At 41.9% G+C, this 144,179-nt stretch overlaps 1 protein-coding gene, 1 long non-coding RNA gene and 2 pseudogenes across 2 annotated transcripts; 3 read left to right on the forward strand and 1 right to left on the reverse strand.

The window, feature by feature from the left end:
* The first annotated feature begins 50,810 nt into the window (after nt 1–50,810).
* On the forward strand, nt 50,811–51,252 carry LOC129041656 (large ribosomal subunit protein eL32-like; annotated as a pseudogene).
* A 10,209-nt stretch (nt 51,253–61,461) lies between these two features.
* On the forward strand, nt 61,462–87,594 carry C6H7orf33 (chromosome 6 C7orf33 homolog). The gene is given in 5 exon segments (XM_054496904.1): nt 61,462–61,540; nt 61,543–61,664; nt 86,241–86,442; nt 86,445–86,491; nt 87,520–87,594. Coding segments are annotated over 5 exon segments (525 nt in total).
* On the reverse strand, nt 79,151–101,649 carry LOC129041390 (uncharacterized). The gene is made up of 3 exons (XR_008503855.1): nt 101,581–101,649; nt 82,020–82,197; nt 79,151–79,613 (listed from the first exon to the last, which is right to left on the reverse strand). It is a non-coding gene; the product is annotated as an uncharacterized LOC129041390 (long non-coding RNA).
* Nucleotides 101,650–113,471: 11,822 nt separating this feature from the next.
* On the forward strand, nt 113,472–113,876 carry LOC129041317 (huntingtin-interacting protein K-like; annotated as a pseudogene).
* The last annotated feature ends 30,303 nt before the right edge of the window (nt 113,877–144,179 follow it).

The raw sequence follows: 144,179 nt of genomic DNA on the forward strand, positions 1-144,179 counted from the left end.
CAGACCTTTCAAAGTTTATTCCAACATAGAATCATTTTTTTAATCAATCAAATTTTTATTTCAAAAAATTTACATAACCACCTTGAAAGGACGAAACAAATCCAAGTAACCTTTCTTTAAAGTTTCTTTATGCTACTTTATTTCTAATTACTTGGCATTTTATATCAATTGTTTGCATTTTTATGTTAAAAAAATGCATAGTTTTTTAAATTGTGGTAAAAATTTATGTTAACCACTTTCAAGCATACCATTCAGTAGTGTTGAGAATTTTGACTCTGTTAGGCCGGGCACGGTGGCTCACGTCTGTAATCCCAGCACTTTGGGAGGCCGAGGCAGGCAGATCATGAGGTCAGGAGATCAAGATCATCCTGGTTAACATGGCGAAACCCCGTCTCTACTAAAAAATACAAAAAAGTTAGCTGGGCGTGGTGGCGGGCACCTGTAGTCCCAGCTACTCGGGAGGCTCAGGCAGGAGAATAGCATGAACCAGGGAGGTGGAGCTTGCAGTGAGCCAAGATCGCGCCCCTGCACTCCAGCCTGGGCGACAGAGCGAGACTCCATCTCAAACAAACAAACAAACAAACACACACAAAAAAACTGAGTGTGTGAATCCCTCTATGGAGAAACAAAGCCCCCAAAAAAGTATTGTCAAGAGTTTTGCAGAAGATATAGAAATGTTCTTCATGTAGCTCTTTCTAATATTGACCCTCAATAAATGTGAAGCTAAAATATGAACACGTAACTAAGTAACGGTGTCTAAATTGATGTGGTAGAATGTGGACCACAGAAGAACTTTGCAGAAGTAGTTATAAATTGCAGAATGGTGGTTACAAAAATGAACCTTAATTTCCTGTCAGTAGAACATAAGGTCATAATATTAATAAACTGACCTCTCTCGTGGCCTTCCCAGGAAACCACAGTCTTCACATTTTTATGTTTTATGTCATGCTGTACTTTTCTTCATACTTTTCAGTTTTCATTTGTTTGCAACATAGGACAATGCTGTAATTTTTTGTTACAGTTTGGCAAAAACATACCAAATTGTAAAGACCATCGATGCTAGGAAGAAACTGCATCAACTAACGAGCAAAATAACCAGCTAACATCATAATAACAGGCTCAAATTCACACATAACAATATTAACCTTAAATGTAAATGGACTAAATGCTCCAATTAAAAGACACAGACTGGCAAATTGGATAAAGAGTCAAGACCCATCAGTGTGCTGTATTCAGGAAACCCATCTCACATGCAGAGACACACATAGGCTCAAAATAAAGGGATGGAGGAAGATCTACCAAGCAAATGGAAAACAAAAAAAGGCAGGGGTTGCAATCCTAGTCTCTGACAAAGTGGACTTTAAACCAACAAAGATCAAAAGAGACAAAGAAGGCCATTACATAATGGTAAAGGGATCAATTCCACGAGAAGAGCTAACTATCCTAAATATATATGCACCCAATACAGGAGCACCCAGATTCATAAAGCAAGTCCTTAGAGACCTACAAAGAGACTTAGACTCCCACACAATAATAATGGGAGACTTTAACACCCCACTGTCAACACTAGACAGATCAACGAGACAGAAAGTTAACAAGGATATCCAGGAATTGAACTCAGCTCTGTACCGAGTGGACCAAATAGACATCTACAGAACTCTCCACCCCAAATCAACAGAATATACATTCTTCTCAGCACCACACTGCACTTAAAATTGACCACATAGTTGGAAGTGAAGCACTCCTCAGCAAATGTAAAACAACAGAAATTATAACAAACTGTCTCTCAGACCATAGTGCAATCAAACTAGAACTCAGGATTAAGAAACTCACTCAAAACTGCTCAACTACATGGAAACTGAATAACCTGTTCCTGAATGACTACTGGGTACATAACGAAATGAAGACAGAAATAAAGATGTTCTTTGAAACCAGTGAGAACAAAGACACAACATATCAGAATCTCTGGGATACATTTACAGCAGTGTGTAGAGGGAAAGTTATAGCACTAAATGCCCACAAGAGAAAGCAGGAAAGATCTAAAATTGACACCCTAACATCACAATTAAGAGAACTAGAGAAGCAAGAGCAAACACATTCAAAAGCTAGCAGAAGGCAAGAAATAACTAAGATCTGAGCAGAACTGAAGGAGATAGAGACACAAAAAACCCTTTAAAAAATCAATGAATCCAGGAGCTGGTTTTTTGAAAAGATCAACAAAGATAGACCACTAGCAAGACTAATAAAGAAAAAAAGAGAGAAGAATCAAATAGACACAATAAAAAATGATAAACGGGATATCACCACCAATCCCACAGAAATACAAACTACCATCAGAGAATACTATAAACACCTCTACGCAAATAAACTAGAAAATCTAGAAGAAATGGATAAATTCCTCGACACATACACCCTCTCAAGACTAAACCAGGAAGAAGTTGAATCTCTGAATAGATCAATAACAGGCTCTGAAATTGAGGCAATAATTAATAGCCTACCAGCCAAAAAGAGTCCAGGACCAGATGGATTCACAGCCGAATTCTACCAGAGGTACAACAAGGAGCTGGTACCATTCCTTCTGAAACTATTCCAATCAATAGAAAAAGAAGGAATCCTCCCTAACTCATTTTATGAAGCCAGCATCATCCTGATACCAAAGCCTGGCAGAGACACAACAAAAAAAGAATTTTAGACCAATATCCCTGAAGAACATTGATGCAAAAATCCTCAATAAAATACTGGCAAACCGAATCCAGCAGCACATCAAAAAGCTTATCCACCATGATCAAGTGGGCTTCATCCCTGGGATGCAAGGCTGGTTCAACATACGCAAATCAATAAATGTAATCCAGCATATAAACAGAACCAAAGACAAAAACCACATGATTATCTCAATAGATGCAGAAAAGGCCTTTGACAAAATTCAACAACCCTTCATGCTAAAAACTCTCAATAAATTAGGTATTGATGGGACATATCTCAAAATAGTAAGAGCTATTTATGGCAAACCCACAGCCAATATCATACTGAATGGGCAAAAACTGGAAGCATTCCATTTGAAAACTGGCACAAGACAGGGATGCCCCCTCTCGCCACTCCTATTCAACATAGTATTGGAAGTTCTGGCCAGGCAATCAGGCAGGAGAAAGAAATAAAGGGTATTCAACTAGGAAAAGAGGAAGTCAAATTGTCCCTGTTTGCAGATGACATGATTGTATATCTAGAAAACCCCATCATCTCAGCCCAAAATCTCCTTATACTGATAAGCAACTTCAGCAAAGTCTCAGGATACAAAATCAATATGCAAAAATCATAAGCATTCTTATACACCATTAACAAACAGAGAGCCAAATCATGAGTGAACTCCCATTCACAATTGCTTCAAAGAGAATAAAATACCTAGGAATCCAACTTACAAGGGATGTGAAGGACCTCTTCAAGGAGAACTACAAACCACTGCTCAACGAAATAAAAGAGGATACAAACAAATGGAAGAACATTCCATGCTCATGGGTAGGAAGAATCAATATCATGAAAATGGCCATACTGCCCAAGGTAATTTATAGATTCAATGCCATCCCCATCAAGCTACCAATGACTTTCTTCACAGAATTGGAAAAAACTAAAGTTCATATGGAATCAAAAAAGAGCCCACATTGCCAAGTCAATCCTAAGCCAAAAGAACAAAGCTAGAGGCATCACGCTACCTGACTTCAAACTATACTACAAGGCTACAGTAACCAAAACAGCATGGTACTGGTACCAAAACAGAGATACAGACCAATGGAACAGAACAGAGCCCTCAGAAATAATACCACACATCTACAACTATCTGACCTTTGACAAACCTGACAAAAACATGAAATGGGGAAAGGATTCCCTATTCAACAAATGGTGCTGGGAAAACTGGCTAGCCATATGTAGAAAGCTGAAACTGGATCCCTTCCTTACACCTTATACAAAAATTAATTCAAGATGGATTAAAGACTTAAATGTTAGACCCAAAGCCATAAAAACCCTAGAAGAAAACCTAGGCAATACCATTCAGGACATAGGCATGGGCAAGGACTTCATGTCTAAAACACCAAAATCAATGGCAACAAAAGACAAAATTGACAAATGGGATCTAATTAAACTAAAGAGCTTCTGCACAGCAAAAGAAACTACCATCAGAGTGAACAGGCAACCTACAGAATGGGAGAAAATTTTTGCAATCTATCCATCTGACAAAGGGCTAATATCCAGAATCTACAATGAACACAAACAAATTTACAAGAAAAAAACAAACAACCCCATCAACAAGTGGGCAAAGGATATGAACAGACACTTCTCAAAAGAAGACATTTATGCAGCCAACAGACACGTGAAAAAATGCTCATCATCACTGGCCATCAGAGAAATGCAAATCAAAACCACAATGAGATACCATCTCACACCAGTTAGAATGGCGATCATTAAAAAGTCAGGAAACAACAGGTGCTGGAGAGGACGTGGAGAAATAGGAACACTTTTACACTGTTGGTGGCACTGTAAACTAGTTCAACCATTGTTGAACTAGGAAGACAGTGTGGTGATTCCTCAGGGATCTAGAACTAGAAATACCATTTGACCCAGCCATCCCATTACTGGGTATATACCCAAAGGATTACAAATCATGCTGCTATAAAGACACATGCACACGTATGTTTATTGCAGCACTATTCACAATAGCAAAGACTTGGAACCAACCCAAATGTCCAATAATGATAGACTGGATTAAGAAAATGTGGCACATATACACCATGGAATACTATGCAGCCATAAAAAAGGATGAGTTCATGTCCTTTGTAGGGACATGGATGAAGCTGGAAACCATCATTCTCAGCAAACTATCACAAGGACAAAAAACCAAACACCGCATGTTCTCACTCATAGGTGGGAATTGAACAATGAGAACACTTGGACACAGGAAGGGGAACATCACACACTGGGGCCTGTTGTGGGGTAGAGGGAGGGGGGAGGGATAGCATTAGGAGATATACCTAATGTAAATGACGAGTTAATGGGTGCAGCACACCAATATGGCACATGTATACATATGCAACAAACTTGCACGTTGTGCACATGTACCCTAGAACTTAAAATATAATTAAAAAAAATTTTTTTTAAATTTCTTCCAATACTGAGGGGATAATAGTCTAGTATTTACACTGATTTTAAATATCTTTCAGTCTGACACACATCCAGAGGCAATTTTTAATTGCTGCTTCTGACAAACTATAGCCACTTTGACTTCCCAAAAGTCTCTGACAAATAGCCTGGAAACTCCCACTCAAAAACAACCGTTCTTGTTTGTGAGCCTTTCCGACAGACCAGGCTGGCCAACTGTGTCATAATGTATTGCTGTAATTAAGCATTTTGACGGGAAACAGACTTGTTTATGTTCCTAGCCAATGTGCCCTGCTAGGTTTCACACCCAGAGCTGAAGACAGAAACTGAACAGGGAAGCTGGAGCACAACAGAGGAGCCTGTCAGATATAGAAACTGTACATCTCTGCCAGAGCCGGGGGGGCAGTGTTGTTCTTGCCCATACTTGCTCTGTGACATCAACTGTATGGACTCAGAAGGGGATGGAACCGACTCTGACATTTGCTGTTTTAAAAGGCAGGCATGTTGGAAGTTCTTCCTCTGTGTTTCCAGTCCTGGTTAACAGCATAGCCACCCATCTGGTCAACCACGCTGGAAAATGCAGGGACAACGTTGATCTCTGCCTCTCCTTCCGCCTTGCATATTCAGTCCATCACACAGGCTTTCAATCCCATCTCAGAAAAGTGTTGAGACAAAATCCGTCCCTCTCCACCCCCATAATCACTACCAATACTTTATGCCCTCATTTTTCTTGGACTAGTTTTCTTGACTTTAGTTAGATCCTCTTACCTAGCTTGAGTCTAACTCTCTTTAACTCAGCTTTTAAGCTGCTGCCTGGGTTATTTTTCTAAATCACAGATTATCCAGTGATCCCACTTTAAAAAAAAAAAAGAAAGAAACCTTGACGCTAATCACCTGTAATCACCGGCAACATTATTTTCCAAAATGAGATCTAGGGAACTCTAGCACTATAGGATTTTTACAGGTATTATTGGAAGCAAGGATTTTGTTTGGTAAACTACACTTAGGACTGCCAAGTTAAAAGATGGGTTTATGATTCTTTATTATAAAATGTGCCAGCTGGGCACAGTGGCTCACATCAGTAATCCCAGCACTTTGGGAGGCCAAGACGGGCAGGAGTTCAAGACCAGTCTGGCCAACATGGCAAAACCTCGTTTCTACTAAAATATAAAAATTAGCCGGGCATGGTGGTGCATGCCTGTAATCCCAGCTACTCGGGAGGCTGAGGCAGGAGAATCGCTTGAACCGGGAAGTGGAGGTTGCAGCGAGCCAAGATCGCGCCACTGCACTCCAGCCTGGGTGACAGAGGGAGACTCTGTCTCAAAATATAAAAAACAAAATAAAAATGTGCCAGAGCCTTTAAAGTGCTCTTGTGTATCATGTAGCTCCAAGACACGGGGTGGAGCACTTGGGGATTTCCAAACATATCCATTCTGCAACTCTTTTTAAAGAGTATATTGTAGGCCAGGTGTGGGGGCTCACGCCTGTAATCCCCGAACTTTGGGAGGCCGAGGCGGGTGGATCATCTGAGGTCAGGAGTTTGAGACCAGCCTGGCCAACATGAGGAAACCCCGCCTCTACTAAAACTACAAAAAATTAGCTGGGCGTGGTGGTGCACACCTATAGTCCCAGCTACTTGGGAGGCTGAGGCAGGAGAATCGCTTGAACCCAGGAGGCGGAGGTTGCAGTGAGTCGAGATGGTGCCACTGCACTCCAGCCTGGGCAATAAGAGCAAAACTCCATCTCAATAAATAAATAAATAGAGTATATTGTAAGAGTAGGGCTCTTATGCTCCTATGGAGCATACTTCAGAGGATGCTGATCTAAAGTATAGCATAAAGATCAAGATCTGACCCTGAAACTCCCTTTCCAGCCATGATGGTATGAATTAGGATATGACACAACTAGTGGTTGGTTCCCATTCTCCGTCTGGCCCATTTTCAAACATGGTAGTGTGGACCCTTTCTCATCCATTCTCATCTTCTGGGTCAGGGGAAAATTAGCAAGTGACTGCCTCCTGGTGAAATTAAAATAGTGTCATCCCTCCACACAGAAGTGGCATGATCCTTCTGTTTGGGAAGGCTTAGAAAGTGGAAAACATGAGCTTGACAGACTGCTCTCTGAAGCAAGAGGGCTGCCACGGGGCAGGCTGCTGATGGTGACAGCACCAGCTCCCCAATTTGAACAAGACACCCAGGAGCCAACAAGGGCTTTTTTCTGTGGCCAGTCCAGAAAACTTGTCCCTAGCGCTCCCCTGAAGACCTTTCAGCTTCTATTACAGGCTATGCGCTCCCAGCCTGTCAAGGAAGAGGCCCAGCCTGCACTCAACAGTCGCCCCCACCCCATGGCACCAGACCACTCTCTCCCGTGCCATGCTGTCCTCTTGGCAAGGCTGATCCCAAATGATCTTAGACTCTGTCTTTGATGCTCTGCTTGTGACAGCCTGAGTAAGAGCAGCTCATCAGGTCACACCCCATTGAGCGAGAACAAGGCTGGGAAGAACGGGGAGTGGAAGAGCCCTGATTATGTCAATCTCTTTCATAACCCTCCACGGCCCTCTATTATCTAACCAAGATGACTCTTGGTCTGACATCAGGATTCTCTGCAACAGCCCATCCTCCACAACCCATCCCTCTAATTACTGGGACAGCACAGTGATTAAGAGTGAACCATTGAGGTAAGACTCTTTGACTCAAACCCTACCTCTACATGACCTTAACTTCTCCGAGCCTTGGTCTCCATGTCTGTAAATAGAAGGCAATGGTAATAAATAGTGCCCTGCTTCCATGATTGTTTTCAGAATTGAGATCATGTATATGAAGTGCTTAGCCCATAACAAGCATTCAATAAACCAGGGGTTTGTAAACTCTGGTCTGTGGACCAAATTCAGCCCACCACCTGTTTTTATAAGTAAAGTTTTATTGGAACACAGCCACACCTGTATGATCTATGGCTTCTTTCCTGCTATAGCAACAGAGGTAAGTCATTGCAACAGAGACGGTATTGCCCACAAAGCCTAAAATATTTACCATCTGGCCCTTTACCAAAAAAAATTGTCCAACCCCTGCAATAAATGCTCACTTGTTAGTGTATTCCACTCAAACCGTATTGCTCACCATTTCTTGAATGCACCCTGTCATTTCCTCCTCTGTCCTTTGCCGAGGCCTTCTGTTCACCTAGAATGCCCTTTTCACCCACCTACAGAGCTAAAACACCTAACACAATGCCTGACTCTAGTAATTCTCAGTAGCTATTTCTTTCTTCTCTTCTCAGCTATGAAATTCTACGACTCTAAGATTCTCCTGATCCTATTACAACTAAAAACGATATCTTTCTAATATCAGTTTCTTCACTGATGCAAACTTCTGACATTGTTTTCAGATACAACTTTATATGTCCCTGTTCCTTTTTTTTCAATAGGACCTCAATAAATATTTGTTAAATGAATGACAATCATGCTATATATCATCATATATGTCTCTGTGCCCCTAGGCTTCAACTCAAGCATTAGCTTCTCCAGGAAGCCATCCCTGAACCTACAGTTTGGACAGATGTGTAGTCTCAGTGAAGCACCACAAAGATCCAATCTGATCAAGGATACATTTGGAGTCCAGAGACTATAGAAATGGTGAGGAAATGCCCTTATTATTCCCCCCAGATAACCGTCCTCACAGTGCTGAATGTGCCTCACACAGGGACCCGAAGCACTACTTGCTGTCTTCTTTGTCATCATCATAGTCATCCTCTTCCTCTCTTCCTCCTCCTCCTCCTTCTTCCCTTTTCTTTAAAAATTATAAAATATATCATGCAGAGTAATTGTATATACACATATATAGTTTAAATAATGTATAGTCTAATATATAGTTTAAATAATAATAAAGCAAAAACGCCTACATGGCCACTACCCAGCTTCGGTAATGGACCACCATCCATCAATGATTGGGACACTCTCTTCGTACGCATGTCCATCACACCCCCTCACTCTCCATCTTCCACCATAGGTAGCCACTATCCTGATTTTCACGTTATTTAATCTTTTACTTTTCTTTCAATTCTACCCCGTATCTCTAAGCAATACATTATTGACTTTTGTCTGTTGTTTGACTTCATGTAAATTGAACCATACTGGATGCATTCTTCTATGACTTGTTTTGTTGTTGTTTTTAAGATTCACCAGCATTGATTCTTGGAACTGTACTTTCTGCATTTTCACTGTACATAGTATTCTGCTGTATGAATATGCCAAAATGTACCTATCCACCATTGTTAATGAACATATTGGGTTGTTTTACATTTTTACTGTCATAACTAATGATACTATACATACTCCTGCCAATTATAGTCCTTGTAATATATTCCTCAGTGTAATTGCAGAGGTGCTAGAAGATTCAACTTTGTTAATTGATGCGAAATTGTCTTCTGATGCAGTTGTGCCTATTCATGCTCCTAACAGCATTGTAGGAGAGGCCTCTGCTTCACAGCCTCAGTAACACTTTGTATTATTTTACTTTATTTTTTGCCAATTGAGTGTAAATTGATATCCCTTAGTGGGTTTTATTTTATTGTTTGAGACAGGGTCTTGCTCTGCCACCCAGGCTGGAGTGCAGTGGTGTGTCCAAAGCTCACTGCAACCTTCATTTCCGGGCCTCAAGCGATCCTCCCACCTCTGTCTCCCAAAGTGCTGGGATTACAGGCGTGAGCCACCTCGCCAGGCCAGTGGCTTTAAAATTTATATTTTCCCACTTGCTAATGAGGTGGAACATTTTTTCATAAACTTATTGGCCATTTATGTTTTTTCTTCTGTGAAATGTTCATTCATGTCTTTTGCCCATTTTTAAATGCCTTTTTCTTAGTGATTGATTTTTTCATTTATTTAAAAAAATTTTTTCTTATAGATTGGTAAGAATCTTTTTTATGTATTCTGGATTCTAATCTTTTGTCCATTCTATGTGTTACAAATAACTGTTCTGGAACTCCTAGAAGAGGATCCCTATTTAAGAATCCTGTCCCAAAAAGATTCATGTCTCGAGTACCAAGTCTGGTGACTCAGCTCAGAGTAACAGATTCCTGGGTGCTGAGGTTGCAGGGTGCAGCCAGGGCCAAGCTTAGTTTTCCTACTGGGGCAATACAGATGAATAGAAAGGCCTGTGACCACTGCATCCATGGTGCTGGTAATCAAACCTAGAATTCTGGGGCTCCAGACAGCATCTGGGATGCTCTCTGGAAACAGAATCATGGGCAAGGGTTTCTATTGTCCCTTCTTCAGCAGCAGTTCTCAGCATCATCTCAGCAGTCCTCAGTCCCCACAAGCTGCCTCCTGCCCACTCGTCATCAGAGCCGATTGGTCCAGGGAGGTTGAGGACCCTAATGACCGCTCCTGTTCTGTGTGGTCAGCGTCCAGCTGGTCGGCGTCCAGAAGCTTCTGCTCAGCAAATAGCCTTTGGCTGCTCACGCACAGCCTCTCTAGCGATGTCTCAGCTGAGTTTTTCAGCGGCTGGCTGGGCTTTTTCAAGGCCCAGCCAGAGTAAGAAATAGCTTGGAGTCTGCCTGCTGTGCCTGGAGAAAGGCAAACCATGTCAAGCTCCGCAGCAGCTCACTGCCAGCACCCTCTAGGCGCTCATCTAATGGGCAGGGAGGCAGAACACAGCTCTCCATGCTCCCTGAAGAGGCCTTTCACAATGCAGCGAAAGAGAGCCCAGCAACACCCCTGCAATGTGTGGGGGACTGAGGTCTTGGAAACAGCCTCTTTGTCAGTATGAAAACAAAGACATGGACCTAAAGTCCTAAATTGTGTTTTCCAAAATGCAAATACGTAAAATATGTAAACCAACTTTACTTCAACCTTGATTTACAATAACTTTTCCAGATCTGAGAAAATTCCCCAAATTAAAAATCCAAAATTGATTCTGTTGGCATGTTTGAAAACATGCTTCCTCTCTGGTCCAACTATTTTAAAATTCTACTGAATTTTTAAATTCACTGTGGCCGGGCATGGTGGCTCACACATGTAATCCCAGCACTTTGCAAGGCCGAGGTAGGTGGATCACCTGAGGTCAGTAGTTCAAGGACAGCCTAGCCAACATGGTGAAACCCTGTCTCTACTAAAAATGCAAAAATTAGCTGGGTGTGGTGGCACACGCCTGTTATCCCAGCTACTGGGGGAGGCTAAGGCAAGAGAATCACTTGAATCCGGGAGGCAGAGGTTGCAGTGAGGTGAGATCGCGCCATTGCACTCCAGCCTGGGTGACAAGAGCAAAACTCTGTCTCAAAATAAATAAATAAATAAAATTAAAATAATTAAAATTCTAGAAGTGAAGAAAAAACCCTGGTCCTTTATTTTCCGTGAGTGCCCTCAGTACCCCAAAAGAGGGGAAGCTCCCTTTCTGGAGATGAATTCATTATCTCCACTAGAACTACCTTCAATTGTACACATTAACTCACATGAGGCAGGCTATCAGGAAGTGAAATCTCTGGGTACCATGAAAACTTATTTCAGTTATTGATTTAAACTTCTTTTCCTGGGAAAAGTATAAAGAAAAAGAGCATCAGAGTTGATTCCATGTTTTAAAATAACCTAAATAGAGATACATTTGCCAATAAAATAACATGAAGTGAGAAAGAAGGGTAGACAGTGTCTAGAAACTAAGTTAACCCTCCTTCCTCTAGAGCTGATAAAAAGAGATCAGCTTCTTAAAAAGAAATCATATTCTTCCAATAGTAATAAAAACTGAGGTGTACAGGAACAAATCAATCCTGCGTTAAATGCGTGAGAATATGTTTGCATCTCCCTCATTTCCTACTTATTGTACTATAGACTTAAAGCAATTTCGGACACATTGGAAAAGCCGTCGGAACACTACATTCCAAAACAACAACTGTGAAATGGTCACAGGATACTGCCCAGTTCATCCCCATTTTTTTCATCCCAGAACACAAGAGGATGAAATGGATGCAAACTAATTGGAGCCTGGAAAGATGAGTATACAAAAACTATTCTGTAGGTGAAGTTGTTAAATACACCATTTCAGGGACACATAAATAATAGAAGGAGAAGATAATTAAAGGAAAAGGAAGGAAGGAAAGGAAGGAAACAAAAGGAAGGAAGAGAAGGAAGGGAAGGAAAGGAAGGAAAGGAAGGGAAGGGAAGGGAACGGAAGGGAAGCCATTTGGAAATGAGAAGAAGATGTAAATAACACTGAGCTAGATTACAGGGTAGTGGGAAAATAATCTATCACTAAACACTATTGATTCTATCTCTTAAACATTCCTCTGATTTGCCTCTTCTCTCTGCCATCCAAATCCAGGCCCATATCATCTCTCCCTTGGAAGATGTGGCAGCCTCTTAAATACACTTGCTCCTCCATCTCTCCCAAAACAATCAATCCTACACACACTTCCAAAGTGCTTTCTCCAAAATGCAAGTCAAATCAGAACAGCTCCCCAGTGCCCACAGCATAAAATCAAAACTGCCCAGCCAGGCAGGCTCGGCCCTTTACGATCTGACCTTGCCTTTCTCTCTGGCCCAGGTTTTCCCGAATGTGTTCTGTAGAATACTAATTCAAAGGGATGTTACAGACACAGACACACAAAATGGTTTCTTGGTGAAATAAATTGAGGAAATGCTAGCAGGACAAAGTTAACTGCAGGATTCTTCAGAATCTTTTAAATGTTAATAAACATTATGAATTTCCAAGAGAGTCTAATAAACACTTCAGTGCTGCAGCCAACTTTCCTCTTCAGGGTAGACAAACCTATACTCCAGCTTCTGGGAATATCGGCCACTGACCATTCACAGGCCACCACCTAGAGCTCTGGCTCTCACTGGGATTTGTCCTCAGCCACAGAGCACTGTCTTAACCAAGGATGTGCCTTGGGTATCAGTGACTGGTGATCTAAAGGCCTGGCCCTCTTGCCTCAATTTGGGACCACTCTGAAAGGCCATCCCAGCCCTAACGCTCTCTGGAGGATAGTCTGAGACCTCAGCTCCAACCACATCAAGTATCAGTGTGGAGGACATGGAATGTGCCTGGTATAATTCCAACTACAGGGAACATGAGTGACCCAGGGCCCCATGTTCTGAAACATGTCTATGTGTACACTGAGGCCATGTCTACAATGGGCTACTGCCAGTCCTGAGAGGCACGGGATGTCTTTGCCAGCAGACTTTGGCTCGAGCATTCTCCAATAGCAATCTCGGATGCTCCCACCCAAACTCCACCAGCCCCAGTGATGTGCTGGTAAATGTTCACCAACTACATGAGTTTACTATAAATTGTGCTGATATTACGGATATGTAACACACAATGTATACGTAATAATAAAATACACAATACGGTTTCTTGTAAGCTCCATATAGCCATTGATTCTCACCGAATGCTTTCATTGGTTTTTGCTGAATTCTGCGTCTGTAGTCAGCATAGGGTCATCAGGGATGATTGAGCATAGACACAACATGAAGGTTGATTGACATTCTGTTTATATTAATGAATAAGGCAAAAGTGAAAGCAAAAAGTGTGCATCAGAGCTTCACCTGATAGACAATGACATGAGTGAATTCTTTGTTGAATCCGATAAGTGTTTTCAAATATCAGAAGCATGTAACCTCAATGTTTGTGCTATTCACAATGTCACAGCTACAGACATGACACACTTTTTTGGTTTAATACACATTATTAGCATCCTTTTCATCACTTTTTTAAGCCTGGCAATCAACAAAACAATAAGTCAGGCCCCAGTTTGAAGCATTTGTCCATTTTTGTGATGCTAATAGTTGCGCTATGGCTGATTTCAAGCTACTAGCGTGTGGTCACAGAGTGTGGAGTTGGGAAGAGATGGGCCCTGTATCCCATGACACAAGTAGGCACAGGGCGCCTGGCCAGTGGAAGTCCCAGGGGCTGAAGGTAGGTCTGTCTCACTTCCTTACACGTACGCCTCCCTGGAGCATTTACCAAGAGACCTTCTGCACGTAAGTCTCCACCTCAGAGTCTTTTTCCAGGAAATCCAATCTAAGACAACAGGGAATATAACAAGCAGCATGCCCCAAACGTACTGATCATGGGACCAATTTCCATAGAGCGTCTCACAGAACTAGTGTTTTGTGGAATAAAATTTAGGAAAATGTGTTCCAGCTTCTCCACCTACACCTACTTATCCATTTACATGCAAGTCTCCAAATACACTATGTTTCTCCAGGCTGCAATTCCTTGCACATCTGTTCCTTTTCCTGGAATTTCAAGTGGACCCTGAGGAGGAAGAGGTCAGTTCCCTGGAGAAATAAGGGGAGGAAGGAGAGGAAGGTTTAACCATATTCAGCAATACACACACAGAGTATTCATGCCATATGAATCAGGCCTCAGGATCACATTAGGTGCATATGAATCAGGATTTTGAATCAGGATTTGTAGGTACTCAGAGAGTCTCTGCGTTCATTCAGGAGTTTGACTTCAGAAAGCAACAGAAGAGCCACCTGTCTCCTGGCTGCTTGGGAAGACACCACGGGAAGGGCACTTCTTAGAAACACAAGGTAGAAACAGGTTCTTGGTTCTTAACCAAAAGTTTTTCTTCACAGAAGATCAACTGTTTTTAAAATGAGAAAACAAAATCCTAAAGACAGCAAAATAAATTATCAAAACCAGAGTGCAGCCAGACGCAGTGGCTCATGCCTGTAATCCCAGCACTTTGGGAGGCCGAGGTGGGTGGATCACTTGAGGTCAAGAGTTCAAGACCAGCCTGGCCAACATGACGAAACCCCACCTCTACTAAAAATACAAAAAAGTTAGCCGGTCATGGTGGTGCACGCCTGTAGTCCCAGCTACTTGGGAGGCTGAGGCAGGAGAATTGCTTGAACCGGGGAGGTGGAGATTGCAGTGAGCAGAGATCATGCCACTGCACTCCAGCCTGGGCAACAGAGGGAGACTCTGGCTCAGAAAAAAATAAACAAACAGAGTGCTAGATACACGCTTCCCTCCCAACCCTGGCAAAGGCCTTTCGGGCCAGCGTTAACTCTTTTGCATATACTGCTCAGGATAGATGCTCAGATATTTTGAAGCCAATAGCGTTATTGCAAGTTAGGAGCAACCAGCACCATTGGGAGGCATGGAGTCTAGAGCTAAGATGCAGCCGGGCTTAAATCCCAGCTCTCCACTTTGTTGTGTGACCTTGAGCAAGTTGCCTTACCTCTCTGAGTTTCAGTTTCTTCTATCTGCAAACTACAGATGATAATACTTACATGTTTAGAGTTGCTGTTAAGAGCATGGACAACATCCACAAAATGCTTGGTGCATCTAGTACATGCTAACTATCACTATTATTAAAATGCTCATTACCAAAAATTAAACAGAAAAACTGAGGCACTAGGGCTTATTTCTTCTTGTAAGCCTATATGACTGTTTTACACTGAATGAGATTAGGAATCCACATCCTTTGGTTTCTCAACCAGATCTTTTGAGTCCTGTATCATACTAATGATTGTCAATGACCTGAAAAATCATCCAAAGCTCAGCCGGTGCTGACAGTGACATTTTCCATGATGGTGGAGATAAAACTATAATCTGCTTTTAGATTTGTACCTGGCAAGATGCTTTTAGAAAATTATTTAAATTTTCAATATAATGATGGTTGCTTTCTTTTACAATAATTGGGTGATGGGTAGACTAGAAGCCTAACCCTCACCATTATGTAATATACCCATGCAGCAAGCCTGCACAAGTACCCCCAAATCTATAACATTTTAAAAAATGAAACAAATAACAAAAACCAGCTAAAAGTATAGATGGGAAATATTTCTCTGAGTGCTGCACCATTTTGATGGAAGCTGACAGATTAAAATTCTCGACAAATAAACCCACTGCGGAATGCTAAAGTACACTTTCGGGCAATTTTTCAGAGCAGTGGATTCAATTTATTCTTGTCACCATAGCAACAACAGGAATCGTTCTATTATTTTCATCATAGAGTTTCCAATTATTTTCTCTCGCAGTTTAGGCCATAGACAAAACTAGAAGGAATGAGGTTGACCACAAAACGAACCAAAAACTCATAACTTCCTCCCTGGATTAAAGGTTCCTCTTGGGTAGGTAATGCTCTTTAGCCATCATAAATCCCATATTAAAGTCTCCAGATCATCACTAAAAAAAAAAAAAGTATTTACTTACGAACGTATCACTTTGTCCCTTTTGAACTGGGGGAAGCAAGAAATGAGACCGTTTTACCAATTATATACACTTAAAAAATGTAAAACTAGTCATTTAATTTTCAGAGAGGTTTTCTTTTGGGAGGGTGAAAGTAAATAATGTTACGCTTCAATGATTACGCACTCTCAAAAACTAAGCATGACTCTATTCTATGCCTCTACATTGTCAAATTTCATATATCGGGGTTAAAATCACATGGCAGCGACTTATCCCTGAGGTCAGTGTGTCAGACGTGGCCCTTCACACACAAGACAGAGAGGAAGAGGCATAAATGTTCAAGCAGCACTGATAATTTACCGCACACAATACCCACATGACCCCTTAAGAAGAATGCACCTAGGGAGCAGCCAAAGATAGATACATTCTACAGAAATGAATACAAATGACTTTTCTATCTATGTTACCAGCACACTCAGGCCTTACCAGCTTTGGGCATAAAATGATGCCACAGTTTAATACCCACTCGCTGGATTAGAGAAACGGATCCCCCTTCGTGCTGTGTCCCTTTCCCACTCCTGCCACATATCTGATCATCTGAAGGTGCAGCCTCCAGGAGGCTCAGAAATCTGACCTCCACTCCATCTCTTCAGCTTCCTTCTCAGCCCGTTTGCTTTGACTACAGCTCCCTTCCCATAGCTCCAGGATGGCAGCCACCGCCAAGGGAGGAGCCGTTGCCCTTCCCTTTCCATTTCTTCCTAAACTCAGTACAGTCCCTGCTCTTAATTCCTGACAGCACGGCTGAGCACTGTGGTTGCTCTTCATATTTCCACAGAAAGGTCCAGGGATGAGAGAAGACATGGTGCGGCCATTCTCAGAGCCCATGGCCCTAATGTCACTGTGGCTATCGGAATGTTTAGCAATGATGGAAATATTCTACATCCGCACTGTCCAGTACAAGAGCCACTGACCACTACTGTGGCTACTGAGCACTGTATTATGGCTACTATGACAAGGGAACTGAATTTTACTTTTATTTATTTACTTTTTATTTTAATGAGTTTAAATTTAAGTTAGCCACGTGTGGCTAGTGGCTGCTGCGTTGAGCAGCACAGTTCTAGATAAATCCATGGAGTCCTTCAAAAAACACCTCTCTGTATGTCCCTCTGTAGCCAGAAGCCAAACCTTTCCCCTCCAGGATTCCAATCCCAGGCCAACTTTCTGAGGTCCTAGTAGCTTCCCTTCCTCTCCTGACCACATCACTTGATCCAAGCTCAGCTTCTTCTCACATCCATTCAGTGCTCCTGGAGGAAGAGTAGCTGCTTTCCTCCTTCTCATAGCAGCTTCTAAATCATTCTCTCTTCCTCGTCCATTAAAAAAAAAAAAAGTTTTGGCTGGGCACGGTGGCTCACGCCTGTAATCCCAGCACTTTGGGAGGCCGAGGTGGGCAGATCACCTGAGTTCGGGAGTTTGAGACCAGCCTGACCAACATGGAGAAACCCTGTCTCTGCTAAAAATACCAAATTAGCCAGGCATGGTAGCACATGCCTCTAATCCCAGCTACTCGGGAGGCTGAGGCAGGAGAATCGCTTGAACCCAGGAGGTGGAGGTTGCAGTGAGCCGAGATCGTGCCATTGCACTCCAGCCTGGGCAACAAGAGCAAAACTCCATCATCTCAAAAAAAAAAAAAAAAAAAAAAAAAGGTTTGACTTTCATATCATCAGATATGCCTGCCACTTCATCTGTTGCCATTGTCACCTACTGACCTTGAGGTCACTCCCCTTAACTTAGCTCTTGGCTCACTGCCACTGTCTTCACTACTGCCCTGTAGTGGTGACTCTGGTCTCAAAGTTTCTTGAGCTGTCTTCTTCCAGTGATTGTTTTTTTCCCCATTGGAATTTCCTACCCAACTCAGGCACACTCATATCTATGACCACGCCCCAGTCATTACTGGGAACTGCAACCTTGACATTTCCTGGATAGCAAGCATTCTCCCTCAGACAACTGTCTTCTGCCTCCCCGTTTCCCTCCCTCTTGTGCCCAACCCCCACAATCCTTTGGCTATGCTGGAACCTCCAATCTATTGATCCTAACCCCTTTTCACTGTTCCTCATCCTTGTTCTCTTCCGTTCTGACTCCACTTAGATTCTATGGCCAGTCACTGTAATTTATTCCTTGCATGTCCCTTCAACTCCCTTCCTCCACTTCTGTTTTCTTATACCTACTTGGCAAAACTAAAGCCCTAGTTAAAACCACTCCTCCACCTATTTCATCCCTCCACTCATGCAACTAATCATGGCTGGAAAAAAAAATGCCCACGGTGACTGGTCCTAGCTTAACTACACGACCACAAGGCTCAAGAGAGCTCTAATGCCACCAGGCAATCATAGCGTGCATCCCTAATCTGTTCACTTCCCTTCTACCTCAGAAGGCTATTTTATATTTCTTTTCTTCTTCCTTAAACTTTCTACACTTCCCACCTCATCCTCACTCTTGCTTCATACTGCTCTGAGAAAATTGCAGCCATCAGAGTAAAACATCCATTTCCAGCAGAGGACTTGTACCCCAAAAAAGAACTCTCTCAGAACTCAACAATAAGAGAACACCTAAAGTTTTTTTTTTTAATGGGCAAAAAACCTGAATGTACTTTTCACCATGGAAATATATGAATGGCAAATAAGCAAATGAAAAGATATTCAGTATAATCATTAGGGAAATGCAAATTAAAACCACAAGATATCACTACACACCTACTAGAATGGCTATGGAAATAAATGACAGCTAGTGCTGATGAGGATACAGAACAACTGGAAATCATACATTACTAGTGAGAATGCAAAATGGTACCACACCTGGATATCAGTCTGGTTTTGTATAGTTTTTTATAAAGTTAAGCATACACTTACTATATAACTCAACAATCCCACTCTAAAGTATCCTAAGAGAAATGGAAATGTATGTTAACACAAGAACCTATAGGTAAATGTTTGTATCAGTTTCATCCATGATCACTAAAAACTGGAAGCAACCAAGATGTCTTTCGTAAACAAAACCACGGTACAACTATTTCATAAAATGCTACTCAGCAATACAAAGAACAGATTATTCATGCAACAACAGGGAATCTCAAATGCATTTAGTTAAAGAAGTCAGATCCAAAAGGCTACATATTTTATGATTTTCTTGATATGACATCCTGGAAAAGGCAAAACTATTAGATAGGAGCTTGGATCAATGGTTACCAGGGATTGGAGTTGGGGAACAGGATGACATCAAAAAGAGAGCATGATAGAATTTTTGGAGTGATGGAATTGTTCTCTAGCATGACTGTGATGGTGGGCATATCACTGTCAAAACCTACACAATTGAACATCACAAACAGTGAATTTTACTGTAAGTCAATTTAAAATAAAATATAAAATAGATTTTTAAAATTTAAAGAATACAACACCTGCAAACTACTTTTATTACAGCTGTACCCATGTCCTCAGCCTTCCTTCCTGAGTTCAGGCCATACGGGCTATATGATATCAATTTTTGGAATTTGTTGACTATTTTTGTGGCCTAATATGTGGTCAATATTTGTAACTACTTTTTTGTATTTGATAAGAATGTGATTCTCTGTTTGCTGGGTACAGAGAATCTTATTTGACCAGGTTTGTTATCTGTATTACTTAAATTCTCTATATACTCACCGATGTTTGGCTTGCATGATTTATCAGTTTCTGAGAGCACAATTAAATATTCTCATTGGCTTTGTCAATTTCTCCTGGTAGTTCCATCACTTTTTCCTTTCTCTACTTTGAAGCTATGTTATTGAGTACATAAATGTTTATGATTGTTATATCTTCTTGTTAGATTGCCTCTCTCATCAGTATGAAATATTCCTCCTTGTCCCTTTTTGCTTTGAATTATATCTGATATCAATATATCTGTGTGGCTTTTCATTTTGGTAATATTTTCATTATTTTTCTCCTTATTTTCAGTCTTCCTATGTCATCTTCATTAAGAGTATTATTTCTAAATGTCACATGGTTAATTTATTTTTTATTTATCTGAGACTTTTTGCCTTTCATAGGCATAATTATCACATTCATATTTTTTAACAAATATATTGATTTGTTATTTACTAGGATCTTGCTCCTTCTAATCCTATTTTACATTTCCTATTTTCAGTACCTTTTTTTTTTTTTTTTTTTTTTACATATAGCAAGTGATTTTTTTGTCCCAACTTTTATTTTAGATTCAGCCAGTACATGTGCAGGTTTGTCACCTGGGTATACTCATGATGCTGAGGTTTGGGGTATGAATGATCCCGTCACCGAGGTATGGAGCACAGTACCCAAGAGTTAGTTTTTCAACCCTTGCCCCACTCACTCCCATTCCCCTCCAGTAGTCCCCAGTTTCTATTGTTGCCATCTTTATGTCCCTGCATACCCAATGTTTAGTTCCCACTTACAAGTGAAAACACATAGTATTTGGTTTTCTGTTCCTTCATGAATTAACTTAGGATAATGGCCTCCAGCTGCACCCATATTGCTGCAAAGGACATGATTTCATTCTTTTTCATGGGCACTTAGGTTGGTTTCATGTCTTTGCTATTGTGAATAGTGCTGCAACAAACGTACCAGTACATGTGTCTCTTTGGTAGAATGATTTGTTTTCTTTTGGATATATAACCGGTAATGGGATTGCTGGATCAAATGGTAGCTCTGTTGAAGTTTTTGAGAAATCTCCAAATTGCTTTTCACAGTGGCTGAACTAATTTACATTCCCACCAACAGTGTCTATGTGTTCCATTTTCTCCACAGCCTCATCAGCATCTGTTGTTTTTTGACTTTTTAATCATAGCCATTCTGATTGGTGTGAAGTGGATCTCACTGTGGTTTTGATTTGCATTTCTCTGATGATTTGTGATATTGAGTGTTTTTTCATATGTTTGTTGGCTGCTTGTATGTCTTCTCTTAAGAAGTGTCTATTCAAGTTCTTTGCCCATTTTTTGATGTGGTTTTGTTTTTTGCTTGTTCAATTGTTTAGGTTCCTCATAGATTCTGGATATTAGGCCTTTGTGGGATATGTAGTTTGCAAACATTTTCTCCCATTCTGTAGGTTGTCTGTTTACTCTGTTGATAGTTTTTGTTGTTCTGCAGAACCTGTTTAGTTTAATTATATCTCACTTGTCAATTTTTGTCTTTGTTGCAATTGGTTTTGAGGACATAGCTATAAATTCTTTCCCAAGGCTGATGTCCAGAATGCTGTTTCCCAGGTTTTCTTCTAGGATTCCTATAGTTTGAGGTCTTACATTTAAATTTTTAATCCATCTTGAGTTAATTTTTGTATATAGTGAAAGGTAGGGGTCTAGTTTGAATCTTCTGTATATGGATAGCCAGCTACCCCAGCACCATTTATTTAACAGGGAGTGCTCTCCCCATCTTTTGTCTTTGTCAGCTGCCAAAGATCAGATGGCTGTAGGTGTGCAACTTTATTTCTAGGTTCTCTATTCTGTTCCATTGGTGTATGGGTCTGTTTTTGTACCAGTACCATGCTGTTTTCGTTACTGTAGCCTTACAGTACAAAGCTGGGTAATGTGATAGCTCTGGCTTTGTTCTTTTTGCTTAGGATTGCTTTGGCCATTCAGCCTCTTTTTTGGTTCCATATGAATTTTAGACTAGTTTTCTTGTAGTTTTGTGGAAAAATGACCTCGGTAGTTTGATATGAATAGTGTTGAATTTGTAAACTGCTTTGGGCACTTATGGCCATTTTAACAATATTAGTTCTTCTAATCCATGAGGATGGATGTTTTTCTATTTGTTTGTGTCATCTATGATTTCTTTTAGCAGTGCTTTGTAGTTCTCCCTGTAGAGATCTTCCACCTCCTTGGTTAGCTGTATTGCTAAGTATTTTATTTTTTGTGGCTATTGTAAATGGGATTATGTTCTTGATTTGGCTCTCAGCTTAAATGTTATTGGTGTATAGAAAAGGGACAAGTTTTTGTGCATTGATTTTATATCCTGAAACTTTGCTGAAGTCATTTATCAGTTCCAGGGGCCTTCTGGTACTGTCTTTAGGGTTTTCTAGGTATAGGATCATATCATCTACCAAGAGAGATAGTTTGACTTTCTTTCTATTTGGGTGCTTTTTATTTCTTTCTCTTGCCTGATTGCTCTGGCTAGCACTTCCAGTATTGTGTTGAATAGGAGTGGTGAGAATGGGCATCCTTGATTTGTTTCAGTTCTCAAGGGAAATGCTTCCAGTTTTTGCCCATTTAGTATGATGTTGACAGTGGGTTTGTCATAGATAGCTCTTATTATTTTGAGGCATATTCCTTCAATACCTAGTTTCTTGAGGGCTTCCATCATGAAGGGATGTTAGACTTTATCAAAAGCTTCTTGTGCATCTATTGAGATGATCACATGGATTTTTCATTTTTAATTTTGTTTATGTGGTGAATCATATTTCTTGATTTATGTATGTTGAACCCAACTTGCATCCCAGAAATGAAGCGTACTTGATCGTAATGAATTAACTCTTTTTTTCAGGAAGTTGTTTTTATTGTGAATGAAGAACATACTTAAAGTCCTCCCACAGTGCCTAGCACACAGGGAGACTTTGATATATATTTGCAGAATAAAAGAACATAAAGGCAACTCTTACTCTGCCTTCTCTCATTTCTCTCCTAATAATTAGCAAATTTTAGAATATCCGGACCACTTCCGCCCTTAATCACCCACCAGTTAAAGACATTAAGCAGCATAAATTAACTTTTTGATGTGTTGTTGGATTCAGTTTACAGTATTTTGTTGATGAATTTTCCATGTATGTTCATCAGGGATATTGGCCTGTAGCTTTCTTTTTTTGTTGTGTCTTTGCCAGGTTTTGGTATCAGGGTGATGCTGGCTTTGTAGAATGAGTTAGGGAGGAGTCCCTCCTCCTCAATTTTTTTGGAATAGTTTCAGTAGAATTGGAACTAGCTTTTCTTTGTATGTCTGGTAGAATTGGGCTGTGAATCTACATGGTCTGGGGCTTTTTTTTTTTTTTCTTCTTTGGTTGTTTTTTTATTACTGCTTCAGTTTCAGAACTTAATATTTTGTTCAGGGTTTCAATTTCTTCCTGAAATTGGGAGGAAGGTTGTATGTTTGCAGGAATTAATCCATTGCCTCTAGATTTTCTACTTTGTGATCACAGAGGTGTTCATAATAGTCTCTGAGGATCTTTTACATTTCTGTGGGATCCGTTGTAATGTCACCTTTGTCATTTCCAGTTGTGCTTATTTGGATCTTCTCTCTTTTTTCTTCTTTGGCTAACAGTCTGTCAATCTTGCTTATCCTTTCAAAACACCAATTTTTGGTTTCATGGATTCTTTGGATGGATTTTGGGGTCTCAATTTCATTCAGTGGTGCTCTGATTTTAGTTATTTCTTTTCTTCTGCTAGCTTTGGGGTTAGTTTGTTCTTACCTTTCTAGCTCCTCTGGTGTGATGTTGGGTTATTAATTTGAGATATTTCTAACTTTTTGAGGTAGGCGTTTAGCACTATAAACTTTCGTCTTAACACTGCTTTTGCTGCATTCCAGGGATTTTGGTATGTTGTGTCTCTGTTTTCATTTATTTCAAATAACTTTTTGATTTCTGCCTTAATTTTGTTTTTACCCAAAAGTCAAATATTAGCAAGTTGTTTAATTTCCATGTAATTCTGCTTTTGAGAAATCTTCTTGGTATTGACATCTATTTTTATTCCTCTGTGGTTCAAGTGTACAATTGGTATGGTTTCAGTTTTTTTGAATTGATTAGAGTTGCTTTATGGCCAAGCGTGTGGTCAATCTTGCAGTACGTTCTGTGCCCAGATGAGAAGAATATGTATCCTGTAGTTTATGAGTGAAGTATTCTGTAGATGTCTATTAGGTACAATTGGTCAAGTGTAAAATTTAATAAGTCTAGAATTTCTTTGTTAGTTTTCTGCCTCAATGATCTTTTTTTTTTTTTTGAGATGGAGTCTCGCTCTGTCGCCCAGGCTAGAGTACAGTGGCATGATCTCCGCTCACTGCAAGCTCTGCCTCCCGGGTTCACGCCATTCTCCTGCTTCAGCCTCCCGAGTAGCTGGGACTACAGGTGCCTGCCACCACGCCCGGCTAATTTTTGTATTTTTAGTAGAGACAGTTTCACTGTGTTAGCTAGAATGGTCTTGATCTCCTGACCTCATGATCCACCCGCCTCGGCCTCCCAAAGTGCTGGGATTACAGGTGTGAGTCACCGTGCCCAGCCCTCAATGATCTTTCTAACACTGTCAGAGAGGTGTTGAAGCCTCCCCACTAATATTGTGTGGCTAAGTCTTTTCATAGGTTTAGAAGTAGTTGTTTTATGAATCTGGGTATGACAATGTTGGGTGCATATATATTTAGGTTAGCTAAGTCTTCTTGTTGAATTGAATGCTTCATCATTATGTAATGACCTTCTGTTTGTCCTTTTTTACTGTTGTTGGTTTAAAGTCTGTTTTATCTGATATAAGAATAGCAACCCCTGCTCTTTTTTGCTTTCCGTTTGCATGGTAGACCTTTCTCCAGTCCTTTACTTGGAGCCTATGGGTGTCATTACATGTGAGATGAGTCTGTTGAAAACAGCAGATGGTGGCCGGGTGTGTTGGCTCACACCTGTAATCCCAGCACTTTGGGAGGCCGAGGCGGACGGATCACGAAGTCAGGAGTTTGAGACCAGCCAGTTCGAAAGCAGCCTGGCCAACATGGTGAAACCCCATCTCTACTAAAAACACAAAAATTAACCAGGCATGGTGGTGCACACCTGTAATCCCAGCTACTTGGGAAGCTGAGGTAGGAGAATTGCTTGAGCTCAGGAGGCGGAGGTTGCAGTGAGCCGAGATCTTGTCACTGCACTCCAGCCTGGGCTACAGAGCAAGACTCCACCTAGGAAAAAAAAAAAAAAAAAAAAAAGTAAACAGCAGATCAATGGTCTTGTTTTTTATCCAACTTGCCACTTGGTGCCTTTTAAGTGGGGCGTTTAGACCATTTATATGCTAGGTTAATATTGATATCTGAGATTTTGATCCTATTGTGAAGTTGTTATCTGGCTTGCTTTGTAGTTTCTATCATGTAGTTGCTTTCTAGGGTCTGTGGGCTACGTACCTAAGTGTGTTTTTGTGGTAACAGGTAGCATTCTTTCATTTTCTATTTTTTCCTTTTTCCTTTTTTTTTTTTGAGACAGAGTCTTGCTCTGTCACCCAGGCTGAAGTGCAGTGGCACCATCTCAGCTCACTGCAACCTCTGCCTCACGGGTTGAAACAATTCTTATGCTTCAGCCCTCAAGTAGCTGGGACTAGAGGCACACACCACCACACCCGGCTAATTTTTGTATTTTTAGTAGAGACAAGGTTTTACTGTGTTGGCCAGGCTGGTCTTGAACTCCTGACCTCAAGTGATTCATCTGCCTCCGCCTCCCAAAGTGCTGGGATTATAGGCACCAGCCACCATGCCCCACCCATTCTTTCATTTTCACATTTATAGCTCCCTTAAGGACCTCTGTGATGCTGACCTAGTGGTAACAAATTCCCTCAGGGCTTGCTTGCTGGAAAATATTTTATTTATCCTTCACTTACGAAGCTTAGTTTAGCAATATATGAAATTCTTTTTTGAAATTTCTTGTCTTTAAGAATGCTGAATATAGGTTTCCAACCTCTCCTGGCTTGTAAGCTTTCGGCTGAGAAGTCTGCTGTTAGCCTGATGGGGTTCCTTTTGTATGTGACCTAACCTTTTTATCTAGCTGCCTTTAAGATTTTTTTCTTTAGTATTGTCTTTGGACAGTCTGCTGACTATGCCTTGGTAATGTTCATTTTGTATAGTACCTCGCAGGTTTTCTCTGAATTTCTGGTATCTGGATATCAACCTCTCTAACAAAATGAGAAAATTTTTCTTTAATTATTCCGTCAAATGTGTTTTCCAGGTTGTTTGCTTTTTCTTCTCTCTCAGGAAGGCCAATAATTTGTATGTTTGATTGCTTTACAAAATCCCATATTTCTTGAACATTGTTTTTTTTTTAATTCTTTTTTCTTTATTTTTGTCTGACTGAATTAATTTGAAAGACTGGTCTTCAAGTTCTGAAATTCTTCTGCTCAGTCCAGTCTATTGACAAAGCTTTCCACTGTATTTTGAAATTCCTTAAGGGAGTTTTTCAATTCCAGAAGCTCTGATTTCTTTTTAAGATGTTTACCTCTTCCATCATTTACTGGATTGCTTTAGAAGTTTCTTCATATTGATTATCAACCTTGTCTTGGATCTCATTGAGCTTGCTTGTAATCCATGCTTTGAATTTATTAGCTATCATTTCTTCGTTTCCATTTTAGTTAGGGACCATTACTGGAGAGCTAGTGTGATCCTTTGATGTCACCACATTCGGATTTTTGATGGTGCCAGAATTCTTATATTGATTCCTTATCTAGAGATGCTGGCACTTCTAATTTTTGTAATTATTTTCATGCAGGTAGGATTTTTTTTCTTTTTTCCCCCATAATGTTATTTTTTTGTTGTTACTACTCTTTTCTTTCTTTCTCCCCCATCCTCCACTCTTTACTGGGTGTGACTATAGAGAATGCTTGGGGAGGTCATTTGGCTTTGCTTCTATAGCCCTATGCACTTCTGCCAGCAGGTTTTATATTGGACTATGCAGTTTGACCTACAAGCTGTAGATGGCACGTATAGGTAAGAGCCTGCTGCTGACAACATGACTGGGTATATACTTGATCCTTGTTTACTGGGAGAAGTTCTCTGTTGCCTCAGGTAATGCGCTGATTTGTGGAGTGCACGATGGTCTGACTCGCTGCTCAGCCCCTTCATGGGCGGGGGTAGGGGGTCAACATTGGTGAAGCCAGACCAGGCAGGTCCACCTATGGTCCCTGATGGCAGGCACAAGCACCAGTGCTAATTGAGAATCCAGTGGGCTGTCGCCAAGGGCCCAAAGGCGTGCCTAGGCAGGGAGTTGGGAAACTTCCTTGGCCCCAAGTTCTCTGCACAGAGATGGAAGGAGCCTAAATTCCCAATCCAGGAGAGTGGGTACTCCAGATGCCTGGAGATCTGCCTGGGTGTGGAGCAGAGAGGGGCCCCCGTACCAGGGTTTCTGCCCATGAAGGGTAGTGTGGCTCAGGCTCATCCAGACAAGCAAGTGCTCTGAGTGCCTGGATTTCTGCCTGGGGGTGAAGCAAAGAGGGTCCCACTGCACCATGACCTCAAAGGAGCAGTTGGGGCACACAGTAATGGCACACACAGACCACCAAGGTGGTCACCAACCTGGCCCTAGCTACAAGTCTCACTGCCCAGGAGAAACTACAGCTGTAGAAGTGCTCCTCCCACCAGAGACTTGTGTTGAAAGAGAGCACAATCCCAGACCCTACTGCTGAGGAGCTTTCCACAGTTCTGACTGTAGAGGTTCCTACCCTGCTCTAGAGGAGGTGCTCCAATCTCTGGCCCAAGACTAAAATTCCTGCATGGCTATGATATTAGGTCGCCAAACAATGGCTGACTTTGTATGCCTCCAGATTAAAAATGGTGTCCTTCTCTTGATCCTGGGTCTGAAAAATGTCTATAGCTTTGTCTGGTGTCTGTCCTCAGCATCTACAACACTATCCCCACATTAGCTCCAGGGCTTGGAAGAATGAAAGCGCTCTCCCTCAGCGTGGATTGCTGAGATCCCCGGTGGAAAGGTGAGTCACAGAGGGAGGCTCTCTGCCTCTCTCACACATGGGGGCTTCACTAACTTTAATCAGTGGGATGCCATCATGGAGGCTGTTTACCAGCATTCTCATCCACAGGATCTGGGGTGTCCTTCACGATTCTGGTGGATTTCCATTTTTCTTCTTGAATTAAACTCTGTGAGTTTAATCACAGAGTTGATCTTTTCCAAGTGGCTGAGGCATGCTGAAAGCTTCCAATCCACCATGTTGGGAAAAAAAGGTGGGGAGTGCTTTCTTTTTTTATTCTCTTCTTTCCTGCTTTAAATTAGCTTTCCTTTGTTCTTTTTTTTTTCACTATTAATTGATAAGTTTACATTATTTTACTATTTTTCTCAGGTTATCCTTAAATTTAATATTTTATAGCAAAACCTACAGTCAATTAATTTCTATCTCACTCTACTTCCAACCTCCAGGCAAGAAGAGAATCAGTTTGCTTTTATTCTACTTTCCCTGGCCCTCCTCCATTACCTCCATTTCCTGTGACTTTCATAGTGATGTGGTCTGGGATGTTAGGTGTTAAGTTCAATATTTTTTTCAATTTATAAATAATAAAATCGTATTTAATTTTAAAAAGTTGTGGGTTTTGGGGTTTTTTTGTTGTTGTTGTTCACCAATAGTTTCCTGTATCTCACTATTTCCCTCTGGATTCATTAGTCTTCTTATTGGAGCCCTGAGAATTCTTTCAATGAATATCTAAAAATTGTAAATTGTCTGAGCTCTCAAATTACTGACTATATTTTATTGTTGTTTTAACTCTTAACTCTTGAATTAACTGACTAAAGAGTTTTGTTTAAGTTACAATTATTCTGCTTTATCACTTTTTTAAAAATGTGAGTTTGTTCTGATACAATTGACATATTGAGGACCAATTAGACATAATGTGATTTATGTGCTGATGAGAGATTTAGTCCACAAAATACAGAAACCGAACCATAAAAAAATGCACCCAACTGACCTACATAGTAATACACAACATTCATGTGCACACACCTATCTCAAACATCAACCGGCTACCTTAGTCTACCACATGTGTTATGAGCCACATCCTTCCACAGCTGGTGTTACAACTTTCCATCCTAATTCAAATAACCCTCCTTCCGCCACTCACATCCTTTCCAATGCCCACTTCTACACACAACCTTTAGGTCTTTTTTAAAGTAACGTGCCATATTTGTTGTGGTATTTATATATTTCTTAACAGGTTAGCATGTGTAAAACTGTGTCACCATTTTTTTCTTGGGATTCTATCTTTTTTTAGATAGGAGCATTTTTAAGGGTCAACATTTTTAGTGTTGTGCCCTATTCCCTTCTTCCCCATAAACCTGGTGGCTTTCGTTACACGATTTTACATAGTACTTTGATTTTTAGGAGTGCATATGTCACTTTATAGCAGAACTGACTATATTTTCCTTACTGAAATGTTCTTGTTTCATAATCACTTGATACTATTTTCATAACACAATACTTTCTTTTACCTCTCTGGCTATATGAGATATATTAAAAGTCCTATTCCGATTGCTTCATTAATTTTGCTTTTTTAGGGATAAGTCTATATTGGCTGAATTTGTTTTTTCTCTTTTATCATGGGGCTCATCTCAAAGTTTGGTTATTCTTAATTGTGCATTCATCTTTGTTGAGCTATCTTTATGACTGCCTGCCACCTCTGTTTGTGCTGGGAGAGGCAGGGATGAGCAAGCCCTGTTGCACTATTACACCATTTTCATTAGGTTGTGGGGGTTTTTTTTCCAACTCACTTGGAGGTTTCAAAAATATCAAAGTAAGATTTCAGCCAGGGCACTCCATTACATGTAAATCTTTGTTTTGCTTTTCTATGGCTGCTATAACAAATTATCACAAATTTAGCAGCTTAAAATATAAATGTATTATCTCACGATTCTGTAGGTCAGAAATCTGGGTGAATTCAGCTGGTTTTCGTGCTTCAGGTATTACAAAGCTAAAGCCAAGGTGTCAGCCAGCGGGGCTCTTATCTGGAGGCTCTGGAAATAAATCTGTCTCAAGCTCATTCAGGTTGTTGGTCGAATTCAGTTCTTTGTGATTGTAGGACTGAGGTCTCCATTTCCTTGCTGGCTGTTGGCTAGAAGTCATGCTCCCAGTCATTCGAAAGACCACCATGTTCCCTGGCTCACAGCCCCCTTAACCCATCTTCAAAGCCAATGTTGGTAGGTCATGTCCTTCTCATGTTTCATATCTCTCTAACCTAATCTCCCTTCACCTCTTCTTCCTGCTGTATCTCTCTAACCAACTCTTCCTCCTTCCTCTTCTGCTTTTAAGAGCTCATGCACTGACACTTGGCCAGCCTGAATAATCCAGGATAATCTCACTATTGTAAAGTCAACTGATTAGTAACCTCAACTACATCAGCAAAGCCCCTTCATACCAAGTGCCTAGATTAGGGTTTGATTGAATAACAAGGGGACAGAAATCTTGAGGGCACATCTTTGAAATTCTGCCTACCAAAATTTTAGTATTTGTGTCCATTTTATTTATGTTATACATAAATTTCTTAGGAACTTATCAAATGGTTTCTTGAACTAGATATATGAGTTAGTTTATATCCTACTAAGATGGCAAACTTAGATATATTTAGCTAAGTGCTGGCTCTCTCCCCCAAAATTAACCCTGGAGAAATTATAGAAACATGTGCTACAGAAGGAAAAAAAAAAAATAAGAGAAACCACTGAACTTAGTCTTGAATCAATGTGTATGAGAGAGGTCTGAGGAGGCAGAGTGCATTGGAAGAAACAGTGGGAGGACAGGTTGGAGAACAGCTTTCCATGTTCCATTCTTGCCTCTCTCTCTAAATGCCTTGGGACCATCATGTCTAACCCTTCGCTACAGACATTGGTGAGCACAGCTTAGGCCACTGTGATGTTCATACTGTAGTGTCCAAACAGGAGGAAATCACCCTTCCAGTCCCTTTCTCTCCATGCTCCTACTGTATTATGACATATCTTGATACAGACTAGAGCCACATATATTACCTGAAAGAGTAGTTGATAATTCCAGAGGAAGAAAAAAAAAAACCCTCAGCCAAAGTAATTACTTCCCTAAGCATAACAATAAAAGAAAGACAACAGGTGAAACAACATGTTTCATCTAAAGGCAGACCAAGAAATTTAAATAAGCATGATAAAAATGCTTAAGGATATCAGGGACTCAGAGCTACCTCATTGCACAACTCCTGAGGCACCAGTCACACTGCATTCCTGGAGAATTATACCTTTGAGTTGTACAGTGTGCTAGCCCTGTAAGTGATGATATTACTAATATGGTACAAAAATAAGAAGCAAGGAAAACAGAATCAACTAGAAATTTATGTATAAAAATAATATTTTAAGTAAAAAAAATAGATGTGATAAATAGTTGGATGCTTACTACTGAAGAACAAACTAGTAAATTGGAAGATCAGATGAAGACATTTTTAATAATTTGATAAAGCAACAGAGAAAAATAGAGCTTTAAACTACAAAGAAAGAACTAAAGATGCAGAAGTAGAAGTAATAGAATCTTAATAGGAAGGCCAGAAGGAAAAAAAAATATATATATATATATATATATGTATGTGTATATATTTACACATACATATATAATAAAATATGGGAATAAATATTTCAAAAAACAATGACTAGAGAAATCTGGTAGAACCACCTTAACCCAGTGATCAAAATTATCACCAACAACAGAGCAAGACAACACCACATGAATATTCCCAGCTCTAACTAAAAGATAAGGTAGTTGAGTTATATTTAGGAGACTGGACACTTCCTGATTAACTGCCTGTACTCTGGAGTCAGACTGATCAGGTTTGAATCCTAGACCTGCCACATACAAATTGTGTGTGATTTCCTATAAGCTATTTTGCCATTTGCATCATGGCCTTTGGGGTTGTTTCTAATATTCCAAAAAATAGAAGGAACAAAAGTTAATTTGTATCATTCATATCCTATTTTACATGTCATTACAAAGAAAGAAGCCATTCAAACATTCAGGCTGCGAAGTATGAAGGACCCACGATCCATTTCACAGAGTTCCAGGACAGTAGAGCTAACAGAACCACAATGGCTTCCTACTTTCTTCCACATGTAAGGGCTTGGAAGTCACCACCACCATTCTCAAAACAAGATAAAAGCTGAACAAAATGAAAACCAACAACCCCTCTTAGATTCATTAGAAAACAGACGTCACGGGGCAAGCTGTTGGTCCAGAAGCTGGAAAGAGAAGAGGATACCAAGAATCACAGCTTAGCAGGAATAGAAGTCCAGAAGCAGGAGCCCTAGGCTGGAGCCAGTGCTGGTAGGAGCACTTGAACTGCAGTTGATAAACTTCTGGAGACTCAGCACGAACTTGCAGGAGAGTTAAAAATCTGGAGGCTCAGTCTTGGGGTGGGGAGGACATTTTCATGAGTTTTACCTCCAGGAGTTCCTCTAGGCTCTCACAGTGAAGATCAGGGAAAAGTCCCTTACACTTCAGTCAGGTGAGGGGAAAAAGTAACTATTTGAAATACAGTTGACCTTGGACAACACAGGTTTGAACTGCAAGGGTCCACTTATATACAGATTTTCTTCCTCCTCTACCACCCCTGAGACAGCAAGACCATCCCTTCTCTATTATCCCGTTCTCATAGTGCTATAAAGACCTAACTGAGACTGGGTAATTTATGAAGAAGAGAGGTTTAATTGACTCACAGTTGCACTGGCTGTACAGAAGCATGGCTGGAAGGCCTCAGGAAACTTAGTCATGGAGGAAGGTGAAGGGGAAGCAAGCACATCTTCCAAGAGTGAGGGGAGAAGTGACACACTTTAAAAACCACCAGATCTCATGAGAAGTCACTCACTATCCTGAGAACAGCAAGGGGGAAATCTGCCCCCATGATCCAGTCACTTCCCACCAGGCCCCTCCTCCAACATCTGGGGATTACAGTTTGAGATGAGATTTGGGTGGGGACACAAACCATATCACCATTCTGTTCCCCCTCCTCGGTCTGCTAAACATGAAGACTTAGAGGATGAAGACTTTTATGATGATCTACTCCCAGTTTTCTTTCTATTATTATTATTCTTTTTTTTGAGACAGGGTCTTGCTCTATTGCCCAGGCTGGAGTGCAGTGGCACTGATCACAGCTCACTGCAGCCTTGACCTCCCAGCCTCAACCAATCCTCCTGCCTCAGCCTCCTGAGTAGCTGAGACTACAGGCGCACACCATCACATATAGCTAATTTTTGTATTTTTTGCAGAGATAGGGTTTCACCATGTTGCCCAAGCTGGTCTTGAACTCCTGGGATCTAGCAATCCACCTGCCTTGGCCCCCCATAGTGCTGGGATCACAGGTGTCAGCCACTGTACCCAGCAGTGATTTTCTTAATATTTTATCATCTCTATCTTACTTTATTGTAAGAATATAGCATATAATACATATAATGTACAAAATATTTGTTAATCAACTGTTTATGTTATCGGTCAGGCTTCCGGTCAACAGTAAGCTATTAGTAGTTAAGTTGCGGAGGAGTCAAAACTTATGCTTGAATTTTTGACTGTGCAGGGGGAAGGGGGGTGTCAGTGCCCCTAAGCAAGAATCAACTGTATGCCCAAGAGATTCTGTTCTCCTTAACAAAACCTTGCCCTCAGGGAAAACTATCTTACCAGAGCCCAGCCCATTTGGGTTTTACCAGAGTCTAATCAACCTGAGGGAAGGGAAATACCCAACTCCAGCCCACCTTCCTGTCTTGCCTGAAGGGGAGAGGGACGGCAAAGGGGTGCTGAGAAGACAGCCTGGGGGCACAGGCTCACTAAAAGGCCAAGGCCTAATCCTAAATGGATAGAACACCTCCCCTCCCCCACATCTTCCCATCACATCAGCAGGAGATTACAGCTGAAAGAATTACAAGCCTCAGACCCTATTTAGGAAAAAGTCCCAGAGGAAACCCAAAGACAATAGGAGAGACAAAAATAAGATTATTAGAGATTATTTTAACCTCTGACACTTCCAACTAGACAAAACAGCAAACACAGCCACTTTCTAGCCAGAGTTTCACAAAACTGAAAGTCCCAGTTCCTACCTCAGTTCCTTGTACCTGATACATCATAACTGGGTATCATCAAAAAAATTACAAGGCATGTTAAAAAGCAAAAAACACAGTCAGAAAAGACAAATCAGTCTCCCTGAGCATTCGGGGAGCAGAGTTTTTAAGGACAACTTGGTGGTTGGGAGGAAACCAGTAAGCCAGGAGTGCTGATTGGCCGGGAATGAAATCACAGGGAGTCAAAGCTCTCTTCTTGTGCTGAGTCAGTTCCCAGGTGGGGCCACAAGATCAGATGAGTCAGTTTACCAATCTTGGTGGTGCCAGCTGATCCATCAAGTGCAGGGTCTGCAAAATATCTCAAGCACTGATCTTAGGAGCAGCTTAGGGAGGGTCAGAATCTTGTAGTCTCCAGCTTCATGACTCCTAAACCATAATTTCTAATCTTGTGGCTAATGTTAGTTCTACAAAGGCAATCTAGTCCCCAGGCAAGAAGGAGATCTGCTTTGGGAAAGGGCTGTTATCATCTTTGTCTTAAACTACAAACTAAGTTTCTCCTAAAGTTAGTTCAGCCTTTGCCCAGGAACAAACAAGGACAGCTTGGAGGTTAGAAGCAAGAGGAAGTCAATTAAGTTAGATCTCTTTCACTGTCTGAGTCATAATTTTCCAAAGGCAGTTTCAGTTTTGGAGCTATTTATGAAATGCTGATGGTTGCCAACAATGGAACAATATTCTCTTCCTATGGACACCATGATCTAAATTGTTAAGCTTTCTCAGAGGTGGATAACAGTATAGGAAAGGCCATAATGGCATTCAATTATATTTTTTAGAAAAAAAATTAGCAGTCCAAAATTAACAGAAACAAATTTTGCTTTACCAATAATAAACAACATTTCCTCTACAGAAAACATTAAAGAAATACAAATGCCAAAATATGTTCAGGTACCTTCTAACAGATTTTCAACCGTTATTAATCACAGATTAATCATAGATTGTTGTCACTCTGGTTTCCCCTGCAGTTTTAAAATAAACCTTTAACTCTTCCTCCTAATTACTGGTGCTTCATGGTTTGAAAATCTGAGCCTTGAAAACGTTCCTAGAAGGCTTTTTGAGATATAATTTTTAATTACATATTTTTTATCATAAATAGAATGGTTTTGTATACATCTAGAAAATATGTGAAGACATTAAGAAGCTTAAATCATCCGTTGTTATTGACTTTTGACAATCAGACATTCCTACTCAGTTAGGTGAGATTAATTCTTGACTACAACCTGGTCAGCTGCATTTTTCTGCAAGAAAGAAAAACTGGATTTCACTCCACAACCCTGTCTTTCTCCTGCAGCCTGGATTATGCTGGAAAAGTCACAATAGAGTCACAATGCATAACCATAGGCCTCACGCCTCCCTTTCTTATAAGAAGGCACCAAAGTTAACTTTTCAAAAGGTTAAAAATGTAATTTATGTATAAGGTAGAGAATGAATGCATGTCAAAAAAAATTTTTTTCTACTCATTAATAAGAGAACTAGCAAGATGGCAAAACTGGCTCAAGAAACATTTGAAGAAATGGGTATTTATAGGTCTTATTTGAGAAAAGAATGTTAGTGACTACTATTTTTTTTTTTTTTTTTTGAGACAGAGCTCACTCGCCACCCAGGCTAGAGTGCAGTGGCATGATCTCAGCTCAGTGCAACCTCCACCTTCCAGGTTCAAGTAATTCTCCTGCCTCAGCCTCCGAAGTAGTGGGGATTACAGGCATGTACCACCACACCTGGCTAATTTTTTGTATTTTTAGTAAAGACAGGGTTTCACCATGTTGGCCAGGCTGGTCTCAAACTCTTGACCTTAGGTGTTCCACCCATCTTGACCTCCCAAAGTGCTGGGATTACAGGTGTGAGCCACTGCACCTAGGCAGTGACTACTATTTATAATGTAGTAACTTGGATGGGATCTTGGAACAGAGAAAGGACATTAGGAAATCTGAATAAAGTATGGGCTTTAGTTAATAATAATATATCAATGTTCATCAGTTGTGACAAATGCACCATATTAACGTAAGCTTAATAATAGGAAAAAGTGGGGATGAGGCAAGTAGCAACCCTCTGTCCTGTTAAGAGTTAAAGAAAAAGGAAAGAAACATGAAACATGGCTTAACAGTCAAAGATAGGTTTATTTTTGTGGAAAAAACCTGAGAGGGGCTTCTGGCCAATTTCAGTCAGGAGCACTCTCTCTTACAGACTAAGAGTATATATTGGTTTTAGGGTGAGGGGTTTATCACAAGCTTGGTATATGTCTGTGTAGGGGAGAAGTTTATGGCAGGGTTGGAATGCCTCTGGGCAGAGGGGAGGTTATCTTTGGGGCTGACATCTTTCTGGCCGGTGGGAAGGTTGTCTCAGGGCTGGCATATCTCTGGTCAGGGAGGGATTTGGAATGTTTCTGGTCAGAGATGTCATTTGTAGTTTATAGTCATAGGCTGATCCCCTTTGCATTTAGGCAGTTTTTGATCAAGGTGAACTTAAAATGACAGTGCTTGTCCAAGATGGCAATACTCCTGCTCTGTCATGTATTATCTTCACAAATTTTGTAAATCTAAAACTGTTTTAGATTTGCAAAAAATAAAAAAACTGCTTTAAAGTTTTAAAGATTTTATTTTAAAAAAAATGAAAAAAATGTTAGCATAAGAGCTCTAGGTTATACAAAACAGGTTAATGTCCTGCAACGTGCTAAAGCAGTAATTACAACCTTTTAGGTTATCTTTTCTACCAGACAGAATTGATTTGCATCACTGCCAGACAAATACCTCACGATAACATGTAACTTCACAGACTTCGGCCCTTTAATCATTAATAGATCACGGGACAAACAAGAACATTGCCCTAAATATTTAAATAATCTTCCGATAGACCTATTCAACAATACTCCAAAATGACATTGGAAGGACACGCCTTCCTCTTTGAGCCTTATTTCTAAGTTTTGAATATAAAATGAGCTTTAAAAAAAATCTTCCAATAGTTTGCCTTCTGAATATATTTAGACATTCTAAAATAGCAGACAATTCAACTTTAACCTAACTTTTTCTACATAGTGAGATATTGCTGAAGCCTAGGGAGCAGGTTTTTCAATAGGGGTGCCAGGTTTAGCAAATAAAAGCAAAAGACGCTCTGGTAAATTTGGACTTCAGATAAAGAACAAATAATATAATGTAAGTGTAATAAACAATAATTTTAGTGTAAGTGGGTCGCAAATATCACATGGCTTCATATTATTATTTCTTTGTGCTCGTCCAGTACTAATACTCTATGAAACATTTCCTTAGCAACAAATCACAAAGATAGCAGACACATTTTTTTCTACATGCACTTTGAATCCATTCATATTTTCAGCTTCTTATGTTCTCTACAAACACAAAACTATGTTTGAATACTGTACTCCATTTGCTTTGCTACATAAGCAATTTAAAATGTCACAGAGGATCTCAGCGTTGGATGATACAGGGAGACAATGAGATAGCTTTGTAGCCTTACAACACCTGGGGTTTGGCTCCTAGTGAGACAAAGGTAATCCCAATTATTCACCGTGTTCCTGATCTTCCCAAGGCAAGGACTTGAAAAACACCCTACTATTTAGACTGACCTAATTCAAAGTTATTTGCAGCTTATCTCATCCTAATCACTGGCAAGTGGTCTCCAGCTGCTCTTTGGTTTTGGTTGTTTCACGTCCTTGATCCTACATGGTAATGGAAAGATTTCCTGATCATTTTTGATAAAATAAATTTTACTTCAGTTTTTTTTTAGGCATAACTGAGAACCTATAACCATAACTGCATTTTACCCTTTCTCTGTTTAATAAGAGTGACAAAAACCATGATAGACATTTTTTCTACACTGAAAATAGAAGTTAAATGTGTATACTGTTCTCCAAAATAAAAGCATATCTCAGAAATTCACCTCATTCAGACCAATGAATTTGTGAACTCTTTTCTCACCTCTGGAACCTTCTTAAGTTGAGCCAATGAGAAAACAAGTTCAGTAGTCAGTGATGGATACATCTCAGAGGAGCAGAAATACACATGCCTGTTCTTCTCCCCAGTGACTGACCACAGCTACATCAGCAGACCTGAGCCACCGTCCCATTCTCCTCCTCTCCCGGGGCCATGCTCCCTCAGACACTGGGAAAATGCAAAGCGTAGAGACCGTAATTTCAACTTTGAGTAGAGTAAAATAGTGCCCCTTCTAGAACTCAGGGTCCTTATTCCATTCCCATCTCAGGTGTGGATCCTAATAAACCCAACTATCAGCATTTGTCTTTTTTCAGACCCTAAGTGAATTACTAAAGGATGTACTCAGGCAGAGAGAAAGTGACTCAAGACAGCTGGTCTGAAGAGTATGAAGGAATAAAGAACAAAGAAACAGATCATCTGTAGCTGATTGTCCATGAATATTGATTAAGCAATACTATGTAAATTGGTAATAATAATGTCTAATGAAATTCCCAAGGCTGGGTGTGGTTGCTCATGCCTGTAATCTCAGCACTTTGGGAGGCCGAGGTGAATGGATCACTTGAGGTCAGAAGTTCGAGACCAAGCTGGCCAACATGGCAAAACCCCACCTCTACTAAAAATACAAAAATTAGCTGGGCACCCAACTCATGGCAACCATGAGTTCTAACAAATTGTCAAGAAAGAATATTTGTGGTATTACACAAACTCTTCTAGAGATTTATAAATGAGGAAGGGGGCACAATCCCCAACTCTAAATAATTTTTTATGACACTAGCATAACTTCAACATAAAACTCAGTGAAGATGTTCAAGAAAGGAAAGTTTGATGCCAATTTCATTCTTGAACATAGATACAAAAATCCTGAAAAAAAATTAGACTGAATTCATTAATACATTAAAAATATGTAAATATGGCCAGGCACGGTGGCTCATGCCTGTAGTCCCAGCTACTTGGGAGGCTGAGGTGGGAAGATCAATTGAGCCCCAGAGTTCAAGGCTGCAGTGAGCTGTGATCATACCACTGCACTCCAGCTCGGGCAACAGAACAAAACTCTGTCTCAAAATAAAATGAGAAAAGATAAAATATATAAATATATAAAACTCAAACTGGGTTTATCCCAGGAATTGAAGGTTGATTTAACATTGCAAAATTAATTCATATAAACACTAACAGATTAAAGAAGAAAAATGTCAATAAATAAATACAGAAAAACAGCTTTGATCAAAATCAAAATTAATCTCTCTCTCTTCTTTTTTTTTTTTTTCTTTTTTAGACAGTCTCACACTGTTATACAGGCTGGAGTGCAGTGGCACAATCTCGGCTCACTGCAACCTTCACCTCCCAGGTTCAAGCAATCCTCCCACCTCAGCCTCTCAGATAGCTGGGATTACAGGTGTAGGCCACCACGCCTGGCTAATTTTTGTATTTTTAGTAGTGATGGGGTTTCATCATGTTAGCCAAGCTGGTCTCCAGCTCCTGGCCTCAAGTGATCTGCCTGCCTTGGCCTCCCAAAATGTTGGAATTACAGGCTGCTGTGCTGGACCAAAATTAATCTCTATGCCTAAAATCCATAGCAAATTAGGAATAGAGTAAACATTAATCTGATAAGGACATCTACAGAAAAATGTACAGTAAATATCATGCTTACAGTTGAAACACTTATAGGCTTTGGGATCAGCACATAACAAGGCTGCTTGTTATCAACTCTTCTAATCAACTCTATACTGGACATTCTAGCTAACATGATAAAGCAAGAAAAAGAAATTGAAAAGAAAGGGAAAACTTTCAGAAGATTTACACTAAAACTATGTACTTAAGTCCAAATTTACCCACTGATAAATTATTAAAATTAATAGCAGAATTTATCTGTTTGGCTTGACACAAAATCAACATATCAAAATGAATTGTAGTCCAACTTATAAGTAGCAAATAATCAGAAAATTAAATTTTAGAGACATCACTTATAATAACATCAAAAACTATGACATTTCCAGATATGAAGACGTGTGAGACCTCTACAGAGAAAATTAAGTTTATTTTGAGAGACATTGAAAAAGATTTTTTAAAATGCAGAGATACACTGTGTTCAAGAATTGTTAAGACTTAGTATTCCAGTTTAATCACTAAATTGATTGATAGATTTTATGTAACTCTAAACGAAATCACAGCAGCTTTTTGCTTTTGAAAAAACTGACAAACTGATCCTAAAATGTACGTGTAAATGCAAACGTCCAAGAATAGCCAATTCACTCCTTAAGATGTAGGAAAGAAACATGGAAAGATTTGCTTTTATCATCTTTCCAAACATATTACAAAGCTTTAAGAATTAAGCCAGTGTGGCATTGGTTCAGAGACAAACACACTAATAAAACAGATCAGAAGGCAGAAACAGACCCCCATACTTACAGAGACTTGATAATGTAACTGCCCAATGGGTTCACCTTGCCCACTACCTAGACAGAGCCAACTTACCAAGACAGGGGAATTGCAATAGAGAAAGTGTAATTCACTCAGAGCTGGCTGTGTGGGAGACTGGAGTTTTGTTATTACTCAAATCAGTCTCCCTGAGAATTCAGGGAGCAGAGTTTTTAAGGACAACTTGGTGGGTGGGAGGAAGCCGGAAGCCAGTGAGCCAGGAGTGCTAATTGGTTAGGTAGGAGATGAAATCATGGGAAGTTGAGGCTGTCCTCTTGCACTGAGTCAGTTCCTGGGTGGGGCCCACAAAATCAGATGGGCCAATTTATCAATCTGGGTGGTGCCAGCTGATCCATCAAGTGTAGAGTCTGCAAAATATCTCAAGCACTGATCTTAGGAGCAGTTTAGGGAGGGTCAGAATCTTGTAGTCTCCAGCTGCATGACTCCTAAACCATAATTTCTAATCTTGTGGCTAATTTGTTAGTCCTACAAAGGCAGTCTAGTCCCCAGGCAAGAAGGAGGTTTGTTTTGGGAAAGGGCTGTTATCATCTTTGTTTTAAACTATAAACTAAGTTTCTCCCAAAGTTAGTTCAGCCTATGCCCAGGAAGGAACGAAGACAGCCTAAAGGTTAGAACCAAGATGGAGTTGGTCAGGTTAGATCTCTTTCACTGTGTCAGTCATAATTTTATAAAGGTGTTTTCAATCAGGGACAGAGGTGGAATGGCAGACAGGAAAAAAAGAAGGATTTTTCAATAGATAATCCTGGGACAACTGGACCCCTATACAAAAATAGATTGCATACCAAAATCAATTCAAAAGGAAATAAAGACCTAAAGATGAAGAGAAAAACTATAAAATTTCTCAAATATAACATAGAAGAATGTCTTTATTACTGCTAAGTGAAGTTAAATTAAAAGATAAAAACAAACACAAAATCGAAACAGCTGGGAAGATGTCTTCATTGCTTGTACGTGTCTACACCAGCTAGTTAAGTCACTGTATGGAGGGCATGACCAGTTTAACTACCATCCCCGGCATTGCAAAAGATCAGAAAAATATTTCTGTGGCCAGGTGCGGTGGCTCATTCCTGTAATCCTAGCACTTTAGGAGGCCGAGGCGGGTGGATTGCTTGAGGCCAGGGTTTCGAGACCAGCCTGGCCAACATGGTGAAACCTTGTCTCTACTAAAAATACAAAAATTAGCCAGGCATGGTACGGTACACCTGTAGCTCCAGCTACTCTGGAGGCTGAGGCAGGAGAATCACTTGAACCCAGGAAGCGGAGGTTGCAGTGAGCTGAGATCACACCACTGCACTCCAGCCTGGGTGACAGAGCAAGACTGTCTCAAAAAAAAAAAAAAAAATCTGAAAGTGAATTAATCATATATTCATATTATTTCTGATACAGGAGTTAAAAAGAAATTACTTAGGCAGATAGTGAGGGTATGGGATTCCTTGCTAAGGTTTTCCTTTTAATAAAAAGCAGCCCCCAAATCATTTACTTTTCTAACAAAGAGCACCCTGTAAAATCGAGCTGCAAACATAGGCAAGCAAGCTGAAAGCTTGCACAGGTGAATGCCAGCAGTTGTGCCAATGGAAAAGGCTACCTGGGACTAGGCATGTTCAAAACGGCAGCTCCATCTTCTCTTTCTGCCAGCCACGTGTACAGTATGGAGCAGACAAGATGGCGCTGGCTGAGTGGAAAGTCCATTTGCAAAGTAAGATGAGAGTGGGACAACCAGCCTTCCCTGCCACAATGTAAATGTCACACCTGGTTGAACCAATCTGGGGGCCCTATGTAAATCAGACACCGCCTCCTCCAGCCTGCCTATAAAATCTGCTGCCTCCACCACAGACCAGCTTTTCCCTTTCAGATGCGGAGAGAGACAGAGAGAGAGAGAGAGAGAAAAAATGAACTTCGTTAAAGTAGGACCTATATTTATTCAATTATGACATATTCTGTTAATATATGTTCATAGAAATATTTTTGAACTGAAAGAGAAAAATCTGTTTCTGAAATATTTCTAATCTAACTTAATATTTATAATTACATTGCGATTACATAAATTAGAATTTAGGATTGCCTGTACTTGTTTACCTGGTCTATTTTTCCAATATTTCTGAATAACTACATAAAAAAATTTAACAGATATGACATGCGTGCTTCTCTGTGAAAAAAAAAAAACTATAAATTTGCTTCAAAATTCATATACTGAGGAACAAACTTGAATGTTTACTTTTTTTAGGTTTTTAAAATACAGACTAGCATAACTCCCAAATAATTTAGACAGAGTTATATTTATACTTCCACGTTTCTCCCCTGTAATTCATTCTCCTTTGCTTCCCCAGAGAAAGGGGGACATATAAGAATATTTATATTCAGCCCCCACTTTGTTGTAAAATCAAAGACCTAAGTAAATAGAGAGGAATTCTGCTTTAAGCTATGAGAGATCTGTCATCATAATCAGACGGTAAAAGTAATTTACCAAAGATAAACATTTAAGCCCTAAATTTTTATCAAGAACAGAAATGTTTCTTAAAGCATGAAGTGTTTTACTAAGTTTTATACAGTTAGGAAAATGCCAATAAAATTTTCACTACCTGTTTTCGTAATAAAATGAATACTGCTTTATTTCATTTTCTGAATTCTGCCTTCATCTTCTTCAGTAAAACTGAACATTGCACTTAGGAATAGACACACCTGAAAATATACTCAACTGTATTTATCTCACCTTTCAAGGTGAAATTTCAGATTTTAAAATTGTAGTTATCTCAGATGATTACCAGAATGGGATGTAATGATATCTTGCATTTATGATTATTGATGCACCTTTTTATAGATTCATTTTTATGTTAAACTACTTATTTTATATGCATTGATGAGCATAATTGTAATTAGTTGTCTAGTTTGGTAAATGAGTACCTGGGATAATTTATGAGTGCTTCTAAATTTTTTTTCTTTATGTCTTCTAAAAAAAAAAATGGTATACATGTGCAGAAGGTGCAGGTTTGTTACATAGGCAAACGTGTGCCATGGTGGTTTCCTGCACCTATTGACCTGTCCTCTAAGTTCCTTCCCATCACCTCCCACCCCCAACAGGCCCTGGTGTAAGTTGTTCCCCTCTCTGTGTCCATGTGTTCTCAACGTTCAACTCCCACTTATGAGTGAGAATATGAGGTGTTTGGTTTTCTGTTCCTGTGTTAATTTGCTGAGGTTGATGGCTTCCAGCTTCATCCATGTACCTGCAAAGGACATGATCTCATTCCTTTTCATGGCTGCATAGTATTCCATGGTGTATATGTGCCACATGGTTCCATGTCTTTACTATTGTAAATAGTGCTGCAAGAAACATATGTGTGCATGTGTCTTTATAGTAGAATGATTTATATTCCTTTGGGTATATACCCAGTAATGGGATTGCTGGGTCGAATGGTACTTCTGGTTCTAGATCCTTGAGGAACTGCCATACTGTCTTCCACAATGGTTGAACTAATTTACATTCCCACAAACAATGTAAAAGAGTTCCTATTTCTCCACATCCTCTCCAGCATCTGTTGTTTCCTGACTTTTTAATAATCGCCATTCTGACTGGCGTGAGATGGTATCTCATTGTGATTTTGATTTGCATTTCTCTGATAATCAGCAATGGTGAGCTTTTTTTCATATGTTTGTTGGCCATGTAAATGTCTTCTTTTAAGAAGTGTCTGTTCATATTCTTTGCCCACTTTTTGATGGGGTTGTTCGTTTTTTCTTGTAAATATGTTTAAGCTCCTTGTAAATTCTGGATATTAGACCTTTGTCAGATGGGTAGATTGCAAAAATGTTCTCCCATTCTGTAGGTTGCCTGTTCACTCTAATGATAGTTTCTTTGGCTGTGCAGAAGCTCTTTAGTTTAATTAGATCCCATTTGTCAATTTTGGTTTGAGTGCTTCTAATTTTTAGTTCAGGCTTGACATTTTGATATTGACTTGAGTACTTTATATACCTTGCTGGATATTTTTGATAATTCACACTTACAATGAAGAATATACCTACAGAAATTTATAAGCATAAAGTTAAGCCTGGAATTTATTCATTCAATATTTATTTTCTTTGAAATATAATGAGCTTCTGCTGCTCAAAAACTACTCTCCAACCTGAAAAGCAATTTCTAAAGATATTTATTTTCTTCAAGTCAACTGTATTAGTTATGAATTAGAAACCTAATATATTTTAAAACTTGAAGCTCTATTTTTAAATCTTGCTATTTTATTTATAAATCTAACTAATTTTATATGAAAAAGAACAGCCACTTTTATTTGTCCCTTTATTAATATTTCGATGAACTCTTACCTGACCAAATCATCTTTAAATGTTTAACATGACTTAGAAAATTAAATTCCCTTAGACACTTAAACTCTGATGACAAAATTAACACATCTGGTTCTCTCACTTCAAACACCTAAGAAAATGTCTTAGCTTAAGTTATCTGCCCCCATTGTGTAGCAGTAAGCCTGCCTTCTCATGACAACCTGTCACCTGTCAGCATACTGGCTCCCTCATTGCCTGCTGTCCACTGCCAGGAGGAGACCAAATGACCTGACCAGTTGGCATCGACAGCTTTAGGTATGATGGAAACCATATTGTATTCCCTATTGAAAGTGTCCAGACAAGAATTCATGTAAAAGTGGGCTGGGCGCGGTGGCTCACGCCTATAATCCCAGCACTTTGGGAGGCCAAGGCAGGCAGATCACTTGAAGTCAGGAGTTTGAGACGAGCCTGGCCAATACGGTGAAACTCCATCTCTATTAAAAATACAAAAATTAGCCAGGCCTGGTGTAATCCCAGCTACTCGGGATACTGAGGCAGGAGAATCGCTTGAAGCTGGAAGGTGGAGATTGGAGAATCACTGGAACCTGGAAGACGGAGATCGCAGTGAGCTGAGATCATACCACTGCACTCCAGCCTGGGCAACACAGCCAGACTCCATCTCAAAATAATAATAATAATAATAATAATAATAATAATGGTAATAATTCATGTAAAAGTAATTTATTAGGAAAAAATGGTAAAGGAATGGAGAATTACGGATAGGAAGGTGAGGAGGCCAAGCAAGGGTAACAATGTCAAAGTCGCATATAGAGTACCTTCAACTCAATCCCAGAGAGAGCTCTGGAGACAACGTAGGTCACACCTGAAAACTGTCCTAATTAGCAGCAAAAGAGCAGAGAATTTATATCCCAGTAGCCATCAACTATTGGCCAAGGGCGGCCCCAAGGGAATATACTAATAAATTCTCAGGCATTTCCAGCTCTGGCCGCTGGAGGGCAGCCCTCCAACAAAGAGATGTGGGTCCTGACTGTTGGGAGAGAAAACCCTCAGGAACTAGTGTGCCCAAAAATAGTACAAGGTCACAGGGAACATGGGTAGAGTACTGCCCACCCATTGCACCAGCCAGATCCATTTGTGTCTGTCAAGGTAATCCTCTGCGACAAGGGCTAGTCACAATTTCTAGAAGAAAAAGCTTTGAAGAGAAAGCTGAGTGGGACAAGTTTCTACTGGTTGGTCCTCAGACTGTAACTGATTTTCGTCTTTCTCCTCTACTCTCCATTCTAAATTTCCCTCATTCTAGGCCAGTATTTGTCTGATGGGTCATCTCTGAGGAGCCTGCACCCCTAGTTGTCACCCCCTGGTCACATTGTAGTTGCTATAATTGTCTATTCACAGTTGTAAGTGCAGAGCAGTAAGAGGTGCCATGGTGAGTTGTATTTTTGTTTTGTTTTGTTTTTTGAGATGCAGTTTTGCTCTTGTCACCCAGGCTGCAGTGCAATGGCGCGATCTCGGCTCACTGCAACCTCTGCCTTCCGAGTTCAAGAGATTCTCCTGCCTCAGCCTCCAGAGTAGCTGGGACTACAGGCACCCACCACCATGCCTGGCTAATTGTTGTATTTTTAGTAGAGACAGGGTTTCACCATGTTGGCCAGGCTAGTTTCAAACTCCTGACCTCAGGTGATCCACTCGCCTCAGCCTCCCAAAGTTCTGGGATTACAGGTGTGAGCCGCTGCGTCCAGCCGAGGTGCCCTAGTGGGTTCTAAACATGACTCTCTCTGCCCCCATCATGTAGCAGTAAGCCTGTCTCCTCATGACAACCTGTCACCTATCAGTGCACTGACTCCCTCATTGCCTGCTGTCCACTGCCAGGAGGAGATCAAATGACCCCACCAGTTGGCGCCCACAGCTTTAGGTACAATGGAAACCGTATTGTATTCCCTATTGAAAGTGTCCTCCCTGCAAACCCTCAACAACCCAGCAGACATAAAGTTACAAGTATAGGAAGGCTGCATTTCCCAAGTGGGTCTCTGAAGGTGATGGTGAGAAGGGCCACTCCTACTTCTAGGCGTTGGTTCCCAGATGTCCACGTGCTACCCTTCAGGGGCAGAGCACATGTGATGACGGTTGGTTCCAAGGTATGTACTATTCCCTGAAGGACAGTAAGCCAACCCCAGAGGTGTCCTCTCAAGCTGGGGGCTCGGATGTGCTTTTACCAGCCTGGGCAATACAGCAAGACCTTGTCTCTACTTTATTTATCTATCTATCTTTTTTTGTTGTTGTTTTTTTTTTTTTGAGATGGAGTTTTGCTCTTGTTACCCAGTCTGGAGTGCAGTGGCATGACCTCAGCTCACTGCAACCTCCACCTCCCAGGTTCAAGCGATTCTCCTGCCTCAGCCTCCAGAGTAGCTGGGGTAACAGGTGCCCATCACCATGCCTGGCTTATTTTTGTATTTTTAATAGAGATGGGGTTTCACCATGTTGGCCAGTCTGGTCTCGAACTCCTGACCTCAGGCAATCCACCCGCCTCAGCCTCCCAAAGTGCTGGGATTACAGGAGTGAGCCACCATGCCTGGCCTCTACTTTAAAAAAATAAAAATAAAAATTCGCTAGGTGCAGCGGCATGTGTCTGTAGTATGAGTTTCTCGGGAGGCTGAGGTGAGAGGATCACTTGAGCCCAGGAGTTCGCAATTGCAGTGAGCTATGGCCACACCACTGCATTCAGGCCTGGACAACAGAAGGAGACCCTGTCTCAAAAAAAAAAAAAAAAAAAAAAAGATATGCTTTTGTTAGCACCATGCTCTAACCAACTGAGCTAACCAGCCCCTCTAAGACATGCTTTTAAAAGGACACTCCAATATTCTTCCAGGTCAGGAGCTGGACCTGGCTCAAGGATGGTTTAGCTAAAAATGGACTGCTACTGTGCTAGAACCCAACTCAAAAGTGACCTTGAGAAGGGGTGGTGAAGGGAAAGCCTTCCAGTGTGCAGAACTTTCGCTCGGTATGGAGGGAAATGTGCCCCAAGGACGGGGTATGAATATACATGGACTTGGCTGGTGGTTAGGAGCATGGGAGGACGAAGACTGGCTGATGGGGGAACAGCAGCCTGAGAAAGACCTGCAACATGAGAGGGGCGCAGCCAGTGGATCTCTCGGTCATGTGTCCACTGTTGCACCTACTTAGCTAAAAGTGAGCCCCTTCATGCACGCCAGCATTTTGCAAGATCTCCTATCAATAAATTGGGCATTTTGTGTGCCCTTAGATAGTAGTGGCGGAAAATTTAAACCCGTATCTGGAAGCTATACCAATTCTGGTCACAAAGAAATCACTGCCACATATTTCTAGGGTGGAAAGTCTCTAATATACTCAACTTGCTGCCAAGTGCCTAAGTGGTCTCAGGAGATTGTACCATGTCGGCCGGGCGCGGTGGCTCACGCCTGTAATCCCAGCACTTTGGGAGGCTGAGGCGGGCAGATCACCTGAGGTCAGGAATCCGAGACCAGCCTGGCCGATATGGTGAAACCCCGTCTCTACTAAAAATACAAAAATGAGCTGGGTGTGGTGGCAGGTACCTGTAATCCCAGCTACTTGGGAGGCTGAGGCAGAATTGCTTGAACCCAGAAGGCAGAGGTTGCAGTGAGCTGAGATCATGCCACTGCACTCCAGCCTGGGAAACAAAGGGAGACTCCATCTCAAAAAAAAAAAAAGAAAGAAAGAGGTTGTACCATGTCATGGAGCCCAGTATTAGTGTCTGCTGCTGACAGGCAGAGCAGGAGTCAAATTAGCCTTAGTGATCCAATTCTGTCAGGCACATTCACAACCTCTACCTCTCCCACCAAAGTTATTCCCCTGGTCAGCCCATGGTGTGAACACTGGGCTGGCTGAGGATGGCGGCTGGCTGACATCAAGGTGAGTCGTGCTGTCCATCTGCTTATCCAGTGCCTCCTCTAAAGTGGATGTTCCTGGCTGGGCCTTGATGATGATACCAAAAGTCTCACACACTGGGTGACTCCCCTAGGTCGACGCGCAGGCCTCTTTCCCAAACTCCTTCGCAGATCACTTCTTCCAGGGTCCTGACAAACCAGGCAAGCCTTAGCCACTTCTCAGGAGGCCAAGTGCATCCTCACCTGGGGCACTTTTCTCCACGTGAAGCAGAAGCTCTGTGGAGAGAGTTTGCACTCACCACAGACTTCAGGGCCACTTCTGAGTTAGGCAGTCCTGCAGTAGGAGTCCAACCTTCCACAAACCAGGCCCAGATTGTTTCCTCCATCAGTTGGTCATAGGGAGCACCCCACAGGGCCATGGACAGAAGCTTGGGAGAAGAATGGATGCAAGGGCACTGAATGACATGGGGTCTGGACCGCCTCTTTGTGTAACTTACTTGTGCCCCAGACACGCTCAGGCTCTATCCTGGATGCAGCACTTTTACGTTATCCTAGATCGCTCTGTGCTCACGCCGCTTTATGACAGCACCATAGCAGCCAACTCATGATAGGCTCTCTGGTCATATGTCGGTTGATATCCATAGTCAAAATATACTTCATGCCTGTATTAGTTTGTTTTCACACTGCTGATAAAGACAGACCTGAGACTGGGTAATTTATAAAGGAAAGAGGTTTAATGGACTCACAGTTCCACATGGCTGGGGAGGCCTCACAATCATGGCAGAAGACAAAGGAAGAGCGAAGGGACGTCTTCAATGAGGCAGGCAAGAGATTTTGTGCAGGGAAACTCCCCTTTATAAAACCGTCAGATCTCATGAGGCTTACTCACCATCACAAGAACAGCCTGGGAAAAACCTGCCCCTGTGATTCAATTACCTCTCACCAGGTTCCTCCCATGACATATGGGGATGGATGATCACAATTCAAGGGGAGATTTGGGTGGGAACACAGAGCCAAACCATACCAGTTCCCAACAGCATAAGAAGAGCTTTTTCCACCGGGTGTGGTGGCTCATGCCTGTAATCCCAGCACTTTGGGAGGCTGAGGTGGGTGGATCACCTGAGGTCAGGAGTTCGAGACCAACCTGGCCAACATGGTGAAATCCCATCTCTACTAAAAATACAAAAAATCAGCCGGGTATGGTGGCGCACCCCTGTAATGCCAGCTACTCTGGAGGCTAAGGCATGAGAATTGCTTGAACCGGGGAGGTGAAGATTCAGTGAGCCGAGATCACGCCACTGCACTCCAGCCTGGGTGACAGAGAAAGACTCCATTTCAAAAAACAGCAAATAAATAAATAGTACTCCTAAGACTGCTTTGAAGGAGGTAGTGAGCAGGAAGGGTCCTGAACAGGCAAAATGGCAACAAAAGGAGAAAATACAAGAAGAGCTTTTTCCAATGATGTATAGTTTTCCTCCCCAGGTGGCATGGCCTTGTTCAGAATTTTGGAGTCTACACTGACATGCTCTTAATGGGGTTTGCTAGAGATGGTGTCTTTATCAAGCATGGATTCCTCTAGCATCGTGGGATCTGCTGAGCCATATGGCCCCAGTAGCAGGGCCATTTGTTCCACAGCTTGGACCTGCTGCTAAGCCCTCTCTTGCTCTGGGACCCACTCAGAAGTAACTACCCTCCATATGCAGATACTTGCTGGGTGTCAGAGAGAAAATCGCTGCAACTAGTAAGCCTGAAATTGGAAAAAGGATCCAAGAGCAATGACAGCATCTGCCACAGAAGGCAAAAATTCCGCACTCTTTTAAGTGATTTTTATAAATCATAATAGTAAATTTAGTAGATCAAATTTGCTTAAATGTTGCAATGATTGTCTAAATACGAGAGAATACTCAAAGAATTCAAGATTACAGATTATTACCGCACCTATATAAACACACCTAAACTGAATGCAGTGACTCACGCCTGTAATCCCAGCACTTTGGGAGAGTGAGGTAGAAGGATCACTTGAGGCTAGGAATTCAAGACCAACCTGGGCAACCTAGTGAGACCCCCACCCCCACTTCTACAAAAATTAAAATTAAAAAATTAGCCAGTCTGTCTTCCTCCGTGCTGCCTACGGAGGTGATAACCATCTACTTGACATGACAGCTGACCTCAGACCCCTCATGAAGCCCAAGACTGTCAAAAAGAAGACCAAGAAGTTCATCCGGCACCAGTCAGATCAATATGTCAAAATTAAGTGTAACTGGTGGAAACCCAGAAGTATTGGCAACAGGGTTTGGAGAACATTCAAGGGCCAGATATTGATGCCCAACACTGGTTATGGGAACAAAAAAACAAAGCACATGCCGCCCAGTGGCTTCTGGAAGTTCCTGGTACACAATGTCGAGGAGCTGGAAGTGCTGCTGATGTGCAGCAAATCTCCCTGTGCGGAGATCGCTCACAGTGTTTCCTCCAAGAACCGCAAAGCCATATGGAAAGGGCAGCCCAGCTGCTCTCAGAGTCACCGACCCCAATGCCAGGCTGCGCAGCAAAGAAAATGAATATACAGCTCATGTGCACATTTTATTTGTGCTTAAATAAAACCATTAAAACTGCCAAAAATTTAGCCAAGTATGGTGGCACGTGCCTGTAGTCCTAGCTACCCAGGAGGCTGAGGTATGAAGATTGCCGGAGCACAGGAGTTTGAAGGCTGCAGTGAGCTATGATTGTGCCACTGCACTCCAGCATGAGTGATACAGTGAGATCCCATCTCTAAAAATAAATTAAAATAAGATAAAATCATAACAAATAAACACACCTTAAAATGTGAATTATTTCTTCATCATCGGTATTAGTCAGGATTCTCTTAAAAGGACAGAACTAGTAGGATATAATAAGAGATATACATATATATTATATATATATAGGAGTTTATTAAGTATTAACTTACATGATTACAAGGTCCCACAATAGGCTGTCTGCAAGCTGAGGAGAAAGGAGAGACAGTCCGAGTCCCAAAACTGAAGAACTTGGAGTCTGATGTTCGAGGGCAGGAAGCATCAGCACGGGAGAAAGATGTGGGCTGAGAAGCTAGGCCAGTCTCTCCTTTTCACGTTTTTCTGACTGCTTTATATTCTCTGGAAGCTGATTAGATTATGCCACCAGATTAAGGGCTGCCTTTCCCAGCCCACTGCCTCAAATGTTAACCTCTTCTGGCAACACCGGCACAGACACACCCAGGATCAATACTTTGTATCCCTCAATCCAATCAAGTTGACACTCAGTTTTAAACTTCACATCATCTCTCTACTTTTTAAAAAATATCTTCCTGGGGAAATGATTTTAAGGAGGTTAATTGATTGAAAATTCAGAATCAAAGAATTTCCAGACCATTGGGGGCACCGCTCCTCAGGATGTTTAACAAAGTGCTCCGCAGAAACTGTTGAGATTAAACCCACTGAATGGTCATCATTGATTTAACAGGTCAATGGAGTTTTTCTAGCTCTAGTTCCATCAACAAGGTTTTAAGCAATCCTGTAAGTTTCAATTTCTTGAAACTCAATTCCTTTCCCCTAAATGAGCTATGTGTTAAAATAAATGTGGACGTTTTAAAGTCCCTGGGTTTCACTTCATCTTGTGGATAAAACCTTATTGTGTAACCTCCTGAAACGCAGTCTGGTGTATACTGGTAGAAAATGCACGCCTTCATCAGTCCCTATTCCACCCCCTTGCTTTTTTATCTTTTTCTTCATCTCATTGACTACTTTTTTTTTGAGACGGAGTCTCACTCTGTTGCCAGGCGGGAGTGCAGTGGTGTGAGCTTGGTTCACTGCAACCTCTGCCTCCCACGTTCAAGCAATTCTCCTGCCTCAGCCTCCTGAGTAGCTGGGATTACAGGTGCATGCCACCACACCCAGCTAATTTTTTTGTATTTTAGTAGAGACAGGGTTTCACCACGTTGGCCAGGATGGTCTCTATCTCTTGACCTCGTGATCTGCCTGCCTCAGCCTCCCAAAGTGCTGGGATTACAGGCATGAGCCACCGCACCCAGCCTGACCACCATTTTTAATTACTTTTTTTTTTTTTAAGAGATGAATTTTGGTTTTTTAATTTTTTTAATTTTTTAATCTTTTATTTCCAAAGATTATTGGGGAGCAGGTGGTGGTTGGTTACATGATTAAGTTCTTTAGTGGTGATCTGTGAGATTTTGGTGCACCCATAACCTGATGAATCACTGTTTTAATGAAGAGGAATAAAATATATACATGTCATTCTGCCATTATGCCTCACACCACCTGAAAGAGTACACAGTCACACATGGAACATACACAGTCACTAACCTAATTGGAGAATGGTACAAAATACAATCGTTACAGGTTGTGCTAGGAATATTTCGAGCATATGGACAGCCTGCCTTCCTGGGATAGGCACCTGGAAGTCCCTGAGGCCTTATCTCCCTTCCTCTTTCCTTCTCCATCACTCTTCTCTCCACAGTACCAAGTTCATCAGGCTGAAGCCGCTAGGGCTCAGGCTGGTAAGCGCGCTTTTCACCCTGCGAGAAAGGCCTCTTCATGCAAGGTCCTGGCATGCTGCCTCTTGTGTTCAAGGTCAGCAGGGCTTATCCACTTTGGTCCTCTGTATTTCAAAGGGAAGCATTTGAAAATTCGTTTTGTTTTGTTTTGTTTTGTTTTATTTTATTTTATTTTATTTTATTTTATTTTATTTTATTTTATTTTATTTTGAGATGGAGTCTCACTCTGTCACCCAGGCTCGAGTGCAGTGGCGGGATCTCAGCTCACTGCAACCTCCGCCTCCCAGGTTCACACCATTCTCCTGCCTCAGCCTCCCGAGTAGCTGGGACTACAGGTGCCCGCCACCACGCCCAGCTAATTTTTTGTAATTTTAGTAGAGACGAGGTTTTACCATGTTAGCCAGGATGGTCTAGATCTCCTGACCTTGTGATCTGCCCGCCTCGGCCTTCCAAAGTGCTGGGATTACAGGCATGAGCCACTGCGCCTGGCCTCTTTTATGTTTTTGAGACAGAGTCTTGCTCTTGTCACCCAGGCTGCAGTGCAGTGGCATGATCTCAGTTCACTGTAACCTTCACCTCTTGGGTTCAAGCAATTCTCCTGCCTTAGCCTCTCAGAGAGTTGGGACTACAAGTGAGCGCCACCATGCCCAGCTAATTTTTGTATTTTTAGTAGAGACAGGGTTTTGCCATGTTGGCCAAGCTGGTCTCAAACTCCTGACCTCAAGTGATCCACCCACCTTAGCCTCCCAAAGTGCCGGGATTAAAGGCTGAAAATTATTTTTAACGCAATTTTTATGCAGAGGATAAATGCTGCCTGGAGCAAGGAAGGGAAGAAATAAAGGATGAAAGGAACACCAAGAACCCCAGATCTTTCCCTACATTTTTCCCTACAGCAAGGATCTCATTACTCCCAAAGCACTCTTACCTACCCCACTATGACACAGGGGCTCACCAGTTCCTCTGGCTTTCCACCACGTTCATTCTACAGGTGATCCAGATTCACAGTGGAAGAATCAAAAACAAAAACTAAGACTGTAGCTCCAATATTGCTAGGTCTCACCTCTAAGTGTATTAAATATTCTCAGAAAGGGCTGGGTGCAGTGGCTTACAACTGTAATTTCAGCACTTTGGGAGGCCAAGGCAGGAGGATCGCTTGAGCCCAGGAGTTTGAGACCAGCCTGGGCAAAACAGTGAGACCCTATCTCTCCAAAAAAAAAAAGCCAGGTGTAGTGGCATATGCCTGCAATTCTAGCTACTTGGGAGGCTGAGGTGGGAGGATTGCTTGAGCCTAGGAGGTTGAAGTAGCAGTGAGCTATGATGTGGCACCACTGCACTCCAACCCGGGCAACAGAGTGAGACCCTGTCAAAAGAAACAAAAGAGAGAAAGAGAGGAAGGAAAGGAAGGAAGGAAGGGAGGGAAGGAGGGAAGAAAGAAAGAAAAGAATGAACTTCTAGCTCTTGTAGGTAGCCTAAATTAAATTTATGGACTGTTCCTATAATATTCATTACTGATTCAGGACCTGTCTCCAATCTGAAACTCCTTGAAGAAACCTAGAACCTATTTTCAGCCTTCTCACCCCAGTCAACTCTGTCTGTTCCTCCCTGGCACAATGTAAAACACTTAGCTGTGTAATCCAAGTGTTGACTGGCCTCGCTGCCTGAAATATAATGAGAATGAGATAACATTAGCTTTAAAAAACAAAAACTGTTGTAAAATATACATGCACAAAATGTACCATCTTTATCGTATTTATGTGTCCAGTTCAATCATTTTCGGTAGAACCACATTGTTGTGCAAACATCACCACCATCCATCTTCAGAGCTCTTGCAAAACTGAAACTCTGTACACATTAAACAAGAATTCCTCATTTCCCCCTTCCACCAGCCCGTGGTAACCACTGTTCTACTTTCTGAATTTGACTACTCTACATACCTCTTATAAGTACAATCATAAAATATTCTGTGGGGTTTTTTGTGATTGGCTTATTTCATTTAGCATAACGTCCTAAAAATTCATCCATGTTGTAGCATGTGGTAGAATTTCCTTCATTTTTAAAGCTGAATAATACCCCATTGTATGGCTAGAACACATTTTGTTTATTTATTCATCTGTGTGTGAATACTTGCATTGCGTCTACCTTTTGGTTGTTGTCAATAATGCTGATATGAACATGGGTATAAACATTAGCTTTTAATGCCCAAATTATTATGACATCCAGAGCCTCTTAACTAGATGCCCTTCCCAGGTATTTCTGAGGATCTACAAATAAAATGACATGCTCCACACATCGGTCCGGTGGAAAGCTTGCAGCCTTTGGTGGTATCAGGCCTCAGACTGCCGCTGTCCACCTCCCCACTGCAGATGACTTCCTGTAGGGTCTGCATCAGCTTCTTAAGCTGTTGCTGTTCTCACACAGTGCACTTTAGTCAAGCATGGGCAAGGACCCCTCGTGAACTTCCCACGGTGATAGATGAGACATAGCTTATACATCTAATAAGATATCTTTAGAAGAAAATGACAGAAACTCCAATCAAAACTGACTCCAGCCAAAAAGAGAGTTCTTTGGTTCACAAAGCTGAAAAAGTACAGGCATGTTCTTAATTTGGGCATGGCTGGATTCAGAGGCTCAGGTCTTCAGTCTGAAGACCTGGCTGCATGTCTTCAGGATTCAAGCTCTCTTTCTTGGCTCTGTTTCGCTCTGTGTACTTTATTCTCCAAGTGGTGGCCCCCAGAAACTCTAGGCTTATTCCTTCCAAAGGTAAGAGGATGACTCTGCCTGATAGTCCTAGCAAGAACCTAAGCCTGGCTCTGATTGGCCCATCTGGGATCCCATGCTCAGCCATGAACCAGTCACCATGGCCAGCGGTGCACAGTACTCTCATCGGCCAGCTCTGTGTCACTTGTGCACCCAGGAAGCCATGGGATGGGGCCAGCCCTGTCTGAAACCCATGGGACGAGTGGGGAATCCAGTCTTCCCCAGGAAAATTGAAGGTGCTATTACCAAAAAAGGGTGAGTTGAACATCAGGAGGGCAAAAACAAATGTCCACTACTCTTGGGGATAATAGGAAATAATTGCAATACAGAAATTCTTTAAAACTGAATTCTAGATAAGACTGCTTTCAGAATTTGTAAGGCACGGACTATTCAACAGGGTCCCTTCTGGCCCATGAGGCCCGGAGAAAGGGCAGTTTCTCCATGCCCTCTCCCAGGCCAAAGGCCACTTCCCCAGGCCTCATTCCCCATCCTGGGATTATTGATCTTCTCAAGATCTTTGATGGTGGGAATATCCACTCTCTCTGGGAAAAATTCCCAATTCCTGCCAACCATGCCATCTGACCATAGGATTTCAACAAGACATTCACATCAAAACACAGTAGTTCAGCATGTATCAGACTTCTCAGCATCTGGCTTATTCAGTACGGAATAACATCATGAATGGGACACCAAGACTTCAAGCCACGTGGGGTTTAGCCTGGCCAAACCCAGTTCCTTTTCTCCAGATGAAGGTTGGGCTTGTGTGTCTTTCCTATAGTCCAGGAGACTTTTCTACATCTCGTGTAAAGAGCCACATGTAAAAGAAGCCATGTCATCCTAATGTCAGAGGCATTTGAACCAGAGCAACTCCATCTTGAATACGAGCTGGGTAAAATGAGGCTGAGACCCACTGGGCTGCATTCCCAGACAGTTAAGACATTCTAAGTCACAGGATGAGATAGGAGGTTGGCACAAGATACAGGTCATAAAGACCTTGCTGATAAAACAGGTTGCAGTAAAGAAGCTGGCCAAAACCCACAAAAACCAAGATGGTCACAAGAGTAACCTCTGGTCATCCTCACTGCTACACTCCCACCAGTGCCATGATAGTTTACAAATGCCATGGCAACATCAGGAAGTTATCCTATATAATCTAAAAGGGGGAGGTACAAATAACTCACCCCTTGTTTAGCATGTAATCAAGAAATAACCATAAAAATGGGCAACCAGCAGCCTTCGAGGCTGCTCTGTCTGTGGAGTAGCCATTCTTTTATTCCTTTACTTAATAAACTTGTTTTCACTTTACTCTATGAACTCGCCCTGAATTCTTTCTTGCACAAGATGCAAGAACCCTCTCCTGGGGTCTGGATCTGGATCCCTGTCCAGTAACACTAAGATCAACCCATAACTTATTGATCTGGAATTGTGAGTGTGAGGTGGTTTGGAAGGATAATTCATCTGAAGCACTTAGCATCAGAGAGCCCAAGAAACAGTAGATATCAGTTTTTTAAATTACAATACAAATATTCCAGGCAGGGGCTGTTACTGCTCTGGCAGAGACAGACGCATCCAATGCTGAAGGAGGAAGTAGGAAGCCCACCGTTAGGAGAATGGTCTCTTAGCCAGAAAGGAAGGGACAAGGGGAGGGAAAGAGGCTCTCCCAGGATGGGCAAGAGAAAGATGGAGCACAGCAGCTGCTCAGTTGCTCCTTGAAGGACCCCACCCTGAGAGCCTGAAGGCAGCTGTTGTCAGCCCCCAGGAGGCCTACAGACCAGAGCCCAGAATAGACACCGGACTGCTTGGGGCAGTCTAATCCCACGGAGGGTCTTAACCCTAATGTTGCAGAGCCCATGTGTCTTTCCACCATGCCACTGCCATCCATACAACAATAACACAGAAGGAAACAATAACACATATTGTTGTATGCCATCCATACAACAATAACACAACAATAACACAGAAGGAAAAGCGACTCAAAAGTCGCTTTTGGAGCTTCGCATTTGCACATGGGTGTTTCTAAGTCAGATGCTAATTAATGCTTGGGGGGCTGCCAAAACCTTGTTTCTGAAATATTTTCTAGACCCTTTAAATTCATCAGTATAGACACAATGACGATAAACATTTTTATAGTAGACTTTCACACAAGACAAAGATCAAAGGTATGTGTAATCGATGATAAAAGGAAGTGTTTTGAGTGATTAAAAAGAGTCACTCTCAAGTATATCTTGGTGTTGATTTTATTTTTAATAGCTCAGCTATGAGACTGTGACTTTGTGCATATACTTAAAACAGAGCTAACACTGGAAGCCTCTAACTTCACAGTTAGAGGGTCTTCATGCCCAAAGCACCTCCAACCATCCAAGCCACGATGGCACTCATTCTGCTGTTCCATCCCTTTTCTGAAGGCTTAGATTTACAGAAGTCGTCCTGAGAGTCCTTGGCACTATGCTTATAATTTGGACTTTGAACACCACGTGAACTCTGGCACCTGGTTATGGGGGTCCAGTATCCACAGCCCCCAGTGGGAATTATGGCATTTCTCTTTTGTAGCATACAATACCAAATAATTAGGCTTTTTCTGTGAAAATAAACTGCTTTTAATACATGTATTATTAAACCAATAAAGCAATAATATTTACTAATTACTAATTTAAGCAAAGTAAAACCTATTTCAGAGTAAGGAAAAAGCATGCAGAAACACACATTGTTATGAGCTGTTGATAAACAAGGCTTAATATAATCCTGGTTTTCCCCATTCCATCTTAAAGGGAAATGTCAAACTCTTGCTTTCATAAACAAAACTTTGTAATTTGAAAGAGTCCAGGTTTTTATAATGATCACGTTCCTTAAAATTAAATGACAGTTTTCACTTTCCTTAAAGGGAAAAGCATTCAAAACTTTCTCACAGAGAGAAAGCATTGATTTTCCTCTGAGTTCCTCCCATGAACTGTCTTGATCGCTGCCAACTCAGTTCCTTCTGTATTCTGTGCACGTGGAATACACTGTTTTCTGCTTAACGAGTTATTTCCAACCCCATCCCCAGCCATACCTCAGTTCCATGAGTGTTCATGGCTCAATGACCTAGGGACCCCAAGCATTCACCATAAATACGGCTGTTTACTGACCTATTTTTACCAGGACTACTGAGATATGCTGAACCCTGGCAGGGGTGGGAGTCGGGGGGATTGAAGGTACACTTCTCCCTAGCACCATCAGTCATTGTTCAGATATTTAAATTTCACAAACAGAATCAATGGCCTGCTGGGGGCATTGTCACTTACACCGAGCAGGGCCATCTGTCGCAGCACTGGCATTTTCAGGCATTTTAGATGACAGCATTGCAGGATCTCTTTCTTCGTTCGTGGATTTCAGGATGAAGTCCTTCAATGGGGCTTCATGACTGACCAAGGTTTGAAATTGATAATGTCCCCAGATGGGGACATGCTGATGCGGCTGCATTCACAGCAATTAGAAGATAATCTGGTGTAAAAACTGTCCGGAGAGCGAGGGGTACAGAATCCCTGAGCTCAGATTGAGCAGGGGAAGAGAAAGCCAGATCTCCATTCTGGAGGCAGAGTTTTCCACTGTTCCCTAAGGGGTCGTCTCAGCAACCGGCCTCTCAGCTACAACGTGCGGAAATCTCACTGCCCGATGTGCTAATCACAGAATTGCACAGGTACTCCCTGAATCCAACTTGGGTTATTAAAACAACAATGAGGCTTATGCATTTGGCTCTGTTCACCCCCAGGGTGACCAGCTGGTCACCTCACTCCGCACCCCAAATCCAGGGGATTCATTCATTGTCTAGGAATAACTTCTTCCTCCTTGGGAATTCTCTGATTTACTCTCACCTAAGTCCACTGGTCTTGACCAAAATGTGAGGTGTCCCTAATTTAAGGTTTTGACTTTTAAGAGGCAGTCGAGGAAATAATATTATGAGGTCTGTCTATTTCTCTAGTGGTCAAAGACAGATAAGTAAAAAGGCAAAGCTAGAGACCGAATGTAGGTTTAAGATTCCAGGCCAAGTTCTTGGAACTCCAGCACTTCTAGACTCAAAAGCCCCACCAGCCCCTCCAGCCCCACCAGCCCCTCCAACCTCACCAGCCCCACCAGCCCCTCCAGCCCCACCAGCCCCTCCAGCCCCACCAGCCCCTCCAACCCCACCAGCCCCTCCGTCCCCTCCAGCTCTGCCGCAGGAAATCCTGCCTCAGGGAATCATGATGCACCACCCAAGGAAGTATTTGCAGAAAAAAGAGATTCCGTTGTTGCCTTCCCTCAAGGGTGGTGTTGAGCCCATTAAGCTTTGTCCAGCAGTACACAGAGTAATCTTAGGGATTCTGGTGGGAAAATATCCCAAATTCTGCTTCCTTATGCTTCACCACATGACCCTATGGCACACACGCTAATCAAGAACAGCCCGGGGCAACCTGTCAGCCCCGCCACGCCACGGTGCACCTGCAAACTGGCTTTTACAGCAACCCTGTCTTCCAAATGGGTCCGCATCTTTCTAGGCATCTTTTGTAATGCTAACCTGTTTGGCATTACCTAGAAATGCTAACATTTCTACCACTTTAACTAATCTTAAGAGATTAAATCACACTCCATGATACGCCTGACAACAAACAGCATTTTAACCAGTAATTTACGATAAAAAGATTTTCAATCAGTGGGCTAAGCCCTTCCCTGGTGATTTAAGAAACTGCCAGCCTCGATGGAGACTTTTCCATCAATTCCTCATCATTATAAAGGAAACAATGGAGGAAAAACTCATCCAATTAAGTGACAATTCCAATGTGTAAATCTTATAATATTTTTTGCATTTGTGATATGGGTTCTACACTAAAAACACAACTTGTCTAATCTGAATGAGATGAAAAATCCTGAAAAAGGATGTTATCCTCAATATTTTGTCTGTGCCTCTTGGTTTAGTAAACTCCCAACCACTTTTTCATCCTTCCCCCACCAGCCCCCCCTACAAAATGTTTCTCATTATGACCTGAGACATTAATTCTGATTGTAGAGGTTTTAGATAATTTCTTCTAGGTGTTAATCAGTTCTGGCCATATGGTGAGGGTGAGGTAATCATTATTACTTTACAATGAATGCCCTTAATTACTTTTTCAGTAGTAATATTAGTCCTTCTGTTTATTTGAGTACCTAAGAGCTGCAGGCAACGTGATCTGAATTACATGGAGGACAAGCTCCAGCTGACTTTCCGTAAACTCGCATTAGGATTCTAATATGTGACGACAGGAGCAGGTGGGGATAATGAGCTGGCGGAAGGGGCTGCCTATCACACTGCTCGGTGGCCCCTCTTTCACCCCCACTTTGCCTCAGGCATTTTCTACTCAGCTGTGACCTTACTTGTGGTGATGCCAATCCAGTGGTCAGGAGCGAGGCGCCTAGCCTGTGTCTGAATCCTCCTACTGACCCTGGGGATCCGTGCGACTTGATCTTAGATATTGGTGTTGAAGCGCTGCTCTCCTTGACAGCGTCCAGGAAAAGGTAATTACTTTGCCAAAATGAAAGTGGAAGTTCAAAGCCTCAGCCTTGAAGAGTGTCCCTGGAGACTTCCAGGCCCCCAATGTGAATGTGAAGCCCTCCAGCAAGTGGGGCAAAGCGCCGGATTGACCTTCGCCTGAGTGGGAGGGCAGTCGCTGTTTGGGTCCACGTTAGGGGTGGTCCAGGTCAATTTAACTTGTCATATGCCACGGGAAGACATAAGGTAAGTTAATGATTCGAAGATGAATCAACTGCTCTTTTAGTCAGTCGGTGTCTCTTGAGAATTCATTCACTCAATCCACGAATGTTTTTGACTCTCTACTATGTGTTATGGAACTGGGCTTAAGGACATTTAAGTAAAGAGAGAGACAGAGATTAATTCACTGCCCCAAAGAAGGCCTGGAATCTTCTTAGGGAAAAGAATCCTCACAAAACACTCCACTGAGTATTCTTGTGTTTAGCCTGAGTCATGTTGATTTGAAAAATTCCAGCGTAAAAATTGTATATTTTCACACGGTGTGGTAGAAGGAATGCACTTGTTCTCAGACTATGTTTTGCCCTGGAGATGGGTCCACAGGAAGCCTCTATCTTGGTCACCCTTTGGCACAAGCTTTGCATCTGTTCCCTTCTCCTTGCCTAGATTCTTGTCTCTTCTCTCGCTTTAAAGACCAGGAATTGTTGTTGTTGTTGTTATTGTTGTTTTAGAGATAGTATCTTGCTCTGTCACCCAGGGTGGAGTGCAGTGTCACAATCATAGCTCACTGCAGCATCAACCTCCTGGCTTCAAGTGATCCTCCCAGAGGAGCCTCCCAGGTGGCTAGGACTACAGCCATGTGCCATCAGGCTTAGCTAATTTTTTTATTTTTTGTAGAAATGGGGTCTTGCCATGTTGCCCAGGCTGGTCTTGAACTCCTGTCCTCAAACGATCCTCCCACTTCAACCTCCCGAAGTGCCACCCATGCCCAGCAAGACCTGGATCTTTAACTCTTTGCCTGTCTTTGATCTTTGACACCTCCTGATCCCCAAGCCCCTGCCTCCCGCTAGGCAGGCATTTTTGGTTAAAGTATGAGCTCCCACTTTGTATTTATCTCCAGCTTTGGGTGTTCAGTTTGATGGGGACCACAGGTGTCCCCACCTAGTTCTCCAGCCCTAATTTGTTTTCTCCCATGTTGCAGTTCTTCCCATTTACCCACACCCTCATTGTGGCACAGTGCCCCAAACTGACACATGCCACAGGCTCAGAGTATCTTCTGATATGAAGAATGACTCTGGTCATCCGAGGGCAGAGAGGATTTCATGACCTTTCCCTGAGAACAGCAGCATGAACTGCAGGGTCGGCAAGGGGGTTGTGTCTGCCTGCTGCTAAGGTCAGCTGCAGACAGCCCATGTCAGGGAAAGCCCATTTAGCATTAGAAGAGTAAAAAGAAGAAAATACCTCCTCAGCCAGGGGTACTTTGATGCGAACCAATACAATTAGTCTCTGAATGATGAATATAAATGATAATGACGTATACGTGCTTAAAAAAAGGTGAGAAAAGATCATCACTGCCTAAACCTTCCTTTTAAAGGATGCCACAAGTGGATGAGTGGAGCATATAGGGTAGATAAGATTTTTTTTCGAGATGGAGTCTAGCTCTGTCACCCAGGCTGGTGTACAGTGGCGTGATCTTGGCTCACTACAACCTCTGCCTCCTGGGTTCAAGCGATTCTCCTGTCTCAGCCTCCCAAGTAGCTGGGATTACAGGTGCACACCACCATGCCCAGCTAATTTTTGTATTTTTAGTAGAGACAGGGTTTCACCATGTAGGCCAGGCTGGTCTCAAACTCCTGATCTCAGATGACCCACCCTCCTCGACCCCCCAAAGTGCTGGGATTTCATGTGGGAGCCACTGTGCCCGGCCGGGTGGATATGATTTCAATCTTATTATTTTGAGATGGAGTTTTACTCTTGTTACCCAGGCTGAAGTGCAATGGCACGATATCAGCTCACTACAACCTCCACCTCCTGAGTTCTAATGAATCTCCTGCCTCACCCTCCCCAGTAGCTGGCATTACAGGTACCCACCACCATGTCCTGCTAATTTTTGTATTTTTAGTAGAGACAGGGTTTGGTCATGTTTACCAGGCTGGTCTTAAACTCCTGACCTCAAGTGATCCGCCCACCTCACCTCCCAAAGTCCTGGGATTACAGGCATGAGCCAACATGCCTGGCTAATATGATTTCAATCTAATTAGATCACTGGAAGATAAAGCAAAGTCTCAAAGTGGTTGTCTATGGATGGCACTATGGGTTACATATTATTTTTCCAAAGCTCAGACGTTCTGAATTTCTTTATTTTTGTTATTTATTTATTTTGAGATGGAGTCTCACTCTTGTTACCCAGGATGGAGTGCAATGACTCAATCTTGGCTCACTGCAACCTCCGCCTCCCAGATTCAAGTGATTCTCCTGCCTTAGCCTCCCAAGTAGTGGGAATTACAGGTGCCTGCCACCACTCCTGGCTAACTTTTTTGTATTTTTAGTAGAGTCAGTGTTTCACCATGTTGGCCAGGCTGGTCTCAAACTCCTAACCTCAAATGATCTGCTTGCCTCAGCCTCCCAAATTGCTGGGATTACAGATGTCAGCCACTGCAACCGGCCTGAATTTCTTTAAATAGAGAATCTATATTGCCTTCATAATAACATGTTTTAAAGTTAGTTTTTATCTTAAATGTTAATTTGAAGTCAAAATGCTTTTCCTCTGACTCGGTGTTTAATGCATTTAGGAAAGGCTGAGCATGAAGCCAGGGTTGGGGGAAAGAGCCTGTTTGGAAGAGATTGTAAAAACAGACTCCCGGGAAAGGGTCAGAGCCCAGAGAGATGCCTGCTGGAAAAGAAGTGACATGGTTGAATATTTGCCCTGCTAAGTGTCATGCTGGAATGTGATCCCCAGTGTTGGAGGTGGGGCCTGATGACAGGTGATTGGATCATGGGGGTGGATTTGTCATGGTTTAGCGCCATCCTCTTGGTGCTGTCCTTGCGATAGTGAGTTCTCAAAAGACCGGGTTGTTTAAGTGTGTGGCACCTTCCCTTGCTTTCTTGCTCTCACTCTTGCTGTTCGATGTGCCTGCTCCTACTTTGCCTTCCGCCATGAGTGAAAGCTCCCTGAGGCCTCCCCAGAAGCCGAGCAGATGCCATGCTTCGTATAGCCTGCAGAACCATGAGCCAATTAAACCTCTTTTTTTTTTTTTTTTTTTTGAGACAGAGTCTTCACTCTGTTGCCCAGGCTGGAGTGCAGTGGCATGATCTTGGCTCACTGCAAGCTCCGCCTCCCGGGTTCATGCCATTCTCCTGCCTCAGCCTCTCGAGTAGCTGGGACTACAGGCACCCGCCTCCATGCCAGACTAATTTTTTGTATTTTTTAGTAGAGACGGGTTTTCACCATGTTAGCCAGGATGGTCTCGATCTCCTGACCTTGTGATCGGCCCGCCTCGGCCTCCCGAAGTGCTGGGATTACAGGCGTGAACCACCGCGCCCGGCCAACCTCTTTTCTTTGTAAATTACCCAGCCTTAGGTATTTTACAGCAATGCAAAGAACAGCCTAATACAAGAAGTACAAGGAAAGATGATACCAACTTACCAATAAGGGTACTAAGATGACACCGAAGTAAAATGCAGAACAGTTATCATTTCATTTGCTTGGCAGAAGGAGGGTGACAGTTTGTAGGGAGATATAATCCAACCAAATTGTTTAGGGAAATGTGAAACCAAATGGTTTAGGGAAAATATGATGAAATTCAATATATTTGAATTTGGGAATATATTCAATATATTTCAGACCACTATATCCTTACAGAGTGAGTTTTGGCATGGTACCACTGTGGATCATTTGTCTTCTATTCAAAAGAAGAACAATGCCTATGTTAATGTTATGGTTCAGGAACCCAACAGCAAGTGCAGCCTGCAGCCTGCACTCCCAGCAACTCCTGCTTACATGAGACAACAGTGAGCCGCAAGACAGCATCCCCATCTGAACATGCTTGGCCCTGGGAATCATTAGGGACTCTTTTTTTTTTTTTTTAAATTATTATTATACTTTAAGTTTTAGGGTACATGTGCACAATGTGCAGGTTAGTTGGGGACTCTTAAGAAGCAGAAAGTCCTGACCACCTAACAATGAGCACCAGCTTTTCACTTAATAGTTTCTGAATATTCACCAGGTCAGGTTTTCTTTTGTTTGTTTGTTTTGTATTTTTTGAAACAGGCTGCAGTGCAGTGGCACATTCACGGATCACTGCAGCCTTGACCTCCTGGGTTCAAGCAATCGATCCTCCTGCTTCAGTCTCCTGAGTAGCTGAGACTGCAGGTGCACACCACCAAGCCCAGCTAATTTTATTTTTATATATTTTATATATTTATTTTATATATTTATATATGTATTATTTTATATATGATATATATTATATATCATATAGATATGTATACTATATATATTTTATAGATCTATATAATATAGATCTATATTATGTATTATATAGATCTATATTATGTATTATATAGATCTATATTATGTATTATATAGATATATATTACATATAATATAGATATGTATGTTATATATTATATATTATATAATACAATATATAATATTATATATTATATAATACAATATATAATATTATATATTATATATAATACAATATATAATATTATATATTATATATAATACAATATATAATATTATATATTATATGTAATACAATATATAATATTATATATTATATGTAATACAATATATAATATTATATTATATATAATACAATATATAATACAATATATAATATTATATTATATATAATACAATATATAATACAATATATAATATTATATTATATATAATACAATATATAATATTATATTATATATAATACAATATATAATATTATATTATATATAATACAATATATAATATTATATTATATGTAATACAATATATAATATATATTATATGTAATACAATATATAATATTATATATTATATGTAATACAATATATAATATTATATATTATATGTAATACAATATATAATATTATATATTATATGTAATACAATATATAATATTATATATTATATGTAATACAATATATAATATTATATATTATATGTAATACAATATATAATATTATATATTATATGTAATACAATATATAATATTATATATTATATATAATACAATATATAATATTATATATTATATATAATACAATAAATATTATATATAATACAATATATAATATTATATATAATACAATATATAATATTATATATAATACAATATATATTATATATAACACAATATATAATATTATATATAATACAATATATAATATATAATACAATATATAATATATATTGTATATAATATAACATATAATATAATATAATTATATAATATATAATATATTATATATTATATATGATTATATAATATATAATTATATCATTATATATTATATTATATTATATATTATGTAATATATAATATATGTACATATAATATATGTAATATAATATATTATGTAATATATAATATATACATATAATATAATATAATATAATCTTAATATAATATAATTATATTATATATAATTCTATAATATACAATATAATATAATATAATTATATATAATATAATATAATATAATATAATATATTATATATTATATATTATATATAATATATTATATATAATGTTATATATAATACGATATGTAATATATATAATATATAATATTATATATAATACAATACATATTATATATTATATATAATACAATACATATTATATTATATATAATACAATACACATTATATATTATATATTATATATAATACAATACATATTATATATTATATATTATATATAATACAATACATATTATATATTATATATTATATATAATACAATACATATTATATATTATATATTATATATAATACAATACATATTATATATTATATATTATATATTAGGTATAATTTATATAATATATATTATATATAATTTATATATAATATATAATATTAAATATATAATATATTATATATATTATATATTATATTTTATATATTATATAGAATATATATTATATAATATATATTATATAATATATATTCTATATAATATATAAATATATAATATATAATGTATTATATATTATATTTTATATATTATATATTATATATGTAAATATTATATATTTTATATATATATATATATATATATCAAGCAGGCTACTGTGCCTGGCCTGCTTGCTTCTTTTAACCTATGCTATTCCTATTTTTACCTTGACCTTAAAGCTGATTGGACTTCATTTTATGAGAGGATGCTGTGGCTTACCCAGGTCATAACCATTAAATTGGTCACATTAACCAATGTTTAACCATGATCACAGTTTACCGAGAATACTGGCAAGAAAATGAGTAACTACAAAATTACAACATGTTGTGTGCAATTAATTTTTTTTTCAAATATATTTTAGGTTAACATTAAACATTCCAGTTATAATCTCTATACTGCAGTTGATGCAGAGTTTGAGTTTTAAAAAAAGAACTGCCTTCACAGAAACGTGGACTTATATACTTTTATATAATAAACTTTATATTTTTAGAGCTATTTTAGGTTCACAGTAAAAGTGAGCAGAAAATAGAGATTTCTGGTACCTCTTGCCCTCACACATGCACAGCCTCCCTCCCTATCAACTTCCCCCACCAGAGTGGTAGATTTTTTACAACCGATGAACCAACATTGATGTATTATCACCTGCAGTCTATAGTTTAGATTACAGTGTGTTTGGACAAATACATAAGGTCATGCATCTACCATTACAGTCTCATTCACTGCTGTATTAGTCTGTTCTCACGCTGCTGATACCTGAGACTGGGCAATTTACAAAAGAAGTTTAATTGGACTTACAGTTCCACATGGCTGGGGAAGCCTCATAATCATGGCAGAAGGCAAGGATGAGCAAGTCACGTCTTACATGGATGGCAGCAGGCAAAGAAAGAATGAGAAAGACACAAAAGCGGAAACCCCTGATAAAACCCTCAGATCTCATGAGACTTACTCACTACCATGAGAGCAACATGGGGGAAACTGCCCCCCATGATTCAATTATCTCCCACTGGCTTCCTCCCACAACACTTGGGGATTATGGGAGTACAATTCAATTTGAGATTTGGGTGGGGACACAACCAAACCATATCAACTGCCCTAAAAATCCTCTATGCTCCATCTGTTCCTCCCTTCCTCCTTCCCCACTCCCTTACTCCCCTACTCTACTCCTTGGCAACCACTGATCTTTTTACTGTCTCCATAGTTTTGTCCTTTCCAGAATGTCATATAGTTGGAATCCTACAGTCCGTGGCCTTTTCAGATTGTCTTCTTTCACTTAGCGATATGCATTTAAGCTTCCTTCAGGCCTTTCCATGACTTGATAGCCAATTTCCTTTTAGTGCTGAGTAATATTCCATTGTCTGGGTGTACCACAGTTTATTTTTTCATTTACCTACTGGAGGACATCTTGGATGCTTCCAAATTTGAGCCAATTATGAATACAGCTGCTACCAACACCTGTGTGGATATTTTGTGTGGACCTAAGTTTTTAACTCATTTGGATGCATATATAACTCATTTGGATACATATACACATATATATATAAAATACATACATATATATGTATATATATTTAACCAAAAATTATAATTAAAATATTCTCAAAATGTATTTAAAATATTATTTATTTATTTTTATTTTTTTTTTGAGATGGAGTTTCACTCTGTCACCCAGGCTGCAGTGCAATGGCACAATCTCAGCTCACTGCAACCTATGCCTCCTGACAAGTAATTCTGCTGCTTCAGCCTCCCAAGTAGCTGGGATTACAGGCACCTACCACCATGCCTGGCTAATTTTTGTATTTTTAATAGCAATGGGGTTTTACCATATTGGCCAGGCTGGTCTTAAACTCCTGACCTCAGGTGATCCACCCACCTTGGCCTCCCAAAGTGCTGAGATTACAGGTGTGAGCCACTGCACTCTGCCCAAAAATATTTTTTAGACAAAAGTCATCAAATAACATAACAAGAGTCTTCATGCTACTATCCAGCATACTAGCCTCATCCTTCCCAATCTCCCTTCCCAAAAAGTAACCATTATTCTGAATTCATTGTGGATCATTCCCTTCCTTTGCATTTCTTTTTTTTCTTTTTTTCTTTTTTTTTTTTGAGACGGAGTCTCGCACTGTCACCCAGGCTGGAATGCAATGGCGCGATCTCAGCTTACTGCAAGCTCCGCCTCCCGGGTTCACACCATTCTCCTGCCTCAGCCTCCTGAGTAGCTGGGACTACAGGTGCCCGCTACCATGCCCGGCTAATTTTTTTTATTTTTAGTAGAGATGGGGTTTTACCGTGTTAGCCAGGATGGTCTCGATCTCCTGACCTCGTGATCCTCCCGCCTTGGCCTCCAAAAGTATTGGGATTACAGGCGTGAGCCACGGCACCCAGCCTCCCTTGCATTTCTTATACTCTACTTATATATGTATTCTTAAGCAACACAGTGTATTTTTGCATGTTTTCAGCTTTATATCAGTGGTATTATACACTGATTATTTTGCAATCTGCCTTTCTCCTCTCCTGCCCCACCCCTTATATGAGGCTTATGAAACGCATCCATATTGAAATGTTCAGTTCCCTCAATTTCATTGCTGTTTTTGTGTGCCATTCTATAAACATCCCACAGTCTGGTTTTCTACTCCTTTGTTGATGGACACTTAGGTTGCTCCCAGATTGTTGCCACAATTGCCAACAATTAGATTACAAACAACACTAACAGAAACATCCTGGTACATGACAACTCTGGCACTTAAGCAAAACTTTCTCTGGGACAGTGCTACTCAAAATATGGTCTGAGAACTGTTTGTTTCTAGTAAATCAATGCCCTGCTTCCTTAATCAAGAAAATCTTACTATGAAACAAACATCAGCTAAACTTGACGTTATGTTGCATAATAAAGTTAATTTATAACATTCTGGTGCAAGTTCTTCCTTCTTATAGCAGAACTGGCACTCTGCAAATAAGTGAACCTATATTCTCTCTCTCTCTCTCTCTCTCTCTCTCTCTCTCTATATATATATATATATATATACACACACACACGTATATATGTATATATACAAAAAAATAAATAATTTCATTCCTGGATATATATATATGTATGTATATATATACACATATATATGTATACATATATATACATATATATACACATATATACACATATATGTATACATATATACATATATATACACATATATACATATATATATAGAGAGAGAGAGAGAAAGAATATATCCAGGAATGAAATTATTTATTGATTTATTTTTTAATTTTTATTTATTTATTTTTTTTGAGACAGAGTCTCACTCTTATTGCCCAAGCTGGAGTGCAATGGCACAATCTTGGCTCACTGCAACCTCCGCCTTCCAGGTTCAAGTGATTCTCCTGCTTCAGCCTCCCAAGTAGCTGGGATTATAAGCGCTCGCCACCACACCCGGCTAATTTTTGTATTTTTAGTAGAGACGGGGTTTCACCATGTTGGCCAGCTGGTCTTGAACTCCTGACCTCAAGTGATCCACCCACCTACACCTCCCGAAGTGCTGGGATTACAGGTGTGAGCCACCGCCCCTGGCCAGGAATGAAATTATTGAGCCAGATTCAGAATGGTCTACTTTCTAAATTATGGCAAACTGCTCCCACAGCTTAGTACCTAATATCATAGTGTTAATTCCTATAAATCTGAAATCTTAAGAAACGAGTCTACCTCAAACATTATAGGGCTTGAGACAAGAACACAAATGAAACCCCTGAACAATATGTCTAAATATTAAAAAGTTCGAAGTCATGTGAATAAACTGTTAAATATTGTCTATCCTCCTACCTTGACGAAAATGCTTGTATAACAACCTCGAAGGCCAGGTTCAAATTGACAATTCTCAGATTTTTTTTTTTTTTTTTTTTTTGAGATAGCGTCTTGCTCTATCACGCAGGCTGGAGTGCAATGGCATGGTCTTGGCTCACTGCAACCTCCACCTCCCGGGTTCAAGCAATTCTCCTGCCTCCAGCCTCCCAAGTAGCTGGAATTACAGGTGCGCACCATCACGTCCCACTAATTTTTGTATTTTTAGTAGAGAAGGGGTTTCACCATGTGGGTCAGGCTGGTCTCGAACTCCTGACCTCATGATCCACCCACCTCGGCCTCCCAAAGTGCTGGGATTACAGGCGTGAGCCACCGTGCCCAGCCTAGAATTCTCAGATTTCTTCAAGTCCACCCTGGAATGTGGGTGGCTGTGGAGAGCTGGCCCTTGACCTGCAGCACGACTACTCTCTTCCCATCTCCAGCTCTGCCCTGCACCTCAAGGACCTCCTGAGTGTGTCTACAGACATGCAGCTTACGTGTCCAAACTCCATCTACACGCCCATAAACAGCCACCCCTTGGCCACTTTGGGAGGACAGGCTGCGTGTAGGAAAGAGCCTCCTCGATCCCTGGAAATGAACTCAGAGCTGCTTAGAGGATTTCACAGCCCCTGCTCCGCAGTTTTGTGGTAGAAAAACAGGCTCCAATGGGCACATCCTCTTGTCTCTGGGTACCTCTGGCCATTTGGGAATAGGCAGAACCAGAGGAGGGTCAGAGCTGAGCCTCTAAAATAGGCCAGAGCTGGGCGCAGTGGCTCATGCCTGTAATCCCAGCAATTTGGGAAGCCAAGGTGGGCAGATCACTTGAGATCAGGTTCAAGACCAGCCTGGCCAATATGGTGAAACCCCATCTCTACTAAAAATACAAAAAATTAGCTAGCCATGGTGGCGGGTGCCTGTAATCGCAGCTACTCAGGAGGCTGAGGCAGGAGAATCACTTGAACCGGGGAGGCAGAGGTTGCAGTGAGCCGAGATCATGCTATTGTACTGCAGCCTGGGTGACAGAGCAAGACTCAGTCTCAAAAAACAAAAATAAAAAATGAAATGAAATAAATTAAGCCCAGAGCAGGGACCCCTCTTGCCAGGATATGAGGGCAATACTGGGAACTTTTTACTGTCAATGAGGTTTTCAAATTTTCTATGTTTGTTGTTCATGGTACTCATTAAGATAAAAATCTGTTATGCACCTATATTCATTTCCCCATTTCAATTCTTTATTTTGCCTATGTTCATCTTATTTTGTGTTTTCTTGATCCATTTTGCCAGGGTTCTATCTTATTAATCTTTCAAAGGACCAGCTTTTGGCTTGATTCATCTTTATTTTTCTGCTTTCTCCATTTTATTGACTTCTTTTTTCTTTCTTTCTTTTTTTTTTTTTTTTTGAGATGGAGTCTTGCTGTGTCGCCCAGGCTGGAGTGCAGTGGCGTGATCTTGGCTCACTGCAACCTCCACCTCCTGGGTTCAAGCGATTCTCCTGCCTCAGCCTCCTGAGTAGCTGGGACTACAGGCAAATGCCACCACACCCAGATGATTTTTTGTAGTTTTAGTAGAGATGGGGTTTTGCCATGTTAGCCGGGATGGTCTCGATCTCCTGACCTCATGATCCGCCCACCTCGGCCTCCCAAAGTGTTGGGATTACAGGTGTGAGCCACTGCGCCCAGCCTTATTGACTTCTTTAAGATCATTCTTTGAGTTCATTTGATTTAACCTTTCTTGTTGCCTAATTTATTTTGAGTGAAGAATTGTTCTCTAAATACTGTTTTGGCGGCTTCCCGCCAATTTTAAAAGATAGTGTTTTCATTGTTACCTAGTTTTACATATTTTGTATTTTTATGATTTTTAAATCCTTTTAAAATTTATGATTCTTTAGTAGCATATTATTTATTTTCCAAATAGGTGAGCCTTTAAAATTTTTTTTTATTTTCTGAGACAGAGTCTCACTCTGTTGCCCAGGCTGAAGTGCAGTGGCACAATCTCGGCTCACTGCAGCCTCCACCTCCCAGGCTCAAGCCATCCTCCCACCTCAGCCTCCCAAGTAGCTGGGACTTCAGGCATGTACCACCATACCTGTCTAAATTTTTGTATTTTTTATAGAAACAGGGTCTCATGATGTTGCTCATGCTGGTCTTGAATTCCTGGACTCAAGCAATCCGCCTGCCTTGGTCTCCCAAAATGCTGGGATTACAGGCATGAGCAGATGGGCCTTTTTAAGCAACCCACTTGTTATTTGTTATTAGTTTTTAATTTTATTGCAATATGGTTAGAGAACATATTTTTTGTTTGTTTGTTTTTGTGGGGTTTTTGTTTTGTTTTGTTTTAGAAACAGGGTCTTTCTCTGTTGCCCAGGCTAGAGTACAGTGTTGCAGTCATAACTCACTACAGCCTCGAAGTCCTGGGCTCAAATAATCCTCCCACCTCAGCCTCCTGAGTAGCTACGACTTCAGGCACACGCTCCCGTGCCCAGCTGATTTTTTTATTTTTTGTAGAGACAGGGTCTCATTATGGTACCCAAACTGATCTCAAACTCCTGGCCTCAGGTGATCCTCTTGCCTCAGCCTGCCAAAGCACTGGGATTACAGGCATGAGCCACAGCACCCGGCCCAAATTGAGTTTATCTCTAGAATGCTAGAGCGGTTTAGCATTGGAAAATCTATACGAATCTCTCTTTGTCAGTTTATCTGATTGAGATTAAAATTATATGATTTTTCCCAGTTTTTACAGAAAAAGCTTCATAAAATTAGTATTAATTCACCATTAAATTATTTTTTTAATGTGAAAATAAGATAAAGGGCATCTACAGCAACCACGATATTTAATACCAAAATGTTGAAGGCGTTATCTCTAAGATTGATAACAATAAGTTAAAGGTGGGTCTCCGTGGCTCAGACCTGTAAACCCAGCCACTTCAGGAGGCCAACGCAGGTGGATCACTTGATGTCAGGAGTTCGAGACCAGCCTAGCCAACATAGTGAAACCCCATCTCTACTAAAAATACAAAAACTAGCCAGGTGTGGTAGTGCATCTCTGTAATCCCAGCTACTCGGGAGGCTGAGACATGAGAATTGCTTGAACCCAGGAGGTGGAGGTTACAGTGAGCCAAGATTGTGCCACTACACTTCAGCCTAGGCAACAGAGCAAGACTTCATCTCAAAAAATAAAAAATAAAAGTCAAGGATTCCTGCTATCAACACTTCTATTCACAATTGTACCAAAAATCTTGGCCAGGGCAGTAAGGCAAGAAAAAGAAACAAGAGTTATAGGAATTGGAAAAGAAAAAACAAAACTGCCTTTATCCACTGATGATGTAATTGTCTGCCTAAAAATTCCAAAAATTATCTAAAGATAAACTGTTGTATTAATTTTAACATTTATCAAAGCTGTTGGATACAAAATAAGTATGTGAACTCAATTACATGTCTATCTACCAGCCACAGTTAGAAAAGTAATATATTTTTAAGAGTCATCCTTTCCAGATTCCTATAGGATAATGGCTACTTCTTAAGTCTGAAATTCTCCATGTATTCTCCAAAAGGCATAAAGATCAACAAGAAAAGCAAATGAAACCATCCAAAAAAGCCCGTGAACATCATCACAAAGAGAACGCTACAATTTACACGCAAGGGAGAAAATAAAGATACAAAACCAGCAGACTCAGCCCCAGAGCCCATACTGAAGCCGTCAGATGAGAACACAGAAATGATGAGAGGAAAGTCAGGTTCCTAGTGGTGGCAGAACACAAATAAAACATCACGCCCAGAATGAAAGGGTCTTGCTCAGGATGGGGGAAATCTCAGAAGAGCTCTGAGATCAGGCTGATCTGGCTACTAAAGAATCAAAAGGAGGCTGGACTCGGTGGCTCATGCCTGTAATCCCAGCACTTTGGGAGGCCAGGACCTCGAGACCAGCCTGGCCAACATGGTGAAACCCCATCCCCACTAAAAATACAAAAATTGGCCAAAAATTGCTTGAACCTGGGAGGCAGAGGCTGCAATGAGCCAAGATCATGCCACTGCACTGCAGCCTGGGCAACAGAGCGAGAGTCTATCTCAAAAAAAAAAAAAAAAAAAAGAGAGAATCAAAAGGAAGAAAGATACTGGAGAGTGTACAGGATCCGGGAGGCAGCATTAGGACAGCACCGCTTCTGAGTAAGAATTTGGAAGAGGAGGCATCTATTGAAATGAAAAGAGAAAGTCAAGCAGTGGAAATTATGGATCCCACAGAAACAAAGAAGTCATAAAATTGGAAATACACTGACCTTCCCAGGCACCAGAAAATAAGTAATTTGTTAAAGAACCCATACTTCACTGTACCAACAGGAGAGAGCATTCTTAAACCAAGAAACCTCATCAGTCAAATCCCTCACTCACTCCATAGACACATGTTAGACACATGTGTTAACGGCTGATCAAGAAAAATTCAAGACACTTTATAGAACTACCATTTGATGGTAGTTATTGGTATCTACCCAGAGGAAAAGAAGTCATTACACAAAAAAGATATTTTCACACACACATTTATAACAGCACAATTCCCAATTGCAAAAATATGGAACCAAACCAAATGCCCATCAATGATTTGATAAAGAAATTGTGATATATGTATCCCATGGAATACTACTCAGCCATAAAAAGGAATGAAATAACAACATTCGCAGTAACCTGGATGGAATTAGGGACCACTATTCTTTTTTTTTTTTTTCCTTTTTTTGAGATTGAGTCTCGCTCTGTTGCCCAGACTGGAGTACAGTGGCACAATCTCAGCTCACTGCAACATCCGCCTCCCGGGTTCAAGCAATTCTCCTGCTTCAGCCTCCCAAGTAGCTGGAATTACAGGTGCCTGCCACCACGCCCAGCTAATTTTTGTATTTTTAGTAGAGAGAGAGTTTCACCATGTTGACCAGGCTGGTCTCAAACTCTTGACCTCAAGTGATCCTCCCACCTCAGCCTCCCACAGTGCTGGGATTACAGGCGTGAGCCACTATGCCCAGCCTAGGGATCATTATTTTAAGTGAAGTAACTCAGGAATGGAAAACCAAACATCATATGTTCTCACTTATAAGTGGGAGCAAAACTGTGAGGATGCAAAGGCATAGTGATACAATGGATTTTGGGGACTCAGGGGAAAGAGTGAGAGGGGGGTGAGGAATAAAAGACTACACGTTGGGTACAGTGTACACTGCTCAGGTGATGGGTCCACCAAAATATCAGAAATCACCACTTAAAAACTTATTCATGTCACCAAACAGCACCTGTTCCCCAAAAACCTACTGAAATTTTTAAAAAAATTCCAAGACACTTTAAAATAAACAGAAGAAGGCAAGAAACCTCCATAGGAAGTTACCACAAGAAGAAAACAGGAAGAATCCAAATTTTTCCACCAATAAAAATATTTCCAAAAAAAGGCAGAGAAAAACTATATAGCACATGCTTCAACATGAATTAAATATAATTAAACTAGTGGCAATGTATAGACACACATACAAAAAAAAAATTACCATGAATAAAAAACTCCTAATAGAGGCTGAGTGTGGTGGCTCATACATGTACTCTCAGCTCTTTGGGAGGCCAAGTTGGGTGGATCACCTGAGGTCAGGAGTTCAAGACCAGCCTGGCCAACATGGTGAAACCCCATTTCTACTAGAAATACAAAAATTAGCCATGCATGGTGGCACACACCTGTAGTCACAGCTACTTGGGAGGGCTGAGGCAGGAGAATTGCTTGAACCCAGGAGGTCAAGGCTGCAGTGAGCCAAGATGGCACCACTGTGCTCCAGCCTGGGTGACAAAGTGAGACCCTGTCTCAAAAAAACAAACAAACAAACAAACAAAAAACTCCTAATAGAAAAAGACAAAAAGGAGATGTAAAACAATTTATTTAGCTTAGAAAAGAAAGTAAAAGAAAAGACAAAATCATCTCAGGAATTAAGACCAAATTACAAGGTGTTCAGAGGAGAATAGTGGAATAAAAGCATCCAAGATAGTGAGCAATAGTGACCTACCTGGCTGTGCCCATCATTAAGCCATTGATGTCTCAGCTCCAACTCCTCCCTTCTGTGCTCAACTTTGTGATGTCGGGGCAGCTACAACTGCATTTTGCTTTGCCAGCTGGACCCAGGTTGGCCTTTGGCAAGAAGGGGAGCGAAAGGGAGACTGCAAGGCCAGAGGAGGAGGAAAGGATGAGTTTCCTCCTGTCTGCTCACTGCTCCTGTGAGTATCATCCTAGCAATGCTTCTTCACCCCAGCAGCAGCACTTCCTTTCTGCAGAAGCATTTGAATGTGGTTTGCAGTTTGCAGTTTTTCCAGCATTTGCAGACCCGACCTCATACGGCCCATCTCATATTCACCAGAACCAGTGCAGAGCCCCCACCTTGAAGTTCTGAGTTTTGGCTCCAGGTGCCCCACCTCTAAGTTCCTACTTGTTCCCCTTTCTTATTGTTTCTTTAACCCTGGGAGTGGAAGCTGCAGTTGCTACCTCTATGAGACCTTAGAGTTCTCTTTTTACCCTGTTATAACTTTATAATGAACACATTTTTACCTAGTTAACACTTTTTATATTAAATTCTTACTGTTCAACTAACTTGTGTGTATACTATCTCTTGGCCAGACCCTGACTACACTGGTGAATTTAAATAGAAAAGTAATTTCTTGAAATGATCCTGGGTGGTTTATAGGATAAACAGAATGGCCTGAGAACGAGGCTTAAACAGATGGAAGCCCAGCCATGTTCATCCTGCAGGAATCATCTGGGCAAGACAAGCTCCTAATGCCTTTCACATTGTTGCACCCACCATCACCACCACAAATCCCAACATGCAGAAGATTATGAACAGACAGATAAGGGTCGCTCTGCAGATAGGTAGGGACAGGACAGTAAAGAAATTTGGAGGCAAGTTTTTAGACAGTTTCACTTTTCTTAGATTCATCTCTCCAAAAAATATTTATCAAGTACCTTCTATGTGCTAGGCATCAGAAGGGAACAAAAATAAATGACATGGATCTTGTCTTAAAATCTAGACCACTGTTTCTCAACATTAGAATGTATTAAAATCTGGGATACTGTTAAAAATACCTCACCTCTGGAGATGCTGGGTCATTGCAGCTGGTGTGGAACCTGCAACATATACTTTTTAACAAGCATCCCAGGTGATGCTGAAGTTGGTAGCCCACAGACCACTTTGAGAAATATTGATATTACAAACAAAAAAAAATTATGCAGCAGACACAAAATCATGGGTAGGGGAAGAAAAATCACTGTTTCCTTAATCCTCACAGGTCTTTTAAAAACAAACAAACAAACAAACAAAAACGGAGTCTTGCTCTGTTGCCCAGGCTGGAGTATAGTGGCGTGATCTCAGCTCACTGCATCACTGCAACCTCCACCTCCCAGGTTCAAGTGATTCTCCTGCCTCAGCCTCCCAAGTAGCTGGGATTACAGGCACCCACCACCATGCCTGGCTAATTTTTGTATTTTTAGTAGAGATGGGATTTTGTTAGGTTGGCCAGGCTGGTCTCAAACTCCTGACCTCAGGTGATCTACCTGCATTGGCTTCCCAAAGTGCTGGGATGACAAGTGTGAGCCACCGCATCTGGCCACCTCATAAGGTTCTTAGTTGGAATAGACCCCATTAAAATATATATATATATATAATATTTATACACACGCAAGAGAAAAACAAGTTTATTTACATGTATATTTCACACCTACATGGCAGACACCCAGGGAAGGAGTAGTTCTCAAAGAAGTAGCTTTGAATTCCAGCTTGTATAGCATCTTCAACAAAGAATAGTGATTTTTAGAGAAGTGACGGGACAAAGGAAAAGGACTTTGGGTCTCTAGAGGGGGCTTCTCTGCGGGGAAGCAAGTAACTGGCAGATAAAGGCGAGTTGGTAAAGCATGTTCAGGTAGATTCCTCTGGCTCCAACTCCTGGCAGACAATGGTCTAAAACTGTCTTCAGTGGTTAACCTTTGTTCTCCCTGGTAAAAGACAGGGGCACGATGCCTTTTATCTTTGTAAATCTCTGTCCTGCATTTAAGCAAATGGAGGGCAGAGAACTTTCCTGCATCTGTTTCTTCTTAATTGTCTTCAGCTCAACAATCCTCCTTCTTTTGGAGTGGCATGTTCTGGACTCCGCACATGTCTGGAAGCAATGGTCAATTTCCCTAGAATGTAGATTTATTGATTAAAAAGAGACAAGGAAGAATTGCTTAGGAGGTCAGTTTTATGCCTCTACAGGACTTCAGAGAAAGAACAGATCCTTCCTGCTTGATTTTAGGCAATAAATGCTTCTTATCTGACTGATCAGAAGACCACAGCCTTTAGAAAATATGACTCAAAAAATATTTTTCTTTGAGTTTTTTGACCAACCTTAAAAAAAAGTCCTGCAGGATATTTTCACTTAGGAACCACCAATAAATGTATGTTTTGTCTGTTACCACAAGAAAGCGTATCGGGTTTAAATATGTTTCTTTAATCGTATCCAGGCGAGCCTGACACTTATTCTCTTTTGTACTCCTATATTCTTTCTTCCTCTTAATATATTTTTCTTCCTTCTTTCCTGGCTGTAAACCCCTAGTTTTCTCTCTTTCCTAATTGATGATTTTTTTCAATTCTTCAGCCACAGGCGCCCAATAAAATGGCTTTCAATCCCTGCCTTTACTTCCAGCATATTACCTCACTCCCTCTCAAACGCCAATTAAAGGCTTTGTCCATTCCTGCTTAAAAAAATAGATGTAGGAAAAGGTAGAAATAGATGTAGGAAAAAAGTCTTTCTGTCTACCCAGAAAGACGAGTGCTTGGAAATTACTAATTAGGTAACCAGAAATTTTGTCAATAATGAGCCCCAGGCTGGGTGCGGTGGCTTACGCCTGTATTCCCAGCACTTTTGGGAGGCCAAGGCGGGCAGATCACGAGATCAAGATGTCAAGACCATCCTGGCCGACATGGTGAAACCCCGTCTCCACTAAAAATACAAAAATATTAGCTGGGCATGCTGGTGCACGCCTGTAGTCCCAGCTACTTGGGAAGCTTAGCCAGGAGAATCGCTTAAATCCAGGAGGCGGAGGTTGCAGTGAGCCGAGATCACGCCACTGCCCTCCAGCCTGGGCGACAGAGTGAGACTGCAACTCGAAATAATAATAATAAGTCCCCTCCCCTTGCCTGCCAAAGTGACTCCAATAATCACTCGACAAGGACTTTACTTAAGAGCTGGTTTGACTTCCCATCTAAATTGCGGTGGCTCAGTGGCTCACGCCGGTAATCCCAGCACTTTGGGAGGCCAAGGCAGGCAGACAAATGAGGTCAGGAGTTCGAGACCAGCCTGGCCAACATGGAGAAACCCCATCTCTACTAAAAATAAAATAATTAGCCCGGCGTGGTGGCGCATGCCTGTAGTCCCAGCTACTCGGGGAGGCTGAGGCAGGAGAATCGCTTAAACCTGGGAGGTGGAGGTTGCAGTGAGCCACGATCACACCTCTGCACTCCAGCCTGGGCGACAGAGCAAGACTCTGTCTCAGGAAATAAATAAATTGCAAGGAAAGGCAAAACAAATCTCACTGTGAATGTGGCTTGTCCATTTGCTGTAAAAACAGCCCTATTGCCTCCCTAGTGTGAAGCATCAGGTCCTACTAAGAGTGCTGGGTGGAAAGGCCTCTTTTGGAAACATGGCTTTGCTTTGGCAAATATTGTTGCTGATCTACCTGGGATCAGAGCTTAAGGTTCATTCTTACCTTGAGGAAGCAAAGGGGTTTTCATGTGTGTGAAATAGAAAATACCTTTCACATTGTAAAGACGCTGTTTTGAAAAAAAAAAAAAATCAGGCCCAATGTAATGGACAAGAGGTAGCACATCAACAAGATTCTGGAATAAATACAGTACTAACTCCCATCCCCCAGAGTACTAGCTACTAGTAAAATGAGATATAATGTTTCAGACTTGACAGGGTCTCTGTTACAAACCATTCTTACATTCCTGGGCACAGAGCTAGCCTAAACATTCATAGAGCTCTTCAATTATATTTTGGCTCTTATATCAGCAGAGTTGAAGAGGAAAACCATGGCAGGGTATATGGGCCTCCTTTCAGATACAGAGTAACAGAAACCCCAACTCAAAGGTCTTTCCAAAAAGGAAATATACTTATTCATAAAAAGAGAATTTCAGAGATAAAGCAGACTTTAGGTTACCCCCAATGATGTTAGCAACAGCCCAGATTTTCAAATCCCAGCCCACAATCTATATTGACATCTTCATCTTGAAGTTGGCTGTCCTCCTAGGTGTAAAGTGGCTGCCAATAACAACTGGACTTTCTCTCTAAGGAGGGAGCAAGGACTTCCTTGGAAATCACAAGCAAATCTCTCCTCCAGGCTCTGCAGCCACAACTTGGTCACATTTCCATTTCTAAACCAATTCTTGACAAAAGGGGACATATTATCCTTAAATTATTTCAGCCCAGGATAAGCTTTCCCTCTGATACTTGGCCACTTAGCGGAGGGTGGAGGCTTGAAAAAAGTCAGGGCTCTGTTACAGGAAGAAGGAGAAATGCTGAGTGGGCTACCAACAGTGTTGCCCACCTGGAGGGAGAGTCTTCGCTGAGCAGGAGCTTGAAGTGGCTAAGTTAAAAACGGAAGTACATCTGAGGACCCTTCCAGCTAGCAGATTCCAAGAAGACTTAATAATGCCTGATCCCAAATCCATTCTTTCATCAATCTGAGCTGAGGCACTGTGTACCATCAGGAAACTGTGCAGGTTCTGCAAGAGGTACAAAGATAAATAAAAATGGTTCCATCTGGACTTTATTGCACAGTGAGAGTCATATGAGGTATCTGTAAATAACAATAAAAGGTAGAATCACTTTGTGGGAAGTTCGATCCACAAGTAAGACTTCTGTGATGGTTAATTCTGTCAACTTGATTGGATTGAAGGATGTAAAGTATTGATCCTGGGTGTGTCTGTCAGGGTGTTGCCAAAGGAGATTAACTTTTGAGTCAGTGGGCTGGGAAAGGCAGACCACCCTTAATCTGGGTGGGCACCATCTAATCAGCTGCCAGCACAGCTAGAATATAGAGCAGGCAGAAAAACGTGAAAAGACTATACTGGCCTAGCCTCCCAGCCTACATCTTTCTCCCGTGCTCGATGCTTCCTGCCCTTGAACATCAGACTCCGAGTTCTTCAGTTTTGGGACTTGGACTGGCTGTCCTTTCTCCTCAGCTTCCAGATGGCCTATTGTGGAGCCTTGTGAGCATGTGAGTTATTACTTAATAAACTCCCCTTCATATAATATATATATATAGATACACACACAAATATATATGTGTGTGTGTGTATATATTATATATATATATAAATCCTATTAGTTCTGTCGCTCTAGGGAACCCTGACTAATACAACTTCTGAGGAGGGAGATCACTTCTGAGCAAATTATGAGGAATGGCAGCAAAAAGAAGGTGGCTTCTGGGCCGAGCCTTGTGAGAAATCAAATTTTACATAGTGTGGGGGACAAGCATTCCTGGATAAAGGGACAGCATTGGGCAGGGCTAGTTAAAAAACAAGATGAGGGCATTATCTTCAGTGTAAATTGCTCGCCCACCAAAAGGACAAAGTGTGTGATTTACCACCTAGTGACTTCACTGGATGTTCTCCTTCTGCTCCACAATCCACCCCTCATTCTTCTCCACCTCCTTGTTCTGTGGCCCCAGAGGCTGGCCTTATGGACTGTATCAACTAGGCCACCTTGTTCCTGATGTGAGTTGGGTTCGGCTAAGATGGTATGGGCAGGAGATGACAGAGTGAGAGGAAAGAGAGTTGGAGGTATGATTCCTCCAGCGTGCTCCTTACCAGACTATAGGTGGGCAGTAGCCATATTCCTCTAGCAAAAGCTATGGCTTTCCCAAAACAGTCCTCTCCTATAACTAGTGACGTGGGAGTTGGGCAGGGAAGTGCTGGGTAGAGAAGTGCCAGGTCCCTGGTGAGGGCTCCACCCTCAAGCCTGTGACGCAGATCTAAGTGGGAACAGGCACTCCTGTTTTCATGATTGAATGTTGCATTTTCCAAGACCACCCTGGCCAACCAAGCCCCCCATCCTGTACCCATATAAACCCAAGACCTTAGTGGGTACACACAGAAGCAGCTGAATGTCGAGACCAGCAGACCAGTGACAGCAGAACAATGCAGCAGAGAAAAAAAAGAGGGACGTCTTGATGCCGAGGGAAGGTCGGCCAGGGGTGGTTGGAGAAGGGTCCGGCTGCTGGGCAGCCCGACTCCAGGGAAAGATTATTTCCCCCACCCCTCCACCTTCCGCCTCCCCATCCATGTCACTGAGCGCCACCTCCATCACTCAACAAAAACTTGCACTTATCCTTCGAGCCCATGCGTGATCCGATTCTTCTGGGACACTGGACCAGAGCTCAGGATACAGAGGCTGTCACACTGGCCCTCTGCCCTTGCAATAAGGCAGAGGGCCCATTGAGCTGATTAGCACACAAGCCACCTGCAGATGGCAAATCCGAAAGAGCTTGGGTTACATGTGCCCACCTGGGCTTTGGGAGTTGCAGACACCCACCCCTAGACATTGCTGCAGGGCCAAGAGCCCAAAGCATTCATCCTGGCATCTGCACCTGCCAGTCTGCATGCTCCCCCTAGGGGTTTGAGCTGCAGGGAGACCAAGCAGGTGAGCCACACCCGTGTTGCATGTGCTGCAGGGGGAATCAGGGAACTCTCCCATTTCACTAGCTTTCAGTACCTACCTGCTCCCTCCCTGTCCACCACACTGGAATAGCAACCTTGCAGCCTTGCCAGCCCTGGGGGCTTCATTATAATGCCTGGATTCCTTGCACTGTCAATGCCTCTATAGAAAAGGCCCTTGATTAAATTCTCCCCAGTCAGACCTTCTGAATATTCCACCTGCTTCCGGCCTGGACCATGACTGACAGAGATCTTTGTAGTCAACTGAAGTTAGCCAGTGATTTTTTTTTTTTAATTTCCATTGCTGTTTTCTTATTTCTTGGTTCTAAGTATCTTATGTCCTCATCTTCTAAGTGTGGCATTAATAATGAACTTCCCATCAGATCTATAAGTTGAAACTCTTTCATCTCTACCTTGAAGAGCTAGATATTTCTTTCAAAATGTTGGAACTATACAAATGACAAAAGAAAAAATAGAGAAATTGGACTTCATCAAAATTAAAATCTTTTATGCTATAAAATGTATTATCGACAAAGTAAAGCAACCTGCAGAATGGGAGAAAATATTTGCAAATCATATCTGATAAGGGACTTATATCCAAAATATAGAATTCTTACAACTCAATAAATAATTCAATGTTTTTAATGGGCAAAGAATATGAATAGATATGTCTCCAGAAAAGATTACAAATAGCCAATCTGTACATGCAGAGATACTCAACATCATTAGCTATTTGAGATATGCAAATCAAAGCCAGAATTAAAACCACTTCATCCCCACTAGGATGGCTATAACTAAAAAGGCAAGTAATAACACGCGCTGGCTGGTGAGGATGTGGAGAAATTGACACCCTCATGCATTGCCAGTGGGAATACAGGATGATGCCAGCCACTTTGACACTTCCTCAAAATATTAAACACTTACTAGATCTTTTCCCTTTTATTTTTAGTCGGCACATAATATTTATGTGATACAGAATGATATTTCCATACATGTGTACAATGTATAATGATCAAATCAGGGTAATCAGCATATCATCACCTAAAATATTTATCATTTTCTTGTGCCATAAACATTCAAAACCCTCTCTTCTAGTTTTTTGAGAATATACAATAAATTACAGTTAACCGTTTTCACCCTACTGTGCTACAGATCAGCAGAACTCATTTCTTCTAGCTGTCATTTTGTATCCATTAACCAGCCTCTCCATGTAGTCTCCTCACCACTCTTCCCAGACCCTAAGACTCACTGTTCTACTCCCTATTTCCATGGACTCAAGTTTTCTTTTTAGCTTCCACATATAAGGGGAACATGTGATATTTATCTTTCTGTGCCTGATTGATTTCAATTAACATAATGACCCAGCAATTCTACTTCTAGGTATATTCTCAAGAAAGTGAAAATATGTGTCCACACAAAAGCTCTGTACACAAATACATGCATAGCAGCATTATTCATAATACTCAAAAAATGGAAACAACCCAAATGTCCACCAAATGATGAATGGATAAATAATTTGTGGTCTACCCATATAATGAACTATTACTGGGCAATTAAAAGGAATGAGGTCCTGATTCATGCTACAACATAGTTGGACCTCGAAAACATCATGCTAAGTGAAAGAATTCAGTCACAAAATACTACATGTATGATGCTATTTATATGAAATGTCCAGATTGGCAAATCCATAGAGGTAGAACGTAGATTAGTGGTTGCCTGGGGAGACTTAGGGAGAAATGGGGAGTGACCGCTAATGGGTACAGGATTTCTTTGGGGGATGATGAAAAAGTTCTAAAATTGACGGTGGTGACGGTTGCACATTTCCTTGAATATACTGATAACCACTGTAAACCTTGAATTAGTGTATTACATGTGAATGATAAAGCTAATAAAAATTAAAATGATGTGTTTTAAAATTTTGGAACCAACTAATTCTAAAAGCAAATGTTGCCAAAATTTCCAAAATATCTTTGTCTATAATCTTTAGGCTATTTCATGTGTCTGACAGCTACTTAGTAGCCTCAAAATAAATGTGAGAACAAATTAGTAGCTTACTGATCACCATCTTTCCACCCTTTAACCCACTTTATTTGTTTGTTTGTTTTTTCCAGAAGCCAAACCCACACCAAAACATGAACAGGGGGATGGAATTTATTGTTCCTGTATCAGCTCCCATGAAATCTGGTGCCCCGTGGCATTTTCTTTCTCAAGGTCCCAGGGATGCCCAGAGAGCAGTCAGAATCAGGCCAGGCACCAGGATGGGCTTGTCCTCAGATCCAGTTGTCGGCACTTTGTCTTCCAACTACCTAGCTCTGCTCTCTCTTACAAGCCTGGGAGGAGAGTGACAAGTTCATACCTAAACGTAAGCTCCGAACGGTCTTAGCACCTCCAAGTTTAAGGAAACCCACAGGATGCTCTGAAACTTCCAGGAAAATGAAGATTGGAGGGATTGTTGAATTCTTGCATGCCTGAATGTTTCATATTCTCTGAATATCCAGCATGAAACTGATCTGATCCCATGCTTTTTTGCCAACGTGATTTATGTTAGGATAAAAGAAAACACCCCTTACCAAGATGCTCTGAAAGCACCTTCTCCATTATATTAATGATTAACTAATGTTACTAAGAGAACATAAGGCACCTTTAACAAAATAAGAGCTCACTAAATGGGATCCTGTATGGAAATTGTTCGTGCAAATGCCATTTCGGAGCTGGCATTGTACTTGCAGATGGAGTCTCTACAGGAAGCTATGGCTTCAGTCCTATGTGAGCCCGTACAACCACTCAGCACATAAAGTACCATGAAATCGGTGCCTCAAACCACAGTATCTATAAAGGAACTCCTAACTTAAAAAGTAATCCATCAATAGTAAGGATTTTTAAACTTTAGCCTAAAAATTTTAAATACTGTTAGTAATAAAGCAATGAGATTTCTCTAAAATTATTGTTGCCTGTATCACTTTAAATCTTTGACATAAATGAAAACTTGCGTGGAAAATGCTAAAGTTCTAAGCAAATAGGTTGCGCATTAATAAATAGGAAGATGAAGTAGGTGAAATTGATTTTGTTAGGAACTGGTGGGAGCTGATAGAGATCGAGATTTTTTAAAATACTTTTTAAAATTTTTATCTATTTATTTATTTTGAGACCAGGTTATGAGACTGGCTAATTTTTATATTTTTGGTAGAGAAGGGGTTTTGCCATGTTGCCCAGGCTGGTCTCAAACTCCTGGGCTCAAGCAATCCACCCACCTTGGCCTCTCAAAGTGCTGGGATTACAGGCATGAGCCACCATGCCAGGCTGAGACAGTGTTTTAAACTGTGCTGTTGATGTTCTAGGGAAAAGGTAAATCAGCCTGAGATAACAGAAGTCTTCGTAATCCACATGTAGGTACGTGGGCATAAAGTAAGAAAGCTCCAGAATTCTGTTGAGGCCACAAGGATTTCCAGAACTGGCAGTAGTTAAGAATTTTGCAGAATTGAAGAGTCACACCTCTAAATTTGTGTAGATTGTGAAATCCCTTCTTGCAAGAAAAAAGAGAAATAGCTGAAGTTATGGAAATAACAGTTGATGAAAACTTGGTAATCTGAAGTCTGAACTTTGAACACCAGCAGACAGGCTGAGAATTCTCTTTGATCATGAGCCCAAGTTCCACGTGTACCTGCAGGAATCTGTGCAGCATTTGTGCACTGGTGTGGGGCCCAGGAGAGGACCACGGAGTGACAAGCCACCAGGTTCTAAAGGGAGACGAAGATCCCCAGAGGATCTGGATAGAGATGTTTCCCTGACCATTGTCTGCTGTGTGCTCCCGATGATGAGACTCTAGAGTTTACAACTGAAACACACTGTCATTTATGATATTACTTGTAATATCTGGTATGTCTAAGTAAAACATGTATTCAGTAAAACTTGCGATGAAACTTATCTCATTGTGTGGATTTCATTCTTCTCAATTCTTTTATGTTTTCTGGGTTTTTTTCTAGACGGAGTTTCACTCTTGTCACTCAGGCTGGAGTGCAATGGTGCGATCTCGGCTCCCTGCAACCTCTGCCTCCCAGGTTCAAGCGATTTTCCTGCCTCAGCCTCCCGAGTAGCTGAGATTACAGGTGCCTGCCACCACGTCCAGCTAATTTTTGTATTTTTAGTGGAGACGGGGTTTCATCATGTTGGCCAGGCTAGTCTCGAACTTCTGACCTCAGGTGATCCACCCGCCTCAGCCCCCCAAAGCGCTGGGATTACAGGCGTCAGCCACAATGCCCAGCCTTTTATGTTTTTTTAATGTCCCAGTTTAAACAAATGAAAATCATATGTTGGGTAAGGAGGCATGTCTGACAGGATGATCAGTGTTTACAACGAAGCTTGAGCACATGAGGAAGGTACTTGCTGCTCGATTTTGCTGTGAACCTGCAAAGCTCCTCTCAAAAAGGAAGCCTGCTTTAAAAGGAGAGGTCTAGAATTGGGCGTTGTACGATAGGTATGATTTGCAAAGCCAGAAGGACAGAGAGACGAGTATTTAACAAATAAGGCAAGATGACCCTAATCTCTTCTAACCCAGACAGAGGGGCCCTGAAGAGACCAGAAGGGGCTGGCACGGGGAGGAGCAGTGGGGAAAGTTGAACGAGCAGGTGCCTTGAGGTCAGCAGAGGAACTCAGACTCGAGGTTTTAGATATTAAAAAGCCACTGTGCTTGAAGTGTGTTCTGGAAAGATGACCCGCTCTGGTGTGCTTGCTGGTCTGCCCTGGCTAGGCCAGCCCCAAGTCTTGGGCCTACAGAGGTTCCTGAGGGCTGCCAGGGAGGGCCAGAGAGGAGTGAGCCAGAAAGGGGAGGGCCAGCAGGGCCATCGCTGTGAAAGAACAACTAAGAGAGGACAGGCCCATGGTCTTGGTCCAGGTGACAACAGTGCCCAGCCCTGTTCTAGGGAACTGAGGCCTGGTGGTCTTTCATCTCTTGGCCCCAGAGATACCTGATCAGCCCCCTCAGGGGAGGCAGAGCTCTCTAGACCTTAAAGAGCCTTTGGGGTGTTACAGGTTGATATGTGTCCCCCAAAAAGATATGTTGAAGTCCTAATCCCTGTACCTGTGAATGTGACCTTATTTGGAAAAAGGGAGTTAAAATGACATCATTGGCCCAGCGCGGTGGCTCACACCTGTAATCCCAGCACTTTGGGAAGCCGAGGTGAGCAAATCACCTAAGGTCAGGAGTTCGAGACCAGCCTGGCCAACATGGTAAAACCCCATCTCTACTAAAAATACAAAAATTAGCCGGGTGCGGTGGTGCATGCCTGTAATCCTAGCTACTCAAGAGACTGAGGCAGGAGAATTGCTTGAACCTGGGAGGCAGAGGTTGCAGTGAGCCAAGATCATGCCACTGCACTCCAGCCTGGGTGACAGAGCGAGACTCCGTCTCAAAAAAAAAAATCATTGTGGTCATTCAACAGACATGGGCTGATCATCCGTTACGTTCAAAGTACTGTCCAGGAGATGTGAATAAAACACAGACCTGTCCTCAAAGAGTGAACAAGCTACTAGATGTGTTGGTAAAATCCTTGAGATTCTTGGGGAAAGATAGCTTTTCTAACCATAAATGACCTCTCTAACTTAGTTGGTAGCTCTTCAACTACAAAGTATGTCCAAAAGAGCTCTGTGTTTGGGGACCTATGGATGAACAGAGTGCTTTTGGGGTCCTGGCATTCCACAGCATAAAGACATATTCCTGAACTGGCTGCCTCAGAGCCAGAGGGCAAGATGGAGAAGCCCTTGAGCTGGTGTTCAGGACAGGGCTGTGCAGACAGCAGGGTGAGCCGCCATCACGCCCAGACCAACACACAGGTGAGACAGAGAAGGGAGAAGAAACTGACACAGCAACAGCAATACACCACCCTTGCTGCTTGGGGCCCGCTCCTTCTAGCTGCAGACCGCCCACAGATTAAACTGTACTCAAAAGAAGTAGATTGCACAGCAGTGAACACCATTGCTCCAAGTTATGTACAACAGGGAAGGGTGATAGATATTTTATGCACATAGGAAATATATGGAAGGGTCGGGCGCGGTGGCTCATGCCTGTAATCCCAGCACTTTGGGAAGCCAAGGCAGGCAGATCACTGGAGGTCAGGAGTTCGACACCAGCCTAACCAACATGGTGAAACCCTGTCTCTACTAAAAATACAAAAATTATCCAGGCATGGTGGTGTGTACCTATAATCCCAGCTACTCGGGAGGCTGGGGCAGGAGAATCACTTGAACCTGGGAGGCGGAAGTTTCAGTGAGCTGAGATCATGCCCCTGCACTCCAGCCTGGGTGACAGAGCAGGACTCCATGTCAAAAAATAATAAGAAGTAAATACATAGAATTATCACATGACCTAGGAATTCTGCTTGTAGGTATAAACTCAAAAGAATTAAAAGCAGGAATTTAAATGAATACCTTGTACATGCATGTTCATAGCAGCATTATTCACTACAGCCAGATGTGGAAACAACCCAAATGTCCATCAGCTGATGAATGATGAACAAAATGTGGCATATCCATAGGATGGAATATTATTTGGTCATGAAAAGGAATGAGGTAGTGGTACATGGTCTAGTGCACATGAAACTCAAAAACATTATGCTGAGTGAAGGAAGCCTGTCACAAAAGGTCACACATTGTATGATTCCATTTATATAAAATACACAGAGTAAGTAAATTCAAAGAGACAGAATGCAGATGGATAGTTGCCAGGGGCTGAGGGGAGGAAGGAATGGGGAGCAACTGCTTAATGGGTACAGGGTTTCCTTTTGGGGTGATGAAAATATTTGGAACTAGACAGAGGTGGTGGTTGCACAATACTGTGAATGTGCCAAATGCCACTGAATTGTTCACTTACAAATGGTTGATTTTATGTTATGTGACTATCACCTCAGTAAAAAATAAATTAGTGATTTTTGGGTTTTTTTTTTTTTTTTTTTTTTGAGACACACTTCCGCCCTGTCACCCAGGCTGGAGTGCGATGGCATGATCTTGGCTCACTGCAAACTCCGCCTCCTGGGTTCAAATGATTCTCCTGCCTCAGCCTCCTGAGTAGCTGGGATTACAGGCGCCTGCCACCACGCCTAGCTATTTTTTGTATTTTTAGTAGAGATGGGGTTTCGTCATGTTGGCCAGGCTGGTTATGAACTCCCGACCTCAGGTGATCTGCCTGCCTCGGCTTCCCAAAGTGCTGGGATTAGAGGTGTGAGCCACCGTGCCTAGCCTAATAAATTAGTTTTTAAAAAAGTAAATGGCCAGGCATGTTGGCTTGTGCCTGTAATCCTAGCTACTCGGGAGGCTGAGGCAGGAGGATCACTGGAGTCCAGGATTTTGAGTCCAGCCTCTGCAACATAGTGAAACTCTGTCTCTAAAGAAAAAAAAAATTAATTTTTTTCTTTTGAGACAAAGTCTCATGCTGTCACCCAGGCTGGAGTGCAGTGGCACGATCTCGGCTCACTGCAACCCCCACCTCCCAGGTTCAAGCAATTCTCGTGCCTCAGCCTCCTGAGTAGCTAGGATTACAGGCTCCCACCACCATGCCCAGCTAATTTTTGTATTTTTAGTAGAGACGAGGTTTCACCATGTTGGCCAGCTTGTCTCAAATTCCTGAACTCAGGTGATCCACTCATCTCGGCCTCCCAAAGTGCTGGGATTGTAGGCGTGAGCCACCATGCCTGGCCTAATTTTTTAAAAAAGCAAATGATAGTGGAACGGATGACGAAGTAGCAGGAAACAGCACAGATCACCCTCACAACAGCAATCTGCGTGTCCGCAGGTACAGGGTAGGAGCCCGAAAAACTAGCTGGCCATACATCAGCCCAGGGTACTCTTTAAAAAGAGTTCACTGAAAATAGAGCATAATGAGATTAAATCAAAAGTCAAGGTAATGTTCCTGAAGCTTGCCCACAATCCCATCACACTAAGAACTACTGTATCTTCATTTCTTTTCTGACGATGGGTTTTTTGTTTGTTTTTTGTTTTTGTTTTTCTTTTCTTTTTTTTTGAGACACCATTTTGCTCTTGTCGCGCAGGCTGGAGTGCAATGGCACAATCTCGGCTCACTGCCACCTCTGCCTCCCGGGTTCAAGCAATTCTCCTGCCTCAGCCTCTTGGGTAGCTGAGATTACAGACGTGCGCCACCACGCCCCACTAATTTTGTATTTTTAGTAGAAACGGGGTTTCACCATGTCGGCCAGGCTGGTCTCGAACTCCTGACCTCAAATCATTTGGAAACCATCATTGTTTCCAATCATTTGGAAACATTGCGTGTGCAGGAGGGGAAATCCTGCCAGTTTGAAATGCAGTTTGGCTGCTTCTTTACTCTGTGATAATATTGTGTTTGTGGGCGAGGGTTGCCTAGCAAGGTACCACAGACCGGGGTTGGGGGAGGGGCTTAACCAACAGACGCACATATCCTCACAGTTCTGAAGGATAGAAATCAGAGACCAAGGCATAAGCAGAGGCTTCTGAGGCCCTTTGGCTTGTAGATGGCCATTCTCCCTGCGTCCTCGCATGGTCGTCCCTCTGTGCGTGTCTGTGTCCTAATCTCTTCTTCATATGAAGACACCAGTCACATTGGATTAGGGTCTTCTCATATGACCTCATGTTAACTTAATTATCTTTTTAAAGGCCGTATCTCCAAATACAGTTGCATTCTGAGGTTCTAGGGGTCAGGACTTCAGTATATGAATTTTGAGGAGACAATTCAACTGATAACAATTGTATTAGTCTGTTCTCACACTACTACAAAGAAATCCCCAAGACTGGGTAATTTATAAAGGAAAGAGGTTTAATTGACTCTCACAGTTCCACATGGCTGGGGAGGCCTCAGGAAGCTTACAATCATGGCGGAAGGGGAAGCAGGCACCTTCTTCACAAGGCGACAGGAGAGAGAGGGTGTGCAAAAATGAGGAAGTGCCACACTTTAAAACTGTCAGCTCTCATGAGAACTCACTATCATGAGAACAGCGTGGGGGAATCACCCCCATGATCCAATCACCTCCCTCCCTCAACACATGGGAATTACAGATCCCTCCCTCAACACGTGGAGATTACAGGTCCCTCCCTCAACACGTGGAGATTACAGGTCCCTCCCTTAACACGTGGGAATTACAGATCCCTCCCTCAACACGTGGAGATTACAGGTCCCTCCCTCAACACATGGGAATTACAGATCCCTCCCTCAGCACATGGGAATTACAGATCCCTCCCTCAGCACATGGGAATTACAGGTCCCTCCCTCAACATGTGGAGATTACAATTAGACGTGAGATTCGGGTGGGGACACAGAGCCAAACCATATCCACAGTGAAAACATTATGTAATAATAATAACAACAACATCTTCCAGAGATAGCTGTGTTGCAGGCACTGTCCTCAGTTCTTACATGTATTATTTCATTAATCTTCTAGGACAACAGTCCTAAAAGAGAGGTCCTATTTTACAGATGAGGAGCCCAAAAACGAGCTTAGGGACACACACAGCCAGAATGTGGGACTTGAACCCAGGCAAGCTCAAGGCTCTTGGTCAATCCATGGAAGGAGAGAAAGGAAAAAGAAGGGAGGAGGGAGGAAGAAGGGAAGGATACCAGGGACCACAGTAGAGAAAGGCTGGGTTTCCTGCTACTACAGTGGGTAGGGCTCAAACAACCAAATAGAAATTTTTTTTTTTAATTCTAACAATACTCACCAACCCTAAATTAGTAAACTATTTTTTATGCATGTCCTTATGTCCTAGAAAATGGAGTCAAACTGGTTTTTGTTGTGGTAGTAGTTTTTGAGACAGAGTCTCGCTCTGTCACCCAGGCTGGAGTACAATGGCTCTATCTCAGCTCACTACAACCTCCGCCTCCCAGGCTCAAGCGAGTCTCCTGCCTCAGCCTCCAGGGTAGCTGGGATTACAGGCGCACACCAGCATGCCCAGCTAAGTTTTGTATTTTTAGTAGAGATAGGGTTTCACCATGTTGGCCAGGCTGGTCTCAAACTCCCGACCTCAGATGATTCGCCCGCCTCGGCCTCCCAAAGTGCTGGGATTACAGATGTGAGCCACAATGCCTGACCTACTGCAAACTGTTTTATAACTAGCTTTTCACTTAACAAGATGTCAGTTTACTTCCATGCCATTCCTTTGAAACATATTATTTAGTGGCTGCATTGTATTCTGCTGTATGGGTGCACCATTATTTAGCCAATCCACATTCACTGGACATTTGTGTTCTTTCCAATTGTGTTAGTCCATTCTCACACTGCTTATAAAGACATACTCAAGACTGAGTAATTTATAAAGGAAAGAGGTTTCATTGACTCACAGCTCAGCAGGGCCAGGAAGGCCTCAGGAAACTTACAATCACGGTGGAAGGGGAAACAAACACGTCCTTCTTCATATGGTGGCAGGAAGGAGAAGTGCCAAGCAAAAGAGGGGAAAACCCCTTATAAAACCATCAGATATCATCAGAACTCACTATCAGGAGAGCAGGATCGGGGAAGCCGATCTCATGATTCAGTTATCTCCACCTAGTCCCTCCCACAACACGTGGGGATTATGGGAACTACAATTCAAGATGAGATTTTGGTGGGGACAGAGCCAAACCATATCACCAAAGAACATCATTTTATTTCAGATCTTTAAAGTATCTACAGTGCTGATTTCCTTTCAATAATTTCCTAGGTGTAGACTTTTGGGATCTCTGAGAATGCAGATGTCTAATGTTTTTGCTGTTGTTGAAACCTCTACCTGCAGTGGATACGATGGGAAAAAGTTTTTTAGGATGGAAGAAATTAGCATATTTAATCGCTCAAGTCAATAACGTGAAGAGGTAGAGGTGAAAGATACAGAAGGAAGCCGGGCACACTGGCTCACACCTGTAATCCCAGCACTTTGGGAGGCCAAGGCAGGCAGATCACTTGAGCTCAGGAGTTTGAAACCAATCTGGGCAACATGGTGAAACCCTCTCTAGTAAAAATGCAAAAATTAGCCGGGCGTGGTTGTGGGCACCTGTAGCCCAGCTACTCAGGAAGCTGAGATGGGAGGATCTCTTGAGCCAAGAAGATCGAGGCTGCAGTAAGCCAAGACTACACCAATGCCCTCCAGTCTGGGCATTGGGAGTGAGACCCTGTCTCAAAAAGAAAAAAGAAAGAAAGAAAGATACAGGAGGAGAAATGGATCATGTATGGAGCAGTCTCCCCAGTGATGTCGACAGGATGGAACTAGAGCCTTACAGAGGAACAGTCATACTCCTTCCATTTTAGCTGCCTGTAAATGCAGTTTTGTTTAGAGTGCTCTAATAGTGTCTCTTTAATAGCATTTATTTTCTCTATGAAGTAGGACGCAAAGTCATATGCTGCAAAGGAGGAACTGTGGGTTTGGAGGCTTCTAAAAGTCATTAAAGGAACATTGCTAGAAAGACTGAGGACCTACATTCCTACATTCAACTGCATTCTCCCCTACTAGAAGTGTATCTGATCTCTGAAAATCACCCCTTTTGGTTGAAAAGGCTCATCCCAGCCGGGCGCAATGGCTCATGCCTGTAATCCCAGCACTTCGAGAGGCCGTGGCATGCAGATCACCTGAGGTCAGGAGTTTGAGACCATCCTGGCCAACATGGTGAAATCTCATCTCTACCAAAAATACAAGAATTAGCTGGGCGTGATGGTGCATGCCTGTAGTTCCAGCTACTCGGGAGGCTGAGGCAGGAGATTCGCTGGAACCTGGGAGGCAGAGGCTGCAGTGAGCCAAGATCACGCCACTGCACTCCAGCCTGGGCGAAGGAGCGAGACTGTCTCAAAAAAAAAAAAAAAGGAAGAAAGAAAGAAAGAAAAGACTCATCCCTTCTGGGGCCCCTGGCCCTTGGATGTCTGTAAAGTCTATTCCTTCTATATCATAAACTTGAGAACACCTGTCCATTCCATCGCCTAAAGCCTCAGGAAACACATGCACCTGTTTCCCTGAAGCCCTTCCTGGACCCCCAGCATCCTGGAAACCTACATCCTGCAATATAAGAAGCAGCTCCTGGCCGCATGTGGTGGCTCACGCCTGTAATCCCAGCACTTTGGGGGGCTAAGGCGGGTGGATCACGAAGTCAGGAGTTCAAGACCAGCCTGGCCAAGATGGGAAACCCCATCTCTACTAAAAATACAAAAAATTAGCCAGGCGTGGTGGCGGGCACCTGTAATCCCAGCTACTCAGGAGGCTGAGGCAGGGGAATCGCTTGAACTTGGATGGCGAAGGTTGCAGTGAGCCGAGATCATGCCACTGCACTCCAGCCTGGGCGACAGAGTCAGACTCCATCTCAAAAAAAAAAAAAAACAAAAACAAAAACAAGAAGCTCCTATTCTATCCCCTGAACCCAGCAAAAGCTTCTGTTTCTCAGAATCTTCCATTAATGATTTCCCTGAGTCTGAGATTTCGGGATTCTCCAGTTCCTCTGATATTACAATCTGGCAAGAGGTTTGGATAAATAGGACATATTTTGGTTAAGTATCTGTTGACAGTTCTATAGAAGTTTGTTCTACCATTCTTGAAGCTTTTCTGTAGGTTTGAAATTTTTCAAAATAAAAACTTAGTAAATGAGTAATCCAAGACTCTGTCCATATTCTTTTTCAAACCAGATCAGCCTGGGGTACTATTTCCCCATATGAAGACTCTTGACACCTCTCAAGGAGAGGGAGACATTCCTTGGAGCCATCAGTGGCACCCAGGAACAAAACCAAACTCAGCCCTAGGATCCCCCTTAGAGAAACAGAAACTGCGCATGCCAAGAGAGAGAAGGCTCCTTGGTGGATGGGCTGTGATCAGCATCCGCACTTCCAGCTGCCCCTTTGACTGAAGCATAAGCACTTCATCTTTTTGCTGTCTCCCGTGAAACCCCACTGCCACAATAGTTAGCTTCTGCTCTAGTAAGAAATGTCAGTAGAGGCTTCCTGGCTGGGATGACTAAGAGTCAATTTAGTGTTCAGCTGGGCGTTGCCCAGTCTCCTTATCTGGTTCTCACCTCTGTTGTGTGGTCCAGTCTGCTAGCTGTTCACTCACCTTCCTGCTGACTTACTGCCTTGCCTCATCTGGCCTTGCCCTTTAGTTCCTGGAAAGTCCCTGGCTCCTGACTATTATCTGACCTTCGACCTGCTGCCTCTCTTGATTAACCTTCAGATTTCTGCCTGCCTGATTGCAACCACTTCCTTGAACTATGCACATATTCCTGATATTAAAGCACTGACCATGACATTCACCCATTTCTTCGGGTCTGACCGACACTCAGCACCTCCTTGAGTTATGTGCACCCAGCCTCTCTCCAGTCTTGTTAAATGTGGCATTCACAGATTGTCCAGCCCTGCAGAGCTCACTTAAGCTATCATATATGTTTGTAACATCGGCATTAGAACAAACCCGACATTCACAAATTTGGTTCTGAAACTCCCTGACCTTTATCTCACATCTGGTTCTGTATACATCTTTTGTGACTTCATGTGCTGCGACACCTGGCATTTTTATCCTCCTCCCGTTCGTTATTCAGACTTTCCAGCCCCAGCCCCCGACCTCCTAAGAGGAAAGGGGGGCTAGAGGTTACGTTGGTCACTAGTGGCCAATGACTTAATCAATCACGCCTATGTAATGAAGTTTCTGTAAAATCCCAAAAGAAGAGAAAGTAAAAGTAAAATAATTTTTTAAAAAGAATTTTAAAATTAAAAAAAAAAAGGACAGGTAGATAGAGCTTCCAGATGGCCAAACACATGGAGGTTCCTGTGTAACCGCCCAACAGGTTCACCTTGCCCACTGACTAGACAGAGCCAATTTCTCAAGACAGGGGAATTATAAGAGAGAAGGAGTAATTCACACAGAGCCAGCTGTGTGCAAGACCAGAGTTTTATTATTACTCAAATCAGTCTCCACATCTGGTGTCAGAAGTGATCTGTGTTGTGAGAGCATAGTAGGAGAAACTGCTTTTGTTTTCTCCTCTATCTTGTCAGGGGCGTAGGAATGGAGTACATTTTCTATTTCCCAGGCCAGGGGTTAAGCTCACTAACACACAATGAGCAGCTACAAAATGATTTTTTAAAAATCAACAACCCAATAAAAAAGTTGGCAAAGTATAGGTAGGAATGAACGGTTTACAAAAAACAAAATACAAACAGCCCTAAAACATATAAAAGATATTCAACCTCGGCCGGACACGGTGGCCCACGCCTGTAATCCCAGCACTTTGGGAGGCTGAGGCAAGTAAATCACGAAGTTAGGAGATCAAGACCATCCTAGCCAACATGGTGAAACCCTGTCTGTACTAAAAATACAAAAATTAGCCAGCCATGGCAGCGGGTGCCTGTAATCCCAGCTACTCGGGAGGCTGAGGCAGGAGAATTTCTTGAACCTGGGAGGCGGAGGCTGCAGTGAGCCGAGATCACGTTACTGCACTCCAGCCTGGGCGACAGAGCGAGACTCCGTCTCAAAAAAAAAAAAAAAAAAAAAAAAAAGATATTCAGCCTCACTCATAAAATACGAATGCCAGTTAAACTACACTGAAACATTGCTTTCACCTATCAAATTGGCAAAAATCTAAGAGCTTGGTAACATATCCTGTCCCTAAGGCCATCAAAAAACAGACCCTCTCACACATTGTTGGTGCAAGTGTAAATTGGTCAAATGCCTGTGGCAATTTAGCAGTGTCTATCAAAATTATAATGCATGTACATTTGTTCCAGCAGTCCCACTACTAGCAATTTATTTTATGAATATTCCCACATAAGTGTGAAATGATCAGGGATAAGGTTATCTATTCCAATATTGTTTATTAGAGGATATTCTGAGTATATTCAATATTTGATAAAGTAAATTTTAAAATAATTTAATAAAAACCATTTTATTAAAATATTTTATTGTGGTAAGAACACTTAACATGAGCTCTACCCTCTTAATAAATGTTTTAAGTGCATTACACATTATTGTTGACTAGAAGAAAACTCTGTTTTTGAAATAATAAAGGAAATAAATTGTTAGAAATACCCAAGAGGAAGATTCGGAGAGTGAATCCTGAAAACACTCATTTTGTAACTCCAGCCTGCAGTTTTAAAATGCATTCCCTACAAAAGCCTGAGGGCTGAATGAGAAGCTGCTTCTCCAAAAGCCCGTGTCCCTCAACAAACAAGCTCGCCCCTGTGGCAAAGCACACCCTCTGGTTTTACTGCTTATGCAGAGCTGTTGCTTAATTGACAGATGGTGCCGCTGTGAAAATACAGCCACGTGGGAGAGAAATAAATCAATAAGAAAGAAGACTGAAACACTCTCTCCAGATTCTTTTTTATTCTAGTGAATGTGAATCAGGATTTTCTAATAAAAATCAAGTTAAAAAAATTTATGGCAGGTGTGCTACATATTGAGCGGTTTCAGGAAAATATCAGAACTGGCTGTGGCTACAATGAAAAACATTTTACAGGCTGTTTGTAAAAGCTGGTCACCCCCCAGCCTGGCCAACACAGTGAAACCCTGTCTCTACCAAAAAAATACAAAAATTAGCCGGGCTTGGTGGTGCGCAGCCTGTAAGCCCAGCTACTCAGGAGGCTGAGGCAGGAGAATCACTTGAACCTGGGAGGCGGAGGTTGCAGTGAGCCGAGATTGCACCACTGCACTCCAGCCTGGGTGACAAAGTGAGTCTCCGTTTCAAAAAAAAAAAAAGCTGGTCACCTCAATCTTTATCGCAATGAAGAAAAGACAACACATTTTTTTAACAGCCTTCTTCCCCCAATTAGCTTTTTTTTTAGTATGCAGTTAATTTGAAAACTTTATTTAAACGTAAATTGAGTGGATCAGTGTGGAAAGGTAAGTCAATACACAGCAGATTAAAGATAACAAAAAGAAACAAGTGACCTATATTTTCAGAACTTTTCCAGAATGATCGTTTGTTTTGTTTGATCAGTGCTAGAGAAAGAAGTGGCTGGAAGTTGGCAAAAGAACAAGTGAGAAACTGTAAAACGGCCTGTCTGAAATCTGTTCTTTTTTGTGGTTATTTGGGCCAGGCTGACTCCTCGTTGCCAGCACTTCTCACATCAAGCACCCGGTCCACCACAAATATGCACATCTCGTCACATGCCGGTGACATTACATGCCCTCCAGTGGGTAAGCTGTCTTCACTTTGTCTAAATCTTTTGGAATTACAGCAACCAATTGACTGGATGTGACGGTTTCTATAATTTTTCATCTAGTGAATGAAAAAAAAAAACCCTGACGTTTGAAAAGAGCCACTTTAAAAAGTTGTAAACAAGCATGAAGAGGCTTTCCTGGGTCATTAGCTGATTTTTATTTTGCAAAATGCGTTCCCTGGAGACTTTCTAAGAAACTACTGTGCTTAATACCAAACTCATAAAAAGCTAGAAATTAGCTTTAATTGTTTAAAAATGGCCATCAATCGTCTAAAGCCAGGATTGCTGTAATTTATGAAAATATCTTTATAAAGTATTTAAGATATTGTGGAATAATATATGAAAATAATATATAGTTATAGATACACTAAGCTCAACAGTACCAACAGGCTAGCTCCAAATTTCCCCCAAAAGCTAAAGTTTTCCCTTTTTTGTACAGGAAGTTGGAAAAAAACCTAAAAATAGAGCTTTATTTTACTGAGAGGCAAGCAAGATTTTACTTACTATTTTTTTCTTCTGGAATATTCCATTTAATATTGGCGAAATGCATATTTCATAACAAAAGGAGAAACAAAAGAAAATTGTCATGAAAACAATGCCTACATGAAGTTAAAATGCTGCCTTCTAAAACACTATGTACCTGTTTATTCCCTCTCATAATGCAAGCTTTATTTCAGGAAAACCACACTCAGCTCCATCTCTCTGTGCCTAGGAGGGCTGGGTTGTCAATGTCAGAGAGGAGAAGAAAACCCAAGACAGGTTGAGCTGAGGTCAGGTACTTGGAGATGCCAAAGCCTGGTACAAAGTAGAAAAGCAGATTTAAGGATGGTCTGAGGTCAGAAAATGAATCAAGAGCCAGATACACCAAGTTCAAACCAGGACAAGCCAAAAACCAGAGCCTTTGTGACAAATCTAAGAACAAATGAGACAGGGATATATGAATAGGCAAGTTAAACGAGACTAAGAAGCACATTAAATGGGTGTAGCTAAATCTACACAGACACTTTGTTCAGTGGCAGGACCTCTTCCTCCACCAGCAGGCTTTCACTGGTCTTAAAGGAGCAGTATTCTGAAAATATTATGGAAGGGACCAAAACAACTAATATAAGATGAAGACTTGGTTGTGCAAAAATGCACCACCACTACAATCCCCAAAAGGAAGGTCTACAAGGAGCACACAAGCTAAAGATTGCCATTGCTATTGTTAGAACAATAAATTATATGTGACTATTATTTAGCACCCTTGAACACACAAAATAAGACTGATGTAACATTTAGCGCATAATGTATTCATTCAAAATATTTATTGAGTACTTACAGCCAGGCACTGTGCTGAAAGCTGGGGATAAAAAGTTAAGCAGAACGTAGTCTGTGCTCTCAAGAAATTCACAGAGAAAGAGAAAAGAAGTGATTTCAATACAGCGTAATAAGTACACTGCAAGGGGGAAATCACGGGGTGTTAAGATAGAAGGATGATGAAAGCTGCCAAAGGACAGGAAATCTAAGCTGAGAACTGAAGGAGTGACGCAGGACAGCCAGCGGGAGAACTTTTCTGCTTTATGTTTAATTACTGTCCAGAGCCTTGGAGAATTTAGAGATAACACAAAAAAGACAATTAAATGAATGAAGGCCTCAAAAATATGACCATCTGCAGGGAGTGAAAGCAGTAGCATGGTCTGATCTTGAGTACTGTTAAAAGTAGACTTTTCAAAATGTTAAAACAACACACACACATAAGAGCGTATGTCAAGGTTATTTTTAGCTCGCTAATGAGGGAACAAACAGAATGACAAAATGATTCAAAGGCAGATGCAAGAAACGAATGTACATATTTCCCATCAAAGAGAAGAAAGCTAGAATAAAATTATTAAATATTAAAACTCATCAGTGTTCTACAGAGCAATAAACTATAATCTTTAGGGTTTTTTTCTCTAATGAACAGAAATAATTGGCATTATTATTAGACAAAAATAATTTTTATTGTATCAATTTATTACATATTAACATCTAACTTTTGTTGCAAAAATGCCTGGGCCCTATTCATTAGCTAATAGGAAGTTAAATCAAATTGTATTTGCCAAGAGAGTCAGGTGATCCTTACACAGGCTTGTTAAGTGAACCCCTAGCCTAACAATAAAAGTCACACCACCATCTTTTTGGCTACCTTCTATGTGTTGGATCATTTTGTTTAGTAACCTCCAAAAATGGCTAGCCTCTGAAACATACCTAGTGTGAAGACATCCCACAAGGAGAGTTGTGACCTTCCTCAATCTCCACAAACACACCAAAGGTTATAGGAAAATAGATTTCTTCTATCTGATTCTAAGGTATAGGGATGATAAGAACCACCCATATTCTGGCTGGGCGCGGTGGCTCACGCCTGTTATCCCAGCACCTTGGGAGGCTGAGGCGGGTGGATCGCCTGAGGTCAGGAGTTCAAGACCAGCTTGGCCAACATGGTGAAACCCCATCTCTACTAAAAATACAAAAAATTAGCTAGGCATGGTGCCAGGAGCTTGTAATCTCAGCTACTTGGGGGGCTGAGGCAGGAGAATCGCTTGAACCCGGGAGGCAGAGGTTGCAGTGAGCCAAGATCATGCCACTGCACTCCAGCCTGGATGATAAGAGCGAAACTCCGTCTCAAAAAAAAAAAGAACCACCCACATCCCAAGCAGTGGTGTTACACTGTTTATCTCATTTAATCATCTCACCAATCCCATGCAGTAGGTTTGACTACACTGAATTTGTATACTAGAGGAAACAAAGGGTCACAGAAAATAAATAACTTGCCCAAATGAAAATTTAAAAAGCTATTTGAAAGGGCAGCTAGGCAGTATCAATCTAAATTTAAAACATGCATACCCTCTGACCCAATTCATTCTTTAGAATCTATCCTAAAGAAATGTTTACTGCCGGGTACAGTGGCTCACGCCTGTGATTCCTCAGCTACCCTCACCTACCTGGGAGGGTGAGGCCGAAGGATTGCTTGAGCCCAGGAGTTCAAGGCTGCAGTGAGCTAGGGTGGCGCCACCGTACTCCAGCCTGGGCAAGAAAGCAAAACCCTGTATTAGCAAAGGAATAGGAAAGAAGGAAGGAAGGGTGACAAATCTGAGTCATCATAAGAGGATATGGTTAAATAAATTAAAATATATCCACATTATGGGATATTAAGCCATATTAAAAAGGAATGAGATACATCCACACTCCTCCAAGATACACTGTTCAGCAAAAGAAGCAACTTTCATGATAATGTATACAGGTAAACAAAAATATGCTCTAAAAGCTGGAAAGGATGTAGCTCAACTGTTAACAGTGGTTACCTCAGGCAAGGGGAGGAGGCATGGGGGAAGCAGGGGAAGGTAACAGTGGGAGGATGAGAGGTTTGTATTTCATCCTATAGTCATATGTTTCTAGAAACATTTATGATGGCAATGTATTACTGACATAATTTTTAAAATAATGAATGTTATGGGTTGTGGAAGGATAACTTGCTGGAGATTAGTTAAAGTAGTAAAAGCAATTTACATTGGGATTCAAACTCAGGTCTAATTTCTTTTTTTTTTTTTTTTCTTGAGATGTGGTCTTGCTCTGTTGCGCAGGCTGGATGGAGTGCAATGGCATGATCTCGGCTCACTGCACTCTCCACCTCCCAGGTTGAAGCAATTCTCCTGCCTCAGCCTCTCAAGTAGCTGGGATTACAGGCTCCTGCCACCACGCCTGGCTAATTTTTGTATTTTTAGTAGAGATGGGGTTTCACCATGTTGGCCAGGCTGGTCTCAATCTCCTGACCTCGTGATCCGCCCACCTCGGCCTCCCAAAGTGCTGGGATTACAGGCGTGAGCCACCGCACCTGCCCAGGTCTGACTAATTTTTAAAACTGTAGCCTTTGCAAATTATCATTTACCTCGCTAATCATCCAGGACTGCATTTGCTACGGGAATGTTCTTGAGGACGTGTTTGCCACATCTGTCAGGAAGAAAATTCCTTTACAGTTGGGGTTGGGGACATGCTTTGCTTCTCCTAAGACACTGGTATGGTTAGTTTGTCTTTTCCTCCAGGACAATGAGAATTCTGTACCAAAATCTAACTGCTTATCTTGATCACCAAGAAACTCACAGTCAAATCTACCACCTAACTCTCATAATCTGGTTTCACGGTAGGTCCTCAGTCAAGAAGTGAGTGAAAGTAAAGTCCAAGTCCACGTCAAAATAGGACCTGCCGAGTCAGACTCAGCCTATTAGACCCTATCTCCTTTAATCCCCTCAGAAAACCTCAGGAGCCGTTCTAACAGCAAATTCTCAAGCTTGAGTATGCTTAAGAATCACCTGAGATTAATCACTAAAAATACAGGTTCCTGGCCAGACATGTATCCTGGCCGGGCGCGGTGGCTCACGCCTGTAATCCCAGCACTTTGGGAGGCCAAGGTGAGTGGATCACCTGAGGTCAGGAGTTCGAGACCAGCCTGACCAACATGGAGAAACCCCAACTCTACTAAAAATACAAAAAATTAGCCAGGCGTGGTGGCACATGCCTGTAATCCCAGCTACTTGGGAGGCTGAGGCAGGAGGATCACTTGAACCCAGGAGGCAGAAGTTGTGGTGAGCCAAGATGGTGCCATTGCACTCCAGCCTGAGCAACAAGAGCAAAACTCTGTCAAAAAAAAAAAAAAAAAAAAAACCCTTCAAACAGATTTCTGGGTAGACATTTTCAGGGTTTAACAAGGAAGTGGGCTAATTAGTTGTTAATTAGTTGTGGAGTAGAGTGGGGGAAGTGGTTATCTCTGTACCCAAGTTTGACTTGAAAGGCCACACGGGCAGATGTATCCAGCTTTTGAAGATTCCCTCAATCCACCTCTGCAGGTGCACACCCTCCACCCTAGTTCACCAGCCTTGCTGGTTTGGGTCCTCAAAACAAGATGTTCTGCCCTCTCTCCCTTTCATCTCCTCATACTCAAATTCTGGCTCTGAGGGATTTTGACCCTGACCTCATTTATTTGATCATTCTCCTTATCTTAAACTTGGTAACTTCTGCAGTTCGTAAAGTTAGCATCTCTGTTTGCTTGCTCTGTCTTCCAAAGCCTTTCTTCTTAGGAGTTAAACATCAATTGGCTCCTAAATATACCTGGAGTTTACAGTCCTCCTCCCTCACTGGAACAGGGTTTTAGATGACAGTGATAAGGGGGATAGCATAGCTCTCAGCTGTGGCTGGGCTTCTTTTCAAAGCGTGTGTGTGTGTGTGTGTGTGTGTGTGTGTGTGTGTGGTCCAGCTCCCACAGGTGCACAGCCCTGAGTCTCAAAGTCACAGTGCTCATACCCAGTGTCTGATGAGGACTGACAGTCTTAAAACCCTCTAAATGCCTTTTGCTTTCCCTGCAAATGACTGTGAACTCAATCTACTGGCATAACATAGGAAACTGAAGAGCCTCAACCTCAGAGGGATAATTATTTAAAAGCTAGAGCTCATTCCATCCTTATGGTATGAGTCCCTTATCTTTGTAACTTAATTAGCTGGAATCCAATGAGCTTAATTGATATATTAGAAACAGAAAAATAATCACTAATATGATTTATTACAACTTGAATTGAAAGCCTAACTCTGTTTCTTCTGAACTATAATTAATTTGTGTTTGTTGTTAAATATGAGTATATTTTGAGTATATCAAAATACATTAGAGGCCGGGCGCAGTGGCTCACGCCTGTAATCCCAGCACTTTGGGAGGCCAAGGCAGGTGGATCACTTGAGGTCAGGATTTTGAGACCAGCCTGGCCAACATGGCAAAACCCCATCTCTACTAAAAATGCCAAAATTAGCTGGGCGTGGTGGCAGGTGCCTGTAATCCCAGCTACTTAGGAGGCTGAGGCAGGAGAATTGTTTGAACCCAGGAGGCAGAGGTTGCAGTGAGGCGAGATCGTGCCATTGCACTCTAGCCTGGGCGACAGAGTGAGACTCCATCTCAAAAACAAAAACAAACAAAAAGAAAACAAAATACACTACAGATGTGAAGACACATAATGAGGTTGCAATTAGGTATGCCAGGGGCACTATGTCTCAAAGTTTACGTTTTACTCTTACTTCTGGCTTGGGACAAAATTTTGAATGAATTTTTTTTTAGCATAAAATCGTGTCTTTTAAGGGTTTTATATTTTCATTGCACACTTCTCATTTTTTTCTTCATCTTCGGTTCATCATTGGCCCATCTTTTCCCACTCCTTTCCACTCTACACTACTTCTCTCTCTTTTTAATGTTTCTCTTCCTCTTTCTTTAGTAGTTTCTCTCCTCATTTAACCTTTCCGTAAGTCCAGGATGAAACTTTTCCTTTTTGAAATGCTAATTACTGTAAGGTAGGATATACCCAAGGTATCAAGAGAGCACATGTGCTGAAAATTATATCCATCAATAGGCACAGAGACCACATTTTCTGAGCCAAAATTGGCATATGTGTTCCAATAAGTATGAGGAGGTTTTGGCGAGCAGCAGAATAAAATTTTTAAATTAAGACTTCATGCAATAAAATTCAGGTATCATAGTCTCGGTACCTGTATCATATGAAGAAGATCTCAAATGCACCAGCTCGTGCACTTAAGAGACTCCTCATATAGCCTGCCACGGTGTTTCTTCACTTCTTGGACCTAAACTTCCTAATATTAGTGTCCTTCCTCTAGGTTATACAATGAAAATGAGTGCATTATATCTACAAAGCCCTTACTAAATTGAATATATTTACCTTGGCAAGAAGGGACCTCTCTTGGTTTCCTTATTGGTTCATTGGCATAAATTGGTTTATAGTGCTCTCCTGGGAGGCTCAATGAGCATATCTAGAGCATGAAACTAATATATATTAATTGGGGGAACAGAGAAGATAGGGGGTACACAGCAGTAGAGGACAAGGCAAGGCCAGTTGGAGTGCCTAACCATGAAGCCAGGAGTGAGGAAAGAAAGATGACCTTGGGAGGGGACTGGCCTGGCCCCAGAGACCATGTCACTGTTGGGCCAAGTTGCAGGAAGAAAGTTATTTGTTTTTCTTTTTTGCTCTCTCCATCTCTACCCTCACATCTTCATCATCTTTCTGTCTTCCTATCTTGTCTCTCTCTGCCAGACTGCGTCTTAGAAAAAGAGCTCATAGATTTACAGAATGATGGAGCTGGAAAGGGAACTCCAGAGTTATCTCCTCCAACCTCTTGAATGAACAAACCATTAAGGAGCCTGGAGCCCAGAGAAGTAACATAACTCACCCTGCTACAAAGCAGCAGAGGCTTATCTTGAAAGTAGCCCAACAGTTAAGGCGTTTTCATCAACACCGTGCTGCCTCTCTCTGGAAGAATTTTTAGGACAGTGAGAAAATGGTAACAAAACATTATACCCTGTCAGGAGAGACAAGAGGGAAGGAAATGAGTGGCTTATAGAAAAAAAAAGAGGGAGCCAGGTGTGGTGGCTCATGCCTGTAATCCCAGCACTTTGGGAGGCCAAGGTAAGTGGATCACGAGGTCAGAAGTTCAAGACCAGCCTGGCCAACATGGTGAAACCCCGTCTCTACTAAAAATACAAAAAAAAATTAGCTGGGCATGGTGGCAGGAGCCTATAATCCCAGCTACTCGGGAGGCTGAGGCAGAGAATTGCTTGAACCCAGGAGGCAGAAGTTACAGTGAGCTGAGACTGGACCACTGGACTCCAGCCTGGGTGACAGAGCAAGACTCTGTCTCAAAAAAAAAAGGAAAAAGAAAAGGGTAATAGGAAGAAGAAAATAGAATAAGAGAAAAGGAGAAAAACAAGATGGATGGAGAGGTAGAGGCATGATGCCACCTTCTAATAAGCCTCTGCTAAACTATTTAAAATAATGCTGTGGATTCCACTCCTTAGGTATTTACCCCAGAGAAATGAAAACAATATACCAAAATATTTGTATAGTTAGGTCCATAGGAACTTCATATATAATATTTAAAAACTGTAAACTGACCAAATGTCCATTAAAAGGAAAATGAACAAATTATAATACATCCATACCATGGAATGCTGGCCAGAAATACTACCGATATACCCATGAACATGGATGAATCTCACAGACATTATGCTGAGCAAAGAAAATCAGACCCCAAAGAGTACATACTCTCTGGTTCTAATTATGCAAAGTTCTAAAGTAGATGAAAGCAATTTGTAGTGGAAAACAATCAGAGAACAGTAATCGTCTGGGGTAGGTGGAGGATGGTGATCCTGATAGGGATTAACTTGGAAGAGGCATGAGGAGAACTTTCTGGTGTGATGACAGTGTCCTGTATCTTGATATGGGTTTGGGTTATACACATGAATACATTTGTCAAAACTCATGGGAAAATACACTTAAGATCTGTGTATTTCATTGTGTATAAATTTTATCTCAAGAGAAAAAAAACCACCAAAAAAACCAGACTCTACTTAATGGTATGCATGTTCAAGTGTTTAGAGCTGAAGCTACTTGCTTTGAAATGCATCCAAAAAATAAGATGGATTGATGGATGGAGAGATAGAAGATATGGGATAAATCAGGCATGTGTATTAAAATGTTAGTTTTATAGGCCAAGTGGTGGGTATATGGGCATTCCTTATAAAATTCTGTCCACTTTTCTATATGTTTAAAATTTTTTATTTTAAAATGTTAAGGAAAAACTTACTAAAGGACATAGTACATGATATGGTTTGGATCTGTGTTCCCACCCAAATCTCATGTCGAATTGTAATCCCCATTGTTGAAGGTGGGGCCTGCGGGGAGGTGATTGGATCATGGGGGCAGTTTCTCATGAATGGCTTAGCACCATTCCCTTAGCGCTGTTCTCGTGATAAAGTTCTCACAAGATCTGGTTGTTTAAAAGTATGTGGCACCTCCCCCTTTTCTCTCTCTCTCTCTTTTTTTTTTTTTTCGAGACAGAGTCTCACTCTGTTGCCCAGGCTGGAGTGCAGTGGCGCAATCTTGGCTCACTGCAGCCTCTGCCTCCTGGGTTCAAGCAATTCTTGTGCCTCAGCCTCCCAAGTAGCTGGGACTACAGGTGTGCGCCACCAAGCCTGGCTAATTAATTTTTGTATTTTTAGTATAGATGGGGTTTCACCATGTTGGCCAGGCTGGTCTCGAACTCCTGACTTCAAGTGATCTGCCTGCCTCGGCCTCCCAAAGTGCTGGGATTACAGATGTGAGCCACCGTGCCTAGCCCCCCTTTTCTCTGTTGCTCCTGCATCTGCCATGTAAGATGTGTCTGCTTCCCCTTCACCTTCTGCCATGGTTGTAAGTTTCCTGGGGCCTCCCCAGAAGCCACTATGTTTCCTGTACAGTCTGCAGAACCAGGAACCAATGAAACCTCTTTTCTTTATAAATTACCCAGTCTCAGGTATTTCTTTATAGCAATGCAAGAGCTGACTAATACCGTACATAAGAAGGAAAAAAGGTTAGAATGTCATGCATGAGGATTTTTAACTGGAATTGTCCCTTAACATAGGTGTGGAGAGAGAGAATGAGGATAAGGAAGGGTGGGACATCAGAAGATCAGACACTTCCATCTCACCATTTTATTTCAGGCTGCTCTGTTTGTCTTTTACAAATACACAAACAGCTGGTATTTCCAGAGGAAGCTGTTAGAACTGTCAAGTCAAGCTTCCTAAGCTCCTCCTCTAGTCTTTTTTGCATACCTTCCTACCTGCCTTTTCTGCCTTTGTCATATTCTGCACTACTGATGGTCAAACTGTGATTGGTACAACCTTAATATTTTATCAATTGTCATAACCATGGGTCATTCCCTTTTCCAAGTGATGTGTGTGCTACATTAACTTCTGCTCCAGTCAGACACTGAGTTCTAACAGCTAGTGTAAGAAACAGCTCAGCATGTGGATCTGAGCTGGTCCTTGTTGAGTTTTGATGGGCAGAATTACCTTGTGGTTTGAGCTCTGGGACGTGGGACTTTCAGTGCTAAAACCAGAATGAGTTAGTCATCCTATCGTTGGCAGCTGACAACTCACATTCATAACAGTTCAAGTATATTTCTAAACTAAGATAGTGAGCTAATTCAATGTATTTTACATTTTACTTAGTATTGTATATAATTGTTTTTAATGCGTAAATATCTGATAATGTTTAAATCAAATTCTGTAGATAAAATGCCCTGAAACACAAATTGTCTTACCAAAAACTGGCTGAAAACGCACATATATTTATGATATAGTTCATGAGAACTAACACGTGTAAATGAAGCAAAAGAGTGTGGTCTGGCCTCAGGCGTGTAGTGTTCACTCGTGGGAGGCCCCAGGTCCCACCTCAGATGCCTCAGGGTATAAGCTCAGACTCTACCCTTGGGCTGTTACTGTCCTGGCACGGCTCTGCTAAAAAAGAAAATATACCTTTCCTTTGATTGGTATTTTTCTTTTTCATTATGAATTAAGGCAGCAATACTGATTTCTAGGAATCAAATGTAGAAAGCATTATCTTTTCTTTAAAATCAAACTCATATAGCTAGTTATGTGTATTGTAACTATTCAATAAATAGTCACAGGGATGACAAAATTCAATGTAAGTTGATAATAGATCTCTCCATTAAATTCCTCTTTCACCCAGGCTGGAGTGCAGTGGTGTGACCTCGGCTCACCGCAACCTCCACACACCACCCCCCTGCCGCCGCCGCCATTTCCAGTGATTCTCCTGCCTCAGCCTCCTGAGTAGCTGGGACTACAGGCACCCAACACCACACCCAGCAAATATTTGTATTTTTAGACAAGACTGGGTTTCGCCATGTTGGCCAGGCTGATCTCAAACCCCTGACCTCAGGTGATCCGCCTGTCTCAGCCTCCCAAAGTGTTGGGATTACAGGCATAAGCCACAGCACCTGGCTGAAACTCCTATTTGAAACATAGCCTACCATCTAATGAAAAGGAATTACTAACTCCATACTAATATGAGACACTTTTTCTGTGGATTATGGTAGCAAGTAGTACTCATGTAAAAATATCTGGTCTCCTGGCTTTATTTGCAATTTTTTTTTTAAGACAGGGCCTCACTCTGTCATCCAGACTGGAATGTAGTTGTGCAATCACAGCTCACTGCAGCCTTGACCTCCTGAGCTCAAGTGATCCTCCCACCTCAGCCTCCCAAGTAGCTGGAACTATAAGCACACATCAGCACACTCTGTTCATTTTTGTATTTTTTGTAGAGATGAGGTGTCACCGTCTTGCCCAAGCTGGTTTCAAACTTCCGGGCTCAAGCGATCCAACTGCTTTGGCCTCCCAATGTGCTGGAATTACAGGCGTGAGCCACTGTACCCAGCCATCTCCTGGCTTTAAATATGGGAAGTGAAATACACACTTTGAAGGAATCTGTATATGTTCCTGTACTTTCCCCAAGCCTGGATGACATGGATGATTTCTTTCCAGTAGAAGACCAATAAAATACTCAGGGGTAAAGGACATAAGGCAGTTGCCCCGGCACCTGAATGCCTGGTGTGCCTAAGACATCCACCCGCCCTGACTCATTTCACATGGAACAGCAGGACCCGGATGTAAATGAGAATCGCATAGTGCTTGGCTTGTAGCTCTCCTGAGGAACTTCCCATATTGGTTTCTCATCCATCACACCCTGAATGTGTGATGTTCCTTTATGCCTCTGAGTTTGTAGGTGCTGCACCTTCTTCCTAGAAACCCTGGCCACCCTTCATCTGCTGTGCAAATCCCTAGTCATCCTAAAGACTTATCTTAAACAACACCTCCTCCGTGAAGCCTCCCTAAAGTGTTCAGCTCGTGCAAGCAGAATGAGGTGCTTTCTCTTCTGCTCCTCCAAGTTTCTTGATCATTCTATTATAGCACATGAATAACACCAAAATTATCTGTATACATGTCTTTCTCTGCATTAAACTGTAACTTCGTGAATGTGCACATGCTAGACATCACGGTCAGGAAGCTGCAGGAATGAATGATTGTATCTATTTATGTTGGTCCTTTTTCTCCAGCTCCTAATTATATGCCTCAAGAATATGGGTACAGGTTGTTCTTACTCATTTCCTACACCTTGCAAGTTATAACACATTGTCTTGTACACAGGCAAAAATAAAGACTTGAATGAATGAGATGTCATAGCAATAACCATATCTGCAAAACTGACAAAACCTTAGTTCAACTTCTCCTGTGCTGTTTTAATCCAGAATCCATAGTATTTTTCACTCAAAGAGGAAAGTACCAAAGTTCTCAAAATAGAAGGAAAGAATAAAGAAAATAATAATACTATAAAAGAAATAAAACAAAAAGGAATAAATAGCAATCACTAAAGAATTTTCCAGATTTGTGTAAGATAAGAGGAGACTAAGATCCAGACCAATGATGGCTTTAAAAGTCACACACTCTGTGACATACTAGAGGTGACATGCTAGAGGTGTCTAGATATGTCACACTCTGCTGACATACTAGAGGTGTCCAGATTTTCAGGACCTCAGGAACAATTTTGACACCCAGGCCTCTGGCCAGATTGAACTGTAGGTGGAGCCTCTTTATGTTATCTTTTCTCCACATCGTGGCTTTTTCTTTTTTCCCGCCCCCATTCCTCAGATATAGAGCTGAGGGTATAAACTGGTAGCCCAACCCACAAACCTGTTTACTCACACAGTGGTTTTATGTTTTTAAATTAGCTGCCAATATGGAAAGAGTGGGGAAGTTCGCATAAACATTCCCAACTTCAGATTCCCAACTTCCCTTAGAAAATCACATCTGGACAATCCTAGGCCCTCATCCCCATGTGGCAGTGATCAGCTGAGCTGAGTAACAGTGGTCCCCATTCAATGAGGATGGCCTCTCCAGGGCCATGGTTGCCTGCTTCATCCATTCCCTTCACCCTCCTCACCCGCTTAGGCAGCCGAGTATGCGCCTCCGGTGCACTGGAAACCTCAGGCAAACGCCCAGCGTGCAGGGCTAGGGTTGCACATTGACGCAGACTCCAGGCTCTCCAGGCTGCTGTTGACCGTCCTAATCTTCCACCAGGTCCCATGGAAAACTTGTATAAGTCATTGCCCCTCTCTGGGACTCAGTTTCCTCATAAGCCAACTGCAGATACACAAAAGAGTTCACAATCATTTATTTATTAAAGTACCAATAAATTCAAACTTTCTCAGTCTGCATCCAAATGTCTCACCTTGCCCATAAACTTTATGGCTGATGATGCCCCTAAAAATGTAGGTTTTTTAAAAAAGTAACCTTTTTTTTTTTGTCGCCGTGAGGTGGGGCTTATGCGGCGGCATGGTGAAACAGATGTGGTGACCGAGGGGGATGTGGAGATGGAGTTAGAGACTGAGACCCGTGGCCCAGAGCGGCCTCCCGAGAAGCCAGGGAAACATGACTGACAGCGGTGCCGCGGACTTGGAGCAGGTCACCAACTACGCAGAGGAGAAGGAGATCAGAGTTCCAATCTGGAGACGGCCACGTCTGTGATTGGAGACAGAAGGTCCCGGGAGCAGAAAGCCAAACGGGAGGGGAAGAAAGAACTGGCAATAGTCACTATCAAGAAGGAAGATCTGGAGCTGATAATGACCGAGATGGAGAGATCTCGAGCAGCAGCGGAAGGCAGCTTGCGGGAACACATGAGCAACGGGGTAGAGGGGCTTATTGCTCTAACCAACTGATGCGTGCTTTCTCAGATATACCTACTGGATTAATTTATGGCAATAAAATATTTTTGTCTTTAAAAAAAAAAGTAACTATTTTTAATGACACTGACCCTTGCCCCCAAAGCCATGAGGAGGTCACCAGTGATTTCCTAAATACCTAATGATCCCCTATCTTTTCTCAGTTCTCACCTCTGAAAGCTACCAACATTCCATCCTTCTTGAAACCTTCTCCTTTGCTGGCTTCCATCAGTTTCTATTTTCTGGATGGCCTGCCCCTCTCCGACTACTGTATTTTCTTCCTTTTTTCTTTACCAAATATAGAAATTCCCTAATGTTCAGTCCATCCTCCAGCCTCTTTCCCATGGCTATTCTCTTTTGCAGGAAATGTACACACTACCATGGCTTTAGTCACAGCCTCTCTGTGGGTAACTTCTCTCTCTTGAGCTTGAAACCACATTGTCAATGAACTCTCACCATTTCTTCCCTGCACCCCATCCTTTACTCGATATTGGCATGTCCAAAAATATTAGGCTGGTGCAAAAGTAATTGCAGTTTTTGCCATTAAAATAACTACCAGGAGAATCGCTTCAACCCAGGAGGTGGAGGTTGCAGTAAGCCGAGATTGGGCCATTGCACTCCAGCCTGGGCGACAGGGCAAGACTCTGCCTCAAAAAAAAAAAAGAAAAAAAAATTCCTTTGCACCAGCCTAATAAAATATCCAAATCCAAACCCAGTGGGGTGGATATCAACTGTTTCTGTCTGCCCTGAATTTCTGTTTTCACCGGAGATCTACGAAACTGTCAATCAAAATTTCCTACCTGGCCTAAATGGAGGGAACGCGAACCAAAGCTTCACCATCAGTGGTACCCCATCTTCCTGTCCGCAGTGATAGGGCTAAGGAGTAAGCACCTGCCCTAAGTAGGATTTGGCATATGGAGACGAGAGGAAGTCGTCTTAGATCATGAACTGTGAAGATGCTGCAGCTGTAGCTGTCTTTCCTGGCCACATGGAAGCTTCAGAGGGAAGGCACGGCACCCAAAGAAAAGCAAACCAGAGCCCCCGAGTGCCTAGGACCAGGAGCGTCCAAAGCCCGACGCAAGACCCTGGGTCTCACTATTAGAGCAGTAACCAATTCCATTTGTCCATAAGCTAGTTTGATTGCATTTTTGTCAGTCATCAAAAGCGCCCTCTTGGCCAGGCATAGCAGTTCACACTGGTAATCCCAGCATTTTGCGAGGCTGAGGCAGGAGGATCGCTTGACCCCAGGAGTTCAAGACCAACCTGAGCAACATAGTGAGACCTTGTCTCTACAAAAAATTAAAAAATTAGCTAGGTGTGGTAGTGTGTATCTGTAGTCCCAGCTGCTCAGGAAGCTGAGGCAGGAGGATTGCTTGAGCCTAGAAGGTTGAAGCTACAGTGAGCTATGATTGTGCCACTGCACTCCAGCCTAGGTGACAGAGCAGGGCTCCGTCTCAAAAATTAAAAACAAATAAAAAAAGAGCCTTCTTGTATTACCCCATTCTCCCAGTGTATTAGTCCATTTTCATGCTGCCAATAAAGACATACCCAAGACTGGGAAGAAAAAGAGGTTTAATTGGATTTACAGTTCCACATGGCTGGGGAGGCCTCAGAATCATGGTGGGAGGCAAAAGGCACTTCTTACATGGTGGCAGCAAGAGAAAATGAGGAAGAAGCAAAAGCAGAAACCCCTGATAAACCCATCAGATCTCATGAGACTTATTCACTATCACAAGAATAGCATGGGAAAGATGACCGGCCCCCATGATTCACTTACCTCCCCCTGGGTCCCTCCCACAACACACGGGAATTCTGGGAGATACAATTCAAGTTGAGATTTGGGTGGGGACACAGCCAAACCATATCACCTAGTTAACAGGTCATAAAAATTGAAGACATCTTTAAGTCTCTCCTCTCCTTTCCTCCAATATTCAATTTGCAACCAAGTCTTGAAATTCCATTTCTATAATCATTGCCACAATCCCAGTCTCTTCTCAGCCTCATTGCTACTATCCAAGCTAACAGCCTCATATACCTTTCTAAAGACTTTTGCAGTAGTCTACTAACTGGTCTCCCACCTCCAGACTCTACCCACCCCTGAGACCACTGTTAGGTCCATTTTCCTAAATCATAAGTCTAGTTACCTAATCCCGCCTTTTAAAAAGTTTCTGTGGGTATCCATTGCATCCAAAATAAGAAAAGATGCCTGTTTTCATTTGCTGGGGCTGCCATAACAAAGTACCACAGACTGGGTGACTTAAACAACAAAAATAGATTTTCTCACATTTCTGGAGGCTGAGACCAAGGAGTCTGCAGGGTTGGTTTCTTCTGAGGCCTCCATCCTTGGCTTGCAGATGGCTGTCTTCTCCCTGTGTGTTTTCGTGGCCTTCCCTCTGTATCTGTCCGTGTCCCAATTTCCTCTTCTTAGAAAGACACCAGTCACCTGGAATTACAGCCTACCCCAATGACCTCATTTTAACTTAATTACCTTCTTAAAGACCCCATCTCCCAATGCAGTCTCATTCTGCAGAATTGGGAGCTACAACTTTAGCACATGAATTTGGTGGGGCAATGGTGGAGAGACACAAATCGGCCCATAACAATTCCTCATTCAGATTTCTTTTTTCTTTTCTTTTTTTTTTTTTTTTTTGAGATGAAGTCTCACTCTGTCGCTCATGCTAGAGTGCAGTGGCACAATCTTGGCTCACTGCAACCTCCACCTCCTGGGTTCAAGCAATTCTCTCACCCCAGCCTCCTGAGTAGCTGGGATTACAGGCACCCACCATCATGCCTGGATAATTTTTGTATTTTTAGTAGAAATGGGGTTTTACCATGTTGGCCAGGCTGATTTTGTTTTTTTTTTCTCTTTTATTATTATTATTATTATTATTATACTTTAGGTTTTATGGTACATGTGCACAATGTGCAGGTAAGTTACATATGTATACATGTGCCATGCTGGTGCGCTGCACCCACCAACTCGTCATCTAGCATTAGGTATATCTCCCAATGCTATCCCTCCCCCCTCCCCCCACCCCACAACAGTCCCCAGAGTGTGATGTTCCCCTTCCTGTGTCCATGTGTTCTCATTGTTCAATTCCCACCTATGAGTGAGAATATGCGGTGTTTGGTTTTTTGTTCTTGCGATAGTTTACTGAGAATGATGATTTCCAATTTCATCCACGTCCCTACAAAGGACGTGAACTCATCATTTTTTATGGCTGCATAGTATTCCATGGTGTATATGTGCCACATTTTCTTAATCCAGTCTATCATTGTTGGACATTTGGGTTGGTTCCAAGTCTTTGCTATTGTGAATAATGCCGCAATAAACATACGTGTGCAAGTGTCTTTATAGCAGCATGATTTATAGTCCTTTGGGTATATACCCAGTAATGGGATGGCTGGGTCGAATGGAATTTCTAGTTCTAGATCCCTGAGGAATCGGGCCAGGCTGATTTTGAACTCCTGACTTCAAGTGATCTACCCGCCTCAGCCTCCCAAAGTGCTGGGATTACAGGCATGAGCCACCATGCCCAGCTTTCTCAGATTCTTTTTCTTTTCTTTTTTTTTTTTTTTTGAGATGGTGTCTTACACTGTCGCCCAGGCTGGAGTGCAATGGCACAATCTCAGCTTACTGCAACCTCCACCTCCCAGGTTCAAACGATTCTCCTGCCTGAGCCTCCTGAGTAGCTAGGATTACAGGTGCCCAACACCATGCCCAGCTAATTTTTGTATTTTTAATAGAGACCGGGTTTCACCATGTTGGCCAAGCTGGTCTGGAACTCCTGACCTCATGATCTGCCCACCTCAGCCTCCCAAAGTGTTGGGATTATAGGCGTGAGTCACCACACCCAGCCTCAGATTTCTTAATATGACTCCAAATTAACATTTTCAACCCCACTAAATGTATCTGCTTGGAATATGCATTCCCTTCCTATCTCCATCTCATATCTCTGTTCATCAGAACCCTTCCCATCCTTCAAAGTCCTTCACAAATGCCCTGTCCTCTAAGCTGTCCTGCTTTCTGGATGGGACTTTCTCTCCCATTCCTTTGAGCAGGATATCAGTTGCTTCGTTCATCCCGCATCCTCACATTCCTTTGCCTTCCCCTGCCTTGGGAGTATGACTTCTCTCCACTATAGGTCTGATGGAGCTTCCAGGTAGAGAACCCCTGGCCACAAGTGTGAACAAGCTCAGCCAATCATAGCCGATGTTCTGGGGATTTGCTCACACCAGACAGAAGGTGGTTGGAACTGAGTCATTTGATCGTGGCACCCTCGATGGCTCTTGGGTTCTTCTTGCTGCAATCCTCAGTGCTGCCTGGTTCCTGTCATTCTCAAAGCATCTGTTAAGCTCTTTTTTCTACGCAGTGAGTTACCCAGAAGGCTTTCAATAAATCCATTATTTTTTCTGACTTGAGTTAACCAGTATTCATTTCTTTCATGTGCATCCAAAGAGCGCTATTAATATAATTTGAAGCCCCAGAGCACAATGTTTTTTCATCTCATAACACACCCTATTTCTGCCTTGTATGGAATAGCTTCCATGATTTCCCCCACATTACTTCTTTCCCCCTTGCTTTTCTCTACATTCAAGCAGCTGGTCCACTTTGTGCTCATTGCCTTAGAGGGGTGTGAGAGAGCAGAAAAGAGAGAAAAAGAAGTTTCCTAGTAACAGAAACACCCCACAGCACAGACAACAGATTTGGAAGCAAATATTATTTGTAATAGTAAGATTCTCTATCTCACCTGCCCAATCTTCCTGGACCAGAGGATTCTCAGAGTTAGAAGCAAGAAGGAAAGATGGAAGCAGATTCAGAGAGCTAAAATGCTCACTGGTCCTGGAGAGAAGCAGCATTTTCTCCTGTGCCCCTGGTAGAACCTTAGGGAGGCAGCAAGACTCCATAAGGAAAATGGATGAGTGCTGTGTTTATGCATACTGCAAAGAGGCACACTGGTTACATGTAACCCAGAAAGGCCTAGAAGTAGCAGAGGGAATCAAAAGGTAGGTCCTGAAGGGACCTTGCAGAGGGAATGAGTGTGTCCCCATGGCTGCCTGCACGAACAGATAATACAGAACCACAGGGGCAGTGATGTCTCAGCAGATCGTGCTGACAGATGACATTGAGGACCAAAAAGCACCCCCTCCTGATGGCTTCGGATTATGTAAGCCCCTAGAATTAGTCATGACCCAAAAAATGGTGAGGACCCCAACTGAGCCTATTCCAACCTGGTAAAAAAGTAGGGCTCAAAACAGATATTAAGTTGTTAAATAAATAGAGACAGAAATTGTTCTTTCTTACCGGGGTTGAATACTAGGATTTATTCTCCCAACATACTTATTTATATACCAGTCTTGCCCTTCCTGTTAGACAACAACACAGCAAGGACTGTCTACAGTAAACTGCTGTCACAGTAATTTATGCAAAGTACACTCTCAGTGACTATGTCTTTAAGTTGAGTTGAATTGAATCAAGTAACGATTCAAACTTGAAGTTTGCAGCAGGGTTAGATTACCAATATCAATGGGAGGTTTATTCTTGGTTTCTGGGAAGAGTGCTGGATATTTTGCATATTTTTATGAGAAAATGAAAGAGTTGTATCCATGATCTGGAAACATCAGTGGAATTTGCGTCTCCAGCATAACGGGAGTTGTTTGGCCCTAGTGATGAGAAGGAATGAAAAACTGAAGCCCAGAGGTACGACAGTTTACCCAAGGTAACAGAATCAGTGAGAGAGTGGGGCAAGTATCCTCCTCACTCTCCATTTACCCCATCTGGCTGAGAATCCATGTCCTACCCTTCACCCAGTCTCTTGCAGACCCTCAACTCATTCTTGCTTCATTGTTTTCATTGTCCATCCTCCTGAGCCACCTGGCAACACCTCAACTCAGATCGAACCAAGGTCTCTGATCTTTTTGTACACCCGGGCTGCTGGGCTCTGCTTGAGAATATCAGACAACCTCACAGGTTGGTTCCACTAGAAATTCATAACTGCCAGACTTGACTGGGCCCTCGATGCTGCCAGCAATCTATCAATCTTTCTCTGTCCACGCTCTCCGAGTTTCCATTCTAGTTATTTCACAAGTTTGTCTACTCTCCTCAAACTTCCGGTCCCACTGAATCTCCCCTTTTCACTCAATCCTACTAAGATGAAGTCCTCTGATGGGAAAATGCTCAGATCCCCACCACCAAGCCTACATGTACATCTGCATACACACTCACAAGGAGCACGTTTCCCCTCACAGTCTGAGGGCAGGACTTCACTCGCGCTCTGAATTCCGTCCCTGCCCAAAACCCCTTGCCTTGCATTGCCCCTCTCTCTGCTCCATCTTTCGCTTCTGAAGCACTTGCTTATCTTCAGACTTGAGTCGATGCATACAGGTGGTTCCTATTTTAAAAATCAAACACACTTCCGCAGCCCTGTGTTCCCCGCTGTTCTCTTCCCACAGCCGCCTCACTGCTCCCCTCTTGAGTTATCCACTCTCGTCATCTCCATTTCCCACCACAGTCTGGTGGGTGCTTCTGGTCAGCTAGAGTTGCTCTCACCTGGGACCTCATTGTTGTCTATGGTGAGCGTGTCAGTCCTCACCTTGCTGACAGCATTTGACCCTGTTCAGCGGTCCCCTTCTTATTCTATTTATTTATTTAGAGACAGAGTCTCACTCTGTTGCCCAGGCTGGAGTACAGTGGCATGAAGACAGCTCATTGCAGCCTCTATCTCTTGGGCTCAAACAATCCTCCTGCCTCAGCCTCCTGAGGAGCTGGGAGCAGTCGTCCTCTTCTTGAAAACATTCTCTTATTGATTTCTGTGACTCCACATTCCTCTGATTTTCTCAAACTTCTCCAGCCACATTGTCAGCCTCTTTTTCAAGCTAATTTTCTTATATCCATTCCTTAATGGTGTCCCTCGGCATTGGTATCTTCTCTGATCACCCCAAATACTGTCCCTGGGCAATTTCATCCACTTCTTGGCTTCAATTACATTCATATTGAGGTCTCTCAAATCCATACCTGCCAGTCCTGGCCTGGGTCCTGAGTTCTACATCTGTAACTCTACTGGACATCTTCATGTGGCATCCCCAATTCAACAATGCCTAAAACTAGACTCGTTATCTCCATGTCCCCCCACCAAAAAGAAAACCAAAATCCTCCTTTTTTTCCTCCCAGTCAAAGGCAACATCACCCACCCAGTCATCCTCCTGAACGCCTTGTACCCTCATGGCTCCCAAATGTAGTCAATCACTGGATGCTCTCAAGTCAACTCTAAACGTTCCTCAAATCAGCCTACCCCTGGAGAGAAAACTGTGGGGAAATGGTTAAACTTGCAGTTAGACAACAGGGCTTCAAATCCCAGATCTAGCCAGGCACAGTGTCTCACGCCTATAATCCCAACACTTTGGGAGGCCGAGGTGGGAGGATCGCTTGAGCCCAGAAGGTCAAGACCAGCCCGGGCAACATAGCGAGACCTAAATGAGCTTGGCATGGTGGCACATACCTGTAGTCCCAGCTACTCAAGAGGCTGAGGTAGGGGGATCATTTGAGCCCAAGAGGTTGAGGCTGCAGTGAGCCGGGTTCATGCCACTGCACTCTAGCCTGGGCGACAGAGTGAGACCCTGCTCAAAAACAAACAGATAAACAAACAAATCCCAGATCTACTTACTTGGAGATGCAAGCAACTTAGCCTCTCTATAGTTTCTCCATTTATAAGATGTACGTGGTGATAATACAGCCTTCCTCGTGTAGATGCTATGAGGATTAACTGAGCTCGTGCATAGAAAGCACTTAGAAGAAGGTCGGGCACGGTGTCTCATGCCTGTAATCCCAGCACTTTGGGAGGTCAAGGCGGGTGGATTACCTGAGGTCAGGAGTTCAAGACCAACCTGGCCAACATGGTGAAACCCCGTCTCCACTAAAAATACAAAAATTAGCCAGGCATGGTGGCGGGCACCTGTAATCCCAGCTCCTCGGGAAGCTGAGACAGGAGAATCACTTGAATCCAGGAGAAGGGGGTTGCAGTGAGCCGAGATTGTGCCATTGCACTCCAGCCTGGGCAACAAGAACAAAACTCTGTCTCAAAAAAAAAAGAAAAAGAAAAAAGAAAGAAAGCACTTAGAAGAGTACTTGGCACATGGTCGGTGTTACCTCTCCGTATAGTCCTCACTGCCGCCCACTAGTAGCAGCCACCCTCTCGTCTGTTTCCTGGCTGACCGATGCAGTCTGCTGATGGGCTTTCTGTCTACGACCCTGCTCCCCTTCCAATCTGGTCTTCACACTACCTTCAAAAGGATTTTATTAAACAAAATTTGTTCATGTCACTTCCCTACTAGAAACTTAACAGTGGCTGCCCATTGCCCTTAAAACAAATTTCAGATTTCTGATGATGGCTTACAAGATTCAGCATGACCAGGCCTCTGCATGCCTTTTCAAGCCGATCTTCTGCCATTTCTCCTCAATTCCTTTTCCAGCCACACAACCATTTCCTAAGACACAACTTGCCCCTTCTCACCTGGGCCTTCTCACCTCTGGGTTTTTGCAATGCTGGCCACTCTGCTGTGAACACCCTTTCTTTACCTCACCTCAATCCCTCACCTACCTGGGCTGTGCCAACCCCCGCTTATCCTTCAGGTCTCAGCTAAACATCACTTGTTTGAGGAAGATAGGCTTTTGTGAAGGTTAATATTAAGTGTCAACTTGACTGGATTGAAGGATGCAAAGTATTGTTTCTGAGTGTATCTGGGTGTTTCTGGGTATTGCCTCTCCCAGTGGGAGAGGCAGACTCATCCTCAATCTGGGTGGGCACTATCCAATCAGCTGCCAGTGCGGTTAGAAAAAGCAGGCGGAAAGGAGGTGGAAGAACCCGACTTGCTGAGTCTTCCGGCCTTCATCTTTCTTCCGTGCTGAATGCTTCCTGCCCTTGAGCATCAGACTCCAGATTATTCGGCTTTTGGACTCTTGGACTCACACCAGGGGTTTGCCAGGGGCTCTCAGGCTTTTGGCCACAGATTGAAGGCTGCACTGTCCACTTCCCTAGTTTTGAGGTTTTGGGACTGAAACTGAGCCACCACTGGCTTCCTTGCTCCTCAGCTTGCAAATGACTTATTGTGGGACTTCACCTTGTGATCGTGTGAGTCAATTCTCCTTAAGAAACTCCCTTTCATACATTTATATGTCCTATTAGTTCTGTTCCTCTAGAGAACCCTAACTAATACAGGTTTAGCCTCCCAACTTGGAGAATGCCCCATCCTCTCCCGGTCCATAACATTTACCACTGGGCTTTGCCATTGTCTATTTGTCTGTTTCTCGCTGCAGATGATGAGCTCTGCTATCTTTTATAATTGCTTTTATTGCCTGTCTTCACACTAGAGTCTGAGCTGTTCGGGAGCAGGGACTTCATTTGGTCCCCATTGCATCCCAAGAGCCTAGAATTGTGCCTGGCACACTGAGTACCCTCTCAGTTAATATTTGTTAAATAAACTAAATGATGCCTAGGCTACTATTTTCCCAACACAGACGTGAGGTTTTTAGGTTGAAAAAATATATATTATAATTCATTTTGGAAATTGAACGCCCAGCAAATCTTCTTAAAATAATTTAATCAGTTCTTGTTCAGTGACCACTCACCTTGAGAAACCTTGTACAATCTTCTCAGGTGACTTCTCTGCACTTGATCATCTCTACTGTAATATATCTTCATGGAATGGGCTCCAGAGACCGTTAACCTTGAAGAAACCTTAGTTCATCGCTCTATAGAAAGATTTTTATATCAGAAAGCCTGTGGGTTACTTTAACATGAAATAATGACCTTAATCACATTTGACAACCCTTTCTACTTAAAATTATTTATGAGATTCAAGCGAGTAGTTAGGAACTTAATGACAGATCTCACTTTAAATGGTCCTTCCTTCCTAACGCTTTTGCTATAATGACTTGCAACATAAGGTTGCCTTTGTCGGTTCTAGAAAGTAAGAAAAAGACTTTCCTTCATTTAAAAATGTTATTAAAAATGTTATTTTAAAAATAACATTTTTCCTTAAGCTAAAACAGATGAGATTCAAAAAGGGCATATGTCCCTAATTATTATGATTAAGAATTTATTCTTTTCATATTAATGTTTGGGCATCTTTTGGTCACCCAATCCTGTTCTCTCTTCTTCTCTTTTTTCGCTTTCCTGCCTGCCACATTTCCTGATGGCAAAGAAAAAAAATAATTCAAAAGAGAAAAGTACACAATATACACAGATATACAAATGTAGAGAGAGGGACCTCGCAATATAATCACATATGGGGAAAGAAGGATTTGCAGCAATGTCAATATAATCTATTAGTGTATGTGTGTGTGTGTATGTTTATACGCATATGTGTGCATGTATGTGTGTATATGTATATATAAAGACTCAGTTTCAACATGCTTATCAATTTCCAGGGTCATCTTCATAAATGAGTAAAATTGTAATAGATGCATATGAACACACGTATGTATGTGTATATACACATATATACATGTATACCTATATAAATATATACACATATATTCCACATTATGTGTATATAATGCCTCTATATATAAATATGTATACCATGTAATATACATATATGAAATAAACATGTTTTATATACATATGTAAGTTATGTAATATATGTATATAAAATACATGCATTTCATATACATATGTATACTATGTAATATATGTATGTAAAATACATGTATTTTCCATACATATGTATACTATGTATTATACATACATAAAATACACATATATTATATACATATGTATAATATGTATACTATACACATATATTTTATAATACACATATATTTTATGTTGATATATGATATATATTTTATATATGTATATTATAGAGTATACATATGTTTGTATACATGTGTTACATATACATTTATAAATAACAAATACACATTTATATATGTACTGTATGTATGTATACATATACACACATACATATACAAACAATACATATATTAATATATTCATATTATTTATATATAGATGTTTGTGTGTATTATCTGTGTATATTATACATACATAATATGAATGTGTGTGTGTATATTATACATACATAATATGAATATGTGTGTGTATATAAACCCATATGTTCATATGCATCTACAAAAATTTTATCCACTTATGAAGATGACCCTGGAAATTAATAGATGTACTAAGTATTTATGTCCCTTACAAAACTACACCGCCATACACATTTGTTTGAATTTTTAATGTTTAATAATTCCAACATTTCTCCAAAGGAAATGTTAGTAACCTTTTTGTTTGGCCTAAATGTGATACTTTTCCTTTCTTCCCAAAAACTCTCATATTAAGCCAAAGTAAATTAAATGCCCTCTAGATTTGGGGCTAATTCCTTGACACCACCTGAAAAACCTGGAGACACCCCTGCATGCTTTAAACAGCCCAGAATTCCTGCTGAGGTGCATCTTGCGCTTCTTACACTGTGCGCTCTCCACCTAGGCTGGACAGTTCTCCCTGCAACGCTGCACTTCATCCTTGTCCCAGGGGACATATGGCCTTTTCAGAAGAAGCTAAGGTCTTTCTTACTTACCACTGTTGCAAGAAGAATTTGAGAGCTTTCTTTTCTGTGAACTTCTGGGCTTCCCTGCTCTTCCAAAGATCGTTCTTTCGCCATGCCCAAAAGCTGGCAAACTGTCCACTGTGAGCTGTGTGACACAGAATCTGCAGGAGGTGGGGGAGGCCATGGCCAAGGCTCTGTCATTTTGATAGAGTTTTGGAAAAGATGTCTCTTGTCTCTGCTATTCTTGGGAAAGTGATGTGTGAAATGAAAGCAGAACAGTGTATCAGTAAAATAGGCACTCTCCACAGGGGTTTGACAGCCACCTCAGTAGATAATGTAACAACAATACGGCTCACACTTGTAATCCCAGCACTTTGAGAGGCCAAGGTGGGCAGATTGCTTGAGTTCAAGATTAATCTGGGCAACATGGCAAGACGCTGTCTTGACAAAAAATAAAAAAAAAATCGGCTATGTGTGGTAGTGTTCAACTGTGGTCCCAGTTATTCAGGAAACTGAGGTGGGAGGGTCACCTGAGTCTGGAGGTAGAGGCTGCAGTGTGCCAAGATCATGCCACTGCACTCCAACCTGGGCAACAGAGCGAGACCCTGTCTCAAAAAAAAAAAAAAAAAAGCTCTGCTAAGCATAGAAAGTGCTCCAGGGAATACCCGGATTCAGTGTCAATAGAATGTCTATGCCACCTACAAAAATAGTAGATACAGTGATTACAGCACACAGCACATATTCTAAAGCAAGGAAAAGCACTTACATTTGCCTCTGTGGAAGCAACCAACAAGGCCGTGGGAAAATGAATAGCACAAGGCAGACACACAAACCCCTGGGAAACTGAGAGAGCAGCAGGATGACCTACAGAAATCCAACAATGAGTATCAAGTGGTAATTTTATGTGAACAAATGTAATTTTTAAATAAATTAGCAAAACCAGAAAGAGAAAAAAAGAAGGAATGGAGAAGCCAGACATCTTCTTCCTCCCACTTGCTAATACCCGACTGTCAACAGGCGGCCATCCCTCGACTCCCTGTTCCCCGTAAGGGCTGCTCTCCCGCTGAGTCCAGCTCTTCCGGAGGGAGAGTGGAGCTTTCAAGTGTTTCTGCAAACTAGAAGACCTGAGTTTCTACCACATTTTATTATTAATTAGGCTTGCTAATTAATCCAAAGCACATCACTTTCCTTCCCTGTACCTCAATTCCTCCCTGTCAACTAAGGAATTTGGACTAAATTATCTCTCAGCTTCCTTTAGCTTGACTGTTGCATGCTAACTTTCTGAGTCACCTTTCATAAATGTGGAAATCTAAAGCCACTATTGTTCTAGTCTTGAATCCATGTAGTAAAAATGTTTGACCAGTTTAATTAAAGTATCTTTGCTACTGAATACAAAAGTAGAAGTTTGGGATAATCTAAAAGTAGATTTACCAGTAGTCAGTACTATGGAAAGGGAAGATCTTGCAGGTTAATATCCTAACTAGATCTTAAGTGGATCTTAAGAAAAAGGAGACTGGGCACGGTGGCTCACGCCTGTAATCCCAGCACTTTGGGAGGCCGAGGCGGGTGCATCATGAGGTCAGGAGTCCAAGACCAGCCTGACCAAGATGGTGAAACCCCATCTCTACTAAAAATACAAAAATTAGCCAGGTGTGGTGGCAGGCACCTGTAATCCCAGCTACTCGGGAGGCTGAGGCAGGGAATTGGTTGAACCCAGGAGGCAGAGGTTGCAGTAAGCCGAGATCACACCACTGCACTCCAGCCTGGGCAACAGAGCGAGACTCGGTCTCAAAAAAAAAAGAAAAAGGAACCAGGAAGGGAGTTTGCAGAGCAGCTTATCTCACTTTAAGAGTTCTGGAAGCAACAGAAGTCACTATTAACAATCCCTTTTTCCTAGCACAGAGTTTGATTGTTAGGATATTCTGGGACAGACTGGGAGGGATGGATCATGGAAGACTCTTAATTCTGTGTGTGTGTGTGTGTGTGTGTGTGTGTGTGTGTGTGTGTGTGTGTGTGTATAATTATTTTTTTGAGATGGAGTCTCGTTCTGTCACCCAGGCTGGAGTGCAGTGCTGTGATCTTGGCTCACTGCAACCTCCGCCTCCCAGGTTCAAGTGATTTTCCTGCCTCAGCCTCCCAAGTAGCTGGGACTACAGATGCATGCCACCATACCCAGCTAATTTTTGTATTTTTAGTAGAGGCAGTTTTCACCATGTTGGCCAGGCTGGTCTCAAACTCCTGACCTCAGGTGATCTGCCCACCTCAGCCTTCCAGAGTGCTGGGATTACAAGGGGCAAGCTACTGCGACCGGCCTGTATATCTATATGTGACTTAAGTCACATGTTATCATTGGATTCATTAAAATAAGTTAAATAAAATTGATGAAAGGTAAAATTTCCACAATGAATGTTTATCAATCTTCTTTTGGGTTTATTTTGCTCAAGGGGGAGCTCTCTAGTGTAATCCTGTTGTAACCAAGCGAGTTATAGAGAAACGCCACACTTTGAGACAAATTATGGAGTCCTTTATTAGCCGGTGACCGAGAAACAGCTAGCGCTCAAAATTCTCTCAGCGCTGAAGAAGGGGCTAGATTCTCTTTTATACCATGGTCTAAATAGGGGAGGGGGGTTTAACTGAAGCAATTTTACAGAAGCAGAATAGGTAAAAAGTTAAAAACATTAATTGGTTATGGAAGCAGTTACAAAAAATAAACAGTTCCAGGTGCAGGGGCTTAAATTATCACTAAGAGATAAATGCAGGGGCTTTAGATGCCTTCCACCGAGCACATTCCCAGGAGCTGCTGGTACAGCCTGCCTCAATGTCTTATCAGCAGGTGCATTCCTGGATGTGCTTGGAGTCAGCTTGCACTAGTTACTCCCTTAAGGGGGATACGGGGGACTGCAAGTGAAGAAACTAAAATGGAGTCTGTCCTGCTCTCTCTGCTAGGAGAGAGTCACTCAGGTTAAAACAAGGTAGGTTATCACAATCCTACACCTCTTCTCCCCTGTCCACCAAGAAGAAAGACAAGATCTTAAAGATCACAGCCCTATCCCACTCTGTCAAAAAGAGGGGAAAACCATAATTATTCCCTCAGGGAATTTTCTCAGCGTCTCCTCTTCATTTCCTTCAGTCAGCTTGCTTACTCCATGGAAATTTGCACTTCTCAGTGGTTGTCCAGAAAATAGCCATTATCTTACTAAGGTCAGAAATATGACAGAAGTTTTTGCCTAAGCAAAGTAAGAGTCAGAATGATAAACAAAAGGCATAATTGAAATTCACTAGCTAGTCTTTCAAAGAGAGCCTTAAACAAATTTGTCCTCCTCTGCCCTGTCACTGATTTTTGTAAATTGTTGGCAATCTTGCTTGCCACCAACTGTACTAAAGGGGAAGAGGGGAGGGAAGGACTTACCAGAGTTAATAGTACTAATATTTCTACTATCTGGCATAGCAGAAGCTACTAGAGATCTCTATTTTCTGTTTTCTATTATTAATCCATTTTCTATAACAGAGGTCAGCCTCTGGGCCAAATCCAGCCCACCACCTGCTTTTGTAAATAAAGTTTTATTGACACTGATATGGTTTGGCTTTGTACTCACCCAAATCTTGTCTTGAATTGTAGCTCCCATAATTCCCATGTGTTGTGGGAGGGACCCAGTGGGAGATAATCGAATCATAGGGGCGTTTTCCCCCACACTGTTCTCATAGTAGTGGATAAGTCCCATGAGAGCTGATGGTTTTATAAGGGGAAACCCCTTTCACTTGGCTGTTATTCTCTCATCTGCCATCTTGTAAGACATGCCTTTCACACTCCACCATGATTGTGCGGCCTCCCCAGCCATGTGGAACTGTGAGTCCATTAAACCTCTTTTTCTTTATAAATTACCCAGTCTTGGGTACGTCTTTATCAGCTGCGTGAAAACGTACTCATACAGTCCCACAATCACGAGCATTCATCTGTGTAGTGTCTATGGCTGCCATTGTACGGTTACAGCAGGGTTAAATAGTTGAGACAGAGGCCATGTGCCTCACAAAGCCTAAAATATTTACTAACTGGCCTTTTACAGGAAAACGATTGCCAACTCTTGTTGTTTAATAATAGAACACACAACTTTAAGCAAGGTGCATGGCTGCCTAGAAGACAGGACTTACAAGTGTAAATTGTGAGCCAGGCACAGTGGCTCATGCCTATAATCCCAGCACTTTGGGAAGCTGAGGCGGGTGGATAACCTGAGGTCAGGAGTTCGGGACCAGCCTGGCCAATGTGGTGAAACCCTGTCTCTACTAAAAATGCAAAAATTAGCTGGGCATGGTGGCAGGAGCCTGTAATCCCAGCTACTCAAGAGGCTGAGCCTGGAGAATCACTTGAACCTGAAAGGCGAAGGTTGCAGTGAGCTGAGATCGTGCTATTGCACTCCAGCCTGGGAGACAAGAGTGAAACTCTGTGTCAAAAAAATAAAAAAAAAAAGTAAGTGGAAATTGTGTACAACTTCATCTTGAACCATAAGATGAGCTTGAGAATAGCAGCCATGCACAGCAGAGAAGAGGGGTGGGACCTGCTTGGTCCTTGCACCATGGAGAACCATGTTAGACTTGGACATTTTGCCAGGATTTCTAAATGGGAGGAAAATAAATTCTTATTTTGGATTTTAAATCTCTCACAACTAAATATAATCCTAATATGTTGGGATATATCAATTTTTAACATAAAATGTAGCATAAGCTAAAAATATCTTTTTATGTATCTTCCTCAAACAAAAACACATGGCATCTGCAAGCAAGTCAAAGAGACATTACCAGAGCTATTCAAAATAATTCCAAATAAGTGACCTCCAGACCATTCAGTAAAAGTATCATTATAGAGAGAAGGGTGTGCTCCTCATTTGCATCTAAAGTTTTGTTTCTACATGCTATAATCTCTCAGTTTATCATCCTCATCTGCATCTAAAGTTTTGTTTCTACATGCTATAACCTCTCAGTTTATTATCCTCATCCTTAATTGGGTGAGGACAGCATGTTATTTCTGTTAAGTATAATAACTATTAAACAAAGTTGTCACGCCCTACGTAATTGGGAATGTCAAATTCAAAATGTGTGCTTTCCTAATGTGTCACGACAAATTAATAGGCATTTGTCAGGGGAGAATCAGTGTCATGTTGGCTATAGGTTGACTTTTCCTTCTCGCTGTTATTGTCTTTTTGCCTTCATTGTTGATTGGTAAAAACTGTTCCATCACAACAGGCAAGAAACCTGTGCCTGGTGACACAGCAGGTGTGGGGCACATGTCTTAACAAAATGCCTTTTTATTAATTAGCACCTGTGATCACAGGCTGGTGATGCAAGAGCGAGTAGCCAAAGCATGGACTCCACAAAGGCTGCCTTCCCCCACAGCAACCATCACTCCAGGACTCATTCTTCTCTGTCTCCCTCCAGTGCAAAGTCAGGTGTCACTCACTCCTGTTGCCTGATCTCTATTACATTAAAAAGGTGAAAATATGGGCCTTTCTGGAAATGTGACAATTGGATGAAATATTTTGCTTTTACTTGATAAGAAAATGTTAGAGGATTTGAGAATAAATAGTAATATAAACATTTAGAGTAGAATCATAGAATTTAGAATGGTGGAAGATACCCTTGAAATCATTTAGCCTCAGCTCCTCACTCTCTGGAAAATGAAACTGAGGCTCAGAAAGGTGAGGTGTTTGCCCAAAGTTATAGAAAGATCTGGATTAGAAAACAAACTTTTTATTTATAATCCAGGACTCTTTCCATGAATTGGGCATATTTCTCACTCTGTCACCCGGGCTGGAGTACACTGGTGTGATCTCAGCTCACCGCAACCTCCACCTCACGGGCTCAAGTGATTCTCCTGCCTCAGCTTCTCAAATAGCTGGGATTACAGGCACACGCCACCACACCTGGCAAATTTTTGTATTTTTAGTAGACACAGGGTTTTGCCATGTCGGTGGTCTTGAACTCCTGATCTCAAATGATCTGCTGCCTCGGCTTCCCAAAGTGCTGGGATTACAGGCATGAGCCACCCCACCTGGCCAAGGCATATTCTTTTTTTTTTATTTTTTTGAGACAGAGTTTCACTGTTGTCGCCCAGGCTGGAGTGCAATGGCACCATCTCAGCTCGCTGCAACCTCCACCTCCCAGGTTCAAGCAATTCTCCTGCCTCAGCCTCCCGAGTAGCTAAGATTGCAGGCACCTGCCACCACGTCTGACTAATTTTTTGTATTTTTAGTAGAAATGGGGTTTCACTATGTTGGCCAGGCTGGTCTCAGATTCCTGACCTCAGGTGATCCACCTGCCTCGGCCTCCCAAAATGCTGGGATTACAAGCGTGAGCCACCACGCCTGGCCTAAGGCGTATTCTCTTAGTGTCGAGCTTTTTCACTTTTTGAGGAAACGTGACACCGAGTTTGACTAGGTGTGTAATGGGTTTTGGAACCACAGGGAATGTTTCCCAGAAAACATGGACTTCCTCCTCTCATAGCATGTTGGACGAGTTAGGATAGCCACAGTCTAAGCATGGTTATCAATAAACAGAGTAAATGTTCAAAGGTCGTGCTATCCAAAGGTAATCAGAAAGACCTAAAAATTCAGTAATTTTGCTAATACATGAATTTGGCTTTGCCAGGATAATCTCTTAGATTACAATCACCCCAAGCATCCACCCATTATCAAACATAGCTTTGCTATTCTCTTATTGTAACCGAGTGCTCAGTAACAACCCTAAAGTGATCTTTAAAAATTGTTTTTATTGGCCAGGCACGGTGGCTCATGCCTGTAACACCAGCACTTTGGGAGACCAAGGCAGGTGGATCACCTGAGGTCAGGAGCTCGAGACCAGCCTGGCCAACACGTCGAAACCCCATCTCTACTAAAAATACAAAAATTAGCTGGGCATGGTGGTGTGCGTTTGTAGTCCCAGCTACTCGGGAGGCTGAGGCAAGAGAATCGCTTGATCCCAGGAGGCAGAGGTTGCAGTCAGCCAAGATCATGCCACTGCACTCCAGCCTGGGCAACAGAGCGAGACTCCATCTCAAAAAAAAAAAGTTTTTATTGTGAAAAATTGCTTAGTTTCAAGTGGTAGTAACTTAGTTCAAATTGGCCCAGACCAAAAATAGGGTGCAAATCATTGATTCATATAACCGGAAGGTCTAAGGATACAATAGCTTCAGACAAGGTTAGGTCTAGGTGTTAAATGATGCCATTAAGAAGACGTTTCCATCTTTCCACTTTACTTCCTCTGTGTTAGTTTCCTTCTCAAGGAGTCTCTCTGCTTGTGGTGACAAAAAGACTATCACCACTCCGCCAGGCACGATGCTTCACGCCTGTAATCCCAGCACTTTGGGAGGCCCAGGCAGGCGCATCACCTGAGGTCAGGAGTTAGAAACCAGCCTGGCCAGCATAGTGAAACCCTGTCTCTACTAAAAATATGAAAATTAGCCGGACATGGTGGCGCATGCCTGTAATCCGAGTTACTCTGGAAGCTGAGGCAGGAGAATCACTTGAACCTGGGAAGTGGAGGTTGCAATGAGCCGAGATCGCACCATTGCACTCCAGCCTGGGCAACAAGAGCAAAAACTCCGCCTCAAAAAAATAAATAAATAAATAAAAATTAGCCGGGCATGGTGGCGCACACCTGTAATCCCAGCTACCTAAGAGGCTGAGGCAGGAGAATTGCTTGAACCCAGGAGGCGGAGGTTGCAATGAGTCGAGATCACGCCTCACTGCACTCCAGCCTGGGCCTCAGAGTGAGACTGCGCCTCAGAAAAAAAGAAAAAGAAAAAAAGTCTATCACCAGCTACAAACTTACATCCTATTCACTTAGCAACCTCAAAGGGTTCGTGTTGCCATTTGTGGAGTCGGAGCATGTGGTGAAAATACTTGAACCACACCAACTGAAATGGGTACAGTGGGGGATGCCCAGTGGCATGCTGGTAAATGTTTAACAACCAGCTTCGGGGTTGGGGGTGAGGTCCTCATCTGTAATGTATGTTAATTTTCATGGTAAATACTGTCACCATGGCAGATTTCACACCACCAATACGGTCCCTAAGCATAGGATTGGGAAGAGGTGTGCAGGAGTAGCCATTAGATAACATTTCTACCTTATAGCCAAATGGATGGCCTCAAGATTGTCCATAATAATAAAATGTAGCAAAATAATCAGGAAGTGATGACTTTTCAGTATGTATTACCTTTGTTTTTAATATAATTTATTAAATCACAGGTTTGTGAGCCAGGCGCGATGGCTAATGCCTGTAATCCCAACACTTTGAGAGACCTAGGCAGGACGATCACTTGAGGCCAGGAGTTGGAGACCAGCCAGGGCAACAAAACAAGACCCCGTCTCTATAAAAAAATTTAAAAACTAGCTGGGTGTGGTGGTGCCCAGCAGTGGTCCTAGCTACTCAGGATGCTGAGGCAGGAGGATTGCTTGAGCCCAAGAAGCGGAAGCTGCAGCGAGCTGTGATTACACCACCACACTCTAGTCTGAGCAACAGAGTGAGACCTTGTCTCAAAAAAAAAAGGAGAAGTTTTTAGAATTTAATGTTAAATAATGACTATGTATGGCCAAATTCCTGAAATCTTAACAATTGGCTTTTATGAGCTGGTGTGAGCAGATCTATCATACTACTGGCAAATGCTCCAAAAGGAGAAGGTTTCTGTTGTTAGAAAAAGAGAAAATCAATGCTGAGTAGGCAAAGATAACGGATGTCTCTTATAAGTGAGAGGTATGATTTGTGAAAGTTGAAAATTAATACTATTGTAGTGTGAGGATATGCAAAAGAAAATTTTGTCTTGCCCAAAATGTATTTCAAGAGAAAATCTTGGAGAATTAGGGAGACATGAAGACCTTGTGTGTGTTTACCCCTCACAATATCAAGAGGGAACAGCTCTTGAGTAAGTACTTCTGCAACCTCAGCCCTAAGGGTTGGTGGTTTGGTACAGGACAGCCCCAGCAACCATACCTGAGACCCTGAACAGTTACAGAGATGGGGGTGAGCATGGAGGACAGCTGAAAAAAAGAGCTTCTCAGTATACTGCTCTCACAGCCTCCAAAAAAGTCAATATTACTCATTTAAATTAAATGCAGAAAGTTCTTGGTAAACTGATGGAAGTCTAGACTGACATTTTTTGGAAATAACCGAAGTTGCCTTTCTATTCATAGGACAAACATCCTCTATCAAACCTGTCTTCAATAACCCAGAATTCCTTGTATCTACCCCTCTGAATTTCTGTAATTTTTTTCTTTTTTTTTAGACAAAATCTGGGTCTGTCACCCAGGTTGGAGTGCAGTGGTGTGATCTCAGCTCACTGCAACCTCTGCCTCCTTGGTTCAAGTGATTCTTCTGCTTCAGCCTCCCTAGTAGCTGGGATTACAGAAGCCCATCACCATGCCTGGCTAATTTTTTGAATTTTTAGTGGAGATGGAGTTTCTCCATGTTAGCCAGGCTGGACTCGAACTCCTGACCTCAGGCAATCCACCCGCCTTGGCCTCCTAAAGTGCTGGGATTACAGGTGTGAGCCACCACGCCCGGCTTTGAATTTCTGTAATACTTAATCATGACACGTGTCACCCTGTGGTTATACTGTCAGCCCTCCGTTATCTGCGGGTTTGGTGCTGGCAGATTCAACTAACCTCAGGTCAAAAATATTTGAAAAAAATAAATGGCAATAACAATAAAAATAAAAAAAATTTTTAAAGCACAGTATAAAAACTCTTTACATGACATTTACATTGTATTAGGTATTATAAGTAATCTAGAAGTAATTTAAAGTATATGGGAGGATATGCACAGGTTATATGCAAACATCACAAAATTTTATATAAAGGACTTGAGCATCCATGGATTTTTGTATCCATGGGGATCTTGTAACCCATCCACTGCAGATACCTAGGGATTACTGTTTACTCTCATTTTGTTATAAAAATATTTGTGGGTGAAAGTTTTATCCTGCGAAATGCATTATTGGCTCCTTGGTATTTATTTTTGTCTCCAACAATACTTAACATAGTATTAAGCACATAGAATGTATTCAGTGAAAAAGTGTATTGACATGAAAGACTGGATGTAGGGTAACACATTACTACCTACTAACAGAACTTATTTTATGAAAAGACAATGGTGCTATAGTAAGTTATATTTAAATGATATTTGTAAATCCTTGAGGGTGCCTAAAAATGGTTTAATCATTTTGAAATCTTTTTTTTTTTTTTTTTTTGAGTCAGATTCTCACTCTGTTGCCTAGGCTGGAGTGCACCAGCACAATCCCGGCTCACTGCAACTTCCACCTCCCAGGTTCAAGCGATTCTCCTGCATCAGCCTCCTGAGTAGCTGGGATTACAGGCGCCCACCACCACGCCAGCTAATTTTTGTATTTTTAGTAGAGACGGGGTTTCGCCATGTTGGCCAGGCTGGTCTCGAACTCCTGACCTCAGGTAATCTGCCCGCCTCAGCCTCCCAAAGTGCTGGGATACAGGTGTGAACCACCACGCCTGGCCTGAAGTCTTATTGACAATGCAAATTTAATTTTTAAATATTTTTTACAAACATAGTATAATGGTAAGATGTAAGTTAGGCCCTGTCCAAATTAACTCAAATTTTATATTAATCAGGGCCAATATATGAGATTTCACTATAAATAAGACTTTACAGTAACACTTGTCTTCATCAGTCCCTTAGTACCATTATCCACAGTAGGAAAGCTGACCAAACTTGAGAAATTCACAGAATTATAAAAAGAACAACTTCAAATTACATGGCCTGACTGTGCCAATGCCTTATGTTGGCTGTTGGAAGACATATCACCTGTTTCTTAGGACAGAGCCTAAGGTTAGATCTTAATTCCAAGTGAATTTCCAAGTTGAATGTGGAAGTCGGCACTCAAACTGTTGGCAACCAGTTTACTTACCTTTAGAGGCAAGGTCATTTTCCTGGTAAGAAAATGGAGACAATTATCATTTAATCATCTTAATTGTTCATACCACACATTAGAAAAAGTCATAGAGTCTCAAATGCTATAATTATAGTGTCTTATTCAGCCTTTCTACTACAGCTGTTCCATAAACACCGCCCCATCCCTCACTAAAATAGCTTCGTAAAATTATGCTGTTCAGCTTTTGGTTAGAGTTTCCTAGTTTAAAGGAGATTTATACCATATATCCGAAGTCATCTCCTTTTGATTTTTGTTTCTCAGTCTTGCTGGGCCAGCTGCCTTACGCAGATGGAAATTTGGTCCCTTAAATAGGCTGTGTCTATCATGGTACCTGCTGGCACTGTTTCTTCCTGTTTCACGTTGAATTGCATACATTTTTGCCTCTGGGCCTCTCTAGCCACACTTTAAATTATACCTAAATTTAATTTTAATTCCAAACACAGTCTTTCAGAGCAGCAAATAAAAACAAGTAATTAGAAGTTTGTAAGTTTGTGATATAACAATAACATAGAGGAACAGAAAAATGATGTAAATGTGGAATTTAAGAAAGACTGTGCCAAATTCACAAATGCTAAATCTCCCTCCCCCCCAATCAAGAGAGAAACAATATTTTTAATCCATAGTCAAATTGCCCTGATACCCAAGGACTTACAGAATGTGATTTAGCATAGCTAACTTTCCAAAACAATTAAACTACTATGCCTTTAAGAATCTAAACCTTAAAAGCCTAATCACTCTCATTTGAATACTTTCCAAGATGTACTGTATTATGTTTTTTGTTTGTTTGTTTGTTTTGTTTTGTTTTGGTTTTTTTTTTGTGAGACAGAGTCTTGCTCTATCACCCAGGCTGGAGTGCAATGGCACCATCTCAGCTCACTGCAAGTTCAAGCGATTCTCCTGCCTCAGCCTTCTGAGTAGCTGGGATTACAGGCACCTGCCACCACGCCAGCTAATTTTTGTATTTTTAGTAGAGACAGGGTTTCACCATGTTGGCCAGGCTGTTCTCGAACTCCTGATCTCAGGTGATCCGCCTGTCTCAGCCTCTCAAAGTGCTGGTATTACAAGCATGAGCCACCGCGCCCAGCCTGTATTAAGTTTATAAATATAATTTAATCCACTTCTTAATGACTTGCAGTCATCCTTATGAACACTGTTCCTTGAACTGCATTGTAACAGCATGGAGAGACAAAAATAATGAATTTCCATTCAATACCACATGTGTTTGTTTGCCTTCTCTGTGCTAGACATGATCCTGGGTTCTAAGAATAGAAATGAATGAAACCTGGGCCCTGCATCCGGGGTTTCTCATTCTCACTAAGAGAACCTGAGAGCACAGGAAATGTACTGCGAGAGGTGGCAGACAACTGGCCTTGGACCAGTAAGCGAGAATCAGATCATGAGTGACTTTGGATTTGTCCCTGATCAGGTTCAAAGGATCACCCTAAGACAGCAGGAAGAAAAAACAGGGTAGGGGCAAAACTGGAGACAACGGGATAAGTTTGGAGAAGGCTGTTCCAGTCCAGACAAGAAAGGCCGCCAACCTGAGCCAAAGCCGTAACAGATTTAAGAAGTAGAACTGACAGGATCTGTGTCCATCTTTTTTTTTTTTTTTTTTTTTTGAGACAGAGTCTTGCTCTGTCACCCAGGCTGGAGTGCAGTGGCGCGATCTTGGCTCACTGCAAGCTCCACCTCCTGGGTTCACGCCATTCTCCTGCCTCAGCCGCCCGAGTAGCTGGGACTACAGGTGCCCGCCACCACGCCCGGCTAATTTTTTGTATTTTTAGTAGAGATGGGGTTTCACCGTGTTAGCCAGGATGGTCTCAATCTCCTGACCTCGTGATCCACCCGCCTCGGCCTCCCAAAGTGCTGGGATTACAGGCGTGAGCCACCACGTCCAGCCTGTATGTGTGTCCATCTTAATGGAATAAAAAAGAAGGAAGAATCTAGAGTGGTTTCTAAGACTCTTACTAGGTCAACTAGACAGATGACACCATTAGCCAAAATGGGAAATTCAGAAAGAATGGGCACGGCAGGAAAGATACTGAGTTTGGTTTTTTATTTATTTATTCAACAAGTATTGATTGGCCACCTGCTATGAGCCGGTCACAATGGTTAGCAAAAAGAGAGAAGATCCCCAACCTCCTGGAGCTCACAGGAGAGAACAGACTGAGTAATCACGTAACTATATGTATAAACGACCCCTGTGATGATCGCTAGAGAGAAGAACATGGTGCTGTGAGGGTTTATCATTGCGGGATTTCACCTCCTTGAGGGTCAAGGGGGCTTCCTGAGGAATTAGTGTCAGAGGATTGGTGTCAGACAGGAAAGATGAGTAGGAGTTAGCTAAGAGAAAGAGGGAAGAAAGACATTCACAAAGGAAACAATGTCTAAGGGCCCTGTAGTGGGAGTGTGGCATTTTCAAGGAACTCAAAGAAAACCAGTGTGGCTGGAGCAGGGAGGCCAGGAGATAACGCTGGGGAGATGGACAGATGCCAGACCACAGAAGGCCTTGGAAGCAGGCCCAAGGGGCAGCCCATCTGCACCAACATGGCCGCCCTATTGTTAAGACATCACATACTTCCTACCAGTGGGTGAATAGCTGCTGCCCAGAGCTACCCCCAAGTGTTCCTCCTAGTACCCCACACACTAATCCAGCTGCCCAGTCCCTGTCTGGACTTCCCCAAGATCTGGCAAGCAAAAGAGTACTATTTGGCATGATATGGGGGCAGCAGCTTTTCAATGCTGCTCCAAGATGCTGGCATGTGTTCTGATGGATCAGTACCTGTGCGATATTGCTTTTCCACAATTTAACAAGAATAAAGAGACATCCTTGAAGTAGGTGACGTGATCAGATACATGTTTTGAAAATACCACGTCAGAGGCCCAGCATAGTGGCTCACGCCTGTAATCCTAGTACTTTGGGAGGCCAAGGCAGGTGGATCACCTGAGGTCAGGAGTTTGAGACCAGCCTGGCCAAAATGGTGAAACCCCATCTCTACTAAAAATACAAAAAAACTAGCTGGGCATGGTGGCGTGTGCCTATAATCCCAGCTACTCAGGAGGCTGAGGCAGGAGAATGCTTGAACTCGGGAGGCGGCTCTGTCAGTGAGCCTAGATCGCACCACTGCACTCCAGCCCGGGCGACAGAGTGAAACTCCATCTAAAAGAAAAGAAGAAAAAGAAAAAAAAAATGCCACTTCAATTTACAGGTGAAGGACAGATGAGGGGCCAAAATGAAGGTAGACGGACCAGTAAGCCGACTATTGTTCATCTTGGTTTCTATTAGGGCGGTGATTGTGGTAGAGATGGAGAGAAACAAACAGATCCAAGAGTTAATTAGGGAGAAGAAATCTCAATTTTTTTTGTTTGTTTGTTTTAGAGATGGGGTCTCACTGTGTTGCCCAGGCTGGTCTCAAACTCCTGGCCGCAAGTGATCCTCCAACCTCAGCCTCCTGAGTAGCTAGGAATTACAGACACAAGCTACTGCACCTGGCCCCCAGCAGACTTTCTTACAGAAACTGGCAAGATGATTCTAAAACTTATAAAGAAATACAAAAGGTCTAGAATAGCCAAAGTTATTTTTAAAAAGAAAAACAACATTGAGGGACTTACACTAAATGATTGCAAAGGTCAGTGGTTGCCAGGGGCCAGTACGCAGGGAAGGATGAATCGGAGTGGCACGGAGGATTTTTAGAGCAGTGGAGCTACTCTGCATGATACTCTAATGGTGGATATGTGTTGTTATATATTTGTCCAAACCCATAGAATGTACAGCATCAAAAGCGAACCCTAATGTAAACTATGGACTGGGGGTGATAATGATGTGTCGATATAGATTCATCTATTGTAACAGACATGTTGATAGTAGGGGAGGCTATGCCTTTATTGGGGGGCAGGGAGTATATGGAAACTCTCTGTACTTTCTGCTCAATTTTTCTGTGAACCTAAAACTTTTCTAAAAATTATCTATTAAAAATAATAATGATAGAGTCTCTGTGTAGAAAAAAAAAACAGTTTAGGTCATGCAAGACTATCCAAAATAAACGGAAATTCTCCTGCCCTCTCCTGCACCAACCCGGTCTCCAGAGAGAAGCAGTGTTTGCGGTGGAGCAGCCTCCTTTCCCAAGCCTGTTACTGCAGAAACCAGTCCTGGCCGCAGCATACAGAGCTTTGTTTCTTGTAAAAATGCTCTCATACCACGTGCATTGCTCTGCAACTTGCTTTTCTTTCTCCACTTCACAGACTGCCTACCTCCTCTTGCTCAGTCTTCTGAATCTCTGCCCAGGATTTACACGCCCAGGGGTGGGTTCTGAGGCCCCTGCCCAGGCTCACATTCCAGCCCTGTGGTGTTGGGGGCTGAACCTGCTCTGTCCTTCATCTCTAGGAACAGGGCAGATGCAACAGTCAGTGGTAGAGGGTGGGGGCCAGATTTCAGTTTTCTCTTCTACAAACAATGGTGGTATGTGTGCATTTTTGTAAGAGTAGTTTTGTAAAATAAATTCATTAAAACAGGAAAAAAATGATAAATTGAACTCTAATTTTTTCTCTTCAATTGCCATTTTTAAGAAAATGAAATACAAACTGTACACTCAGAAAATACTTGCAAAACATACAGTATCTGATACTTGTATCCAGAATATATGAGAACTTTTACAGTTCAATAGCAAAAAGACAAACCAATTTTTTAAAATAGGCAAGATATCTGAACAGACACTTCCCCTCAGAAGATATACAAATGGCAAATAAACAGATGAATAGATGCTCAATGCCATTTGTCATTAGGTAAATGCTATCCAAAACCACAGTGAGATACCACGGCACAACTATCAGGATGCTCACATTTAAAAGACTGACCACATCAAGTATTGGTAAGGATATAGAACAGCTGGGACTCTCATACATTGTCCATGGGAATGTAGAACAGTACAACTGCTTTGGAAAACAGTTTAGCAGTTTCACATACTCTTACCATAAGACCCAGCAATTCCACTCATAAAATTCACTCAAGAGAAATGAAAACATATGTCCACACAAAGACCTGTGGTTAGCTTTATTCATAATGGCCACAGACTGAAAACAACCCAAATGTCCAACAACTAGTGAACAGATAAGCAAACTGTGGTGTATCTCCACAATAGAATACCACTCAGCAATAAAGAGGAATGAACTCACATGTGCAACAACATGAATTTCAAAAGCATTATGCCAAGTAAAAGAAGCCAGCCACGAAAGACTACATACTATGTCATTCTGTTTATTTGAAATTCTACCAAAAAAAAAAAAAAAAGTCAGTGGTTGCCAGAAGCAGCTGGGATGGGGGAGAAGAATGACTGAAAAAGGGCACAAGGGAACTTTTTGGATTGATGGAAAGATGGAAAGATTCTATACCTTTTTTTTTTTTTTTTTTTTTTTTGAGATGGAGTCTTGCTCTGTCACCCAGGCTGGAGGGCGATGGCCCGTTCTCAGCTCACTGCAACCTCCACCTTCTGGGTTCAAGCGATTTTCCTGCCTCGACCTCCTGAGTAGCTGGGATTACAGATGCATGCCACCATGCCTGGCTAATTTTTCTGTTTTTAGTAGAGACAGGGTTTCACCATGTTGGCCAGGCTGATCTCGAACTCCTGAGCTCAAGCGATCCACCTACCTTGGCCTCCCAAAGTGCTGGGATTACAGGCGTGAGCCACCACCCCGGCCCAGATTCTGTATCTTGACTGTGGTAGTGGCTATGTAACTGTGTACATTCGTCAAAATTCATTCAACTTTACACTTAAAATTGTTAAATTTTATTGCACCTAAATTATACTCCAAGAAAGCTGTCTTTTTAAGGTAAACAATACTTAAAGGTAAAACTTATGGGTTGATAAATTCCTGTGAAGTGACCTTACAGAGGGAAAGGAACAAGAGTTGTTAAGCAACTGACTGAATAGCAAAACCAGCGGTTCAAATAATGAATTCTGAAGAATAGGATTCGTAGGGTGAAATCATGAGTCTACTCTGTGTCTGTTGAGTTTAGGAGCCTTTGAGATACTTAAGAAGAATAATCAAGGCGATTGCTTGGTACAGTGGTCTAGAGCAAGCTTGTCCAATCCTCAGCCCACAGGCCACATGTGGCCCACAACAGCTTTGAATGTGGCCCAACACAGATTTGTAAACTTTTCATAAAACATTATGAGATAGTATTTCTTTCTTCTTTTTTTTTTTTAGCTCATTAGCTATTGTTATAGTTAGTGTATTTTATGTGTAACTCAAGACAATTCTTCTTCTTCCAATATGGCCCAGGGAAGCCAAAAGATGGGATACCCCTGGTCCAGAGCTTTGAAAAAAGTCTTAGGTTAATGATATAAGTTTGTGAGTCATCTGCCTGTAATCAAAAGAACATAGGGTGAGAAAAGGCAAAGCTAAGACCAGGCCTTCTGAGAAACACCAACATTTAAAAGCCAGGGAAAGAAAGATGAGGCTACAAAGGAATCAAAGTGGCTGGCTGGCTCTTTTATCAGGATGGCAAAGCGAGAGAGCTTGAAACCCTTGGGGAACAACTGGGTGGAGATTCCAAGAAGACATGTGGAGATGTGAGTAGGAACTTGGAAGAGAGGCCAGTGGAAGAAAAGTAGATTCAAGACTCATTCACACATAGGTAGTAAATTAAAGCCCTGCTGGGAGCCCCTCAACACGAGGGCAAACAGACGAGACAATCCTGGAAAACACTAAGTTGTTTTTGTTGTTGTTATTGTTTTGAGATGGAGTTTCACTCTTGTTGCCCAGGCTGGAGTGCAACGGCGCAATCTCAGCTCACTGCCACCTCTGTCTCCCGGGTTCAAGCAATTCTCCCGCCTCAGCCTCCTGAGTAGCTGGGATTACAGGTATGTGCCACCACACCCAGCTAATTTTGTATTTTTAGTAGAGACAGGGTTTCACCATGTTGGCTAGGCTGGTCTCAAACTGACCTCAGGTGACCTGCCTGCCTTGGCCTCCCAAAGTGCTCAGATTACAGGCGTGAGCCACCGCGCACAGCTGAAAACAATAAGTATTAAGGAGCAGTTGGAGGATACAGAGATTTAGGAAAGAATGGTGTTGCCAAGATGAAGGGAAGAAAGAATTTAAAGGAGGCAAAGGGAAACTGAAAAGCTTCAGAAAGATCAGCTAGTGTTTGGACTGAGAAGTCTCCTCTAGGTAATTAAAATATTATGTTTATGTGTTATGGTGTGTTATGTATGTTATGTTATTGATATAATTTGGCTCTGTGTCCCCACCCAAATCTCATCTCAAATTGTAATACCCATGTGCAGAGAAGGGACCTGGTAGGAGGTGATTGGATCATGGGTGTTCATGCTGTTCCCCCATGCTGTTCATGCTGTTCATGCTGTTCTCGTGATAGTGAGGGAGTTCTCATGAGATCTAATGGTTTTATAAGGGGCTTCCCCCTTTGCTTGCTCTCTCTCTCTCCTGCCACCTTGTGAAGAAGGTGCTTGCTTCCCCTTCTGACATTGATTACAAGTTTCCTGAGGCCTCCCCAGCCACGAGGAACCACGAGTCAAATAAACCACTTTATAAATTACCCAGCCTTGGGCTTTCCTTTATAGCAGTGTGAAAATGGACTAATACAAATATGTTACATTATGTTATGTTATGTTATGTTATGTTATGTTGTTATGTTATGTTATGATTCGGGGGGACGTTAGGAAGACCAGTTTTAGTGAAGTGATGGGATAGAAACTGAACTGAGGAGGGTTGAGGAGTACATGGGAGACAGTGGCTCTGAAGCAGACAATAGCTAGGAAGAACACAGGGCCAAGGTAGTTTC

This window comes from Pongo pygmaeus, chromosome 6, assembly GCF_028885625.2.
Source record: "Pongo pygmaeus isolate AG05252 chromosome 6, NHGRI_mPonPyg2-v2.0_pri, whole genome shotgun sequence".
Classification (NCBI taxonomy): Eukaryota; Metazoa; Chordata; class Mammalia; order Primates; family Hominidae; genus Pongo; species Pongo pygmaeus.